At 40.0% G+C, this 138554-nt stretch overlaps 7 protein-coding genes and 1 non-coding gene across 17 annotated transcripts in view; 4 read left to right on the forward strand and 4 right to left on the reverse strand.

The window, feature by feature from the left end:
* The window catches only part of LOC103703826 (uncharacterized), a 1064-nt gene extending 140 nt beyond the window's left edge, over positions 1-924 (reverse strand). The window contains exon 1 of the mRNA XM_008786835.6: positions 1-924. This exon is cut by the window's left edge and continues 140 nt beyond it. Within this exon, the coding sequence (XP_008785057.1) occupies positions 452-850 (399 nt within the window). The 5' untranslated portion in view covers positions 851-924 and the 3' untranslated portion in view covers positions 1-451.
* A 10242-nt stretch (positions 925-11166) lies between these two features.
* Positions 11167-12390, forward strand: CDSP32 (chloroplastic drought-induced stress protein of 32 kD). Its single transcript, XM_008786836.6, has one exon. The coding sequence runs from the start codon at positions 11262-11264 to the stop codon at positions 12153-12155; it is 894 nt and encodes a 297-aa protein (XP_008785058.1). The 5' UTR covers positions 11167-11261; the 3' UTR covers positions 12156-12390.
* A 4525-nt stretch (positions 12391-16915) lies between these two features.
* On the forward strand, positions 16916-18505 carry LOC103703828 (24-methylenesterol C-methyltransferase 2). 2 transcript variants are annotated; one of them, XM_008786838.6, is made up of 2 exons: positions 16916-17038; positions 17181-18505. In XM_008786838.6, the coding sequence occupies exon 2, from the start codon at positions 17221-17223 to the stop codon at positions 18340-18342; it is 1122 nt and encodes a 373-aa protein (XP_008785060.4). In that variant the 5' UTR covers positions 16916-17038; positions 17181-17220; the 3' UTR covers positions 18343-18505. The 2 variants fall into 2 exon arrangements, with proteins under 2 accessions (XP_008785060.4, XP_038982769.2); XM_039126841.3 differs by lacking the exon at positions 16916-17038 and adding an exon at positions 17055-17070.
* Positions 18506-21746: 3241 nt separating this feature from the next.
* LOC120110894 (uncharacterized) lies at positions 21747-41013 on the forward strand. Of its 4 annotated transcripts, XM_039126840.3 has the most exons (14): positions 21750-22013; positions 24288-24399; positions 28123-28235; positions 29600-29722; positions 29813-30021; positions 31471-31546; positions 33735-33821; positions 33969-34049; positions 34161-34193; positions 36655-36708; positions 36817-36858; positions 40176-40254; positions 40336-40406; positions 40483-41013. In XM_039126840.3, the coding sequence occupies exons 1-14, from the start codon at positions 21849-21851 to the stop codon at positions 40570-40572; spliced, it is 1335 nt and encodes a 444-aa protein (XP_038982768.3). In that variant the 5' UTR covers positions 21750-21848; the 3' UTR covers positions 40573-41013. The 4 variants fall into 4 exon arrangements, with proteins under 4 accessions (XP_088579287.2, XP_088579288.2, XP_088579289.2 ...); XM_088723161.2 differs by having other exon boundaries at positions 21747-22013; positions 36655-36858; XM_088723163.2 differs by lacking the exons at positions 40176-40254; positions 40483-41013 and having other exon boundaries at positions 21749-22013; positions 40276-40379.
* Positions 41014-42046: 1033 nt separating this feature from the next.
* On the forward strand, positions 42047-115057 carry LOC103703829 (phospholipase D delta-like). 6 transcript variants are annotated; one of them, XM_039126838.3, is made up of 11 exons: positions 42047-43006; positions 61107-61223; positions 73324-73518; positions 78474-78755; positions 78839-78907; positions 79109-79256; positions 97999-98147; positions 99253-99423; positions 108169-108366; positions 114452-114477; positions 114561-115057. In XM_039126838.3, exons 1-11 carry the CDS (start codon positions 42047-42049, stop codon positions 114739-114741), a joined length of 2496 nt encoding a protein of 831 aa, XP_038982766.3. In that variant the 3' UTR covers positions 114742-115057. The 6 variants fall into 6 exon arrangements, with proteins under 6 accessions (XP_038982766.3, XP_088579286.2, XP_026659115.4 ...); XM_088723160.2 differs by having other exon boundaries at positions 114455-114477; XM_026803314.4 differs by having other exon boundaries at positions 114452-115057.
* Positions 57698-57778, reverse strand: TRNAL-CAA (transfer RNA leucine (anticodon CAA)). Its single transcript has one exon. It is a non-coding gene; the product is annotated as a tRNA-Leu (tRNA).
* Positions 81846-82802, reverse strand: LOC148703065 (uncharacterized). The gene is made up of 3 exons (XM_089923757.1): positions 82645-82802; positions 82227-82246; positions 81846-82162 (listed from the first exon to the last, which is right to left on the reverse strand). The coding sequence occupies exons 1-3, from the start codon at positions 82740-82742 to the stop codon at positions 81846-81848; spliced, it is 435 nt and encodes a 144-aa protein (XP_089779883.1). The 5' UTR covers positions 82743-82802.
* A 126-nt stretch (positions 115058-115183) lies between the features above and the next one.
* LOC149753241 (uncharacterized) lies at positions 115184-118359 on the reverse strand. The gene is made up of 3 exons (XM_089923761.1): positions 116946-118359; positions 116174-116914; positions 115184-115254 (listed from the first exon to the last, which is right to left on the reverse strand). The coding sequence occupies exons 1-3, from the start codon at positions 117193-117195 to the stop codon at positions 115184-115186; spliced, it is 1062 nt and encodes a 353-aa protein (XP_089779887.1). The 5' UTR covers positions 117196-118359.
* Between the last annotated feature and the right edge of the window lie 20195 nt (positions 118360-138554).

Below are 138554 nucleotides of genomic sequence, written 5' to 3' on the forward strand. Positions count from 1 at the left end.
TAATTATACAAAACCAAAAAAATCCAAATAAGCTTTTTTGAGTAACATCCTGAATTGTTACACTTTCTATAGCATCAAGGGCTTACTTTACGTTAAGCATCCTTAAAAAAAATGCCAGTTTTTACGAGTTTTCCTGCAGTGAAACCAGTTTCTTTCATTCTAATCCTTGGACATCTGTTCATTCTAAATAGCCAAAAGGCTCTGCCATGATGAGTGCTGCATTACATCTCCAATTTTTTCTTCATCAAGAGATTAAATAAAAGAAGTGTAAAAAGAAACAAACTAGAACATCTAATGTCAGAAAGGCCTTCAAACAGATCCCTCATCCCATTAGACCCCAACGAACGAGATTGTAACAAAGATTACAAAGCTATACAGATGTTCTTGATTCAACCCAAGTTGTAGCCAACCTCAAGAATAGGAGATCTAAAACTGTCAACATATTTATGTCTTAATTCTCCTCAGGGATGCTCTGAAGTTTAGGCCTCCACCCACTCCTACAACCCCTCTCGGCCTCAGCTCTCTTCATGTGCCGTCTCCTAAGTACATGCATCAACTGCTCCACGTCCGGCGCCGGTGCTGCCAAGGGACGATGGCCGGCATTGCTCCGTCCTCGGCCCCTCGACGCAACCATCTGCCTCAGCTGTTGCTTGGTCACCACAATCTTCACTCTCACCACGCCATTCTCGTCGTCGCGAGCGACGACCTTCCCTCCATGCACCTGCTCGATGGCTTCGGCGGCCCTGAGGCTCCTCAGAATCTTAAGGTTGGGACACCTTGTCAAGATTCGGCCATCTCTCTTCATAGGCGAGTTCTCTTTGGCCAACTTCTGCTCCATCTCCTTCTCCATCTCTTCTTTCAATTTTTAATCAAGCCTGCAACGAACCAACACCTTCTCCCATGGGACTTCGGCTTATATATAACTATATAAGAAACGAGCCAGCTCATAGCTAACTGTTGAAGAAAAGCTGAGACTTGAAAACTTTGTATGAAATGTATCTGTCAATAAAGAAAAAGTGTTCAGAGTTAGGTTGCTATGAATTGGTTTAAGACTGCGTTAGGTGATGCAGATGGTCCCAACCTCACATGCTTCTCTTGAGATTGCTTTGAAGTCTTACGTGTTCCGTGTCGAGTTGCTATTACTTAGGGTGTCCTAATTAAAACCATACTGAAAATGACAAGATCAAAAGCCTCATCATTAAACCCATCCGATGGGTGCATCTTAGTTGGGTTTAAGTTGTGAGTAGAGGCATGGTTTAGTGCTAATGGCGGGAGACAGGCAAAATAGCAACAGCAGATCCTTGGCAATCCATGTTGTAGGAGCTTAATTAATTCCTGTAACTTGGAGACCATCATGGTAGATTTTGAGAAATGAGAGGCCAATTGAATCTGGATCTTCTCTTTCATATGTCATAATTTCACCTGGTCGATTGAGTAGCAAATTTTGTAGAACCCATGGATACATGTCGAAGATTTGATAGGTTAAAAAACAAAAAAATATCAATGAAGCATGTTTCAAGTTGGTGAATTAGATGAGGTTGCATATTCTATGGGAATCCACCCGATAATCTTTGGCCAACTAGTGCAGTTGATAAAGTTATTGGAGGTTGGTACCAATAACCTAGGTTCGAGTCATTGATTTTAGAAAAAAAAAATTATCACACCATAGGTCTAATTATAGGAATTCAAAGCTGCATAGCTAATGAAAATCTAGCATGTACAAGTAATGCTGTAGATATATACTTCATTAGTATTGTTTCGATGAGCGGGTGCATTAGTTATTCACTTTACTAGTGATTTTTCAATGAACAATAAAAATATGTATAAGATGCATTTCTTTATTGGTCACCAATGGCCAAGCACCATGGAGGCTTAGAAGCTTGTTCATATAAATTTTCAATCCTCCAAGTAGACTTGTGGCTCAAGTGAATTCATGCACAAAAGTAATTAAATAATATATAAAAATAAAAAGCCGGAGTGTAGTCGACGCTCCCCACCAATGAATTTTTGTCAGTAATTCGTGAGAATAAGGTATTCTATAATTATAGTACACCTGAGATGTTGGCCCCCCTCCTCCCCTCTTAAAATCAATAAATATTAAGTAACTCACAAAGAAATTGTCAAAAAAGATAACATTTTATATATTATATATTCATAATTATATAAACAAGAATATCAATAATACAAAAATAAAATACTTTTTTCATAAGGATAATTCTAGAAACTTAATATAGTTGGATCGCTTAAGTTTTAAGTTTGATCATTCACTCAGAATTAAGTGATTCTATGAGAGATCAAACAAGAATTACTTCCAAGAGGGATTATCCTTTAGTTGGACACGAATGTTTTGGTTGTTGTCCGTAGAGATGGGCACTGGGCCGGGCCGCCCACGGCCCGGCACGGCACGGCACGAAGCGGGCCGTGCCACCAGCCTTTGATAGGGCCGTGCTGGGCTAGAGGTTCCTGGCCAGCGGGCCGTGCCAGGCACGGCCCGCTTCGGGCCTGGGCCGGCACGGCCCGGTCTAGGCCCGCGGGCCAAGCACGGCACGGCCCGCGGGCCAGCACGGCACGGCCCATAAGGGCCTGGGCCGGGCTAGCACGCGAGCCTGGCACGGTCCGGGCCTGGGCCCGGCTCGGCCCGATAAAATTTTTTTAATAAATTAATAAATATTGAACACTAAGAAATCTTGATTTATGAATATAAAGCCACCTTAATGGTGGGGGGTTTGGCATAGACCCCTACCAGTTTATTAATTTAAATCAAAATGGTACATGAAGGGAGGTTTGGACCTTGGTCTGACCTCTAGATTCTAGAATACAATAAGAAACTAAGAAAGGGCCGAGGTTTGGACCTTGGTCTGACCTCCAGAATACAATAAAAATGTACAATTATAAAAAATTAAGAAATCTTACTAATCATCAGTGATTCAGTGAATCAGTATTCACTCTTCAGTCTTCAGTCTTCAGTCTTCAGTCTTCAGTAGTGTTTGTATCATCATCATCAGAGGATGTTGTATTATGTCCACCTTTATCTTGAAGTCTTGCCTCAGCATCCAGCCAATCCTTGAAGCAGAGAAGCATCTCCACCGTTTCGCCCGTCATCCTACTTCTCTTTTCGTCAAGAACACGCCGACCTGCACTAAAAGCGGATTCCGATGCTACCGTGGACATCGGCACAGCTAAAATATCGCGTGCAATTGCAGACATAACAGGATATTGATTTCTAACACTCTTCCACCAAGATAATACATCTAGATTCTCTATTTGATTTTCATCATATGCAGACTGAAGATCATTTCGTAAATAAAATTCTAGTTCACTACTTAAAGATGAAGAAGATGAAGAGGAACTTGAAGCATGTGTGTGTCTTCTCTGTGCAATGAATGAAAAAATAGATGACGAACGAGAACTACTAGAAGGAGGAATAGAGGTTTGTATTTGTGTTCTAGATCCACGAATTTTTTCATCATATATAGCATAAATATCATAAAGAAGTTGTCTTACCTCATCTTTAGCAGATTCAGCATCTTGATTCATATTTTCAGCGTATGCATCAAGTAAAATTAGCACGCCATTTAATTTAACTCTAGGATCAAATACAGCAGCTAAGTTATGCATAGGACATATCCTGTCCCAATACTCATTCCATTTAGATTCCATTAGGTGAATAATAGGCATTAAAACATCATCATATCTATGTTCTGCAAATTTTTGACTAATTATATATGCTTGTTGTAAAAATGAACATGAAGTAGGGTAATAAATACCAGAAAGAACATTGGTAGCATTATAAAAACTAAGCAAAAAATCTTCCAAAATTTTTCCTTTATTCCAATCAGTTTCAGTCAATGTAAATCCTAATCCACGATCATTAATATATGCACTTAATAAATTTTTATATGGGTATGCATCATGTATCATGCTATATGTGGAGTTCCAACGAGTAATTACATCAAGTTTAAATTTTTTAAAACGTTTACCATGATTTATGCATAATTCCTTAAATTCTTGAAGTCTTGATCTAGAAGCATGAATAAAAGAAACTGCATTTCTAATTTTTGAAATCACATCTTGAATCATGCCCATGCCAGCTTGAATAGAAAGATTTAAGATATGACATGCACATCTAATATGCAGTAAATTTCCATCTAATATGGGATGCAATGAGTCTTTTAATAATACAACAGCAGAATTATTATTAGATGCATTATCAAAAGTAATAGACATAATTTTATCATTAATATTATATGAACATGCAGTTTGATAAATTATATTTGAAATTTGTTGCCCAGAATGTGGAAAATCAAAAGCACGAAAAGCAAGAATACGTTTATTTAATTGCCAATCATTATCAATATAATGAGCAGTAATGGCAATAAAACAATTACTACCTACAGATGCTGACCAAATATCAGAAGTTAATGAAATTTTTACATTTAAAGTAGAAAGTGTTTCAATTAAATTTTGTTTCATTGCTAAAAAATTGGTCATAGCTACTCTTCTAAATGTACGCCTACTAGTTCTTTTGTAAGCAGGTTGTAGGTTTAATTGAACATATTCTTCAAAATTAAAAGATTCACATAAACTAAAAGGTAATTCATCCTTAACTATCCATTTTACAAGTGCTTTTCTTTGATTTTCATGATTATATGCAAAATTACCTACAAGTAATCCCCCTTGTATATTAAGGCTACTTTGAGTTTGAGCATGAGAATCATGCATCCTATGACCCTCTTGATGTCTTTTTAAATGCCCTGTTCCCCCACTACTACTACAACTATAAAGTTTGGCACATTTTTTACATTTAGCTTTCCAGACTCCCTCAACCATAACTCTATCAAATTCATTCCATACAGTACTAGTCCTCTTACGAGAAGAGGTTTGACCTTCACTCGGTTCACCAGTTCTAGAGGAACTAGGAACAGGGGGTTGGGGATTAGTTTCTTCTCCCTCAGAAACAGGAATGCCAAACTGACTTTCCTCAAAAGATGACATATCTATGATTAATTCAAAAAATAAAAACTAACCGCAAGGAGGAATTGAGTAGAGGGTCGGAGGGCAGAGGCAGAGCCGAGATTCCGAGCTTCCTCTTGTGCTCTCAACAGAAGCGACCTTCTCTTCTCAACAGGAACCTCCTCTTGTGTAGCACTTGAACAAACTAAAAATTAAATTGCTAGAAGAGCACTTTGAAGAGAGAAATAATAGCAGTAGAGAAGGAGAGAATGAGAGGTTTGGTGTGGTGAGAATGAGGGAGGAATGGGCTATTTATAGAAGCCCAAAAATTTTTTTTCCCAAAATACCCCTCAATTCAGCCGTTATTGGACTGTTGGGAGGGGTAAAAGGGTCATTTTCACGAAAATAGCCGTTGGAAACGGCTATTTTCACTCCCCCTCTCCAGACGGGCCGTGCCAGGCACGGCCCGTCTGGAGCCGTTACGGGCCGTGCCAGGCACGGCCCGTCTGGAGACGTTGCGGGCCGTGCCTGGCACGGCCCGTTTGCGCCCGTTACGGGCCGTGCCTGGCACGGCCCGTGCCGTGCCGTGCCCGGCCCGGCCCACCAATAGAGGGGCCGGGGGCCGGGCCGGGCTGGCCTTCCGTGCCTCACGGGCCGTGCCAGGCACGGCCCGCTTAGAATTTGGGCCCGGGGGGCCTGGGCCGGGCCGGCCCGGCACGGCCCGTTGCCCAACTCTAGTTGTCCGTGTGCAAAACCAAATCCTTCTGGCCTGACCTAGCCATGGAACGTAGGAGCTCCCCCCTTTGTATCCAAATTAAGTCATGCAATGCTGATACTCTGGAGCATGCAATGCTTTGTACACAAATCAGAGATCACAAATTGTTAAGCAATTTGTGAAATTTGGAGGGGGCAAGACCAAGTGGTGATGTAATGGTTATGTTTGTGATATCTCCTAAAACTCAGTTTGGTTCGCGGAAAGAATTTTTTATTGTAATATTTTATTCCGAGAAGCTGATATTTGAGAGTATCTAATGTCTATAAAAGTAGTTTTGCATGTTTGGTTGACCATAAAAAAGTGGTACATTTCAAAGTAACTTATATTTCGTCAAGCATTTATCTTCTTAGAAAAGTTATATAAAATACCTACTGCGTCCTTAATAAAAGAAAAAACTTTATCTCATTCTATCTAAAAGTTAAAAATATTTTCTTAAAAAAATTATTCAAATTTTCAGCCAGCAAGAACTGAGCTTTTTTTAATCCCATATGATTTTTTTTTTCAATGACACATAGAAATCTTATCCCTACGAGAAAGATACTTTTCCATCTCTATCATTTAAAAATTCTATCCAAATATAAGATACTTCTTTAATTTTTTGTTGACCATATTTTTCTCATTGTCTTCTTGCAAACCAAACAAGTTCTCGATAGTTCTATTGATCATGAAGGGAAGCAATATTCAAAACTAGTTTAGTTAAGACAAACTAAGCATAATTAAAATGGGAGGAGGGTGGTGTGGTGGCCAATGATTCATTCATTTAGGGGAAACCATAAACTATCTTTTATACTCACCGACTCCTCACATGGGAGAGACGACTCTCACGCCGACGCACCAACTTGTAAGATAACGCGTCCGCTGCTCGGCTCGAGTTGGTGCCGTCTTCTTAACACTTGCATTATAAAATCTAAAACAATTAGGGTGGGTCAATTCCTGTCATGACAGGATGAAAGTTTGTATTTAAAAATAATGGCTGTTATGACGTAATGGTTTTGAAGGCCTTCTGTTCTTGGGTTAATATTGAAGGACCATATGCATCCAAGGAAGAATGAAATAGTTCAAACATAACTTAATTTGCAGGATTCTCTTCAACAAGATTCTCAATTTGCATAAGTCTCCTACAACTCGTTTGGTTCATCAAAAAAAAAAATTTATCACTGAAATAAATTTTTTTAGAAAGCTGATATACCCTTATGTATAATACTTGAAGAGGTGATTTTTGTATTTTAGTTAACCATCGAAAAATAGCACGTTCTAGAATAACTTATTTTAGTTAAGCATCTATTTTTCAAAAAAAATTGTGTAAAACACTAGTTATGCTCTCAATGAAGGAAAAGATCTTATTTTATTCCCACCGAACTTTTCTATATCCCATATAGATTTTTCTTTTCCATATAATATGAGAATCTTATTTCCATGAAAATGCCATTTTTTCATCTTTCTCATTTAAAAACTCCAACCAAATATGTAATATTTCTCCATCTTTCTGTTTACCATACTTTTTGTCCTTTTTTATTTCCATAAATCAAATGAGTCATCAGACACATACATCCAAGGAAGAATAAAAAAGTTCAAACATATATAACTTCCTATCCTACTACTTGCATCATACCATTACCTCGCATTATTGTTTGTCACAAAATAATAATATTCATTTATTCTAGATAGTCTCAGATATATGCAATCCTTCACCTACAAAAATATTGTTTCCATATTTCGAATACATGATCTAGCTAGGTTATAATAAAGCAACTTTACTCACCCACATATAAAAGCAAATTACATTTTAGAAGAATAATGACATAAATATTAACAAAAGAAGGGTTTATTCTTTAAGGAAACCTTAATATACAATGGAATATAATGTCACTTAATCTTGTTAGGTAGGATGTAACATTCAAGGGATAGAAGAAGGCAAGGGTGCAAGGTGCCTGCTCCCTTGTCCATTTTGATTATAATCGGGGCAAGCACGTTGCCACTGACCTCCTTTCCAAATGCCAGGAACGGTGGGCCCCGGGCAATTTGGTATTGAGAACGGCATGGGTCCCACTTGTTGTACAACTTGGACCCACTCCCTGACCACCAGAACAAGCTACGCTGTGAGTGAGTCCTGTGGACCGGATCCAAGGTTCTGTTGAAGCTACATGTTATGTACTATTCCGATGTACGTAGCGTGCTTAGTATATTGAATAAAGAAAAAAATGGCAAATCCTAGAGTTGAAAGAAATCATCCGAAGAAACACCATATCTCGTGACATGGCCTTCCATTTTTTCCAATGACAAACAACTTGTGTGTTCCATGCGAGTTCAAGATGCATGTCCAAAAGATAGCTCCTAAATACCTTGATTATTTAATGGCTATAGGAATGCTGGTTGTATTGCATGGATATAAAATCTATTGCACAAGGGTATGGCTGTTTTTGATGATTGCCAAACATCATGCATCTACAATGATAGAGGTGGCAAGGTTGGTAGATTCTAAATTGAGGATGCAATTTCAAAATAAAGGTTTTCGTTATACCAATTGTTTTCCATAAGAGTTTTGCTATGGTACTCTTTTATATTACTTTATAAAAAGATACGAGATATCTTGACCATCCATTTCATGAGAGTATTTAGGAAATTTTGCCACCTCCGCCGTCACTGATGCCCACTTCGCCTGCCCACTACCTTGGCATCTCTTGCCTCTTCTTCTTCTTCTCCTCCTTGGCCTCTTTATAGTTCGATATAATTATCAGGCCTGCCACCTTTTTTAGTATGAAAATGACCGTGAAGTTTGAGGTATTTACCGTACCAACCATGTACATAACAAGCTACAACTAGTCTCCAGTAGATAAATCCAAGCCGTCCGCATTGAACTGGATGGCTAGAAATAGAGCCACGGTAAAAGGATAAAAATGCTCTTTAGAGTACCGTAGCAAAAGCCTTTACACAAGTATAAAAGTGAACATGGCACTTTCATGCAATAGCAACTAGAGTGCCTACTGTTTTGCTTTTACAATAGCAGCAATCACACAGAGGCACTTTGGAGTACCGTAGCAAAAGCCTTAGCACAGGTATAAAAGTGATGGCACTTTCATGCAATAGCAACTGGAGTGCCTACTGTTTTGCTTTTACAATAGCAGCAATCACACAGAGGCATTATTAATTCTATTATATGATGACTATAAATTTCTAGCCATTGTGTATTCATGATATATACTGGTATCTTCTTGCAATCTAAGCTGCCATCTACATTTTCATGGCAAAGTTTGTTTTAAATTTAATATTCCACAAAGTTTTAAATTTTCATGGCAAGGCATTTTCATAGTATCAGCATTTGTGCATTTACGGAAGTAAATAATTATCAAGAAGAGGCGGTTCTTTCTTTTAATTTAACGTCATCCTTCTTCTTTCTTCTTTCTTCTTTCTCTTTGTTTAAAACGATTTCTTTCTAAAGTGGCTTCTTTGCTGGAAGAGCAAATCCGTACAGCTTCCTTCATTTTCAGGTCTTAAATAAGCCGCCGGCGCCCGGCTGCGTCTTTACCTCTATCAATTTTTGGGCCAATTCCCCCTTCGTACTACCAAAAAATGAGATTCCGCCGAATCCGAGTTTGCTTGCCATTATATGCAATGACTATTAGATTGCAATTTGCCATGCATTTGTGATGGTGGTGAGAAGTCATTGAAATCTAAGCCATACTCACATCAGTTGCTCTATGATGGTAATTTTCTTCAAAACGATAATAATTATCACAAAGTTGCATGGCTCTTTCATGTGATTGTCCTCAAATGCAAACTATTTTGCCTCAAAAAGTATGGCTTTCGCATGCTATAGCTACAGGATTCTCAACTAAAGTGCATCAATTATAGTGCTGGAAACAAGGTGGAGGTAGCAAGTTGCTACAAGTATATATGTGTTTCCCACTTATGATTCGATCATGTAATTTCTATTTAGATGGATTGTTTCCATATACAAACGTAGACATGACTCTTGCATATAATAATTATTGAAATGTGAATAATAATGCATCCAAAATAATAACTTAACAACTTTTAGATAGTGGCAATGTAATAGTTATGAGATTACTAGTTTGTGCTCTATAATAACAGTGATATAGGCTAACATAGACAAAACTATATGTCTATAATTCTATCATGTAAATTTTCTTTTACGATTGCCAAAGGTACATACAGATTTATATCCTTTCTCTCCTACAATATAGAAAATTCATTTATAATTATAGTGTATTATATTAAGAAATTTATTTGACTTAAACATATTCTCAATTCAAGATTTGCAAAACTAGCTGATTCAAAATGTACCAAATTGGATTGATCGGTGACCAACATAGTTCAGCTATTTATTTCGGTTCAACTCTCTAGCTTGAATAAATTTAACGAGCGCCCTTGCTAGCTCGGAAAATCGAGCAAGCACCTCCTAGCTCGGAACTCTTTCAAAAGTGCCCCCGTGCCCCTCAATCTTAAATACTATGCTCTTTGCCCCTAACGTGTAAGTCTTTCTCTCTCCTTCTCCCTTCCCCTCCCTCCATCTCTCTCTCTCGAGATTGGATTAGGGTTACGATTTCTTCCCCTCTCCCCCTCCCTCCTTCCTTTTCTCCCTTTCCCCCCTCTCTCATTCCTCTCAAACTTTTCCTGTCGGTTCATTCTAGAACAGTACGGTATGGACCGATATCGTACTAAACCGATTGCTAGTCGGTATCCCCTTTGGTACTGGTTCGGTGAACCTTGTCTCAATCATTCATATTTTCTTCGCTAAATGTACATCATTAAAAAAAAAGAGGATCGCTTTATTTTGAAAAGAGGAGACTTATATTGTCGATTAATTATTTATTAAAAGTAGCCTTAGGTGGACCGTTCTATCCTGATATTCGATCATAATGTGCTCTATTTGCAGTATTATATGAATTTCTAAGATTAATTTTATAATGTGCCTTTTTTATTAGGATCTACGAGCTTATATATTCTTTTCAATTTTATTAAATGAACCTTTAAGGACTTTCCAAGAGTATAAAATGTAGAAATGGGGTGTGTGTGTGTGTGTGTGTGTGTGTGTGTGTGTATTGATCCTATTACAAAAGGCCATCCAGTGAGCTAGATAGATATGCACAATGCAGCATGGCAATTGGGGTCACGATAGTGGAGACTAATGAGACAACGTGGATGGTAGATAACCTTACATCAGTGTGAGAAAATCTCGAAAATTGTATCCAAACCTCCGAATAGCGACAAAGTGAAAATATTCCAAGCAAGGGGAAACGGTAAGTTCCACATTACACAACCTAAAGCCTTGAATCGCCTTCTACGATTTAGTATGAGCTTTGACTTGAGAAAAGCTGAATAGCTCCAAAAAGAAGACAAAAGAGGGGGCAAAATATCCATGCAAACTCGAACACCAACCACAAATACAAGGAGCGGAAAACTCATGACCTTGAACTCCAAACCCAATTATTATCTTCAACCCACCCTCCCCTCCTCCTCTTCCTGTGGCCTCATCCTCCAAAAACCACACCAAACCTCACCCTTCTCTCCCATGGCTTCCATAGCCACCTTCTTATCCAAAATCCCATCCTCCCTCCCCTCCTTCTCCAAATCAGACCCATACCTCTCTTCCTCCACCTTCCTCTTCCTCTCCACCAAGAAAAGATCTCCACCATCCCCCCGGCAGCTCCCTCTCTTCCCTCGCGCCACCGCCGCGACAAGCGGCACCCAGAAACCCCCCGTCGGGAGAGACGAGCGAGTTCATCAAGTCCACACCATCGACGAGTTCGACGCCGCCCTCCGGTCGGCCAAGAACAAGCTGGTGGTCGTCGAGTACGCCGCCAGCCACAGCCCCAACAGCCGCCGCATCTACCCTTGCATCGTGGAGCTCAGCCGCACGTGCAGCGACGTCAACTTCCTCCTCGTCATGGGCGACGAGTCCGACGAGACCCGCGAGCTCTGCCGGCGCGAGGGCGTCGACAAGGTCCCCCATTTCACCTTCTACAAGGGCATGGAGAAGGTCCACGAGGAGGAGGGCATCGGCCCCGACCAGCTGGTCGGGGACGTGCTCTACTACGGCGACAACCACTCCGGGGTGGTGCAGCTCCACTGCCGGGAAGACGTCGAGGCGCTGATCGACGAAAACCGGGGGAAGGAGGGGAAGCTGGTGGTGCTCGACGTCGGGCTGAAGCACTGCGGGCCGTGCGTGAAGGTCTACCCGACGGTGATCAAGTTGTCGAGGTCGATGGCAGACGCCGTCGTGTTCGCGAGGATGAACGGCGACGAGAACGACAGTTGCATGGAGTTTTTGAAAGACATGGACGTGGTGGAGGTCCCAACCTTCTTGTTTATAAGTGATGGAAAGATATGTGGGAGGTACGTTGGGTCAGGGAAGGGGGAGCTCATAGGGGAGATCCTTAGATACCAAGGGGTAAGGATTACTTGAGGAATTTTTTGGGGAATTCATGCTTGAAAGACATGGTATTCTTCTTCCCTGATTTATTGATAAAAAAAAAAAGAAGCAGCATGCGCCACTATTGAATTTGTATTTTACAAAGATCATGGCAAAAAATTATCATGGGACATGGAAAAATATGGGAACAGAGAGAATATATGAAAGATATATGTGTATTCTCTGTATCTTGTGCTGTTTGTTATAACAATATGTACATTAATATTAATCATCTTTGGAATAGTACAGTAAATATACTTAGGATTCTGTGATGTATTAATCTACAGGAGGGATCAGGAGATTCCAAAAAAAAAAAAAAATCTTTTCTCATATACTCTGCTTCAAGAAGAATTGTTTAGTAGAAATTGATCTCAAGCTTTGAGTTGGGGAAAGCATCCTAAGGGATAATGGCTTATCTAATTGTGCAACTTTTTTAGCCTTCCAGGGGAGAGTAAGCAATTGATTCCAAACAATTCATTAATCTCATTGCCAACTAGGAAGTATTTTGCACAAAAAGTAGGAAATTTTGGCTTGGTTTATTAGGAAGACCAACTAGTTTTCTCCAGAGCTGGGGCTGCTAACAAATGCCAGGTTATGAAAGATGGATCAACTCCATCCATGTGACTCTGTCTCTCCTCTCCCTGCTTTCTCCATTCCAAATTCATGGAACAGAGAATTTTACTACTCAAAAAAAAAAAAAAGCTCCCTGTTCCATGAAATGAAGTCATTCTCCCCTGCTCTGGATCCAATGTCAATTGAGAAGATTCATGTGAGGAACAACAACCTTACCTGCGCATGTGAACACAGATTGCTGATTCTTTTTCCAGTAAATTTGTTAATTGACTGCAACATTTCATTAAAGAACAACTAGAGCAATTGAAATTCTCTAATTCCCAACGAATTTTGATGAAGGGTTCATCGGATGCCTTGATCAATCGGTAATGATCGAGACGGGAGTCATGATCCTCTCAGGTTCGTATCTGAATTGGAGAGGGCCGATTCTCCAATCATGGCCGATGATGATTGTGATTGGACGGGCTCGACCTACACGATGCTCATTTATCTCAGCGGAGCCCTTCGAATCATGATTATCATGCCAATTGCCCAGATCAATTTAGGTACAATATTAAGAGGTTCCAAGCTTTTGGGACAACACAAGAGATCTTCTTACTCAATTTTTGAATATTTTATTTTTAGATTTCGATGGATGTATTTATACTCGAATAGTTTAATTTATTTAATTTATTAAAAAAAATCTACTTTTATGGAAGAAGATGTAAAATTAGGAAGGTACAGATTGGGATAGCAGATAGTAGGATGGACTAACCGGTTGTGTCGATTTTCATTAAACAAGATGGATACTTGGATGGACATATTCTTTCTTCAAAAACTTATTTAATGATTTATCAAAAAAATTTATTAGCCAGCAATCCCATCGCATGAGTGGAAAGCTAGAACAAATTACTCATCTTGAATAGGTTTCAGCTTTGAGCTAGGCTCTTGTTTCTTCCCTTCTTTCCTTGCTCTGGAACCTTATTTTATTCTTATATATTTTAGCTTTCACTCCTCTTTTCTAATTTGTACCTACCAACAAAATCAAATACCGAAAAGATAAACTAAAACTACACCTAGATCAATTCAAATATTGAATCTAATGTGATAGAAGCCGATTGAATAAATGAACATTTTCAGGTCTGAAATATACTCTTACCATTAACTTAAAATATGCCCAAAACATGGCAGTCCTAATCGGCCTCCACTAGGGATCCATCAAGCACTCTTTTTTATTCAAGAATAAATAATAGTCTTCAACAATTTAGAACATGTTGTTATGCATGACAGTATATGCTTGTCCTTATGATTCCAGACCTTTTTTTTAAGAGCACGAATCCTCCACAGTGCACGCACAACACCACAAAGTATCATGCAGTTGTGGATGGCTGCCTTTAATAGATAGACAGTCATCAAACAAAATAGTCCATAAGCACATGCCATATGATATACAGTGCACATTATTTGATGATCGTCTATTTTCTAATAGCGGACCTCTGGAGATGTGCAGCATCCAGTGCTTAACATGCTTGTCACCCGTCATGTGTTCTCAATGTGCCCCCCTCTATCCCAAGAGACTAATTGTCCAAGCTCCATGGACATTCCCATCTCACCTCACCCCGCAAATACCAATAAAATCCCTCCAACTTTTAAACACATAAATTGGCATTAGACTAGCTCATTATAAAAGGAAGGACCCACCCTAATCTTATCTCCCAAGTTCATGATAAATTAGATGAATTTCAATTAAATTAATCCATCCAGCATGCTGGCACGGTTCAACAGCAAAACCGATGCAAATGGAGACAAAATCTTTATCAGAAAAACAGTGCATTAGACAAGCAGTGAAGCCACTTGAAAGCCACAATGCTGCCTCATATTCTTATAGTAGTTTTTATATCTGCAATTGATACCAAAATGAAATCACTATGAGCAATTATAACCTAATAATTCATTCCGATTTTGTTAGTGTGTTATGTCTATTATTTTCTAATAATTATAGGAGCAGATAATTGGTACCTTTTAAGATAATAATGGCACATAAATCATTGAAACTTTGCTTCTTTTTTTTAAGAAAAAAATTATCTGACAAAATGATATTTGTTTGTCATATTGTATAGCATTTAACATTATTCAAGCTATTTATATATCTCGTAAAACACCAGAATTGTCCTAAAACCTTTTAGTGGTCACTTCCTGATTTTTCCAAGTTGATAGCACATGATTTGCATCATGTCCACAATGAGACACATATATCACATCATGCTAATAGATCATAGATCAGATTCGAAAAGTGATGACACACCAAGGGTTTCCACTCCCTGATTGTTTCGCTTTTCGTAGACATCACAACAAAAATTTGTGCTCTAATCGAAAGGCAGCATGGCAAGAAAAATGAGATTTATAGAGCAAAGATAAAGTCAAATGGCATGATGTACAGTCAGATGGTGCACTTGGTGTAGGGTCAGTATGTATGGCCAGATGGTTTAATTTTTTTTTGGCTAAATTTCGAGTACGAATACATCAAATAAAATTAAAAAACAATAAATCATGCAATGCTCTAAGCACTCCTCCTAATTTATCGTTCGGCTGGCTTCTCTATATATATGCTTAACTTGAAAGGCTATTTCAGCCCTGTTTGGGAGAGCTTTTGGAGGGCCAAAAAGCACTTTCTGGCCCTCCAAAAGTACTTTTAGATAAAAAATGGTGTTTGGTAAAATTTTCGAAAAGCTGTTTTTAGCTTCCGCAAAAGCATAAAACAGCTTTTAGGAAGAAGCTCCAATTTGGAGCTTTCCAAACATGCTGTTTTCAACTTGTTGGGAAGCTGTTTTTTGAACCAAAATACCCTTATTTAAAATCACACTTTTCCCCCCAAAACCCTTATCCCGCCTCTTTCTTTTTCTCTTTCCCTCTCAATCTTCTTCTTCCTTTCTCTCTATTTGTTAGAGAGATAAATGGTTATTAGAAGGATAAAAAATTAATTTACACTAATAATTATAATATTTTATATATTTATTATTGTATTATACTATAAATATAATATTATATTACATTATATCATAATACATTGATATGTTATTTAATAATTTAATATTATATTAAATTATTATTCTATAATACATAATGTTATATTACCTTATTATAATAATATTATATTACATTACATTAATATTATACTATATTATATATTTATATATTAATACATATTATATTTTATTATAATCTGTTATATAATACTGGTAATGTCCTTTATGGTCATTTTGTCGCACAAAAGTACTTTCTCAGTTTGTTTACCAAACACATGTTAAAGTACCACAGCACTTTAGAAATGTAGTTACCAAACAGCAAACAGCTTTTTATAAACATTATACTTCAAACAGCTCTATTTCTAACCGCTCTATTTCAAAAAGTCCTACTACTAATAGCCCCCCAAATAAGGCCTTCTCCTCTTCCCATCGTGCAAATATCTGAAGCCATTACTCAGGCCGGCCAGATTGTGCATTCAGGATGAGCATGCGAGATATCTGCCATGGATGGCGGCAAGATACCGTGATGTTCGCTGGCAATTACCGCCATGGATGGATGTGGGCTTTGCCTTCTTTCTCCGTCCTTTAGTGCCTGTCCTTTTGCCAGCCAAGGACACGGGAGAAGATACCCTTGCATCATGATGGGATCTTGGGCGCCGTTCAATGGATGCAATCTAGATGCGATCATCACCGTCGGAAGGGCTTCTAGAAGCCATCTCCAATCTCGACGGTTGTTCCACGGCGTGTGCATGTAGAGGAGCCACATCTTAACATAAACAAAAAAAAGGCGGAGGGGGTAAAAAGCGGGGGCACCGACCTGACGCGTGATGGTGTCAGGTGACACGAGATTTAAAGAAGAAAAATAAGGAAAAAGTAAAAACTTTTACCGAAAGCACGGCGGCACACCAACGCCCTTTCCCAACCCACCGAGTTCAAAAAATTAAATAATAATAACAATGCTATTAATGACAATAATAATAACCCACCGAAGCCATAGAGACACTGGGAATCACTCGTCTGAGGTGGCGTCATGTTATTGGTTCTTTTACTTGGATCCGCCCTTGGATGGCCGCCACGTCATATTCGTGGTATACAAGTAAATGCATTCTAGGTTGAGAATCTCGGGGTAAAAGGAAAGAGAATATAACGGATAATAATATGTACATAGCAGGAAAGAATAAGCCCAATCTCCGTGCCGTGCTCCGCCGGGCCAACTTCGCTCGCTCGCTCGGAGCCACAAGCGCCTGGCTTGAACCAGGGGCAGGAGCCAGGAGGGGAGGAGCTGCTTGTTTCGGCCAGGTGATTCTACAGTCTCGCCGGACCATCTTACCGTGGGAATGTTCTTCTTAAATCTCAACGAATCCCGTTCGTTCATTTCCCTTCCCTTCCCTTCCCTTCCCTTCGGTTGCGCTAACGTTTCCGTGGTTTCTTCTCTCTCAAGATCCGTGGGGAGGGTAAGGAGAAAGGAAGAGGCGGCGGCGATGGAGACGGTGGCGGTGGTGTGGACGGCCGCGGTGGCGGCGGCGGGGCTGATCTACTGGTTCGTGTGGGTGATGGGGTCGGCGGAGGTGAAGGGGAAGCGGGCGGTGGATCTGAAGATGGGATCGATTACGCGGGACAAGGTCCAGGACAAGTACAAGCAGTACTGGTCCTTCTTCAGGCGCCCCAAGGAGACCGCCGTGGCGTCGTCGGAGAATGTCCCGGCCTTCGTCGACACCTTCTACAACCTGGTGACCGACATCTACGAGTGGGGCTGGGGCCAGAGCTTCCACTTCTCCCCCTCCATCCCCGGCCGCTCCCACCGCGACGCCACCCGCATCCACGAGGAGCGCGTCGCCGACCTCATCGGCGCCCGCCCTGGCCAGCGCGTCCTCGACGTCGGCTGCGGCGTCGGCGGGCCCATGCGCGCCATCGCCGCCCGCTCCGGCGCCGACGTCGTCGGCATCACCATCAACGAGTACCAGGTCGGCCGCGCCCGCGCCCACAACAAGAAGTCCGGCCTCGACGCCCTCTGCGAGGTCGTCTGCGGCAACTTCCTCCAGATGCCCTTCCCGGACGCCTCCTTCGACGGCGCCTACTCCATCGAGGCCACCTGCCACGCCCCGCGCCTCGAGGACGTATACGCCGAGATCCACCGCGTCCTCAAGCCGGGATCCCTCTACGTCTCCTACGAGTGGGTCACCACCGCGCTCTACCGCGCCGACGACCCCGACCACGTCGACGCCATCCACGGGATCGAGCGGGGGGACGCCCTCCCGGGTCTCCGCGCCCACGACGAGATCGCCGCCATCGCGCGGAAGGTCGGCTTCGAGGTGCTCGACCAAAGGGACCTCGCCCGGCCCCCGGCGGGGCCGTGGTGGACGCGCCTCAAAATGGGGCGGATCGCCTACTGGCGGAACCACCTCCTCGTCTCGGCCCTCGCCTTCCTCCGGATCGCGCCCAAGGGCGTCGTCGAGGTCCACGAGATGCTCTACGAAACCGCCCGCCACCTCACCCGCGGCGGCGAGACCGGTATCTTCACCCCTATGCACATGATCCTCTGCCGCAAGCCTCCCCTCACCCCCAACGCGGAGGACGGGAACCCTCAAGAATCTACTTCCTAATCCCACTGCTTTCATCCTTTCTGTGTTATTTCTTTTCTTTCTTTCCTTTTTTTCTTTATTTATTTCGTTTTTGCTTTGCTTTCTGAGATTTATCTATCTACCTATCTTGTGATCTTAGGAGAACTAGAACCATTAATGGTGAAGGAATTGGAGTTTTTTCTTCTCTTTTTTTTTTATTTGATGTTTTAAATTTATTTTGGTGCTGAGATCGGACTGTTCTGTTTGTTATGATCCTAATCGGACGGTCGAGATTGCGTTGGATTTGAATCGGTGGTGCACGGCGACGAAAGCCAACAAGAGGCAGACCGCATCTTGTGGCTTTGGGGTTGTCGTCTTTTATCGGGACGGGGACAACGCCCTCGTGGGGTCACTGTCAGGTTTTATAAAACAAAAGCAAGCGGAAAGATATTATTACTCATCGTGGTTCCTGTTTTGCCTAAGGCTCAAATTGGTCGGGTTGATTCTTAATCCAAACCGCCATGCCACAGTTAGATCCGATCTGGATTCGAATTGGAGGACCATGGAGCCGGATCGGATCCTAAAATTGGATCCATTCTATTTTTGAATTGGATCCGAATTTACTGAATTCAGATCCGATTCAAGTGACTCATATATAAAATATTAAAGTATTATTATAAATAATAAATAAATTGGCCAAAAATTTGTTAGGGACTGTGTGCTGCTTTTCCACATGTAATGTTACATTAAATGCTCATTTGACTTATGAGGTAGATTAAGTAGCCACGAAACATTACATTAAATGCGCATTTCACTTCATGAAGTAGATCGAGCATTTATGGTTGCGGGTAGAGAGAGACATAAAGCTAGGCCTCTCAAAGATAGCTAGCGGCTAGCTAGCTGACTTAGCCCACTATGTATGGGTTCGTGTTGTAGGAGCTAGCGGCGTATTTCTTTTCCACTGGCGTCCGGAGCTCACGTTCTCAGCGGCATCGCAGTCTTCAATCGGTTTTCGCATCTCCTCTCCGATCTCTTTGGCCCCATATCCACCGTCTCCCGATCCTATCCGACCACAGGAGCGGAGAAGGAGAAAAAGCATCACTGTTTTCATAATCCAAGCACCTACAACTCTTTTGAAGATTGAGATTTGTAACCGTGAAAATTTGAAACCTTCATAAAAAAATTACAAAATATATATTTTTTTGTTTGGTTAATTGGATAATATAAATTAATTGAGAATAATTACAACCCTCAAAATCACAAAACATAATACTAACGATATGAATAGAAAGAATACTTGAGGAAACCCATAATGTAGATCTTTTATAATTCACCATGCAAGAAACTATATGTTGTGGTTAAAATCTAGTTTGAGGGTGACCACGCCGGAGGAGTCGGAGGAGCCGCCGTCCGGACTGGAGAATGGACACCACCTTCCGTACACTGGCGTACCTACACAAAGTCTCACCAGTGGATTCCAGTGAAGGCCCTCCGACGCTTAAATTAGAGTGAATCTTTGTTGGTCCAAAAAATCCCCAAGCGTTACCTGATGTGGGTGGGCTATTTATAGTCTTAGCAAAGATGCCCAGGTGGCGGAGGTATGGCCCATCCTCATCATAGGAGGAGATGGTCATGGCCAGGTTGCGTGCAGCCAGGCTTGCTTGAGGCACACGGTGTGGGCCGTTCTTGTGAACGATATGGCGCTGACAGAGGTGGCAAGATATGGCCCTTGGCAGTAAGGCATGGCTTCTGGTCGACAGGCCGTAGAGTGGCCAGCAAGCAAAGCATGGTGCGATGAGATTGTAATGTATGACCACGTGTGCGGGTGTACGCGCGCGCGTGGATGCGGCCGTGGGCGAGGTCAGACTCGCTTGGAGGCCGCAGCATATACTTGGCGAAGTTAGCTTGGTGAGCACTAAGGTTAGGCCTTCTTGGGGGCCGCAACATGTTTGGTGACGTCGGCTTGGCGGACTCTGAGATCAGCCTAGTCTCCTCGGCTATGAGGTATGCTCGGTAGGGTGCCCCGAGCTCGGGCCGGAGTGTCATTGCCTGCGGTCGACGGGGCCTTTTCGGCTCTTGGTCGGTCCTGTAGGGCGCCCCGAGTTCGGGCCCGAAACGTCATTATGTTATCTGCGGTCGACGAAGCCTCTTCGGCTCTTGGTCGGTCCTGTAGGGTGCCCCGAGCTCAGGCCCGAGACGTCGTTATGTTACCTGTGGTCGACGGAGCCTCTTCGGCTCTTGGTCGGTCTTGCAGGGCACCCCGAGCCTGGGCCCGGGACGTCATTACGTTACCTACGATCGACGGGGTCTCTTCAGCTCTTGGTCGACGCTGCAGGGCGCCCCGAGCTTAGGCCCGGGACGTCATTATGTTATCTGTGGTCGACGGGGCCTCTCGGCTCTTGGTCGATCCTGCAGGATGCTCCAAGCTCGGGCCCGAGACGTCATTATGTTATCTATGGTCGATGGGGCCTCTTCGGCTCTTGGTCGATCCTGCAGGACGCTCCGAGCTCGGGCCCGGGACGTCATTATGTTACCTGCAAGGATCGCTGCAGGTCCTGGCAGCGAAGAGATCTGGCCGAGGTCGGCCTGACATTCAGCGAGATCCGAGGTCGGACTGGCTCTCAGCATGACCGAGGTCTGGCCTGATCGGCGCTGAGGTCTGTTTGGCTGGAATGGGATGGTTTGGAGTAGGACGATCCATTTTGCCCCTCATCACTATCCAATCAGCAGCACTGGTAGCTTCTTTATAAATATGTGAAACTTCAAAAGATTACAAAACGTTCTTTACTCAATGGAAAAACACAAAAACTCCACAAGATATCAGTTGGCTAAAACATCACATTCACATGATGCTTCTTAACTTATACTTTTCTCCCATATATCTTAGCAACTTCTATCTGTTGCCCCAATTCCCAACTGTTTCGTGGCACATCGAACATTTCACGTGACTTAAGAGCAGCCTATGAAATTTCTCTTCTCTAGAAGTAACAAAATATAAGACTAACCTGGATTCGAGCTATCAAGATTCTCCTAATTTAAAATTGAACTAGAATTATCTTATCTTCCAATCATGTATGTCCATATCTTGCACAACATAAGTATACAGGACTCAGTCGCCATCTCTCCACTTCAACCGGAAAGCAAAATGGATCCAAAATCCAGGCAGCAAGCGTGTAAGTTTAGCATCAATCATATAACTAAACACTGTGGATTCTATACAGATATCAATCATATAACCTTCTAAGCTGAAGTAGCTTCGCATGCGGAGATCTTCTCATAGTATCCAATTGAATTAATTTGTGATTTAGCTAAGAAGTTGGAGTGCACTCCCAAGCTAATGCTGTTGTCACAACGTGCAAGCTACAGCCATCTCTCTTGACATTCTCAAAGCAGCCACTCCTCTTTGTCTTGAAAGTAATGTCTTCTAGTGTCCTGACTTGCCATTCCTACTACTTATTTATTAGGACCGCCTTCTAGTGCGTCCTCCTCAAGTGTCTCACTTTCCTAAACTCAAACTGTAAAAGTGAGTGAGTGAGAGATAGAGAGAGATGAAGGATATTAGAGAGTTGGGTCACTTGTTTGCATGCGCCTTCCTCTTCCACTTCTCTTCTTTCATGGTGATTCCATCCATCACCGATATCACCGTCGAGGCGCTGTGCCCTGGTAGGGATCGGTGCTCCCTCGCAATCTATCTCAGTGGCTTCCAACAAGTGGTAAACTTCGCCTTCTTGGCTCCCTTCTTCCTTCAAGATGGTTCCTTTTCTTTATTATTCTTCTTTTCCTTTGGTGAAACTCAAGAAGCGAACAAAAGACTTGCTCCAAAACCATTACAGAATGGTAAGCTCAAGAAAATAATAAAATTTGGTTGTTTGGATTGAAAGACAGCTATAGTACTCTAGCAGCTTATATATTGAGTACAGCGACAGCATGTAGAATGGCAAAGGACAGAGGATAACTGTAATATGGATACTTCACTTCATTCAGTAGTACTGTTTGGTTCAAAATGATATTTACTGTTATGGTATTACCTATAAATTTATTTAATTGCCTCGAAAAGGATTTTAATATTTCAATTATTTTGGAGAAAATTGATATTTAAATCTTTAAGGCAAATATTAATTGTATGAATGTAGCCACGCAGTGATATCATTTGTGGTCTTGGACATGCTCAGATACACCATCATATCACCTTCAAGTTTTTATTTTTTGAAAAAAGGAAAGAAATACTATATTTGAGAATAAAAAAGATGGTCTTCTATGACCTACAATTGGAAGATGTATATATATGTGCATTAAGTTGATTTTCCACAAGCAATTGCCAACCTCTTAAGAATATTCACTGAATTTGACAAATGTGTTAAGTGATACTCTGATCTAACTAAAAGCAATTCTTCAAATTAATTCCTCTGAACTTGAAAGGAATCTACATGAAGGGTAACGAATATAAGATTATTAAACACAATGATTTTTGGATGGATTTTCTCTTTCTTTCATTAGAAGATAAAAATGAGGAAATGACTTTACCTTCCATGTCCACATTCTAAACCAAGAGTCATTAATCACCAATCTGCCATCATCTAAAACCAATCAGTGTTTTGAGTCCTGACATTTGGATTGAGTGTCTTCTTTAGAAGTGGCCTAGATATCCATTGCATGTGACAATGGAGATTTGGGAAAGTAAGTTCCTACTTGGAAATAGGCCTACTGGAGCAATGGTAGGAGAGTCCCGGAAAAGCCAAACTAACCTTGCTTGGGGATATTTAATCTGTTTACAAGTTTGAACTGATTCACCATACTCTAAGTCTATGCTTTAGCATTTTTAGCATCAAAGGTGATAACCTCGTGGGATGACCATGCGGGTATGTATTTAGTTCTACATCGGCTATGTATTACTAGATCTTGGATACGTATATAGATCTGAAAAAACCAAATAACATCTTCCAACTAGTTTTTTTAAATGAAATCCTAAACTGTTATAAATGATATCAGAGTAGATTAGGTTTATGACCCATGTGGACTAAGGGATACTGAAGCGCATGCCCATTTTAGATTGTCAACTTGTTGATTGCGATGTATTTACGCCATATCTAGATTGTTTATGATCTAAAGGCCGATACACTGAGGAAGGTGTAGGCCGAACCACCAAGGGTGCAGGCCGAATGGATAAGGTGTAGACCTAAAGAAATGAGAGATCACTCTAGGACGAAGCTTTAGTGGAGAAGAGTCCAATTATGATGGTTGGCTAGCAGTTACCACTATCCACGTGCGAGAGGATTAGGATAAAGTAATATAAATCAATAAAAAAACCTATATCGCCGGAAATTAGTGAAACTATAAATTTTTTTGATGGAGTAATTATACTATAGTTAGCATGACTTGTACAACTTGTGTAACAACACCTTGATGTTGAAATTAATGTATACTATTTTAGTAATTCAGCAACTCAAACCTAAAATATATAAAATTTGAGAAGGCCATTTTATACTTGTAATTTTAAAAAATTCTTCTGATTGTATATTATTAAATTGGCATTTTCTTTAATAAATCAAGAGATCGGTCATCATATAAAGATATGTCTATTTTGCAATATCATAGTTACTGGAGATGCAAAACTTTTGTTAGTAATGTCCACTTCTCCAATTTTGGACACCACCTAGGCAGTGGCTCTGCATTTCTAGTATGTATTGCTTATAATTTAATATTGTTCCATGACAATGGTTCTTTACCTTATTAGTTACATGTAATATTCTGTTACAAGATTATGAGGTTGAAGAAAGCATCTAAAGAAATATTTAGGCTTGTTAAAAAAAAGAAATAAAAAATATTTTGGCAAATAAGCCCCAATATAATGGTTGCATTGTTTAAATGAATGTCATTAAGTGTAATTTACATTTTTGGCCTAATTCTTCTTCTGATGATCGAATCAACCTCTGATCAAAAAGATAGACCTTGGTTATAATTAACACCTAACAACCCATTTCTTGCAGATCACAGGGTTGGGAACTCTCATGGTAACTCCTTTGATTGGCAATCTATCAGATAGATATGGCCGAAAGGCTTTGCTGACCCTTCCTATGACAACTGCTATTATTCCCTCAGGTATGTATTGCTCCAATTTAACCTGGGTAAGCATATATATATATAGCTATTAAAAATGTTACTCTTGCTGACAAAGTAGATCCAATAATCCAAACCTTCCATTAGTATGAAGTTTGTTGTAGAAAATTATTGAAGTACAAAGGTTGATTGCATCAATAACATGTGGTTGTTTCTAGGTTTTCTCTTGTGATGAAAAAAAAAGAAAACATGAAGCTTTATTAAGCGACATCTTTGATATATCCTTTTTCTATTGAAATTTTATATGACACTTGATGGCTGCATTAGGATTTGCATATGTTAGACCATGTTGTCTGCTAAGAGCCCTAGATTTGTAATCTACCTTCACCAAAGTTTGGGGATTGAGGGGCATTTGGATGATGGCTTATCCCTTTGTACTATAGCCCATTTCCTATGAGACTCTTTTACCAAAAATTAAAAAGAAATATTCGATAGGCAATAATAAGTTAGGAGTTTGAACATGAGTAGCCAGGCATAACATGATTGTGAGTCTTACAAAAACTTACAATCGATGTAGAAGACATCACAGTTGAACTAGTCTCTTATTAGATGGCACTTGAACATGATCTATGAATTTTTTTTGTTTTTGCAGGCACATAAATAATAGGTTACATAGCACGGGATAGCCTTACCTAAATATCCCTAGGTCCTTAAACCCTGGTGAAAGTATTATTTTTTAATCTTTTTGGGGATAGAGAGAGAAATATGAATGTGGGCTTTGAACTCAAGTCTCTTGACAACCATTTGCTAGCTTGATTAGCATGCACCTTCATTCTGAGCATACTTGATGCATGGAAGGTAAAAAAAGATAACCGTATGGTAGCATAGTTTAGCAGTTTATTGCCTAAGCTTAATATAGTTGTGCTTTCGCTTTGCATGGATAAACAACAAAGTGACATTGATTATATATGTAGTTATTTATCATTTTTGCTTACTACCTACCTCAAGAAGAATTATTATTCGATACTCGTTGATCTCTTAATTTCCAAAGAGCTATGAGATCAAGCACACTGAATGCAAAGTATCTTTGTCTAAGATACCTCAAATCATGAACATTTTTTTCGATAATAATTTATTTGGCAGGTTTGCACATACACTATTTGAATTTAGTTAATTAAACATGTCGCTATATTTCTACAAAGTTCTCCAAAGTTAAGACAAATAGAAAAAGTCCATTGTGGTAATGGATATTATCCATCATTATCACTTTCCATCACCATGAGGAGGCATATGATAATTTTGAGAAAGAAGAATATGAGGCTTGACATATTAATGAAATATTGTAAATAGAACCTACCGATCACATGGGAGTTTAGGTTCAAAGTGCTTGTATGCCCACAAGGTATATCTAACGCAAATGTTGACATATTAGAAATGTTTTGCCATGGTGATCGAGTGGATTCGGGAAGAGGGGTGCTCAGTTGAGGACCTGCTGCTGCTCTACGATATCTGCAGGGCTTTGGGAGAGGCGGATTCCTACCAGGCCACGCATATATATCGGGAGGCGAATGGTGCTGCAGATTGGGTTGCTTCCTTCACGGCTCATCACTCGGAAGACTTTTTCTAGATAGATCATGGGGTTGTGCCTATGCCTTTGCGCAGCATTTTGTTGGCCATCTTTACACTCGTTAGGTGTGAGCCGCCGATGTACCAAAAAAAAAAAGAAGTGTTTTGCCGCCATTCTTTTGAATGTAAAGGTGTAGAGACATAATATCATCATACATAAATGTCACTCTTTAGCTACCTTGAAATCATTTCTAATATAGGTGGATGGCCATTAACTTTTCGATGAGAAATTCTAAAGTAACAACAATTCAGACATAGTTTTTAAAATATGAAAATTAATGACAACTTAGACAAATTTTGAAAAATAATGATTCGGAGCATGTGAATTTTCAAAGCTCACCATGTAGACGTTAATTATGAAGTGGCAAATCTCGATTTTTATGGTACTTTTGAGAATTATTTGTCATGTGATTCGTATTTTGTTACATTAATCTTAACTAATCTTAATCTTCGTGCCAATATGAAAGCCTAAGAAAATAGGAAGGTGGTAGTGCCCCAAGTGGACTCTTCATTTCCCTACATTTTGCTCATAGCTCTCCATGCACCAGATGCCTCAAAGTGACAGTGGATGCATCACCTATCTGCTATTGTCTTTTCATGTCCAATGGGCAAAGCAACATGAGCACTAGACAAACAAGACATGTGCAAAGAGATTCCACATGTCTCCTTCCCTTCTTGTTTTCTTTGGCCTAGTGACATTTCCATCAACTTGAGGCAAAAAGTCTCGACAAGAATGGATTTCTATACAAAAAAAAAATAATAAAATCAAAAGAATAAAGTTGACTCTTTTTATGGTTCATTATTCTTCTACGCTAAGATAGGAAGATCTTAGGGAGAATATATGCACAATCCGTTTGTGACATCCTTTTCCTTTTTTTTTTTTTTTTAATGTTTACCTTTATTCCTTTTGCTTTTCCCTCCCTATGAGAAAGCAATAAACTCAGCAGTGTATTGTTGAACCATAAATTCAAGGACTAAAAAGTGATGGTAACATGAGTATAATGGATCCAAGAAGACTACTGAACTTGAGGTTTTCGATCCTAAAGGGTGCCGACCCTTAATTTGGTGGGTATATAATTAGAGAGGTTGACCACGGAAGATCATGGTGCATGTGATTAGATTTAAATAGATTTAAGCTCTTAGCCCGACGAGGACGTTAGGGCTTAAACGGAAGAGGATATGAGGATCTGTGCGGGCATGTGTTTAGTCCCACATCGGTTATTCATCGAAGAGATTTTGAATACTTATACAGGACTAAGAAACCCAAGTAATACCTTCCGGCTAGCTAATTTAGGTGAGGTCCTGGGTTATTACAAATGGTATCAGAATAGACCCAACCCATAATTTATGTGGATTAGGGGACACTGCAGCACAGATCTATTGAGGTTAACCATGAGCCAATCGTGGTGTTTATAATTAGATTTAAATGGATTTGAACCCTTAGCCTGACGTGTACATCAGGACTTAAACGAGAGGAGTATGCGAGGATCCGTGCGGGCGTGTGTTTAGTCCCACATTGATTATTCACTGGGAAGATCTTGGGTACTTATACAGGATCAAGAACCCAAATAATACCCTCCGGCTAGCCATTTTAAGTGAGGTTCTGGGTTGTTATAACTCATGCCAATCACCAAATCAATTTAGGTAATTATATTTTCAAAGTATATTGTGACATGACATCAAGTCACAATATGTAAAAGCCTAGTAGTTGTAAATTTCACAAATTTGTAATTGTTAAAATTATTTTACTATTATTTTCACAAAGTTGCATTTATCTTTGGCAATATATAAGATGGGGCCTTCATCTTCTTAAAATGTGAATTCTTGATGTGAGAAATCATATAGTTGATGATTGTTCACTTTCATCCATCTCTATAGCTTTTGCATATATTATCACAAAGTTTTTCAAAAGGTACACATAAATTTAATTTTTTTTTGAGGCAAATTAAAGGAATGAAGATTCACCTGCACTATAATTATAGAGTTTAGCTTTTTTTTAATATATACCATCCAAGAATCGAATCCATAACCTATGATTGCTAAGTAGAGGGATGCGACCATTGAGCAAAACTCTAGTTCACTAAAAACTGAAATTTATATCGTTAAACATATTTATTCACTAAATTTCATTATTTGCAGCTATATTGGCTTATGATCGGTCCAGAGCTTACTTTTATATTTACTTCATCGTCAAGACGTTCACTGGCATATTCTGCGAAGGCAACATGCAATGCCTTTCACTTGCATATGTGGTACTACTCATAGCACCTTACCTCTTCTAGACTGGTAAATTTTGAAAGAACTTCTATATACTTAGATGCAGCATCTTGTATTCACCAAAATTAGATGTCTAATATGAGAATCTTATTTCATACTCGCTATGTTCTTAAATTCCATCCCCCACACCCTCATTCTTATATATTATCCTAGGCATTTTAATAGAATTTGTCATTTAATAATTTACTACATTGGTAACCATGATGCTAACTAGCAAGTGCTAGTCCTTCGATTTGTAGTTCACGAACGGCTAAATGTAAAATAAACAAAAATATGTTCCAACATATAAATCTACATTTAAATAAGAATAAATAAAATATGGATTTTTTGGTTTTGGCCACTTGGGACGTTATGTTCGGCAATATATTTAGACACTAAAATGCTAATTTCAATAAAAGAGTTTGGTATCGTTTTCTTTAATGTTGGATTTGTGCTTGGGTAATAATTAAAAAAAAATATACATCATACAAAAAAACGATATCTAATAAAAGAGTTTGGTATTGTTTTCTTTAATGTTGGATTTCTGCTTGAGTAGTAATAATAATAAAAATTATACATCGTTCAAAAAAACAACTATACATGATATGTAATATATTCAATATTATATGTTATTTATTTACAAAACAAGATAGTATTATATATTATCACATAAATACGAGCGATACAGGATAGTACATTCAATGCCATTAATTACCATAATATATATTTCAGAATATCTAATATAATTATATCTAATGAAATATCAAATAATTATTACAGTAATATATATTATAATATAAATAATGATAACTATATAACGTATAATTCAACATATAAAACATATAATTAAAATATAGGATTATTATGTTATATTATTATATATCTATTTTGATATGTATTATATTATAATATATTTCAAGGTATACTAGCAATATGATACATTAGTGAAATATCTTGATAATACTAATATAGTATTTAATATAAAATTACAACCTGTAACAAAATTGATATTATAATATAATAATATATTAATAATATATTAAGATAGTTATGATGTATTATAATAATTCAATAATATTAGTTATTATTAATATTAATGATTAGATGATCATGTATCATAATTTCATAATAATTAATAATAAGTTTATATAAACTATAATATGTTTGTATCCCAGTCCGTGAGATCTCGGTTACCTTTTAAATGTGGCGCGGAGCGGGCATGGGCTCGCCGGATAGCCAGCGCGAAGCTCAAAGTCCTCCGTGGACCTAACTTGATTTGGCGCACGAATTTGGAAGTGGACTCCCGCCCCGTGTCTATAGCTGATATCCTTTTCCTGTCCTCCCCCCCCCCCCGGCGCAGGCGGACAAGGTCGGCGAGCGGCGGCGAGCGTCGGCTTTCGGCGTGCTCTCCGGCGTCTCCGCTGCCGGATTCGTCTCCGGCACCGTCTTCGCCCGCTTCCTCTCCACGTCCTCCACCTTCCAGGTCTTTCTACTCTCTTCCTCCTCTCCCTCTCCTTCTCTCCCCTTCTCTTCCTCACCCCCTCTCTCTCTCATCCTCATCCCCCGTCTCCAGGTCTCCGCCACCGTTGCCGTGATCTCGGCGGCTTACATGAGGCTCTTCCTGGCCGAGACGGACCGCGGCGGCGGCTGCGGCGGCGAGGACGAGGAGGCCTCCCGCCCCCTCTGTTCCCCTCCTTCCTCCGACGGCGAGTCGTCTCCGAGACTGCCGGCCCTGAGAAAGCTGCCGTCGCTGGAGAACATGATCAGCATTCTGCGGACGAGGTATTTGATTTGATTTCTCTTGGAACGGCTTCAAGAAAATAGAAAATGGTAAATGAATGGTTTCTTTTGTTTGCTGTTAGTTAAGATCAATCCCATGTCCCCATTTTTTGATTATTGATTTGATTTGGTTTGATTTATTTTCTCTTGGATGGCTTGGAAATTGGAACAAAGTTGAGAAAATGACAAACTGTTTGCTAATCTCAATCTTGACCCAAATGGTTAAAGTCTGATGTTTTTAATTCAGAGACAGACTTAGTTTAATTTAGTCTCATTGAAAGCTGTGGTGAAGTAGATTAAACATGAGTTGCAAGTTCGGGGTGATCTGTATCAAGAGAAGGGATAGCAGAGAAAATTTTCATTATGTCTGAAAGATGTTTGTATTTTTTCTTTTAACATGCTATGAGAAAATCCTGATTATTTTTTCTTTAATAGAATTCTGTCTAGTGACATCTAAGTGCAGCTAGAAAACTTTGACTTTCTATTGATAATTTTTGTCTCTATATACTTGTTGTAGCTCATGAAAAAAATTTAAACTTCTGGTGTATATGCTAACTGTTGAGGTTATTTGCCTTCATTTGATCTTGTTTACAAACCGGTCTTTACCTATCTCTTCTAGGTGTCATGCGCATGTTTTTTGTCTACCTAGCTTTCAAAATATTTTCTTCATTTTCGATAAAACGAATTTAGTTCAACCTATAGAATTGATTTTATGCCTCAACGTGTGATCAGTTGAAGTTTATGAACTGGAACTGACTCAATCTCGATGCAACATTAATTCCTTCATTAAATTTCTTACCAAGGCAATCGAGGAGGATACATGAAACATATAAGACAAGTTGCTGGCAAGGATACATACCTTATTTTCTACGCTATCTAAATGAAGAGAGATGAAGACAAGGTTCGACATGGTGAATGTATCAGTTTTTGAGGCACAAAGCACACAATAAAGAGAAATTATAACATGATCCCAATTATGGTAAGGAAAAGAATGGACTGGAAAAATGATGTGTTTTTTGTTCTGTTTTTCAAATGTCTAATATTTTTTCTTTCAAGAAAAAAATGCTTCCTTTTTAATGTTTTGCTCGTGGTTGGCTTTGACTCTAACAATACTGATACCTCAACTTGTGATGTATAACTATACAATAGGTGTCCGTAGATGCTAGTACATTTTTTATCTTTACTCTTCTATGCTTGAGAATAAGTGGTATTTCTTACAGGTCTTTATTCTGATAGAAAAGGGAACCTAATAAGGCAACTCCTTGTAAGTTTATTGATAGAAGGACATGGAGCAGCATTGTCTATTAATACAGAAGTGTTTCATTTGAAGTAAATGTATTGTTCATTATTTCACCACCCGTAACATGTGTGCATTTTTGTACCAAATCGACTCAACTTTTGACTGATGCTTTCACTGAATAAGTCTCAAACTTTTGCTGCCCTATCATGCAGCAACACGTTATCAAGAGCAGCAGCAGTTGTATTTTTCAACAGTCTTGCTGAAAGTGGCCTTCAGGGTGCAATACTGGTACCTTTTGTCTCCTACTAATTTGAGATTGGTTTCTTATTTTCTTTACCCAAAGTAAATTATGCTAGAAATATGGTATTGTCAAACTTATCTTATTCTTTTGTTAACTAAAACTACATAATGGAAAGGAGTAAAATGATCAAAGAAGGTTACAGAAATCCGAGAAAGTTTGGAAGCAAGTATCTAGACTAGAGAGCATATGTTGACATAATACTTTTCTGTTACCTATGTTGATCTCTGAATCTACCTCTCATGCAGCTAAAATGTATATTTCATAGTTATCGAATTGCCTATGCAAGTCCAAGTGATAGACCTGGCCTATTGCTTGGGGAGGCTGTCCGGGTCACCTAGAGGATCACCAACATGTGTTTCCTAGGTGACCTTATACAGCTACACAGCATGTGTGTGATGTCTGAGGATAACGAATTGGGGTGGATGGGTTTCTTCCTCTTAGTAGCAGGAAGCTTCTGTATAGGGTGCTGCTCAGCCTTTGGTATCTCCCAGGACACTAGCTCCCACCAACTTCTTTTGACTGTTGAGAATTTGTTTTTGAGAGATCTGCTTCCCCAGCGCTACATCTGAATCCACTTTTGGCAGAAGTCTACAGATTTACCTTGTTAGTATTTGATTTTGAACCACTGTTCCGGTCACCTTTTCGCCACTCTAAGAATTTTCCGAATTGCACAGCACAAGAACCAAGAAGTCAGCAGTTTATCATCATCAACGACAACTCTCAGCCTTTATTATAACATTTGAACATTTTACAATTTACTTCCATCTAGGCAGTCCACTGAAGTGCTAATGGAAAGCCTCAACTGCCTTCACCGATCCTCTGGTAGGCATGATAGCTTCAAAATAAAAATGAAGTCCATAGTGTAGAAATATGAAAAGTTAGAATCTTTCTTCATTAAGCTTACTACAACCAAAATCAGGCAAAGTACAGGCCCTCAGTTCATTGAAGCAATGGAAGTTCCTCTGACTTTGAATGACTGATAATGAGATATTCATGATTTGAAGCTTTAAATTAGATGATGCAACTACATTCCACAATTTTCAAAAAAGACATTTTTGTGATGGGTCATTTTAAGGCTAAACGATGATCTTCGAACATGTGTATCATTTTACAGTTTCCAACAATTTTATCATAATTTCTCTCTTACCTTCTATCTTTCCCTCTATGTTCCCCTCTCTTTCCATCCCTCTTCTCTCTCTCACAAAAAATGTCTTCATCAACACCCTCTCCTCTCTTCCAAATAGACAACATCTATTTTCTAAGATTCTGGTGGTTAACAAGAGCTGGCTAAGAAAATGTACATATTAGAACTTGTAAATTTATGATAAATTAAAGGTCCCAAGTCCCAACTTACCTCCTTATTACCATTAATTTGGCAAGGTAGCTGTTGATAAGCATAAATTAAGCTCTGGTAAGAGTTTAGGACAGCAACTTCAGGATTTAATCCAAAAATGCACCTCAAGATAGCCAAATTGTATTTATGGGCAATTTATCGTAAGTAGGTTTACCATCCTTGAATGTCATTTTTTTTTCCTATGATATAATTGCAAGAATACATACCCTATTCTTGGTAAGCATGGGCAATTTATCATAAGTAGGTTTACCATCCTTGAATGCCATTTTTTCCCCAATGATATAATTGCATGAATAGACCGAGCTTTGCTCTTCTTTTGGCTCTTTGACTTTTATGTATATTGGTGGGTGCAAAGCCAAGCTTTTCATCTGCATTTCACTATTTACTGTTTCAACTGAATACCAACTCATCAATTTGAGCAACTGAAGTGAAAGCCTAATGCACATGCTTGTGGGCTTTGTCCTAATTAATCTTATGAGCTGTAGATGTTAAGGATGAAAGGCCAACTTCTGATACTCTAAGAAAAATATTGAACAATAATTGAAACCTTGTTTGTATGACTGATTTATGAACGAATAGATACCTTGGTAATCTCAGTTTGTTTTTCAATGAGAAACAACTCAACTTTCTAAAAATTGAAGTCAACGTACATTGCATCTGCAGGTTTTTCTTTTTCCATATGTTTTTCAACCTTCAATTTGAGAATATTTTTATAAATCAGGAGTTATGATATGCAGATTCCTTCATGTATAAGTTTAATTTCTACATGCCTGTCTTTAAAGTTCTGATTACTTACCAATTTTTGTTTGATATCAACACAGTACTACCTGAAAGCACAGTTTCAGTTCAGCAAAGATCAATTTGCTGATCTGCTGCTGATCCTTGGGATTGCAGGAGCCTTCTCACAGGTATGATTTTTCTTGATGGTGTTTGACACTGTTTGCTTGTATAATTTCTGTAAAGATTTCATATTTACTCATGTGCATGCATGGCTACATGCATTGACAAGAAGCTAACTAGAAATAGTTTTCATCTAAGAACGGTTGGTTTTGCAGCTATTCCTGATGCACTTATTAATTCCCACGTTGGGTGAGGAGAAACTCCTTAACATAGGTCTCTTGGCAAGTTGTGCACATGTAATTTTCTTTCATTTTTGATCATCCTCTTTCCTATTTGATTTTTTTTTTTAATTATTAGCCTCTTATTACCGAATTTTGACTTGCTGAAATTTTCTCAAAATTCTGCAGATTTTTCTTTACAGCATTTCATGGTCATATTGGGTAATTTCTCCTCTAAGCCCGTTAATTTGCATAGTCATCCTGCTCTTAAACTGTTTGTCTAATCATGATTGTTATTTATATTAACTGTCAGTTTCTTCTAAAATCTATTAATGTATGTCAGAAACAATTTACGCATCTGTTCATCTACAAAAATGGATAAATACAAAAACATGGTCATAGATGCTCCCAACTTGTGGCTTTTTCTTCTAATTCTGAATGTCCATCTGTCAATATATTTGTTGTAACTAATATATGTTTCTATCATGTCTTTTTTTGTATGATAAACCCACACAAGAAAGTCAAACAATAACAAATTGTGCATAGAGATAGTTCATCTCATCTTTACCCTGCTTCAGCAGAAATGACTTTGAAACAGCTTCATTTACATAACAGATTATTTAACATAATACTGTTTTTTTTGTAGTATAATATGAGTCGAATCTACCTCCAGTAAACTGACAGAGATTAATATCGATATATGAACTTTTCCACCATTCAGAACTCAAGTTTCAACCTAGTATTTTTAAGACCGGGCCTTGACTGGCTAGGGTTATTTTTATCCAAAGTTATTCAAATATCCAGTACACACACTACATGAATTCCAGTGAATTAGATAAACACACACTGAGATTGGTGCTTGGAAGTCGACTATAGATGTTGTAATGCTATGCATTATTGTCTTGTCTTAAGATTCATTACTTGTCTGGTACTGTCATCTTTTCATCCAAGGAATCTAAAGGTTTCTGGAAGTTTTTAAAATAACTTAATAATTAAATTCTAGAAATAGATGCATAGATTCTCTCTATCCCCCCTCTTTCCTCCTCACAATCTTCTCTCTCTCTCTCTCTCTCTCTGTGTGTGTATGCATGTGTGCATGCCTCCCTCCCCCAGATCTTCCTAGTGAAACTGCTTAATATATCCTGTTATGAGTATGAGATGGCTTATTTTCATAGGTTATCTTTAACCCACAGTTTTGCATACATACATCATGTTATGTTCCATATATTCTGGAACATGCTTACAATGGTCAGCGAATCATATTGTTGTGATGTTTCATCGCTAGTGTTAACTAACCGCTAGCCTCCAAAAACTCAAGCTGTTAGGGAATGGGTAAATAGTGTATATCAGGCCTTAACAACGCCCCTGCGCAAGCCCGGACTATGCACGTGTAGGCATAAAAAGTTGAGAACAACTCAAGATAACAACTGGGAATGAGTCAAGAAGAGATCAAGATGACAAATAAGTGATATAAACTAAAATTGGTCTAAGTAAGATTTGAACATGTTTTCTTTAGATCTGCTCGCCATGTTAACTAACTTCTAGATCCTACAAGCTTGTGCTAATAGGGAAGGGGTCAACAATGTCTATCAGGCCTTGACAATTAGACATGGAAACATACTGATGGATTTGTTAACAGGAGGGTTTAACCTGCTGGTAAAAGGGAAAAGCAGGATCCCAGCAATAAAAAGAAGAGCTTGGATTTTGTGCTGACAAGCATATGCTGTGTGCAAGAGCCAATAGCAGCAGAATTTTAGAAGGGGTTGGCCGGAAAAAGAGGAGTTGGGAGGGGTGGGGGTGGGGAACTGGGTTGCAACCTTATTTCTCGCTACGACACTACTCATCTGAAAGTTTAATAGAACAAGAATTTTGCAATATGAAGGCTTTAAAGATAAAACTAAATATCAGTTTTGACTCTTCCCCATTTTAATTTATTTTACTGATAATTTGTACTATGGTTTTTGTTTCATTTAGCACCCAACAATGAACTTAATATTCTGATATTCTGTTAGAAAATCAGCAAGAACTTTGACCTAATTTTGCTATTATTTTTTTTTAAGCTAAAGGAAAGAGAGGCATGCCAAGCACTATGTGTTAATATGCATTGATATAATGTGGCATTGGATGGTTCATGTTGACACTGTGCGACATGGATGATTTGAGCCTGGTTCACTAAAATTAGTTTGAATCATGGTCCCCTGTGCCAGTCCTTGGCAGGTATAGTACATATCAGCTAGTAAGAGGCCAACAGGCAGTTTTTGAATCCTTCATCTTATGTGGCATTATTGGTTGTTTAGATTAATACAAAGATGATGTTCAACAATAATGAACTGGATGCTAGTTGGCATGGAGTCTTATATTGAGCTGTCACAGCATGCTTCTGCAATTCTTCTTGTCAAGCACCAATGCCAATAATTCATTACTCAAAAAAAATGCTAAAAAAGGAACCATTACAGGCAACACTGAATTAACAGGTTAGCATCTACATAATTGCTGTTAGGGTTGGAAGCCATGTGCCTGGGTTGCAGCCCCTTTATTGGTTAGACATGTTTTTCAGTCTGGTTTGCCATTTGAGCATTGCTCTTCTTCTCTATATAATCTACTAATTATGTGTTCTTTTAAAGACAATAGTTGCCTTTTCTTCAAAATTTATATTTCACAATTATATTGCATTTATTTGCAGGTTCCTTATTTAGCTGCAGTATTTGTAGTTTTGACTGTTTTCATGCAACCATGTGTGAGTGCTTTTTTATTGATTGCTCTAGATTTCTTTCCTTCTTTCTTTCTTTCTTTGCTCTCCTTTTCTCTTGTTGAGCATAAATTCTTACTTCCACTGTTTGAGCAGATAAGGAGCATTGTTTCCAAAAAGGTTGGACCAAGTGAGCAGGTACTAATTCATAATGTTGCAAGGTTTTTCAGGTTTAGACACCAATGACTTCTATTCTCGTAAGCTTAAGAAAGCCACATTCAGATCACTGGAATATCTGTTTGAGACATTTCAGTGTTCTAGTTATTAGTCTTTTTTACATATTCCCTGTTCTCTATTTACATTTTTGGCCTTTTAGCAATTAATATAGTTATCCTGTCATCTTCCCTCTTTTTGTCTATGCAATGTCCAAGTTAAGGAGAACTTAGGTGTCTGTTCCTTGGTATATGTGCTTAAATTGTAGCCCACAAGGTGATCTTCCTATACCAGCTATGTTTCTAGATCTCATGGCAAGCCCCTTTCAAGCCTAAAATTCTTTGCCAATAATTTGACAAATCAAAAAACTTTGCACAATTCTATAGCCACCTTGACTTAGATTGTGCTTTATAGTCGAAACCATTTTGATGGAAAAAACGATTTTGATGATTATCATGGCAAATTTTGAATATTTATTATCTTAGATTTATATATCTTATCATTAGAGTATTCTAGACAAGATAGGTTTATAACTTTTATAAAGTATATATATGAATAGTTTCCATTAGTTGCATTTGTTAGGGTACAATTAATTCTAGGTGAATTTACTGGTTATCGGCCGGACTACTAATTATTGTTTCAATCACACTCATACCAATATTCGACTAGATTTTTTTTCTGCATCAAATGCTTATCCTTGCTAAAATAAGGCTTTCTTAGTTTCTACCATGATTTCAAAAACTGCCTGCATCAGCCCCATGCTAGTCTGCACATATTGCATCAGCTAGGAGCCAGTATGGGAGGGGCCATTATGCCTTGGATTTAGTCAAAGCTGGCCTGAACTAGATCTGCATGGGAATGAACTAAACTACTGCATGGTTCCACTTGGTATGTGTGTTTCAAGGCCTTTCAGCTCATTCTCCACCATCTCAGGTGGGAATGAGTTGACCGAGAAGCCAGGAGCCGCTGAAGCCCATTTTCTGGGGATGGTCATCCAATTTTTTGGACTAGATCAACATTCTACTGTAAATCATCTGTTCCCCTTCCTTATTTTCTTGAAAATTTTGAGGATATATTAGTGCTTAAACTGAAAAAAAATATTGGAGTGACGTTAGTGCAGACTTAGTGGTTTTCGGCAAGTGCATTCATGTAAATTTGAAAATAATCTGAGCAAATGGTATTTATTCAAACCTTTTACCTTATTGTGCAATAAATTAGCAATACAAAATTTTCAGCATATGCCAAAAGGCATGATTTGGGCACTTAAATCAATACTCTTATGAATTGTGAAAATATAGCATTAAGACAATGATTGATAAGAAAAATGCAAAAAGAGGCTAACCGGGCTGTAGAAGGCAATATTACTTGGACATGTGACACGGGTGTCAAGTGTCCAAAAGAATCCGATGTGAGAATCTTCTAAAAATTAGTCATGAGGACACATTTTTATCATATACACACATACATACATACATATACATATACATACATACATATATATATATATATATATATATATCTCAATATATGCATATAGTAAATACTAATCTAGATCTATTCTCCTTAAGTTCATAAAATTTGCTAAAATGGTTGCTGCTAATTATGTTAGAATCAAAAACTTTAATAAAGAATTGCCAAATGTAGAAATATAACAAGATAATATCATAATTGGATGGTACGAAGTGTCAAGAAGTATCACTAAGTGTCCTAAATGTCCTAAGTGTGACATGTATATATACATACTTACCATCCAAATTCAAGATCCAAACCATTGAACATGATATACTCTACCAAAAATGCTGAAAAACAAAATTCATGTAATTTGGTGGTCTTTAATGTAATCATCAAGAGAGTGTCAAGATGGATGGTTTTAACAACATGATACCATTTTTTATTGTGATCTAATGATCAAAACTAGTCAATTTTAATCTATCCATATTTTAAAATATGTAGATCATAATCAATAAAATAAAATTTCAATGTATGTGCTTTATTATTATATTTTACCGCACTAGTGCAATTGGTACCATTTATTTTTGCAACAACCTGATGCATATGCTGGAGATCACCAATATACATGAATTTTGATTTCTATGTATTTTTTGTAGTGTAGATCATGTTCAATGCTTTGGACCTTGAATTTGGATGGCCTATCATTGATTTTAAAATCAATGTTTCTTTTTCAAGGAGTTAACATAAATTGTGGACTATTGAGTCTTGCACCTTGTTATTTATGAAGAAAAGATTTAGTTGATAGAGAGGAGAGAAGAAAGCAAAAGTAAACGTAACAAGAAAAGGGGAAGGAACTATTGAAATCATGGTTTTAGAAAAGGCCAGAATGGGATGGTACGACAGGCACCTTACACTTTTTAGGACAAAACTAACATTGGTACAAGTGTCAAGATGCCGAAGTAACTATACCAGTACATACTAGACCTACTAGTTTGTACTGATTTGTACCAGTGTATACTAGCAAAACTATATTCTCCGTACTAGTTAGTTCTAATGAAGTTTCATTTTTTTTTGAATCTATCAGTTTCATTACGTACCATCAGTATCGATACCCTACTAGTATCGTAATAAAAATGACATGGGATTTGGTACCGGTATTCAAAATTTTGACAAATTATGTTCATGACTCAAATGTGAAGTTGTTATCTAAAATAAGCATAGCACGGTAAAGGCACATTTCCCTATTCCTCAAGGAGTTCAGCTCAATTTAGCATGAGCTGATAACTTCTGAAATTCCGTTTAAGCTAAAAGTTAACCTCTTGATCAACCTAGATTTCACTACGAAGAAGGATTCTTGGGAATCCTACTATACACATGACACTAAATGGCTTTGTCTGCAACTTTTATTTTTCCTCGTTGGTCGTGCACCTGACCTCACTGTTTACCCCACACATATTCACAAGTTACACATTTGCACATTTGATAATGATGGACTTTTGCATTATTTAGTTCTAAATCTAACTTAAGATAAACAGCCTCACATAATACCTGATGAACTATTATAATCAGGCAGTGGCTACTTTAAATTGGCATCTATGATCTATCCCAGAAGACTGATTTAATTTTAACACTTTTTTTTAAAAAAAAATCTTACATTACATGTGTTAACATTATCAGCATTCTGCCTTTTGGCGTCCAAGCTAGATCTTCATTATGATTAAATATTAACCGGGTATCCAATTTTCCCGAGATACTAGTTTGTTAATGCTAGAACTGCTATTATAAGTCCAAGAGATCTTTGCTGTGTCTCAATGTTTTCTTGGTTGTCTAATAAATGATGCTTGTTTCAGGGAATGGCCCAAGGATGTATAACCGGCGTTAGTTCATTTGCTACAATTGTATCACCATTAGTCTTCACTCCTCTAACAGGTATTTAATTGGTTATTCCAGAAAACACTGTGGTTAAATAAAAAGGTCATAAGCTGAAGGACAGCCTTTTTTTCCCTTTAGCTTGGTTCCTATCAGAGGATGCACCATTTAAATTCAAAGGCTTCAGTATCATGTGTGTTGGATTTGCATCAGTAAGTATTCAAGCACAATCACTTTTCCACTAAATCTTGTCGACCTTTTGGTATCATTAATCAATTTTTTATACAGTTGATAGCCTTCATGCTTAGTATTATGATGAGGGCTGCTCCTCCAAGTACGAGCCAGAAACTTGTGAATGCCATACATGTGCTGGCCTGATTCTCAAGAATGTGAATTCAGCCCAGCATGACCTCCTCTATATCTGTGATCGCTTGCATGTAAGAAAATCACATCTGAAGAGTTTTGCAAACTGCTTATCTTGGATCGCAGTATCATTCCATCTGTATGGATTTCTGTGGTGCTATTGAGGAATATGGAGTACTCTGACAACTTAGAAGGCAGCCTCTCCTTGGTTGGTGGTCCAGAGAGGGAAGGCAAGATGCACAATCATTTCTTGTAATTATGTTCATCTAGATGAATTTGCCCTCCCCCCCTCTCTCTCTCTAGGTTTTTAGTCTGTTCCTTGTATCTGACTGCTGCTGCTTCCATGGCATATCGGTTTCCTTAACCAAGATTCAATAGGTATGAACAACATTCTCTTGGTATTCTGTATAGATTATAAACCAAATGCTAATCATCAAAAAATTTAGTTTGTCTTCAGCGAAGTTTCCTTTCTATTGACCTTGCAAAAGGCAACATCATAATAACTAGCAATACCAACAAGCAGAGTTTGTTAGCAGATCATAATTATCTGCCAAAAACTCTTAGCTAATAAATTCTCCTTCCCCTTGAGTTATCATGCCATGCACATGCAATATTCTCAATAGATGATTTGATTAGAAATGATGATGACAAGTTGGTGGTGGCCTCTCCTAGGAGAAGAAAAAGTAAGATATTTGCATGATTGAACTATGCAGACAAAGTAAAGAACATGTTCCAGTGATCTTTTTCTTTTTTCTTTTTTTCCTCCTAGCAAGCGAATTACTTGCAGTGTAATTGTATAATGTTTCTTTAGCAGATACCCTACTAATCCGAGCGAACATTTAAATATCTATGCCATATTTATTTGTTAGGATGCTCCTAATGGGTTGAAGACCATATTCGCAGCAAGAAGCAAAGAATGTCTCAACAAAGAGAATTTACCTATTCACATAAGATCCTATGATCTATATAGAGGATATATACCATGTTCTTATTTACATAATTAAAGATAAAGATAACTCATTAAACTGGGGGTGGGACCTGAAGATAACAGAGAAGCAATCAGGCAACTGCTTGTAGTTTTTCTGATTTATGCATGACTTCTTCAAGAGAAGGAAACAATACCAGCCAAAAGCAATAACGATGAATGAGAAATCTCACCCTCAAAATTCCAACGGTCTTCTCCATTTATTCCCCAAAGGCATCCGATCCATCATCATTTTTTTCTTCTAGAAAAATTCAAGAAGCCTCCATCACCCAGCCGATCCAAGCCATTTCTTTATTCCTCCAACGAACCAAAACCCCCATCTAATCTCATCTCGCAAAACCCTCTCCTTTAGCCTTGGCGATTCCAAACCCTCTGGCATCAACCAAGAACCTATCCTTCCCTTCTCTCCTACACCTCCTCCCATTCCTCCCTCCCTACTACATACATTCCTCCTCCCATGGCGGCGGCTCCTGAGACCCCTTTCCAACTCCCCCGAGGAATACAATGGACGCCACCCCGGAGAGGCTCCTCCTCCTCCACGGCGATCTGGACCTCCACATCCGCGAGGCCCGCGACCTCCCCAACATGGACATGTTCACCGAGCGCATCCGCCGCTGCCTCGGCGCCTGCGGCCTCTCCCTCCCCACCCGCCGCCGCACCGATCGCGAAGAAGAGTTCAGGACGGGCAAGAAGACGAGTCCCCACTTCCCCCTCCAACCCAAACCCAAGGCCATCACCAGCGACCCCTACGTCAAAGTCATCCTCGCCAGAGACACCCTCGCCCGCACCCGCGTGATCCCCAACTCCCTGGAACCCCACTGGAACGAGCACTTCAAGCTATTCCTCGCGCACCGCGCCGGCCACATCGAGTTCGAGGTCAAGGACAGCGACGTCTTCGGCGCCCAGCTCATCGGCACCGCCACCGTCCCCGCCGACCGCATCGCCTCCGGCCAACTGATCGACGATTGGTTCCCGGTGATCGCCCCCTCCGGGCGGCCGCCGAGGCCGGCTTCGGCACTCCGCGTCTCGATGAGTTTCACGCCCGTGGAGGAGAATCCGGCGTACCGGAACGGCATCCCGGGGGATCCCGAGAAGAGAGGGGTCCGGGACACGTACTTCCCCTTGAGGAAGGGAGGGATGCTGACGCTTTACCAGGATGCCCATGTCCGGCGAGGGGAGCTCCCGGACGACATCGAATTGGAGGGCGGGACGGTGTTTCGGCATAACAAGTGCTGGGAGGATATATGCGAAGCGATACTGGAGGCGCACCATTTGATTTACATAGCGGGGTGGTCCATCTACCACAAGGTGAAGCTGGTGAGGGAACGGTCGCTGAGGATCCCGGCCATGTCCGAGGCGCTCACATTGGGGGAGCTGCTCAAGTACAAGTCGGAGGAGGGGGTTCGGGTGTGCTTGTTGGTGTGGGATGATAGGACTTCCCACGACAAGCTCTTCTTCAAGACGGTAAGTCGTTTCAGCTCTTGGATGCTCTCATTATCGCATGGCGGATTTTTTTTTTTTTTTTTTCTTTTAACATAAGTTTGCGCTGTTTGAAATTATGCCTGTGTTTTCGGTTGCATACAATGCCTGCGATAGAATAATGCCTTGGAGAAAAAAAGAACTTTTGGTGGGTGGGGGCGGGGTTGGGGAACAAATGCATTAAAAAGCACGACAGCCACAGAGTACAGGAATCACATTACGCAGGAGGGACAGAAGAGCAAAGAGTTACTTAGCTGGAATTAACAAGAGCAACAACTACCAATGGGATCAACAATACTGCATTTGATATGAACTTAATGTAAGAAAAATGATAGATGGAGAGAAGGAAGAACTTATCAGTTGAGGCGTGATTTCACTGTCCTTAAGAATAGATCGCGCCCCTCGGAGAATGAATCTCGGTGTAGCAGGTAATGGCGGCCTATCCTCCAGGATACAACAACTGGATCACTCCAAGCGCACACTCGCAGATGCAGTGATTTTGTCGAACAGCCCAGAAGCGCTCAGAACAGAGGAGAGTATCCTCTCGGAAACAGAATAGAGGAGAGTATCCTCTCGGGAACAGAACAGAGGAACAGTGAGAGAGAGAGGCTTTTTGATTGATTAACTCTATCGGATCTGATAGGGTTTAAAAAGAAATGAAGAGGCGTATTTAAAAGACATGTCGTTTTACGAAAGATTTGCCAATTTTGGTTTGGACCTCCATTGGGCTCATGCGCGCGTGGGCTACTTTCTTTCTTTGCTTCACCAAGTTAAAAGGTTGAATACTATATAAAGATCTTTTGAGTTTTGTTCCTTTCCAATGTGGGACTAAAAGAAAGTACACTAGACAAAAAGACAAAAGACAAAGAAGGGCAGACTCGGAATTTTGAAATATTCCAACAATCCCCCACATATTTTAAAATTCAATAATAAGTTAACGAGCGCGAGAGTTCAATGCATCAAATTGGTGTCTTTGAGACTATGAACCATTTTTTTAGGACTAGTAAGTATGACTTACAGAACTTTTGGTGAAACATGAAATTTCTATGAACCAAAAGTCCTTTATGTAAATCAGTGACTCATAGCCCACATTGACCTCTCAAGTTCTGGGCTTGTTCTAAACGGGTTGGTGCAAATAGGCCATGCACCTTACCTGGATATTCATGAGTGCTTTAGAGAACTGCCTAATTCTCATAGGAAGCGGCCCCACTTCCACACCCATATAGGTGGATCCATCAAGTGTGTACTGCAGGTATACACACCATCCTAAAGGACTATGGTATCCATTAAGAGCTTTACCTCATCCTTATCTACTACAGTTTGCACTATCTACACCATAGGGATGGATTTTCAAAATTAAATACGATAGTGTACTCACAGTCAACTAGCGACTTGTTATTACCCATATGAACATGCTTCATGGGATCTCCAATCACACATGTTGGGTTTCTGTTGTTATTGACTTTGATATAGGCATTAGTCCCATCCCCCTCGATGTTTCACTCACTAGTTTTCTACCTAGTGGTTTTGTCAAAGGATCGGCCAAATTCAACTCTGACTTTACAAACTCAAGAGATATAATCCCATCATCAAGCAGCTGCCTTACAATATTATGTCTCAACCTTATGTGTCTATTCTTTCCATTATAAACTTTATTCTTAGCTCGATATATAGCAACTTGGTTATCACAAAGAATAGACACAAAAGGTGTTGGTTTATTCCATAATGGAATATCTCCCACAAGATTTCTAAGCCATTCAGCTTCAGAACCTGCCTTTTCTAAGGCAATAAACTCGGACTCCATTGTAGACCGAGCGATGCATGTTTGCTTGGATGATTTCCAAGATACTGCACCCCCACCAAGAGTAAAGATATATCCACTCGTGGATTTCATCTCATCTGAATCAGAGATCCAATTTGCATCACTATACCCTTCTAGTACAGCTGGAAATCCACGATATAACAAACCATAATTAATGGTTCCTTTCAAGTACCTTAGTACTCTATGAACAACACTCCAATGGTCCTTACTAGGATTATGAGTATACCTACTTAATCTTCCTACTGCATAAGCAATATCAGGACGAGTGCAGTTAACTAAAAACATTAAACTACCAATGATGCGAGCATATTCTATTTGTAAAATACCATTATCTTTATTTTTCCTTAAATGTATACTAGCATCATATGGAGTAGATATGGGTTTACTATCATAATGCTCAAATTTTCTTAAAATTTTTTCAATATAGTGTTCTTGTGATAGCATAAGTCCATTAGAACTTCTTGTTATTTTAATCCCAAGAATTACATCAGCTTCACCCATATCTTTCATATCAAAATTTGAAGCTAAAAATTTCTTAGTATCTATAACTATATTCAAATCAGTTCCCATTATAAGCATATCATCAACATACAAACATATGATCACAACAACATTATTAACAACCTTACTATAAACACACTTATCAGCCTCATTAATTAGAAAGCCATTAGATACCAATACTTTATCAAATTTTTCATGCCATTGTTTAGGTGCTTGTTTTAATCCATATAAGGATTTTACTAATTTACAAACTTTGTGCTCATTACCAGGAACAATACAACCTTCAGGTTGTTCCATGTAAATTTCTTCATCTAATTCTCCATTCAAGAATGCAGTTTTTACATCCATTTGGTGAATTACTAAATTATGAATGGATGCTAATGCAATGAGTACTCTAATAGATGAAATTCTAGAAACTGGTGCAAAGGTGTCAAAATAATCAATATCTTTTCTTTGTGAGTATCCTTTTGCTACTAATCTTGCTTTAAACTTATCAATTGAATTATCTGGTTTTAACTTTCTTTTAAAAATCCACTTACAACCAATTGATTTAGCACCTGGAGGCAAATCAACTAAGGTCCATGTATGATTAGACATAATAGACTCTATTTCATTATTAATAGCCTCCTTCCAAAAAGGTGCATCAGCTGAAGTTATTGCTTCTTTATAAGTTTGAGGTTCATTATCAACAAGAAAGGTGTAAAAATCATTTCCAAAATTTTTCTCTTTTCTAGTTCTTTTACTTCTTCTTAAATCAATTTCATAATTTTCATGTGCCTCCTTTTCTTGTTTATTATGAGACTGAGAGTCAATTTTTTCTTTACCTAGTTTCATAGGAAAGATATGTTCAAAGAAATCAGCATTTTTAGATTCTACTATAGTGTTGGGTTCCATAATATTAGATTCACATTTTAATACCAAGAATCTATAAGCAGCACTATTTAATGCATAATCAATAAATAAGCAATCAAAGGTTTTAGGTCCCAACTTTCTTTTCTTTGGTTCAGGTAATAGAACTTTGGCCAAACACCCCCACACTTTAAGATATGTAAGGTTAGGTACATGACCTTCCCATAACTCATAGGGTGTCTTACCAATTTTCTTATAAGGTATTCTATTTTGAATGTGACAAGCGGAGAGAATAGCTTCCCCCCACAAATAAAGAGGTACTCCTGAGCTTATTAACATAGCATTCATCATTTCTTTTAGAGTTCTATTTTTACGTTCAGCAACTCCATTAGATTCAGGAGAATATGGTGGGGTAATCTCATGGATTATACCTTTATCTTCACAAAATTTATTGAAGAGATTATACTCATATTCTCCTCCTCTATCAGTCCTTATTCTTTTAATTTTCTTATTAAATTTATTTTCTACTTCAGTAACATATTGCTGAAATTTTTCAAAAGTTTCATCTTTAGTCCTAAGTAGATATACCTTAGTGTATTTAGAATAATCATCAATAAAAGTTATGTAAAATCTTTTTCCTCCTCTAGTTGGAGTGTTTTTCAAATCTCCTAAATCAGAATGTATTAATCCAAGTAATTCAGTTTCTCTTTCTATTGACTTATGACTCTTTTTAGTAGATTTAGATTCTACACACACTTCACATTTATCATTCACATTTCCAAAGGTAATATTATTTAACAAGCCTAGGTCTTTCATTTTCTTGATATAAGAAAAATTAACATGTCCTAATCTACCATGCCATACATCAACAGAATCAATCAAATAAGCAAAAGATGATGCATTTTCATTCATAGTTTCGGTTACATTCAAGACAAATAAACCCTGGTTACAATAACCCTTCCCAATGAAAACATTGTTCTTAGTCATTACAATTTTATCAGACTCAAAATACACTTTAATTCCAGCCTTTCCTAATAAAGATACAGATACTAAGTTCCAACGGATATTAGGAACATGCAGCACATCATTCAGGGAAAGGACTTTTCCTGATGTTAGCTTGAGGAGTACTTTTCCTTTGCCAACCACTGGCGAGGGTCTCGAATCACCCATGAACACTTGTTCTTCGCCTTCATTTAATGGAGTGTAGGAAGTATATGCACTCCTATTGCCACAAATATGTCTGGTAGCCCCAGAATCTACCACCCAGTCCTTTGCTGCCATAACCATGTTGGTTTCAGACACAACTGCTGCAATAATATCTGTCTCTACCAAGTTAGCATTTGGTTTAACAGATATATCATTCCTTTTTCTAAACCTGCATTGATTAGCATAATGTCCAGGTTTTCCACAAACAAAACAAGTTCCCTTTCTTTTAAAACCAAGACCTTGGAACTTAGGTTTCTTATCATTTTTGAGATAAGGCTTCTTGAACTTTGAACGAGACCCACCTGGTTTGCTGACTATTACATTGGCTTTGGAAGTCATTTCCTTGGCCAATTGTTCTCGGTCTCTGACTCGATTTTGTTCTTCAATTCTAATATGAACAATAACATCTTCAAGACTCATATGTTTCCTTTTGTGCTTCATGCTGTTTTTATAATTTTTCCAAGACTCAGGTAATTTTTCAATCAAACAGCCGGCTAGGAAAACTTCTTGAAGCATTATATCTTCATTTTTAAGATCAGTGACTAACCTATAAAAATCATGTATTTGGGATGACACATCCCTATCCTCGGACATTTGAAAGTGCAGAAAATTTCCTATAGCATATTTCTGTACTCCAGCATCTTCTAACACATATTTTTTATTCAAATTTTTCCAAATTTCTGCAGCTTCTTTGTATGAACAGTAGACATCAAAAAGTTCATTGGACAGTGTACTCAGAATTGTGTGTCTACAGATTTTATTTCCATGTTCCCACTCTTTGAATTTAGTGTCAAAATCTTCAGACCCTTCTATCGATTTTGACTGATTTAAATACTGAGCAAAATTAAGCATATCCAATGCAGAATAAACACGTTCTTGCCATCTCTTAAAATACATACCATTGAAACTCTCAATTTTAGAAGTATCAGGAATTGATCTAGCAGTAATCATAGCAGAATCCATGCCGATCTATTCTTAAGATTGTAAGAAAAATGATAGATGGAGAGAAGGAAGAACTTATCAGTTGAGGCGTGATTTCACTGTCCTTAAGAATAGATCGCGCCCCTCGGAGAATGAATCTCGGTGTAGCAGGTAATGGCGGCCTATCCTCCAGGATACAACAACTGGATCACTCCAAGCGCACACTCGCAGATGCAGTGATCTTGTCGAACAGCCCAGAAGCGCTCAGAACAGAGGAGAGTATCCTCTCAGAAACAGAACAGAGGAGAGTATCCTCTCGGGAACAGAACAGAGGAACAGTGAGAGAGAGAGGCTTTTTGATTGATTAACTCTATCGGATCTGATAGGGTTTAAAAAGAAATGAAGAGGCGTATTTAAAAGACATGTCGTTTTACGAAAGAGGTGCGACGTTTTAAAGACGCGACGTTTTATCAAAACAATTCAAAAAATAAAACGGCAAAAAGAAACCTGACTCAAGCCCACACCCGCGGGGGGGGGGGGGGTCCCCCTGCGTGTGATAATCGCAACGCGCCCGGTTAAACGTTTCCGGATCGGATTCGCCAATTTTGGTTTGGACCTCCATTGGGCTCATGCGCGCGTGGGCTACTTTCTTTCTTTGCTTCACCAAGTTAAAAGGTTGAATACTATATAAAGATCTTTTGAGTTTTGTTCCTTTCCAATGTGGGACTAAAAGAAAGTACACTAGACAAAAAGACAAAAGACAAAGAAGGGCAGACTCGGAATTTTGAAATATTCCAACACTTAATGCTCAGAGAAGTAGAAAAAAAGTGATGGAAGCAGATTTCTTTCTTTGTTTATTAACTAAAAGAAGAACAGAGAAATATGAGATGGGCCTTCTTTGAAAGGCTATCCATTTTGTCTCCTTTGAGGACGCACAACCTTCTTATGGATCTCCACCTAATCATGTTTGAATCTAAATAAAGTTGATGTGTGGATTTGAGCAAAACTCAAATTCAAGTTAAATATAGTCCATTCTAGTCTAAGTAAATCTACTTGAATAAATTCTTATCTTATGCAATGTTGTTCTAGGTTCCTAATCTTAGTGTTGGGTTGTGTACGGTAGGAGAGGTACCATATTGAACCATATTGGTACACCCAAAAAAAAAAATAATTTTTGTTTTTAGTATTTTAAGTTTTATTTACTTTTAAATAGAAAATAGGAATTTGTGAGTTTGTTTTTGATGTTTCAATGTTATATACTTTAATATTTCATGTTACATGCCTAAAGAATGGTATGGCTATGTAATACATGTCATATTAACTACTATAAGATTTAAATATAAATATTTATATAAAAAATGGAAATGCAATATTGTTTACACTTATCTCGATAGCTTAAATGGTAGCTAAAAGGAAGTGCCATGTGGATCGATTGGATGAAGTCCAAATAGGTGAAAATCACGTGATCCTTACCAGGCTTGATAGAGTTGGATCGTGATAAATTCCAAGTATGGAGGGACAAGTTCAAAGATGAAGATTTAGCTATGAATAGGCCGAATGTCATGATCAACAACAATACAGGGATGAGTAAATTGGCCTTGATGGTGTTCCAAGACGCAGAAGATCTTGTTGCAGGACGATTAAGGAACACTGACCAATGGTATATAGGTCAAAACAATGAACGATAGATCAAGATCGATAAATATGAGTATCGATTTGACAGATAATGGATTCTAATGATCGTTCAATAGTGAGAAGGCAACCAGTGTCAGTTACTAGAACCGCTAGAAGTGGAGGATGTGAATAACAACCGTCAAGAGTGGACAATTATTGTAGTTTAGTATAAATAATGGAATTGTATTTTGTATATGGATCCTTTGATGATCAATCTATTGAATATGTATCTTTTATCTTAGTTTTACTTTTTTTTATCCTAGGAGTAGGCATGACTTAGCTTTCTACTATAATCCAGTACTATATCTTTCTATTGTATCCTTGCGCTACACCCTTGATCCACCTTCGAATGATAGTGTGACAGTGATGAAAGTCCTTGAAGCTCAAGGCACCTGGATCCATGCTACTATCTTCCCTTGAATCCTCATCACCATGCCAATGGCACGTTCACACATGCCAACCTCATTGCTGTTGAAGACTCAACACTTTTTTTGCTAGCCAATCAAGTTTTCTAGAACCCCGAGTTTCCTGACACTCACTTGAATTGGATGGAAAAGATGCCAACAAATATACATGTATTTTATTAATTGCAAGTGACTGTCGGTGCCCCTTATACATGTCTAGGTAACATTTGTGCCATTCAGAAAGCCTATCTGTATTGGTAGCCATGCTGATACTACTGCTTTATTGGTAGCCTATCTGATCCATATTATGATTGAGATTGGAGAGGAGGATATCCACTTGAAAATGGAGACTCAGAGGGTGTGTATCCATATGGATCATAACCAGACATGCGAGGATATGATCCGGTACAAGATGATGATCATGAGTACCAAGGGTCCAAGATCCTACCTGATGCACCACCTCATCAGCTAGATCTGTACTGCATCCACCATCTCTAGGTCTCCCCCACATGTATGCTATAATTTCCTCCCTAGCCCTATGCTGGCAGTCCTTATCCTGCATTGCATCCCCAAATTGGGTCTGACTAAGGAATGGAGTAAGCAAAGCGAATTATGTGCCATCCCCTCCCTTGCCATTGCCTCCACCCTGACCATCGAACCCATCATCAATCGAAGAGTTTTTGTCATCATTGCCTGTATCATGAGATGACCTGCTCGTTGAACGGTTTGGTACTCTTAGAGTCACTATGAACTAGCTTTTCATCAACTCTTTTAAGTGTATTTGATTTCTTCTTTCTTTTACTTTGCCCGAATGTTTGTCTGGGGCATCGACTTCTTACCTTCGTTCAATAAACCTTCCTGATTCTCTTGGTTGGCTCGAATAGGTAGATTAGTTTGACTTCACTGACTAGCTTCGCCTCCCTAAATGGCTCTCTAGATGGCTACTCCTAGCGCTGTGGTGACCTCTTAATGTAACAAAAAGTGTAGCCATCAAGTACTACAACCAGCTGGACCATGCCAAGCATCGGAGGAGCTAACGGATTTGTGGGCGAAGATTGCAATATGCAAATATTGATTTATTCCCATTCTGTGAGCAAGTGTGCGAATGAACGGGATTCAAAGGTTTTCGACATATTTTCTTATAAATTTTTCATTAGGGACAATATCGAATTTCAGCCAGTTTTTCATATTTGTAATAGAATAACTCTAGCATGTTTCCTTATTGTTGAGTCATCTCTCAAGAATGATTCTATCTTGGGCTTAATGCCTGAATCATGATTAGTTGATCATGTCCTATAAATATGCATATAATCCTTTGTAAGGAGTAGCCTTTTGAGATATTAATGCAAATCTTTTCGCGAGAATTTTCTTCACCAAGCGCAGGGTTCTCCAATCCAGTTTACTTTTATTTGTATGTTGATCTTTCAAGCATGACCTTGTTGATCAAATCGCCCCTTCGTCCTTTTCTGCTATGTCACCTTTCCTCAACATCTCTCTATCAAATCTCTAGCTTAAGATCTTTGGACGTGAACCAAATTGTGACCTTGACTGGCTTCTCCTGAACTTTGCAATGGGTATTGCTGTTGGGTATCGGCTGATTGTGGATGTGATGGGTCGATCGGCTCAGTTCTTTTCATTTACTGTAAACTTCTTGGGCTATGAGACTGATTGGTCAAAGGGGTGATCCTGGCTCATTTAAGTTTTGGTTGGGCTTACTGGCCTTTAAGCTAACCTATAACAAGATCCTCCTTGTCATATACAAAGTCATTGTTGAGTGGGTACTGATACTTTAGATAAACTTCCTACTAAAGACATTTCAACCTCAGCCACAGGTTGTGATGCGCATAGACTGCATTTAGTCTCTACTAGGTTAACAATTGTCTCAACTTGCTGTGAATCAAATGCAAAGGTTGACTATTTGCGGTCACACCCACTAGCTGAGACTGTTGCAAGAGGATCTTGATTGCATATTCTATCAAGCATGGGGCTATCCCACCATAGTGAAACCATCACTTAGCTACAAACATAAATATTGATAATGCATCAGTCATAATTTGCATTAACACATTAGATGAGCAAGATCTAGTATAGAATAGTATGTGGACAAATTTCTTCTTTACTAATAACTTCACCCCTTTCTGAGAATGTGCCATTGGCTTCACTGTATTCTTTGATCTATTGTGCACGTAAATTATGGTATTATTGTTTAAGATTCACAAATCAAAGACATTATAATAGTTTACTAACATATAAGTAATGCTTATCTTTTTTATGCTCGAACAATGATTGATGCATCATCCTCCATCTTGTAGATAACATTCCTCAACGCAGTCAGGAGCCCCTCAACAATGTCCATCCTAGGGACCAAGGAATGCAGAATTGTCCTAAATTGTCTAGTTCGGGGCGTACTGACCCATGTCGGTGGCGGACCAGGATGGTTTTAGCATTCAAAATGAGAAACCGGCATGAGCGGGAGAGGAAGAAGGAAAGAGAATAAAAGAGAGAGGGGGAGGAAGGGAGAGGGAGAGAGAGGGAGGGCTACAAAGGGCTAGAGCAGGGCTCCCCCTCTGGACCCTGTTTCTTTTGAAACAGAGGTCCGTCGAGACCCTGTTTCTTTCAAAACAGAGATTCGTCGGGACTCTTTTTTTAGTTTGAAAATTTTAAGTGAACTCGGCAAACTCCTTGCCGAGTTCACTTAAAATTTTCAAAATAAAAAAAGGCGCCCACATTTTAAGGAGAGAGAAAAGAGGGAGAGGGGGGAGGGAGAGGGAGGGGGAGAGAGGCCGAGGGAGGGAGAGGGCTCGAAAGCCCTCAACTCGTCTGCCGTCATCGGGCGGTCACCCTTGTTTTAAAACAAAATGGAGGCAGAGCCCTAATTTTTTTTTAAAACTTCATAATTGAAGTTGGACTTTCGGCTCTCTACGGATGATGGATGAGATGAGGGCTTTTGAGCCCTCTCTCTCCCTCTCGACTCGCCTCTCTCTCCCACTCCTTGCCCTCTCTTTCCCTTCCTCTACCTTTCCCTCCTCCCCCCCTTCCTCTATCTCTTTTCCTCTCTTCCCTCTCCCCCTCCCTCTTTGGCCTCCCTTTTTCAGTATGCCTTGGAACGGCATGGTGCGGACTCATACCATGCTGAACCAGTTGCCGGCCAGTATGCCCTTTGATACTAGTTTAGCGAGCCTTATTTTTAACCATTTGAATCACCTCAATCTACTAAAGCACTGTCAGTGCAATACAAATGAGAAATTTGAGAGTAGAGCCCATGTTGTCCGACTACAGTTGGATGGTAGTACCCGTGGTGCCCAACTATTTTGGATAGCAGAAATGATGTAGTCAAACCTAGTTTGAGTTTAAGACGACCGCTAAGTCATCCCAAATAGAGTCCAAGTCAAGCATGAAGTAATCTAACGACATATATTGTGCCGTCAAATTATATAAAATTGTCGTCAAACTAGTTTATGGGTCCAAAATGCTCCTAAGGTGCGAGGATGTTCTAGATGACTTGGTTTTGAAGAAATCTGAGTTTTAGTTAAGCTCCAAGGGCACCTACTCATCCTTATCAATATAAAGGGTCTTAAAGCCTATTAGTACCACCACATGCACTCAAAAATCAATAAATGAAAGCTTTGTTTTCTCCGGTGCACGTTTATGCTTGTGCCATTTAAAATTGTTTGGCATGATGGATTCCACGCATGCTATGGTGGATTTTGAAGCAAACCTGATGGATCTAAAGAATGACAATAGCTAGTTGGTGAAGTCCTTGGTTGTGGCTCACTTAAAAGATTCTTAGTGTATTCTAGGTGTTGACAAAGACCTCCAATAGCAACGTAAGCTATTAGTTATCCTTCTAGATTTGGGATTTAGTTTTAATCTGCCTTTGGTCTAATTTACTCTACTTCTTCTTTAATCAGTAATTTTTCTTTTGTTGTGTTGCCCTAAAGATCATGTTGGCTCCCAGCCTATGTTAACATGATTAGTGTACAGATTAAAACAATCCAAATCGAGGTCCACAATCTCGGTATCGGACCCCATATCAATATTATGCTGATACAGTATCGGTACGCTCGGTTTCGGGTCGGTTCGATGTATCAAGACCATGGTCTGTTGAACCGAACTGGCCGATTCAGCACGTACTGTACCGGTACCTGTACCAGCGCCAACCGGTACAGTTGAGTTGTGGAAAATGGTTCCAGCCCATAGGGGCTGGAACTGACCAATTTTTGCTGTGTACTAGTGCGAACCGGACCGGTTCACATCGGCCCGCGCCCTGGGAAGAGCGCCCCGCGTGAGAGGCAGCATGCCCCCCGCACGGGGAAGAACGCCCGTGCAGTTCCCCGCGCAAGGAACCACTTCTGCAAGATGGGAAATGTGCCCACGCGGGCATGCGGGGCAGCTCGCCATGTGGGCACGCAGGGCAGCTTGCCTGCATGGGATAGTTAATGCCACAGAGTGGTATTTAACGTGGGGTGCGCGCAGATGCGCGCGCGTCTGCGGGTGCCCCTGCGCGCGTGCGGAAAAGGCGTCGGTTCGGTACCGGTTTAAACCGGTATGAGTCGGAACCGTACCGGTTTGGTAGCCAACCAGTACCGATACGGCATACCCTGATCAAAACTTAGTACGTCTTCCATACCTCTTGATTTAGTAGTGGCGCAGCATAGCATGCCTAGTATGGGATGTATGCACCGGTATGGTGAACCTTGATCCAAATAATTAGTAGCTCTAGCCTATTCATGAATTACACACATGGGCACATGAAGTTCCAAAGATTTATTTGGACTTGAAAAATTATTCCAAAAGAGGTTGATTCATTATCATCCAAAGTAGTTTTCATTTTTTTTGATGATTTAACTAAGGCAAAACAAGGATTAAAGTCTAGATATCCGTTTTTGTCTTGGTTTTGATTTTTGAGTTAGTATGGTATTAGGATGGACTGGAACGACCAATAGCAACAAGAGTGAAGAGATAAAGAAAGAAAAATTATCCTAGAATGCTTGGCCATTCCAAGTGTCGAGATGCAACTATCTCAGTCCATTCTAGCTGGTACCTATTAGGATAGTCAAGACATCCTAATACCATACTTGGAATGGTATGCGACTAATCCTGTCAATTGGTTTTTTCTTCCCGTCACTCTTGTATCTGGGAAAATTGAAACTTAGGTAAGTGTTTTATCAACATATGTAACAAAAGAACATATCTAATTTAGCTCTTTCATGCCTACTATAACTAGTTATTTCGGTTTTCTACTGGCTGCTTTAACTATAACCCCAGCTCTATTGATTGGTTTGAATAAGATACGACTTATTTGAAATGAATTGAATGAACAATTCATAAAAATGAATATTTCTCTGAGATTCCAGGTCTTCCATGGTTCCTTTCCACATCAATTGCCAATTCTTGGTTATTGAGATTCACGGATAATTCAGATTAATATTTAGGGATAGATTTTACCCATCTTTTTATCCCCTCAAAAAACCGAAATGATTGAAGTTTTTCTATTTGGAATCGTCTTAGGTCTAATTCCTATTACTTTGGCAGGATTATTCATAACTGCATATTTACAATACAGACGTGGTGATCAGTTGGACCTTTGATTGAGAGTATCGAATGAATGGATACTCTGAGATAGAACGAGAAAAAGAAAATTTGATTAATGCCACTTGTGACACTTTGGAACGATTAGAAAATTACAAAAATGAAACCCTTCATTTTGAACAACAAAGAGCGATTAATCAGGTATGTTTTTATTTTCTTTTATTTTCATTATCTCATTATATATATATGTAATGAAACATAGGATTACGAATTTGCCAATTATGAGTTGGGCGCTTTAACCATTCAGCCATGGATGCTTAAAAGGGATCATCGTACATCGTGAATAACCAAATTCCAATTGAATTGAAATCTTTAGGAGGAATCAATGAAACGACATCAGTAGTGCCAAATATGCCTCTAGAAAGATCAGAAGTCATTAGAGCTGTAATTGTACGTACATGTAAAGAACTCAAACGTGACAACGGTATGATAGTACGATATGATGACAATGCAGCGGTCGTCATTGATCAAGAAGAAAATCCAAAAGGAACTCGAGTTATAAAAAGAAGATATCAATGAACTTCTATGAAATGGTTTCACGGGATTCAGCCAATTGTCTCGATCCTGGGATATCATTGAGAAATAGGAATCCGTGTTATCAAAGGATTTCCTGCGATTATTTCTAGTATGGAATGAGTCAATCATCCACTTTGGTATCTTTTTGAACAAAAATGGTAATATTGTTCCTCCATTGATCAAGAATTTCGGTCTTTGGGAAGTATCATGATCATCCAATAAAAATAAAAAGGGTTTCAATTTATTCAGCGCATGCAAGAAGGAAGTTTGAGTTTGTTGCAAATGGCTAAAATATCTTCCGCTTCATATAATTATCAATCAAATAAAAATTTATTCTATGTATCAATCCTTACATCTCCTACAACCGGTCCTTCTAAAATAGAATATTTTAGTATGGTATCTCATAGGGATAAATGATACGGATACAGTATAGAATAGAACTAAATAAAGCTAATAAAAGATACTTTCGAATGACTATAAGATATCATCAGAATGGATCTTATTAATTCTAATGAGTTATCTTGTGATTTGAAATTAAAGTAATAAGATATTATGTTCCATGGAAGTAGATCCGTATGGACACTTATACATTCAGATATAAATACACTAGGGTTGAAAAGAGGATTCCTCACTTCTTTCTCTCATTCAAAACCGTGCATGAGACTTTCATCTCGCACGGCTCCTAAGTGATAAAAGAAAGAAGAACTGAACATCCAACTTTCAGGCATCAAGATACGTTTAAGGCGTGGATGATTATCATAGGAGATTCCCAACATATCATAAGATTCGCGTTCTTGAAAATCAGCACTTTTCCAAATCCAGAAAACGGATATTCAAAAACATCGAAACTGATATAAGACCAGAATATTAGAAGGACTCTTTCGACCAGACAAAAATCTATAATTGTCAGCAAAGTTCTTTCTTTATTTGTATTTGTTCTTTATTTAATTTAAATTTTAAATTTATTTCTATATTTTTTTTATTTACTTTTTTTCTTCAAATCCAAAAATTGAAGATCGCCAAGATTTCGTGATCCGCTGCCGAACCTATTCCAATTCCAACAGCTCGGACTCGGATCGTGGGGATCGCCGGAATACTTCGTATCAACAGATAAGATACTCGGTATATCAATATTGATTAGATCCGGAATCTGTTATTGAATTGCTCATTGAATGAGCATTCTCAATATTATGCCTTGAAGAGGACTCGAACCTCCACGCTCTTTAGCACGAGATTTTGAGTCTCGCGTGTCTACCATTTCACCATCAAGGCATCTTGAAAGTGAATCGTATTCCATGAACATGATATCTATCTAATGTGATATATGGAATATATGACAAAGGTGGAATGTTGGAGTATTTCTATCGATCGGTCATGTCATATAGGCCCGAGTCAGACATCAAATTGCTTCGATTTGAATTATCGATCGGTCATGTCATATAGGCCCGAGTCAGACATCAAATTGCTTCGTTAGTTTCTATGTATTTAGAGATACCCTCGTTATTCCCAATAAAGGATTTGCAGTCCCCCGCCTTACCACTTGGCCATGCCGCCAAATCCGATCCCGATCCATGAGATAATTAATGTCGTGGGTGTCTCCTAGGTTCTATTCTCATCGAAATGTTTTAGTACTGTAGAATATGCGAAGATGCACCAACCTTAAATGAAATTTTTAATCTCAATTCTAGAAAGTTTATAATTATGCTTAGAATAATTTCCCAATTCCCATCATTCCTTTACTGCTCATCATTAGTGATTGATTTCTACATCTGATTTCATAAGTAGAACATCACTTGTCTCTTATAGAATTATAAGTTAAAGACTACCTGTTGATTTATCCTTATGCAGTGGGGCACAATTAACAAGATAAACTTTACAATGTTAGGTTTGTGGTCATCAAGAAATAATCCTCTTCTAATTTGTTTAAGAACCCAAATTGGAATGGCAATGATAAAGAAAAGATACACAATGAGCTGAATGTCACTACTGTAAATACAACACTATTCAAATCATGGATAACATCATGTGTTCTCAAATGTCCAAGTTCTACTAGAATTGTCCAGCAATGGGACTGGACTCTATCATACTGTATTTATCATATAGAAGAGGTGAGCAGAAATATATTAGAGTGCAAATTTCAGTCCTGCAACCAAACTCCTAATTCCTTGCTACATCTCATTATCAATCTAACTCCTTGTCCCTTGATTTCAGTCACCATTATCTGTAGAGATCTGAACACCAATAATCAATGAGCAGTCAATCTTCAGCCTATATAAACAGGAAATGAGCTTGAAATTTAAAATCTGGTCAGACCCTTCATAACACAGGACATAGTGGTCATCAGAAAGCTGAAAGCCTAAAACTAGCTAAAGAACAATAGTATATCTAGGGGAACCATGAATAAGGCCAGCTTCATCAGCCCTATTCATGACGAGTCTGAAGCCTCAACAAGTAGAAAATAGTTAGTAGACATGAACATGCATTCCTACAAGGCTTGAAGAAGCAATGCTCCTTTTTTCTTTCTTTTTTAAATAGCAAAGGTGCTGGTGCTGCAATCCATAACCAGATAAAAGACCAATTGGTGATGGTTTATTTTCATAACAATTAACGACCATGTCCTTAACCTTTTAAAATACATGGATTTTGTTTGGCTAGTCTAATTTATTTGTGATATAAATCCTTCACTGCAAGCAAGTTGGGTCGGATTTGGTTTTTGGCATGATTGAAACCTGATCTATATAAATTGTCAAAATTCTTAATCCAACGTTATGTACTTCTATTTCAGTTAGGTTGATTTGAGTTTAGGAATTAGTTATATCATTGTTTATAATTTTATATTGTTATGTCACCCATAATCAACAATATCTGGAGACCTAATTGTGTCCTAAATATCTTATGCAAAAAAGAAACCTTAATAATGACCTGTTCCACATAAGGTAGACGAGTAACTGTATGTAAGTTATCGTTAATGAAACAAATTGTTAGTTTTACAATAATAAAATATTCTTAAAGTTGACAAGGGTCAGGGTGGGTAGTGAATAGCAGAGTTAGTAAAGTTGTTGGAAGTTATTACTAGCAGCCTGGGTTTGGATCCCCCCTTTGCTGTAATAAAAGAAGGTGGGGCTCTATGTCTGCCCTTCCTCAAGTTCAAGGTAGGGGAAAACAAAAACGAATAAAGAAAATGTTTTTTACATATTGTATTAGTTTCAAGTAGGTCAGGGTTTGATTGGGTCTCATGTGATCCATATCTGATCCATATTTTAAATGGGTCTTGTCAATTTACCTGAGTCAAATCCGAATGGCTCTGGTTTGGATTCGGCTGGATTACTTTTGGGTCAGTCCCAGATCAGAAGCCAAGTTGGTCCGATCCACTTGGAGCCCTCATAGAATTTGTTATCTAAGAGCTATTCCTGATGTTCTGAAGGTATATGAGTATATACTCAAAGAGTTAAAGATAATTTCCTTTTTCTCCTGTTTTCTTGATAGATCAAGGGAGACAAATGGGATTCTGAATATGGCCAATTTATATTATAGTTCAGAATGATATGTAGCCACATTATATGAAGTTCAATACTTTTTGCTTTGTAGGGAGAGCTGTTGAACTGTGTCATAATGGATTGTGTGCATTCTCCTAAGGAAGTTCATTCTCATAAATAACACCTTTATCTCCCAGCTACCTCACAGAATGCTACTCCCTAATCTTTACCCTATGGAATCAGTGAGATATCATCATTTGAGGTTAGGTTGCACTACTTACTTTTATGGTAAAAGAAATGGTGATATTGAACTGACAAGCATTCGGAGAAGGGACTGCATATATAAGAAATTTGAGGGGAGGAGGGCCTTGCCATGAGAGACAAATAAAGCAGCTCTTCATGGATAATGCTGAATTGGTTGCTGGGACTGAAGAAGAAAGAAGAAAGACGAAAGGGCAACTAGAAGAAGAGAAGATATATGTGGATTCCTGCAGAACAATGAAAAATAAAGCTGCTCATAAGTCCTTCAAATTTTATCACTTAACTGGAAGCTATTTGAAGACATCAAACAAACCATATAATGACACTTTTCTAGTTGTTGGACTCAACATATAGACCACAACATTCCAAGTTTCTACCATAATTTGATGTAGAAGAAAGAACTTCTGATCTGAATAGTTCCTTCATGGAAGTAATGCTTGGAACCTACAAAATAGAAAAGAATTCAACTCTTTAAATAAGAGTCCTTACACCTTTTAATAGATAATCAAAAACAAAGATTGTATTTGCTAAATTAACTGATTTCACTTGTGTTGCAAGAAAAGCTTCTTTAAATTAAAGCTAAGGTGTATTTTTGAGTCCTTTGAATTATGTTATCTTAGTTGTTTGAAGACTCATTACTGTACTTTTCCTTTGGCGTAACATGATATGTCTCTCTAGCCATTACACTTGGCCAACGAACTGTAATGACTCTCGAACTTGTATGGTCTATTTGATGATACAAGCATTTAAAATTATTTATGTTTGAGAATTCAATGAATGCTTTGTATTATATTTTCGCTTGCTAGCAGTATAATTGAAATTGATCATTACACTGAAGTTTGATAGTCAGGCTTTGGGTGCAGGGAGGGGTTATGCAAACTCATGATGAAGAAACCCGAAAGTTTTTCAAGCATTCGTCTGTCATTTGTGTCCTGTCACCTCGTTATGCTAGCCATAAGCTTAGCATGGTTAAGCAACAGGTAAGCTGTACAACATAAATTCATTTGATTCTACACACAATCAGTGGAGTACAATATTTCATACATTAATATTGAATCATCTTGGTAATTTTTTTGGGTAATGTGACAATTATACAATTGAATTCGATGTCCATATGATAAAGAATCATCTTTATGCATGTTGAATTGAAGCTAAGATTAACTTCTTCAGTCAGCAAGTTCGAATTTGACATACAACATTTAATATCTGCTCCAGAAATATGCTTTGCTCAACCTTTTTACCAAACAATTTTTGGTAGTTTTGCTTCATATCCTTTCATTTCATCCAAAAGAGGCTAGTTAGAAATAAATTGCTTCGATGAAAACATAAGAAAGTTAGAAGGTTTATTAAATATACTAGCAAAATTATATATGTGGAATAAAGAGAATTTGTAGTGACTATTCAGTAGGCATTTGATCTATGTTTACTGCACATCCAGATCAATACCTGTGGTTTGGATACCGATCAATGACAGGTCTCAAAAGGTTATTCAGTATAGACTGGGAAATAGCAAGTCTTCAAAAGTGACATCTTGGGCAGGCCGAGTCGGAGGTTTTGGAAGGATGTCAACCTTCAAGTCCCAAGGTATAGACTTAGAATCTTAGGATGAAGTACTCGGCTGGTAGGCCGAAGTCATGCTTAGCCATTAGGCCAAATGGCATGCCAGCCTCCTACCAAGTATCAGAGCAGGCCGAAACGTTGAGGTTTCTTGTTGAAATACCAAGATTTTTGGCCAAAACACCAAGGGTGATCGCCGAAATACTAAGAATGTAGGCTGGGTGATGTAAATCGAGAGGGCGAGAGCTATCGACTTAGAACGAGGCCTTAGCGGAGCGGAGTCCAAAGATGGTGGTTGGCTATGCCAATTTTGCTGAATGTCTCTCAATGTGAGAGTGCCTTTCATTAAATAGAAAATTATACAGAGATATATCCTTAATTTTATGCTTCTACCAGCTATCATATCGCTCTAAATATGGGAAGATACATTGCTAATTTTGTGCTATGATATCTCTCTAAATATGAGAAGATGCATCCCTGATTTTGTGCTCCTAACAGCTATCATATCTCTCTAAATATGAGAAGCTATTTACCATAATTGTTATACAGATGTGCATAGCTCTTACTTTACAAATATATGGCTGTGTTGTGCGGCTAATATGTGCATGTAAACTGCTAACATGCATGTGTCTAAAACCCTAATGGGCTGGGCCAGCACACACCCTAATGGGCTGGGCTAGCACATACTTCTATCATACTGATATCTCCCTTCACATTGATGCTGGTTGATCAAGAAGCATCACTTTGCCAACCAGAAACTGATGACGCTGCTGGGTCATAGCCTTGGTAGACACATCAGCAATCTGAAGGTCAGTGGAAACATGCGGAAGAGAAGTGACATGAGGATCTACAACTTTTCGAATAGAATGGCAATCCACTTCGAGGTGCTTGGTATGCTCATGTCACGCCCCAAACCCATCACTCGGGTCGACCACGTGACACGGCCACATAATCCCTAAAGTAAAACCCTAGAGATCATGTAAGGCCTAAAAGGTACAATATTTCCAAAAATTTCCAAAATCAAAGATTAATGTAATTCAATCAAATCCAATTAAAATGTACTGATTTATTACATAATTTCAAATGTCCATAAATAAAAGATAAGCTACTTCTAACTATCTAGCAGTCTGACTCCAGATCGATCTCACTTCTTGTCCCACCCGACAGATTCTACGAATCCAGTGCCTCTGAAAAAGAAAGTAAGTGTAGTATGAGCTTTTCCAGCCCAGTAAGAATCCCAACAGCCACACACAGTAATAATGATAAAATCATCAAAGTAACAAATAAATGTCATTTCATCATTTCAAAAGCTCAACAAACAACAAGTATATATAACCATTTCATATACATAAATCCTTTTTCACATTATGTGATCCATTCACGTATTACTCTGATTCCCAAGTTTTAGAATTTATCACTTCTGGCTTTGAACTAACCAAGATCATAACCCAGTCCAAGACTATACAAATCCCACGCATAAGCTCGTGGCAGCTATCCCACGCGTAAGCCCGTGGAGGCTATCCTACGCATAAGCTCGTAGAGGCTATCCCACGCATCAGCTCGTGGCAGCTATCCTACGCATAAGCTCGTAGAGGCTATCTCATGACAAGGTTAGTCCAACCCATTTTACATTTCTAGTTTTACATGTTTAATCACATTTCAATCACATCACATATTTTCATAAATTCTCAAAAATATAATAATTCTTCCCAATTTAATTATTCCAATACTTTCACACTAAACCAAATGCACACCTCATATGTGTCATACAAGCTCATAAAATTAATAACAACATACTGATATAAAAATATCCAACGATAAATCCAATACATGCATAAATAGAGGTGCTCAAATGTAAGGATTCTTACAAGAAATTGTAGACCGACTCAAACAAGGATCCGAATTACAACCTATGCACTGGGGTGCTGAGTCCCCTGATCAAAATCTCCTGGCACCGCTGACTCTTCCCCTACAACATCAATTATAAATCACAAACTAAATTATTTAATATTCTAAACCATAATTCACATCTACTATGGGGTCCATCACCAGGTCTCCAAACATCTCAATCCCTCCAGATCTAGGGCAGTCGGGGTGGTCCGACTTCCACCCTTGTACCACCGGCCTACGTCGTCGCCCGCCGTGGCCGCAGCCACGCCGGCGACGATGGCCGGTCCTGGTGAAGAGACCAAGAGAAAGGAAGATCCCTCTCTCTTCATGGTTGGGAGTACATCTCCCTCCCTTAAATCTCTTTGGTCCAAGGGTAATAGCCATGGTGGCTGCCCTCTCCTTCCCCACCCCAACACGCCTCGGCCACCACTGGCCGAACCATCGCCGGCCGCCACTGTTGCAGTGGCCGGCGATGGGGGCCGGCCAATAGAGGGAGGGAAGAAAAAGTCGACAGAGGTCAGAAGAGAGGCGCTTACAGGCCCTCTGTCGTCTTCTTCTTCCCTAAGACCCGGATCCCCTCCCCTTACCATCATCATCGAGGACCACCCTGATGGTGGCTCGGTCCCAATCAACGCCCAAATGCCATGGATGCCGGCCAATCCCGGCGGCCGGCGGTGGCAAGATCTGGAAGAGAGAGGCCGAAATAGGGGTACTCTATTTCGGATCCCTCTCTGACGATTTCACTGGCCAAAACCCAATTCAACACCGCCCTAACCCTAGCAAAGGAAGCACAAGGGAAGGAGCCACGCTTACCTCGGTCCGACGGGGTGTTCCGGCGACCTTTCCGGCGAGGAATCGGTGGAGAAATCCGTGAGCAACTCGGATTGAAACCAACGGATCCAAGGCCTCTTCGTGCGATTGGTGGGGATCTTCGTTGAAGGAAGGAGGATTTATGGTATCCTCCTTGATCGGCCGGCTCGCGAAATCCGCCGCCTTCCCCCACGATCGCCGTCTTCTCCGGTGGTAACTCCCCCCCCTCTCGCGATTCTTCTTCCACGATCGTGCCTAGGGCACGATCGTAAATGGTAGATGGGCCCGGCTTCTTCGGGCCGGCCCATCAATCTCTCTCTCTGTTTTTTTTCCTGATCTGGGTTCTCACAGCTCATGTAACACAAGATTAGTAGCAATCTGAATGGCACTCGTGTTATCAGCATGGAGAGGAGTAGGATCAGATTGAGGAAATCCAAGCTCAGCTAGGAGCCCATGAAGCCATTTAATTTTGGACCAAGCAATAGACATGGCACGATACTCTGACTCAGTCGAAGATTTGGAAACACGATCCTGCTTCTTACTCTTCCAAGATATTAAGGAATCTCCAAGAAACATACACCAACCCGTGACAGAGCGACGAGTATTTGGACATCCTGCCTAATAAGAATCACTAAAAGCAACAAGATGAATAGGAGAACCAGTTGGAAAGAACAATCCACGATTAGGAGAGCCTCGAAGATACTGAATGATATGGCGAACAACCGCCAAATGTAGATGCCGTGGGGATTGCATAAACTGGCTAACTTGCTGGACAACAAAAGAGATATCTGGCCATGTAATAGTCAGATAATTCAAGCTGCCAACTAACTGCCGAAATCGAGTAGGATCAGGAAGAAGATCGCCCTCCTCGCGACGATACTTAACATTTATTTTCAGAGGAGTGTCCACAGAGGAGGAGGGGTCAAGTCATCAAAACTAGGAAGAATAGAAACTGCAGGAGATGACTCAACATGAGTGGAAAAGAAGTACTGAGTCTTAAAGAAGACAACATTGCGAGAAACACGAATTCTGTTGGAGCATGGATCATAGCAAACAAAGCCTTTTTGAGAAACACTGTATCCCATAAAGGTGCATTTAACAGATTGAGCAGAAAGTTTGTGGCATTCATGAGAAGGCAAATGCACAAAGCAAACACAACCAAAAGTATGCAAATCATGATACCTAGGATGCTGACGGTAAAGACGATAATATGGAGAGTGGAGGTTTAACACTTGAGATGGCAATTTATTAATTAAATAAACTGCAGTAGACAAAGCCTCAACCTAGAATTTAGATGGAACATAAGACTCAAATAATAAAGTTCGAACGACATCCAAAAGATCACGGTTCTTTCGTTCAGCCATGCCATTTTGCTGTGGCGTATATGGGCATGAGGGTTGTGAGACAAGACCTTTTTGATGCAGAAAATTATGAACCCCGTGAGACATATCTTCTCCACTAGAATCATATCTCAACACTTTAATACCAGTAGAAAATTGAGTCTCAATATATGCTAGAAAGGTCTGAAAAATAGAGAAGACCTCATATTTGGAACGTAGAAAATACACCTAGGTAAACCGACTATAATCATCATGAGAAATAATAGGTGTAATGCCCCAAACATCACTATGAATAATATCAAAATACCTTTCTGCATGATTACCAAGAGAAGGAAAGGAAGAGTCTTACTCTTTCCTAATTTACATGTAGAACAATCAAAGAAAAGGCCATGAGAAGAAAATTGATTTGTATTGCCCAACAAACCAGAGTTCAACAAATGAGACAAAATAGTGGAATTTGGATGGCTTAAACGTTTATGCCATACTTCACTCTTATTTTTAACAGCAGTATAAGCCACAGATATGAAACTAGGAATGGAAAAGTGCAGCAAAAACAATCTCCCAACTTTAGTCCCCTTCGCGATCATCATCCCTGACACCTGATCCTGCACAAGACAACCATCACGAGAAAAATGGACATCACAGTTGTTATCCACCAATTGACCAACGAAATAAGACTAGAAGAAAGTCCAGGCGATGCAAAAATATTCTTGAAAGATGAAGTAATATCCCTAACAATAGTAATAGATAAATTACTTTCATTAGCAATCTGAATATGTGATGAACCATGAAACAGACGAACATTTCTAAGCATATCAGATGAACCTGTTATATGATTTGATGCACCAGAATCAACAAACCAAGGCTGAGATGGTGTAGTACCCTTACCTTGCAGCCCTAAGGCTGAAAAGGCCGAAACAATCATCTGCCGCACCATTCAGGAGTAAGAACAACTAGTCCAGCAACCATAGAACTGTGTTGGGAGGGGGGGTCTCAGGCCCAAGCCCCCACGCCAAGCCGTCCGCCAAGGGTTAGGAGATTGCTTCAATGATTCACTGCCTTGGACCGATTAGAGGTAACACTCACACAATTGCAAGGATATTCAATGAAACAACTAACTTTATTCAACTCGGAATTGAAGAACAAACAAAAGAAAAACAGAAAATAAATTTAGTAGAGCATTAAAGGATCTCTGCTAGCCCAAATCTAATAAAAGGATCGGAAGGACCCTTTACTAGCCCAATCTAGTGGAGATTGATGTATCAACCACTAGCTCATGTCCTAGACAACTTATCTAAGGATCGAAATTGGCACAAGTGCCGCCCAAGCCTTTCGGCCGACTCTCTCAAAGAGAAACAAAACTCAACTCGACAATGGATGCCTCACAAAAGGCTCTACAACCCTTTAAATAACTACAGACTCCTAAGAAAAGAAAAAGATTCAGTGACAATTGATAGACTTCCAAGTTTATCTAATTAGTTAAGTTGGCCGCACGAGGGACCCAAACTTGGAAAGATTCCTTGTGGCGTGATGAAGCAAATCCTTCAAACATGGTAAGGGGGAATCTGGGACGCACATCCTGGTTGGCCGGGACGCGGGATCCGGTTGGCGTTGAAGACCCCCTGCTGAAGTTGGACTCCTCTCGGGACGCGTCCTGGTTGACCGGGATGCAAGGTCCGATCGATCTGTGCCATCTGTCCCACTGCTGAAGCTTCCTTTGCTCGGTTGGCTATGGAAGAGTCCTTGCTTGGCATGGACTCCTCCATGGATTCGTTGGCTTTCCCATGAAGACCGAACATGCTGTTTATGGCGTCGTCCCATGTGGCTCCCTTGGATTGCTTCTGTGTGGCTCGGTTGGATGCATGAGCGTCCCCTTGGCTTGGACTTCGGCTGGATATAGCATGCATGGAAGAGTCCTGCTGGGACTTGGTCACTGCATGGCTGGCCAAGGGCTAGGTGGCGTGCGCGCTAGGTGCGCGCTGGCAGAGTCCCAGTCCACCTGCGACTGGGCTGGCGGGCTGACCGCCAGCTGGCTGTGCATGAGGTCGGGCGCGTGGGCGCGCTTGCTGCTGCATGTCCCTGCTGGCCGGGGTCCTCTGGTCGTGCGCGGGCGGGCACGCGCTGGTGTGCGGCCGCTGGCTGTTGGGCAGGCGCAGGCGTGGGCTCGTGCTCGACTAGGCTGGGCGAAGGCACTGTCTAGCCTAGCTGGTACTTGCGCGCGCAGGTTGGACGCCGGGTGCGCGCGGGTTGGCTACCGTTTGCATTGGGTTGGCGCTCGGGTGCTCGTGGGACGACGCTCCGGTGCTGGCGAGGTTCGGCGTGTGCGGCCAAGAGGCTGGGCGTGCGCTTATTGTTTAGCGAGTGGGCGTGTGCATGCACCTGTGGTCGGGTGCCCGGTTGCGCGCGGCGTGCGCTGTGCGCGACCTGTTCCTGCGTGCGGTCAGGGCTCTCGCGTGCAAGTGCTGTGCGGTCGGCTGCCTGGCGCGCGGGTGCTGGGCATGGCATCTCGCGCAAGTCTGCAGGCTGTTGGGCGCTGCGCGCAGGCTGGTGTGTTGAGGACCCACGACGGCGCCACCACCATGGCGCAGGCCCGAGCACCGCACTGAGCCAATTGACGAGCCTTGAGGGCGGCCAACCCTTGGTCGGCCACTTAGGGCCACAGCAGACAGGCGCACTCGACCTCGCCACGACACTGCAAGCATCAGCCACGTGGGCCGCACCACACGCATGGAGCAATGCGTACGGAGGGGCCGCAGCCGGCATGGCACACGGCCAAGCGCCCCAGCACGCGCGTGGCACTGCGGCCAACCCGCAGTTTAGCCAGTCCCGCGCAACAACGCACGCAGCCATTCTTGGCCGCGCTCGCCAGGGGCCGTGTGCAGCAGTGCGCACGGCCAGCAGGGGCCTGCCCCGCAGGCCCGTGCGCCCGCAGGGCCGTGGTGTTGCGGACCCAAGACGGTCGAACCGCAAAAGAGGTCAGTCAAGCCAAAGTCCGGAAGCATTGGCCGAGGCCAACCTCGGCCAAGACCAACCAGCAGGCCAAATCCACTGCTTGGAGGCTTGCCAAAGCAGTGGCCAACCTCGCCAACAGCGCACACTCGTCAGGCGTGCGCAACCCACCGCACGTGTACACCGCAGGCACGCGGCCCTCCACGCGTACAACAGTAGGCGCGCAGACCCCTGCGTGCACACCAGCCCGCGCGCGGCCCTCCGCGTGCGGCTCTCCGCACGCCAGATAGCCAGCGCGCAGCCTTCCGCGTGCCCGACGCCCAGCAGCGTGTGGCCCTTCGCGGGCACGCACAGCAGCGCGCGGACCCCTGCGCGCACCAAACTCAGCATGCGGCTCTCCGCGCGCATGATCAGCAGCCGGGGCGGCCAACGCCCAGGCGCTAGGCCGACCCGACGCCACGCACACTAGCGCGCGCCCGACGCTCTGCGCCCACGCCCGCCTGGCGCGCCCGAACCTCGCCATGGCTAGACAGGGTCGGTGCGCAGCCAGACCACCAGTCCACGCCGTGCCAGCACCCGGCACACGCTTAACAACCTGTTGTGCGCACGCCAAGAGTGGGCATGGACATGGGTGATGACAAGGGGCACCAGCCCATGCGCGCGCACCTGAGCGCACGCACACAAGAGATGGATCAAATGCACGGCATGGCATAGCAAGTACAAGGCTCGGCCAACACTGCATTCAGCCGAGCGCAATCAGGCCAATCGGGTCAAAGGCAAGCGCATGGGTTGAGCCAAGCCAAAAACAACATAATCAGTCTGAGCCCATGCGCATTGAATCATGACTAGCCAGCGCATGCGTGCTCGAAGGCCAAAAACGGAAAGCCACAATCGGCCGAGCCAAAGGCCTGGCCAAGGGACAAGTGGCAACCATTCGCGCGTAGCAGCAAACAAGGTAAGGCCCTGCAAGACAGCGCTCGGCCAAAGACAGCAGGCCGAGCCACATGGCAGAAATCCCAACACAAGCGCAGGGCCAAACAAGGAAGAAGCACGCGCAGAATCAAAGGAGTCGTCCGCGGACTCTTCCATAAATATGGAAAGATACATCCCTAATTTTGTGGTATCATATATCTCTATATATAGAAAGATACGTCCTTGATTTTGTGCTCCTACCAGCTATCATATCTCTCTAAATATGAGAAGCTATTTATGATAATTGTTAACAGATGTGCACAACTCTTACTTTACAAATATATGGTTGTTTTGTGCGGCTAACATGTGCATGTAAACTGCTAAGATGCTTGTGTCTAAAACCCTAATGGGCTGGGTTGGCACGCACGTCTATCATACTGACAGGCTAGTGGTTACCACTATCCATGAATGCGAGGAGTGGTTGAACCACCTATCATGCATGGCAATAGTGGTCCATGTGGCACTAGGATAAGTATCTATAGTGAGTAGTGGTACCCATTTTTCTACTACTCATGACGTGAGCAGAAGGGTAGCGCTATTTACCATGCATGGAATAGTGGGCCATGCGGAACACTAGCAAGGATAACTGGTAGAAGTAATTAATGGCACCCATCTTACCACTATCTAGGTCGTGAGTGAAGTGGTAGCACTACTAGCACTCTTGGCAATAGTAGCCCATGTGGCATGCAATGGCAAGGATAAGTGTCAAGGTAGTTAATGAGGGTCACTTATAAATATCATATTGTCATGATGAAAAGGGATCCTTCGACATCTATATCAATGAATTCTATTTTATCTTAGCTTTACTTTATCTTGTACTTACCAACTGGATTTTACCTTAGATATCACCTACTATAGCCTAGGCTACAACCTATCCTTATCTATCTTCCTCGAACGGCGATGTGATGGTGGCGACAATTGTTGAAGGTCAAGGTATCTCGCTACTCTCGTATCTGCCCTTCAATCACCCTCTTTCCGGTTGCATTAATACTGGTGGCATGCTCATGCACTTATATACTTGTCTTGCCATTGACTTGTCAAACAAACTTTCTGACATGCACATCCCTACGCGACTCTTGCAAACAATCTGGAAAAGCAGTTCTTTCATGAAGCAATTAATAGATATGCCTAAATATAGAGAAAGTTTTTAATAAAACCTAGATATGTTTAACAAATACATTTGATAAAATGAGATTCACGAATGTGGTTTTAGCCTCAAAATATCAAGGTCTACTCTTCCGGTCATAAGACTTCAATTTTTCTTTGACACACCGGATCAGAATTATGCCTTTTTGCTCTCTCCAACCTCGATAGACAATATTTAGTTTGAATTTCATATCTCTTGAGAGCTATAACCTTTCTCAATATTTTAATGCTCACTGGAGAATCCTAAATAGTCAAAGGAAATGGGCACCCAGTTTTTTTGATCCATTTTCACTAAAGAGGGGTGCCATGAAAATAAAAAGGTGTAATGTAGATGTAGGTGGCATCCTTTGTCACATTGGGACACCCAATTAGATGTTTTGATATTGATTACTCGACTCGCTTATAAAGCACAAAGACTCACATGGCTTGTTACTCACACCATGTACTCCAATATGTACCCAAATCTCATTCTTTCTTTCTCCTTATCTTTATTGTTCTTGTACTTAAATATATACTAGTAATGCTTTATAAAATCTTCTATTCTTTGTTTCCCTTAAAGTTTTTTTACATGGTCTTGTTTCTGCCTGACTGTAAGCATCTTTTTCACCAACTTCTTTCAATTATTTGATTCGTATGTTTTAATGTTCCTTCGTATTTGAAGGCTGGGGCGTAAATTATTTGATATCATAGCACCAGATATAAGGAATTCTAAATTATAATTGATCACAACGGAGCAAGCACAAGTCTGGGTACAAGTTCATTTCATTGTTTTGAGTTCTTTGATGATAATCCATAATAAATATTCTTCAGAAAAGAATACAAAATTGCAACGAAATATGTGTCCTTTTAAAGAAAAAAAACAAACTTTTGTTTTGGATAGCATTAACAGCAGTCAAAAATAATGTTCCAGTCAATAAGTCTAGAAGCTGCATGTAACTTTTTAGTTGTACTGAACTTGAAGGATCATGTTTGATATTGTGGTATGAGACACTAGTATCTTGAGGTCCATTTTATGTACATACAATGGAATTTCTACTTTGCAAATAATTTAATGTGAGTATGCTTCATGGAAGAATTGAAAGATAAGTACAATTCTAAATAATTCAAAGTAGAAATTCAAAGATAAGAATTTCTGCTTTGCAGAAGGTACATGTAGTTTATCTATTGAAATGCTTTGCTTCTACACTTCGTTGGATTAATTTTGCTGGAAATATTGAGCAAGATTTATCTTTATATCTCAAGATTAACATCAGGATGATCAAAATGAAATCCCTTTGTTTTATCCTCGCAGATCTCAGATATAACTATAAGTCTCCTGATGTTTTTTTTTTCTTCCTTTTATCAATGTTAGCCACAGGAGGAAAAAAAATTAGGAGTGCACAATTTGGCAATCACTAAAGTGTCTCCAAGAAATTTTTGTTGACATTTGGGCCATGCAGAGAGGGAATTTTTCCTTCATAAGCTCCTTGGTGCTGTCATTGCTTCAATCTTTCTTATTGATCAGAAACAAGCAGCTGCCCTTTATTTCTTTGAAGTGATTGAATTTACCCTTGCAACACTGGATAGCATGCTTGGTCTGGCCTAGTATTTGATAACTCTTTTTAAATCAATTAAATGAAATTGTTGAGACTCTAGAAGAAAGTAAAGAAAGGTATAGAAGAGACAGCTGACAGCCTTCTCCATGTTTCCTTATTAAGGTAATAAGTTATCAAGGAGACAGTGGGAGTGAGAAATATGATGTTTAAAAAAAGAGGTAAAACAAGAAAAAAACATGAAATAGTCCACCAAGAATGAAAAACTATCTTGGATTATTGTGGAGCTTAGTAACCCAAAGTCAAAACCAGTGTTCTCGATAGTTAAGCTCTCTGCTCTGTCCACCTCCAGCTTAGATCACTAAAAATTAAACCTAACTCTCTCATATATATATATAACTTGGACCCCTGATACAGAGTGCTATGATTCCTTTTCGTCTGTCTAATTCATAGCGATATATCTAAGTTGGATGAATCAATTAAGCTCTGAAGTTTCAATTATTATGTTATCTTTTTCACCAATTGCCTTATGATGTCATAGAGCTCTATAAAAAGTAGAAGATATAAGTGACAACTACTCTTCCTCATTGTTTGAAATTTCCTGCTAAACTTGGGTTCCTCTATGATGACAGATCCTCTCTCACTCCATAAATCAATATCCCACAATACTAAGCATCATAAGAAAGTGTGTACAGCTTCATCTTTAGACTTTGTATGTGGATATATTTATGCATTAATGAAAATTGTTTTAGAATAGCCGTATGAAGAATATGTAGATAATATATCTTTTTCATTATGTAGCATGCTGTTGCATACACCAAGGTTCTCATGATACATCTATTGAACTGTGATCTAACCTTGTTTCTCATAATATCTTGATCCAGGTCGTGGGAACCCTCTTTACTCACCATCAAAAATGTTTACTAGTTGATACAGAGGCTTCTCGAACTACAAGAAAAATTACTGCATTCGTTGGAGGTCTTGATCTTTGTGATGGTCGCTATGATACACCAGAACATAGACTTTTTCGTGATCTCGACACTGTATTTCTCAATGATTTTCATAATCCCACCATTCCTGTGAGTATAATTTTTCTCCATTGTTGTTTCCTCTTAATTCTCATGTTTATATCTACTTTAATTGCCAATTTTATTTAGATAGACTCGGTAATAAAGTAGCAAGTTTAACTTCAAACTTATAGAGCATACGCTATGCATTTTACCTTAACTTGTGCTTCCATCTTCCATCTGTTGGGATCCCGTGCACGCCACAGAGGAATCAGAACGCAGCGGAAGAGGCATGCGCGGATTCGTGTTCATTGCATGAACGTATTTTTAAAACTGACGTTCGTAGATAGATTAGGACTAAAACTTTTGGAATTAAGGAAGATCAGATCTTCACCTTGTGCAGGTAGATGATCACCACAATCTGATGATCGTGGTATTGTAGGAAGGTTCGCTTAAAGCCGCACACGTGTCCGGCCTCTACGGCTATCCACACGAGGCAGAGGACCAATCCAAATGCCCGAATCTCCTCAGGGTGCTAGCTCTCTTGCAGAGATAGTTTTAGATGGCTGAAATCTCTCTCTCCTTTGTAGCAACCAACACTTTGATTGCTCTCTCTTGAGGAAGAGGAAGAGGAGAGGGAAGAAGAAAAGGAAGCACCCTTGCTGCCTTTTCTTTTTGCGGTGGAAGAAGGGAGAGAGGAAGAACCACACGCCTCCCCTTTTTTTTTCTTTTGCTTGCGGCTGAAAAACCCCAGAGAGAGAGGAGGGGCTGCCGTATCTCATAAGGAATAAGAGGAGGGGGCTGCACGCCCCCTTTTTTTAACCCTAGGCGTGAGCTCCTACAAATTAGGAGCTCACGTCTGTCCTTTTTTTTCAAAAGGAGGGGCGTACTTTTCTCCTCACGTAAAAACCAAGGGTTACGCCCCTCCCTCTTTTCCTCTCATGCCCCACGCTCCACTTAATCAAATTAAGTGGGGCGTGGGGCCTCTTTTATGGGTGTCTAATCCTTTTCTAAAGAGGATTAGGTGGCCTCCAAAACTTATCCATAAGAGTCCTAATCCAATTAGGACCCAATTGAATCATGACTCAATTGAACTCTTCAATTCTAATCCAATCTGGAGTCATCTTTATTTATTAGATAAAAATTAATTAGGACTTAAGAAATCCTAATTAATTGGTTATTAACAATACCATCATTTATCATTGAATTTTTAAAAATAATTGATATACAATGATATTATTTTTATTCAATCAATATGTGGTTATATTCATATTTATAATAAAAAAATAATATTATTTAAACATTGAGTAATGATTAATAATAAAAAATTATCATACCTAGTAAATAATAAATAATAAATGTTTTTGTCACACCCTGACTCGAACTCACGAGCGGAATGTATGGCAGATGGCAGCATATCTCTAGGGTTAAATCTCCATAGGACATGCTAGGTTTGCCTTTTTCATATAAATATCAACTCAAAATCTAGACAGTGGTATTATTCCAACAACAATACTTCTAGCATACTAAATTTGATATTATTGTTTAGATAATCTTATAAAGTAAAAATATATAATTTATCTTATCAATTCTTTAATTTAAAAAAATTATATATAAAGTCAACTAAACCCAAGTTTTCTTTTTGCTCAGCCCATAGTTCCCATCCAATCTACTCTTTGGCATTTGAAAAATGTAGAAAGAGATAAGTGAGCTAAAGCTCAGTAAGTAACCTAACCTCTAGTTGGATCAAACATATTATGCATAAAATATCAATTTTCATAATATAAGATTGTTAATTATAAACAAAAGCATGTTGATGTAAACTATATAAATTTCAAAAATATTTAATCCATCTTAACAAAAGATAAATTTCCAAGCCAATGTATTTAAACCATTCACTCTCTCCTTGTTTTTACGATTGTGGCCATGATTGGCTTGTGGTAAGCCTCGGAAGAGACTAGCTTCTAACTACAACTAGCATGTGCCAGTGATTGTCACACTAGAGGCCCAGAAGGAAATTACTTTGAGAGTACATAGAAAACATGCTTGCGGCAGCATGTAATAGTGATCACCCTACTAGCATGGCCCAGAAGAAAATTAGCTCCTGACTACAATATACTATCAATCAGCATATGCTAATGATCGTCTCTTTGGAGGTCCGCAAGGAGATTAGATCCTGAACCCATGTGATCATAGTCAGACTAGAGAGCAAACATCATATCTGATTAAATCAACACATTTATCGATGCAACAAACATTTGTTTTATGCTCGGCACGTCTCATGTTTGATCTAATATTTTAAAATACTTTTGTATGTCGAGCATATATGATATTTAATTTAAACATAACATATACATAAATAATATTTGTAACTTAAATTTCAAATAGTTAGACTACTATTCAAATGCATGTATAAAATTTAGCAATAAATCGGTTCATATAACATGCATGATAAAAATACTAGTAGCAGATCAAACGAAATGCTGAGAATATCTTCAACCAGATTACACACGACCTAGACCGAATATATAAGTGATTAGATTTTTTTCTAAAATGAATACAGATGCTATTTTGAAATCTTGGAAATCTTTAGGTCCGTAGACCCACTTGGGACTCCACATCTTAAATTCTTCTAGATCAGAAGTTATGACTCTAGATCTACCTACTGGTAGCCAAGATTTGGGTGCACATCTGCAAGCCTAAAACTAACCCCCCAGGAGTACCAAATATCCCCGGATCCAAGAAGACTTGGCAATCACCTTGAATGCAGGGTTGAGACCCGTCATTCGTGACCTATGGTGTGGCTACAGGGAGGTGGAGGACCCACCCGTTGGCCTCACCATCACTCGATGAGGAGAGAGAGAAGAAAGAGATAGAGAGAGAAATAGAAAGAGAGAGAGAGAATGAGAGAGCAAATGTGAGAGAGATGAAGGCAGGGACAACACTTCCACGAGAAGAAATACAGAGGAGGAAGAGAGAGGGGAGAAGAGAGGAAGGAGGGCAGAGGCTCGCTATTAAGGTAGCCTTAGCTCCCGGTGACACGATGGAGGGCACCTATGGAATAGGGACGACCCTTTATCTTCCATCATAGGGTCGTGTGGGAGTGAAAAGGGAAGAAAAAGAAGCGGAAGAGAACTTATTGTCGAGGTGGTCACGGTCCTGGCATGCAAAGCAGTGGTATGGCAGCTGCTGTCGCAAAGCAAAAAGCAGGGGATTCACGGATGAAGTAGGGAAGAGGAGGAAAGGATGAGATGCGAGTGGAGTCGGGGGCTCGATTGGGTCTAAATAGGGAGAGAGGGCGGTGAGGGAAGGTGGTGGCCTCCCTGGTAGGCGATTTAGAGGAAGGTGACAACCTCCCTACTGGCTAGCAGAGGGAAAGCCGATTGGGGGAAGGGGTTGGGGTGCTTTGGCCAATCAGCAGTTGGCTAATGAGTCTCGAAGAGAGGGATTGTTGATGGGCGCCCAAAGTTTGGTGGGCGCTACCTCAAATCGATAGTAGGGTGGTTCCTTGCGGCCTGAAACATCGGTGCCCCTGTTTCGAAATGAAACAATGGACCATGGTCTGCCGTACCGGCCGGTACAGGCCGGTACGTACCGGTCTGGCCTGAGACCGGTATCGGATTAGCTTGGAATCCGATACTGGTAGTTTATTGTTGAAGAACTGGTACGGACCAGTACGGGACTGGTATGTACCAGTCCGGACCGGTACCGGTACGCCGACCGGTATCGGTACGCCGACCGATACCGGTACGTCGGACCTTGCAATGGACATTTAATTTTTTTTCTAATTTTTGAATTGAAGTTGTCAAACCATTCACCAACTTTTATTTTGTTGATGTTGGCAAGCCGTCTGCTGACTTTACTATGGGCGAAGTTGGCAAAGCATCTGCCGATTTTATTCTAGGTGAAGTCAGCAAATTGTTTGCTGACTTCGGTTCAGGGCCTAGATGAACTTGGTCTAGATGGACCGGCTCTTATAGTTTGGTACTAGTATTTGTTACTAATATTAAATAACAAAGAGAATTGTTATTAAGTATTAAAAATAAAGTTGTTTTTGTATATTTTGTTCAAATATAATAAATAATATTAATAATTTAATATTAATAATATTATTTAGTTAACAATAATTAATAGAGTAACTATTAGTTATTAATGTATTATTTTTATTTTAAATATTTTAAATAATTAATATGTAGATAATTTTATTTAATTCAAAGACTTTGAACTGCAGTTTTTTTTGATATTCACTTCCTAGACAAACCAAATGGTGAAATTTCACTTTTAGTAAGTCATTTTTTAGAAACTGATCACTTTCCAATTCGGTTACTTTCCTATAAACCATGTGCCCCCTATGTAGGCGATGAGAATCTGCAGAAGAACTGTTTTAAATCATATAAAAATAAGATTGTTATTTATCCATGTTGATCGTGTGTTATGATATTAGTATATGCAACTTTGAACCTCCAGTTTTTTTTTTTTAATGAGAAAATAATGTGAATTGTTGGACATATCATAGTCTCTTTTAGTTCTTTCGGTACTCTGGAGCAATGTGCCTATGGATATTTAATCAGACTACAACTGTTCCAGCTCCTTATTCATATCTATGGCCTTTTAACTTAATGCTGTAATAATAGCCAAAAGATGATTCATTTTTTATTTACTTTAGGTTCTGGTTGTGCATACAGATAGAAGATTTCTGACACTATCAGACTATGGTAACAAGTGTTACTCTTGGATAACTATTCGACCTAGAAGCTAAGAAAAACAGTAATCGAAAATCAATAAGTGAGTGTGCACTGAAAATGTTTAAATTGTTTTAAGCAATAATTAAAAATCTTTTTCTTGTTATAGATCTGTTGGACATGTCTAGTGCACTTATCACCCTTGAGTTTATCAGGTTTCATTCTGTAACTTGCACAGCGTCCCCTTTTTACATAGAGTTGGGAACTTGGGATCTTTATCTTTAGGTACTCTGTAATTCTCTTGCAATCTTGCATTTTCTTTTTGTCCTTCTTGGTGATGTACAGGGACAAACTAAAGGCCCAAGACAACCATGGCATGATCTACACTGCAAAATCGATGGGCCTGCTGCCTATGATGTCCTTGAGAATTTTGAGCAGCGCTGGAAGAAAGCATCAAGATTTTGGGTGCTTGGACAGAAATTTAAGGGAGTAACTCACTGGCATGACGACGCCTTAATAAAGATAGATCGTATCTCATGGATACTTAGTCCTTCATGTAGTGATCCTTATGGCGATCCCAATTTGTGGGTTTCTGAGGAAAAAGATTCTGAAAACTGGCACATTCAGGTCTGTGACATGTGACTTACCAAAAAGTAATTGTTCTATTTTAATTATTTTTAGATCCTTATTAATGATGTTCAGCTTATCAGATTTTCCGATCTATTGACTCTGGATCGGTGAAAGGGTTCCCCAGATCTGTGCATGAAGCTGAGGCTCAGGTCTGTCCAAAGACACAAGTCCTTTTTATTCAAATGTTCTTGATTTCAATGTTATTCAAGAATCAAGATACTTTATTGTCATTCTATATGCGAAGTATACTTATGCTATTATTTACTAGAGCTAGCAATGTATTGGTTTGGAATTGTGAAGAATAGTGTTTTTCTAAAGGACCTTCTTTATTTGTCAATGATCTATAACAGAATCTTGTTTGTGGAAAGAATCTGGTAATTGACAAGAGCATCCACACAGCATATGTAAAGGCCATCAGATCTGCGCAACACTTCATATATATTGAGAATCAGTATTTTATAGGTTCTTCTTATGGTTGGCCATCTTATCAAAATGCAGGTTTGAAACATTCCCTTCAGTACATTTACTATTCGAATTCTACTTTATTACATTTCGTCTGTACTCCTGGAATATCTGATAGTATTTCTCTGGAGCCAAAGTTGGAAAACTAGGATACTGCATTTTGTGTGTTCTTAGGATGTGCCTATATATCTTTGCTGTGGCCGCATGGGATTTTGCTTGCCCGATTTCTTGATCAAGAAATACCTTACATAATGAACTTGCTAGACTTTACTGTGTTAAAGTCCCATTATTGTCTAAACAGCAGTTTACAACTCATTGGAAAACTCTTTAGTTTTAGATCTTATCAACAATTTGAGAATCCATCTTGGCACATCCACGTGGTACTGCTTAGTTTTAGTTGGCCTTTAACTTATACAAAGAGAGTTAGCTTTTATCTTAGAGCATATAGGGTTGAAATGCATGGTTGTTGCAAAGATAGTGGTCATAACATCCAGGTAATGTTTCTTAGCTATCCGAACACAGTAGATTCCAAAGGAACATTCCTAATCCTTGTTGAATTCAAAGTTTATACTTTAGTGATTAGAAATTTTGTAAGTTTCGTTGTGATGAGATGATTTGTTGTTCTGCTCTTGGAGTGGAGTCTGCGTGCTATCAATTAACTCCATCAAACGCCCCTTAATTGGTTACATTTTTATCTACATCAATTTTGTGTCAGCATATTATAAACTTGAGGCTGGCCCCGGCAAATATACTAACCTTGTTTAACTGGACCTGTTTGTTTGTTATTATTATCTTTTAGCACTTCTAAAGAATGCCTCTGCATTGTCAACCTCATGAATGACTTTCAAAAGATGCCAATATTTAAGGTTGATATCAGGGTAGGCCGAATCGGACTGAACCGCCTGGTTTGGCCCGTACCGAACCGACCTGGTGGGAAACCGGGTCGGTTCACCTATTGAAATCAGTTCTAGCCCCAAACCAGCCAGAACGGGTTCCAAACTGACCGCAACCAGCTGGAAAGGCCCGAATCAGTCGGAACCTGCTGGTTTCATTCGAACTCGGTGCGACTCGTCCGGTTCCACTGAGTCGACCCGGCTTGGAACCAGGCCCCTTTCCCCTCTGCTTCTTGTGTTAAAAACAAGTGTTGGGTTCGGCCAAGGTTCGCTGTACCGGTCGGTACCAGTCGGTACCGAGCGTACCGTACCCGTACCGATGGGTACCGGTATCGGTACACCAATGTCGGTACGGTCGGTATCGAGCGTACGGTACCGTACCGACACTCGGTACGCCTATACTAGTGCGGCACCGGTACGGGGTTCGGTACCGGTACGGCGAACCTTGGGTTCGGCCTTCCGAATAGTTTGTTTTGGACGTTTGTTTAGCCGTAAGATGGCTAAACAACTCTCCCTCCCTCCAATTTGCAAAATCATACTGATTCAGCACGATTAAAGGAAGATCCAAGCCTAAATAAGGTGTGCTTTTCAAGATCCGCTGTACCGGTACCGGTGGCCGGCCGGACCGGTACACAGTACCGGTTCGGTACGTACCAGCCGGTACAGCGAGCCAAAAATTTGGATTCCTTTTTTTTTAAAATGTTGTCTCTGTTGGATCTTAAATTAAGTAAAGATTGATATTTTTTTATTGCTTTTTTCATGATTTTTGATGTTTCTATGTTTAAATTTAGGGTTGAAATTTGAAACATAGATGATGCATGTTATTAGCTCCTCCTGTTCCAAATGATAAAATGATACTCATAAAATATCTTCAAATTAAGATACAATCATTTACATACATTACATTTAAAGCACTCTCGGATATCTAAAATCGGAACGAGTGTCGATGGCTCTCGTAGATATCCGGATCATAAGTATAGTCAGGAGGAGGTAAATTAACCCAATCAGAAGGAACACGCGCTAGGTTATAAGAACTGTCGGATCTCTCGCTCACGCTCTGACTCTGAGAGGTGTCTTCTGATTGTGTAGGGGGCCATCCAAATATGGCGGAAGCAAAATTCGATGCACCATATCCATATTCATCAGGCTGAGGCTGTGGATAATAAAATCTGTATCCATATGCGAGCTCATCTGTAGCCGTATCTTGTCTTCCTGAACGACCTCGAGGAGCCCGTCTTCTATATCCAATGATATCCTCATGGAATCTATCAGGTGGTCGACCGTGGTCCGTATCCTGTGTAGCACCCATAAATTGGGACTCACCGGTGAAATAAAGACCACCCTCCGGCTGTGTCTCATAAGTAGCATACTGTCCTCCGCTCCCTCCATGGCTAGAAGAACCGTCACCACCAGAACCTTCATCGCTGCTGGTCCAAGTCTCCTCGACACTCTCCATTGGGACCCTTTGTTTTCCTTTTCTGGCCCTCTCTGTCTGGCTATGTCGTCCTTCTCTGCCGAGCATCTCTCGATCAGCTCTCTTGGAGGGTGTCTCGTACCAATCATATGATGACTGGCTCCCCTGTGCCTGCAGCTGATCAGCTCTGGGAGTGCGTGAAATATTGCGCTCAGCCCATTGCTCTGGATCGACCCTAGCCTCAAAGGCTATGAAGCTAGCTGGTCATGGAGGCGATCCTGGCTCGTCAAGCTTGGGGTCCTACTGCTGACCTACAAGCTAGCCGAGTAGTGGATCATCGTCATCATCGGTGAAGGTTCCGTAAATCGGATCTGCATACTTGAGCTCTGCTTTCTCCTGAATGCACTTTAGCCTCAACCGTAGATTGTAGTGCACATAAACAAGATCGTTGAGGCGCTTTTGTGTCAAACGGTTTCTTTGTTTGCTGTGGATAAGGGCGAAGGTGGACCAATTGCGTTCACAGCCACTAGAGAAGACTGTTTGGGAGAGGATCCGGATAGCTATCCGCTTTAGATTTCTCGCGGATCCGCCAAAATGCACCCACCATTCAGCTGCAAAAATATTTATGAAAATTACTTATATGATAGTTCCATATTAGTAACTAACACCAGGTGAATGTCTTTCTGATGTGTCACGTACCTGGATTCATATTGTGTTTGCTGAGGCAGCCGCTCGTTGGCCAAAACTGTAGCTGCCCTCTCTAAATAATTTGCTCTGTAAAAAAAAAGCATGTTCTACCATATTAATAATTGAAGATGCCGGTATACTTACATATGCTGGTAATTACTAAATCATAATTACCTCTTCAAGACATAGGGCCGCTTTTTCTGGATCATGCTCCATCTTGTAAATCACATTACGCAAAGCATCAAGAAGTGTTTCATCCATACCAATTCCATCTATGCTGTACTGAAACCGGGGGTTTAGGTAGTATGCTGCACATATACGAGACTATCTTAGCATAATTATATAAGTACATCCATCACTATAATTGTCACTATAATTATATCTTAGCTTACCTGCTAGATGCAATTTCTTACCCATTTGCGCTTTCCACCGTCGCTCAATGATGTTGATGTATGACTGGCCATGCGCTGGATCTGCCTTGATAATCTGATCCTTTGCCTTGACCATCATGTGATACAAAAACCCCATCTGAGGGCAGATTTCACTATCTATGGCCCACAGCACTTCATATAATGGTTTGATAGCCTTGACTATTGTGGTAGCCCGCTGCCAGAATGACTGTCTCGTCACCAAGTCTTCTATCTTGCTCCCTTCAGTGCTGGCATAAGAATATCTATCATGCCACTCGGGACTGGTAAACATCTGACGTAGGGCTCCTCTCTTCTCGAGAATGCTATCAAGTGCGATGAAGTTGGTAGCAAACCATGTGACTTCTAATCTCATAATCTCTCCCCCTGCATACTTTCTCATCAGTGAAAGGATCCAATTATGGTTATAAATATACCTGGTGATGCATTGGGCTGTCTCCACCATTTGCTGCACCCTACGGATCTTTCCAATGTCCATCAGCATGAGATCGATACAATGTGCTGCACATGGGGTCCAAAAAATATGTGGTCGCCGCTCCATCAAGATCTGCCCTGCAGCCTTATATTGCGGCCCGTTATCAGTGACGACTTGCACGACATTCTCCTCTCCTACCAGATCAATCACATCCTCCATAAGTTTCAGCATGCACGCGTTGTTGTGCACATAAGCCGAAGCATCAACCGACTTGTAGAAAAAAGTCTTCGCATCACAGTATGTCAGAAAGTTGATGCTCCGCCTAGTCGGACCGGTCCAACCATCGCACATAATGGTTAGTCCATATATGAGCCACTTGGTCTTGTAGGAGTCAATCCAATTCTCCAGCTCCTCCTTATTGTTGTCAAGAAGCTCACCGTAGATGTCCTTCGGGTTTGGAGGAACTACACCGGGACCGGCAGCTTATATGGCGGCAATGACAGACCTATAGTACGTATTGTCTGCTACATTCGTTGGGATGTGGCTGAAGTGAAACCAGGATCCAATAGCTCGCCATATAGTTTTCTTCTTATCCTTCATCCACATTGTGTCTACCCTCTGCTGCCTTGAATCTCTACTGGGGAGAGCATGCGGATCTACATCATGAATTGTCGCTCCTTGTGGAATTTCTCTAGATAACTTCTTTCGGCTACCAAAACTACCTAGCATAGATGCAATCCGGCCACGTTCTTTGCCGACGCCCTCCCTGACTGAAGTTGTCCTCAAGAACTTTGGATCTTGTCTAGTGCTCCCAGAACCGCCGCCCGACTCGTATACAGAGGGCCCAAATCGAGCCCTATGCCTGGCCACCTCCTCCTGCTGCCACTGATCATCCCGACTTGCCTGCATGGCCGCCTGAATATTTGCCTCCTCATCTAGATCCTCAACCTCCTCCAGCTCCCTAGAGTGATAGGAAGGTGGCTCTGCCGCTCGGCGATCGACCTTCGCCCTCTTCTTGAAAGCCCTCTCCTTTCCTTCTTTGGCCTCGGCGAGATTCTGCCTCATCAGCATACGAATCTCGCCAGGACAATTCGGGCACGTAGCAACCTCACCGGAATTTCCGGCTAAGTGTTGCTTCAACTTGGTTACCCCTCCTCCCTTGAAAACCTTGTCGCAAAAGTTGCATTGAAACTGGTGCCGTTGCCCCTCTCTTCCAAGTCTTCGCCCATAAGACCAGCCAATATCACGCTTTGTAGGGTTCATTTTTCTTGATGGCTCCATTTCTATTATAAATGTACAACATATCAAAAAATTAAGCTAATGGAATAAATTTTCGCATGATCTTATTTTTTAAGCGATTCATAAACTATTTTTTTTAAGCTACTTATTAACAAAATTAATGAAATAACATAGGACAAAAAAACACACCTTAAATAGTCTTCGTTGGATTTTTTGGGAAGGACCTCTTCCTGAATTTGTGGGCTATCTCTCAAATTTTTCCTTCTCTGGTTACTCCTCAGAGCCCCACTGAATTTAAGAAATCTAGACTTTGGAGTTTGAATGTTCTCGTTCGGTTTTTTATAATCGAACGAGGAAGGCCAAGACGCAAGAACCTTGCTCTCAGCCATCAAGTTTAAAAAAAGTGGCTGAGCCACTTCTTTCATTTCAAAAGCGAAAGAAGTGGCCACTCGGCCACTTCAGACAGAAGTGGCTGAGAGGCCATTTTCTTTTTTTTTTGAGAAGAAAGAAGTGGCCTCTCGGCCACTTCTTTTTCTTTTTGAGAAGAAAGAAGTGGCCGAGAGGCCACTTCTTTGTTTTTTTGAAATGAAAGAAGTGGCCTCTTGGCCACTTCTTTTTTTTTTTGAATGAAAGAAGTGGTCGAGAGGCCCCTTCTTTGTTTTTTTGAAATGAAAGAAGTGGCCTCTCGGCCACCTAAAAAAGCTGTGGCCTAGGAGCAGCAACATATATATAATAGCATAATAGATAGTTTTCAGGGTGTGAATTTCTTATGACTAATCCTGAGGAGCGATGAGTTTCTAGTATGTATGATGGGAAAATCTCAGACACCAACATGTACATGCCAGACACTAAGGCCTTCGAGTGAGAGTCCAAGGCATCTCAATTGGAAAAAAAAGTGCTAGACTCAAAGCTTTCTATAATATTCCCCTACAATCAGCTCACCCCACCCCCACGCCCTAATCCAACCCCCCCCCCCCCCAACCAAAAAAAAATCCCCCTTACTCTATGTGCACCTTGGTGTTAAACCTTTTGAGGATGAGCCCCATATCTCTTGCTTAGCATCTTAATAATTGTGAGTTCTTGGGTTTTGAGTTCTTAATATCTAACAATCAAGGTCTGGGAAATTGGGCCATACCGCTCGATTTAGGCAGCACCGAATCGACCCGGTGCCATATCGAGTCGGTTCGCTCTACAAAAACAGTTCCGGCCCCCTATGGGCTGGAACCTCAACGACACCAGTCGGAACTAGTCATATTTGGGCCGAAACGGGACGGTTCCGTTCGGTTCGAGGTGGACTCGGACCGAGTCAAGTATTGTGGCATTATTGCTACAACGCGGGCTTTATGGCAATAATGCCACAGCGCGGGCGCTAGCTTTAAAAGCCGAATGCCATTGGAGGGGAAGGCTTTTATCTACATAGAGCTAAGACTTTTCCTTTCCAAAAAATCTATAAACAACACCGATTCAGTCTATCAGAAGGAAGAGCCAAGGCTAAATAAGGTGTGCTTCTTCTCCTCTAACTTCTTTCTTTTTCAGGAGAGGAAGGAGCTTGAAAAATAGCTAAAAATTGCAAAAAAGAGATCATACCAAATTTTTCTATTTGGGCTTATTTTTTTATATATTGTAGATCTATGGAGATGTACATGCTTACATAAAAATTTTAATTTTTGGGTTATATATAAATTTTAAAAATTTTAAATATATATTTTGGACTAGAAAATGATATATTGTTTAAAAATAAATAAAATATGAAAAAAATAGAATTGTGTATTAGATAATCTGGCGTACTTGGTAAATCTACAAGAATGGAGCCATCAAAAAAAAGAAAGATCGCGTGATATTGGCTAGGAGCATAGGCAAATGCTCTCGGGCTGTCACCATTGGCAGTGCAACTGGTGCAACATGGAGTTAAGGGAAGAAGGGGTAACTAGATTGAAGCAACACTTAGCTGGTGGTTATTCTGACGTATCTGTGCTGCAAATGCCTACAGAAGGTTCGACAGCTGATGAAGAAACACCTCGCTAATTTTAGAGCAGTGATGGAGAGGGCTGCCAAGAAGGTAGAGGTGGACCGTCGAGTGGCAAAGCCATCTTCCTATCATTCTAGGGAGTTAGAGGATGCGTGCTCTCCAGATGATGAGGAAGCACATTTAGGTTGCCATACAGGCGAGCTTGGATGATCAGTGGCAGCAGAAGATGGCCAAGCATAGGGCTCGATTTGGGCCATCGTACTGAGTCTGGTTCTGGTTCTGTGAGCAGCTAGTTGGATCTAGAGTTCAGAAAGATCTCCTCAGTCAGGGTAGTCGTTAGCAGAGGCGGTGGCCGGATAATATCTATGCTGGAGGTTTTTGGTAGTTAAAAGCAATGATCTAGAGAGATTCCACCAGGAACAACAATCCATGATTTAGATTCACTTGCCTTTTTCAATAGAGATTCGAAGTAGCAGAGGTTGACTCAATGCTGAAGAAGAATAAGAAGAACGATATATGGCGGGCTATTGGATCTTGATTCCACTTTAGCCACATTCCAGTGAATGTGACAAATAATACGTACTCCATGTTTGCCATTTTCGCCATATAGGTTGCCGGTACCGGTGTAAATTCTTCAGATCTGAAGGACATTTATAGTGAGCTTCTTGACAGTAATAAAGAGCTAGAGAAATAGATTGCCTCCTACAAAAGCAAATGACCCATATATGGACTGACTAGGATGTGTGATGCCCACATATGGACTGACTATGATGTGTGATGGTTGGACCGGTCCTACTAGACGGAGCATCAACTTTCTGACATATTGTGATACGAAAATTTTCTTCCACAAGTTGGTTGATGTTTCTAATTAGGTGCACGACGCTGCGTACATTCTTAAACTTATGAGCCATAATATAAGATCATCAGAAAGGTCTTGATGGAGCAGCGGCTGTATATTTTTTGGACCCTATGTACTACACATTGTATTGATCTCATGTTGATGGACATTGCAGAGATTCATAGGGTGCAATAGACAGTGAAGACAGTCCAAACCATCATCAGGTATATTTATAACCATACCTAAATTCTTTCATTGATGAGGAGGTATCAGGAAGAGAGATTTTGAGACTATGAGTCACACGATTTGTTATCAACTATATTGCACTTGATAACCTTCTTGAAAAGAAAGCAGTCCTACGTCAGATGTTTGTCAGTCTTGAGTGGCAAAAAAGTAGATATGCCCAGTATGGGACTGAAGGATGTAGTGTCGAAAACTTGTTGACAAGGCAAACATTCTAACAGCGGGCATTGCGATAGTGAAGCTATCAAACCATTGTTTGAAGTACTTTGGATCGTGAATAGTGAGAGGTACCCCCAGATGAGCTTTCTGTATTGCATAATGGAGAGAGCAAAGGCTCAGATCATGGAGGCAGATCCAGCCCATGCCTAGGAGTACATCGGCATCATTGAGTGGCAGTAGGACTACCAAATGGGTAGGGATTTGCATTTAGTAGGTAAAGAAAAATATTGAAAGTTAGACTACTTCTGTACTTATATAATTTTACTAAGATAGTCTCCTTTATATATAGCATACTATCTGAACTCTTGGTTCCAGTACAATGTAATTGGCATTGGTATGGATGACAAAATTTTGGCCGCTTTGTGTAATGTCATTTACAAGATGGAGCTTGATTCAGAAGTTACGGCCCTATGTCTAGAAGAGTTAACTTTAGTGACATAAGTAAGTTAACTCGTATCTTGTATTATTAATATAGTACAATACGGTTTTTTTCACAGACCAAATTATTTAGAGAGTGCAGCGACAGTTTGGGAGTGCAGAAAGCTATCGTGAGTAAGACAAGTGTTAATCCAGGTATATTAGACATCAGGAGGACATTTACCTAGCGCTAGCTAGTTACTAATATGGTACTATCTTATATCTATTTTTTCAATATTTTTGCAGCTGAATGGTGGATTTATTTTGCATTGTCCATAAGAAATATTTAGCGGGTAGCTATTCGGATCCTGTTCCAGACAGTCTTCTCGAGTGACTGTGAGCGCAACTGGTCCACCTTTGCCTTTATCCACAGTAAGTAGAGGAATCGTTTGACACAGAAGCGCCTCAACGACCTTGTATATGTTCACTACAATTTGAGGTTGAGGCTCAAGTGCATTCAAGAGGAAACAAAGCTCAAGTATATAGATTCGATCTATAGTGCTCTCGTTGATGATGAGGATGATCCTATGATCGGATGGATTCTGGGCCAGCAGTAGAAACCGGAGCTTGACAAGCTAGGATCGCCTCCATGATCAGCCAACTTCATAGTCGACGAGGCTAGGGTCGATGCAAGGCAATGGGATGAGCGCAATATTTCACGCATTCCTACAATTGATCAGCCAAAGCCACAAGGGAGCTAGTCATCATATGACTTTTTGTTCGAGACATCCTCTTCGAAATATGCTTGAGAGATGCTCAGACGAGGACACTACGTTATCCGGTCGACTCGGTGGAGGGCGATATAGCCAGGCAGAGAAAGACACGAAGGGTAAGAACTGCCCAGCAGACCAAAAAAGAAAAACAAAAGGCTCTAATGGATAGTGTCAAGGAGTCTTGGAGCAACAACGATGATAGTTCTGATGATCATGGATCTGCTGGCAATGGAGAAAGTGGAGAACAGGAAATCATTGTTTATGAAACACAGCCACAAAGTAGTCTTCGATACACCGGTGAGTTTCAGTTTATGCATGCTATACATGATAAGGACCACGGTGCACAATCTGGTAGAGCTCGCGAAAATACGATTGCATATAGAAGACAGACTCCTTGAGGTCATTCAAAAGGACACGATACAGCTGCAGATAAGAGCTCGCACGTGGAGTAGGATTCATAGACGTATTAGATTTCGAGCCATATACTGGATCCTATTATTCACAGCCACAAACAACCTATATGACCCATACGGATATGAATATGGATATGATACATTTGAGGCATCTTTCGGTGGCTACTACTACAGGTAGGATTTTGTTGCTGGTAAATTCGGATGGGCCCCTCCACAGCCGTATAATCAGCCAGAGGACACCTCTCGGAGTCAAGCTTCAGCAAGAGATCCGAGAATGCTTATAACCCGACGCACGTTTCTTATGGGATGAACGTACAAGACTATAATACCGTTTGGTTAGAGGGATGGGTTGATGTGCCTCCTTCTGACTATACTTATGATCTGGATATCTACGAGAGCCATCGCCACTCGATCTGATTTTAAATATCAGCATGTATGTTGTACTTTAAATGTATATAACTAATTGTATCTTGATTTGAGGATATTTTATGTTGTTCATTTTATAATTTGTATCATTTTAAAGTAATAAGATGCATCATCTTGGTTAAACCGGGATCATTGGAACATCAAAAAAATCAAAAAATAAAAAAACATCAAAAAATATAAAAAAAATCAAATTAGACTTTAATTCATTGAAAAAGTTCAAAAAGAGTGAGAACTTCAAAAAAAAATCAGGGTGTGCGGTTTGTGAACCGAGACGCCCTACCGATTCGGTCGGTTCGGTTCAACCCAAACCGGTACCGAATCGTACTGGGCGTCGACTGGTACGGATTTCGGTACCGGTTTGGTGGACCTTGCTAACAATGGTTCTATCATGATGAAACAAATAACTAAATAACATCTATAAAATTAGTATTTGCAATGAGCAGTCCTTCAATGAAAAGAATTACTGACTTTTGCCACAAGACTCCTGAAATCCTCTTGTTTTTTTTTTTGATTAACCAAAATAGTCATGCCCATCTAGTATTAATAAGTCCATCAAAAGCAATATACAAAACATCACAAAACTGAAAGGGAACAGTTGCATAGTCCACCACAAAGTGCCACCAGAATGTTCTATTGCATAGGAGGCCACCCAGCCCGTAGCTTTATTCACCTCACCGTGCGAGTGGCACGGAACTAGGCATTTCTCCTAGCTATCCTCCAAACATCCAACAGTAATGGTTGCCCATCCACCAGTTGCATCTGTCTCGATATCTACCCAATCATAGTCACCGAATCACCCTCAAGGAGGATGTGGTCGGCCCTCAGATTAAGTTTCGCATACCTAATTCCCTGCCACGCCCCTCTCAATTTCACTCCAAAGATAGAGATATCATGTAACTGACTGCCGCTAGCAACAATGAACCGGGAATCAAGGCCCTCTAATCACAAATCCTGCACCAAAATGCTCTTGTTTGGTAGCAACAGAATACCATTTCAGTTCGGAGGTGGCAATTGGAGAAAATAATATAAGAGTAGCTAAGCCAGAATATGGCATTATGGTTGACCGTTGACACCACAATAGAGACCACTTAGCTTCAACTCTTTCTTGGTGGCATAAGGGCTTCCGTAAAATCACCCAAAGTTCACTATCATATAAACAAAATGTTAATTAGATCACCAATAATTTGATGTTTCCCATAGACTAAGCTTATTGATTTCAATTGCCTCCTTATCTACATGCCATATTTATTTCCCATGTTTCAGATTATTGATATTTTCACATAGTTAAATACACTAAAACTGCTTCTTACTTGTCAAACTCTCAACGTAAACCTACTGTAAGTTAAACAAGGGTTGTTAGATGTACGCTTTCATATATTATATTCTTGGATAGTCTCCATGTCCTATTTATTTCAAACTTTATTCTTTTGGTATTCTCATCATATAGCTGATCATGTGCTTTGCACTTGTGCATGTTTTGGGTTGTCGCATTCAAGGTTCTTAGTAGACCCAGCTGCATGGCCCAATATAGGGTATACCATAAATGATACCATATTAGTATGATATGGAGGCTCGATATAGCACTATATTAACATGTGGTAATGTTTGTTGTACCACTCTGAACCTCTTGGTTTAGGGTGTACTGACCGAAACTGGCACAAAAACACCATTCGGGTCAGTACAGGCTCCAAATTGATCCGTACCAATCCGTACCGACCCAACTAAGCTAAACCATATTGTACCACTCGGTATCGTTCAAATATGGAATGCATATCGTACCATTCTGATCAGTTTTGGGTGGTACCATGATACAAGGCGAGAAAAAGAGGTCTTAGGAGTTATCTCAATATGGTACCCCGTACCAACCAAGGTTCATTGAATGGGTACCGTGACATGTACCCATCGGCTACTTGTACTGTGAGACCCTGGAACTGGGCTCGGTCCATCTGACCGGCCCAGTCCTAGAGGCCGCACGTGAGGCAGCGGGATGGAGAGATCCATCCCGAAGAAGGAGGAGCCCCATTTTAGGGCTTCTCCTCTTTCTCCTTTGAAGCCATCCGAAGAGGAGCCGCCAAACCCCGCCTCCAGTTTGCGATCTTCCTCCTCGTGCAGCCACTCGAGAGAGAGAGAGAGAGGGAGGGAACCGTTGAAGCCGGTCTTCTTTGATTCGGGTGGTTCCATTGCCGCCAGAGAGGAAGAGAGCCGCCGGAGAGAAAGAAGCCACGGATCCTCACCGGAACTGAGGTAAGAGTTCATACTCCTCTTCTCTTCATCTCTTGGCACTTGGATGTGATTCTTCATATGTTTGAGCCGGCCAATCGCCGGAGTTTGGATTTTCGTGTTCACCGCCGTCGGCTCGTGTTTACTGCCGTCGGGTCGCGTTCATCGTCGTTGGCAGCCGTGGTTGGCCGAGCCTACCTCGCCACCTCTTGCTGCCGACAGGGCTGGCCACTGCGGCCGCCCTTGGACTCGACCGAGGGAAGAAGAAGAAAGAAGGGGGGGAAGAGAAGAAGTCGGGAGAAGAGAAGAAGGAAGAAGAAAGAAAAGGGGGGAAAGAGAAGAAGTTGGGAGAAGGTTCTGGAGGAGAGAAGAAAAAGAAAAGAGAAGAAAAGAAAAGAAAAAGAGAAGAAAAGAAAAAGAAAAGAAAAGAAAGAAAAGAAAAGAAAAGAAATAATAATAATAGTAATAATAATAAAATAAAGGGAGGAGGGTGGTCTATGGGTATGAACCCGAATCCGAATCCGAAACCGGGGTGCTAGACACCTTGGCAGGGTCAGCCCTGGGAGAATGTTAAAATTTAAGTTTTATAGATATTGTGATGAATTTTAAAAGAAAAATATGATTTTTGGATATCAGGTTCTGCGACGAACGTGTGAAATTAATTAGATTTGTTGTGGATCGCGTTCAATGTAAGAAATGAACTGCCTTTTCTAGACTCTTCATTTATATAATATTATTTTTGCATCGAATAAATTGTTAATGAATTTATATGTGATTTATGAATTTTACGAGATGATGGTTTGATATGAAAAATAGATATGTGAAATGGAATAATATTTTTCGAACTATTTCTATATTTACCGTTCTTGCATCGTATATGCATATTTAGATCGAATTATGATATATATCTATTATGTTACAAAAAGAATTTTGATGTGCATCAGATTTAGAACTCTTAGCCTGACTATGTTCTGGATCCTGCCAATTGGGGGTTATGCATTGGCAATTCTGGCCCCACCGCAGGGTATAAATGCGGTATTCTGGCCCACTTTGCAGGGTATAAGTGCGGTACTCTGGCCTACTCCGCAGAGTATAAGTGCGGTTCTGTTTCTGGCCTAGCCACAGGGTATAAGTGTGGTTGTAGTTAAAGGCTGTTGAGTTAAATGTGATTTGTTTTGAATCAGATTTATGATTATGCATATGGATATTTGAAAGATACAGATTTCAATGAATTTGTGTTTGAAAAGAAATTGATTATGTTATTATGTTGATTCATCGTAAATTGTATTTATATTTTATGTTATTATATGAATTGCCTAGTTAAGGTATTTATTACTTACTGGGCTATCTAGCTCATTATACGATTTCTTACTGTTTTTACAGATCCAAAGAATTAGCTTGATCCAGGGTTTTACAATATGGGAGAGCGAATAAAAGAATTATGACACAAGTTATCTTAGATTAGGTTTTATTTAAATTAATGTTCTATCTTTATTGTTCCGCTGCGTATTGAGAACTATGAGACTTTATAATTTGTGTCAGTCAATGGAATAAGATTGCATTTATTTCAGCTGAATTATTTTAGTTATATAATTGAGATGTTTGGTTTAGATGCTTTGCATGCTCGTGGGGAGAGTTTCCTACAGGTGTGCGGCGGTTGGCTCGGACCCTCGGCTCGCAATCTCGGGCCGGGGGCATGACAAGTACAGTATGGTATGGATCCATACCATGTTGTGCTAGAGTGTACCGAAAATTGGAGAGGGAGGGGGAGAGGGAGGAGTGGGAGGAAGAGAGAGATATGGAGGGATGGGAGAGGGAGAGAGGAAGGTAGGGGGGAGAGAGAGGCCCAGGCCTTTGCTCACCTGGGAGAGAGAGAGATCGATGCTGTCAGGAACTGGGTTTAAGGTGAAGGTGGAATGTCATCGACGAGGATGGGGTTGAGGAGCAATCACGAGTCGATATCGAGATGAGACTTGAGATGAGGGATCGATTGCTGATAATGTGTAGGATGCGGCAAAGGGATTGCGAGGCAAAGAGAGTAGAGAGAGCTTGAGAGAAAGCCCTTGAAGGCTCTTGAAGAGGCGATGGATCTCAGTGAAAAGAGAGTGATGGAGTGATTTATAACCCACACCGCACCCGCATGGTCGAATAGTCCTGCGTTGGCATTTGTTTGGTTCGGTAGGGCCCGAATTGCCTAGTTCAAGTCTTAGACATTATTTGGTACCGACCAAATTTTGTTGTACTAGACGGTGCCGTACTATACCGAGGCGTACCGTACCGATACCGAATCAAAGTACTATCTTGTACCTTACTGACACTTGGTAACCTCGATGTTTTGTACCGTACCACATACCGACACTGTAATAGGATGGTACCGGCATGGGATCAGGTACCGAAACGACGAACCTTGGTGTTGAGCTAATTGTACCATGTTGAATCGATAATGTACCGTATAGTACCTAATACCGAGATTACAAACCTTAAGTTGTACAACTACCATCCAACACTAGCAGCATACCATGTTTCAGTATAGTAGTATACCATGCTGACCTAACCCATAAGGTACCAGTACAACCCCCAATATCGAGATTGAAAACCTTGGTTATCCTAAAGTGATGCTTTTTAAGTTATCACAAATGAAGCAACAGAATTAATTATTTAAAGCAGTCATTTGTATATTCATTGTATAGGCTATGATCTCTCATGTGGCACATGATTTCAATATATATGTAGTAATTATGAAGCATCTTCAATATATTAATAGCCTTAATTTATGATTATTTTTTACAAAATATATAATACATGCACAGAAATATGGTGACAACATAGACAACGGCAAGTTCGTAGATATTCGATGATCTTAGAATAAATCAAAGCAGAAGGCATGCCTTCAAGGGAATAAGAATCAGCCATCAGATTTCACTTATTTTGAAATGTAGATAGCAACAAAACAAGTAGCAGAAAAGTCCAAGATCCTTTACCTGAGAATAGCACTAATGTTATCATTTGATATGCTGACTATAAGAAGCATTATCCCCCTAGTGACAAAAAGTAGTTTACATAGATAAGAAGAATACAATAGCCTTCTGAAGAGGTATGATGAAAATAAAACAGATAATATCTGGTCCATTCCATTTTCATTTTTGATATTTGAGTTTACCAGGATATGGATGTAAATTTTAGCATCTGACTGATATCAGTTTCAATATTTGCATCCACCAGCAAGAAATGGATTTTGATATGGATATCTGACAACTATTTCATTAATATTCAGGTATGTTTTAAGCTCTATTTAGTCTCATATAACTCTCATTATCTCTGCATTTCTAAGTCAAAAGTAATGGTGCCGGCCTAAGACAGGAGTCTCATAACATGTTGACACGAAGACCTCCGAACTGAGGGTTCGGTCAGTAGAGGGGACAACTTTGCCTCCCTGGAAGAAGAATAGTCCCGCTCTCTAGTCAACTGATCCTGTTGAGAATAAAACTGGGAGGGAACGTGTCACATTAGAGGTGAACAATCAGAGGTGTCCCTCTAATCACCAGGATGAGGCCGGTTCCTCTTTTGGTAGACTCAGCTATGAATGAAGAAATGAATGTCGGCTTCTCCTTATTCATTCTACAGGGCATTGCTAACCCCAAGAAAGTTCTTAATGCTGGTAGGAATTAGTGACATTATCAATATATTTTTCAAAGTAGTGATACCTTTCACTTAGCTGGTGGCATCCTTGAACCACAAATAATCAGCCTTCCATTCTAAAACTCTGTATCCACTAGGAGTCATGTCGTTAAGTATATGTAGGTATTTCTTCATTGTTTTTGAACAATTATTTCTTTGTTTCAGAAAAACAATTGAAGAAAGGTTTGAACTTTGAAGAAACCAATAGTGAACACTTATTTTGTATTAAACAAAATATAAAGTAGAATAATATCTATGATTCTATGCGACAATGTTATATTATCCTTTTTATATCCTCATGTTACTGCCCAATATGTATTCATACCATTTAGAAGAAATATGGGTGCTGACTTTTGCATCCAGTTGAAGTGGATGGATATGGATTTACTAATCTCTGATCCATATGTAATCTGTTTTCAGCTTTAGGAAGAAATGTGAATGAATGATGACTGTACTTGATATAAAGAAGTTAGCTACCATAACCACTTAATTTTTTGCACCATCTTAAGGAGATTGTTCAAGGCCAGAAAGAGTTCAATGATGGTACATGCTACGAGTGATGAAGCATGTGCATGGGCAGCTGTATGATTGTATCAAACATCTTATTATACAAAAGATGCATTTTTTTTGTTGATAAAGAAGCAATTCACGAATTTTGGCCATTCGGGACAACAGGATAGATTTGCTTATAGTCTATACTTTTTAGCCATTTTTTGAGACTTGGTTAACCTTCCTAAGTCGATCCGATAGCGGGTAGGTCGAGATGGTTGAAACCCACATGAACTAGTAACCAGGTGGTTCAACTATTCTAATTGCCCAACAAACCCGTGGGTGAGAGCGGAAAAATTATAGAAAAAATCTCAAAACCTTGAGAGGAGCCTTGTCCTGGAAGAAACAAGGGGAAGGCGATTGGTGGCTCAACATTAAAGGTGGAGGAGGGTGGTAGCAATGCCAAGGGTGACTGACAGCGGAGTTAGTAGGGGTGGGTAGGGACACTGATGGGGGCTTGGGGTGATGAGGATTTGATTTGGTGATGGCTACTCAACATTGGAGAAGAGGAGAGTGGGTGTGGGGGTTCAATGGTAATAGTGAGAAAAGGGTTTTTTGAGAGGCTAGATGGATTTGAGCAAAAAAGCTGGACACAAGAAGAGAGAAGGGCATGCTGGTGAAATGACTTGGATACCGAGAGTTTTGAATGACTTACCTATTGTCCTTGGTCGACTTGTGGCCAACCCAAGATTAAACCATGGACCTGTAACCCGGTCACCTATCTGATTTGCTCTGTGTCAACAAACCAGCAAGCCCCAATCGTCCTCTTATTGTACTCCTTGGAACCACTGAGTTTGATCTTATAGACCTAGAAAAATACGGAGACATTACAATGGGGGCGCCTAATCAATATATTCCAAGACCCCTTAACAGAAAATTGCTTGCAGACTAACAAAAGCCACAAAAAAAAACAAAAAACAAACATGCAGGAGAAAACAAAAATATAGTTCGATGACATGCATATCTGGAAGACTGGAATCATCATTGCTCTGTGAATTCATTATATGGTCAATATGGTGTACCACAAGGTAGAATGATTTTTAATTGAATTTGAATATTTGACCTTCATTGGACAAGTGCTCTTCTTAAGAGTGATATAATAACTGTTCTATTAAAAGAGGTATGTTGGGCATGTAATGTTCAAGAAATGTGGTCAAAGAAACATGTTTACAGGAAGAGGCAAAGAGCATGTAAAGGGTAGGCCTAAGGATGGAAGGGTTGGTGAGATCTAAAATTCTTCAGCATTACTTTTGTTTATAAAACACCTCGATAAAATTGTTACTTGAACTGACAGTTTCTTTGGTCCTTATGTCAAGCGATTGATTTGACAGGGAATTCTGGTACTTGAGAAATTGGTGGTTTCTATATGTTAAGTTGCCAGCGGGTCCAGGATAAGACACAGCACTAACCATAAGTAATTTGTATGCTGTGGTTGCTGTGGAGGAGAAACTGAATTGATGGTCCATTATTGTAATACTTTCCTGAAATGTTTTGTGAATTCTCAATCAGTGTTTAGCTGTTTGATGGCAGACCACTTTTCTTTTAGTTAAACTGGACATGCTGAAATTTCGAGTTAGCTCCAATTTAATGAAGGCCTCCAATTTGATTGTTAATCAATTACTTCTTAGGCTCAATAGTTGATCAATACCAATAATAGGTTTTGAATTTGGACCAAATGAATGCACATGTTAGTAACATATTGTATGCCTTTTCAACAAGGTTTTGGCGCATCAGTCAATATCATACCGTATCGTACCAATACCGAATCGGTGTGCAGTTTTGTATTGTACCGATACTTGGTAGTCTCACTATCTTGTATCGTACCATGTATCGACACTGTAATAGGATGGTACTGATATGGGGTCTGGTACCGAGATAGCGAACCTTGCTTTTCAGATTCTCTACATCATATCTTTGATACTATTGTTTCTTTAATATGTATATGATTGTAATTAGTTATTTGCTCTAGCTACCTACTATAGTTCTTTTGAAGTTAGAGCTTTGATGGAAATAACAGAGGCTGATAATCTGATTCCGATGGAGTTGGCACTGAAAATTGTTAACAAAATTAGTGTTGGAGAGCGGTTTGCTGTGTACATTGTCATACCATTATGGCCCGAAGGAGATCCAAAATCTCAAGCTGTGCAAGAGATTCTCTTTTGGCAGGTATACTGTTTCTTAAATTGTGAGAACTGCCAGCTAAAGTTATTTTTGTTTCCCTAATATGTAACAGCTGATCTGGGACAACCTTTTTCATCATTGTAACATCAGCAGGGACCATAGCAGATAACGTTTTAAATGCATGGAGGGAATGATGATATTATTTAATATTTGGTATAGTCATTTGCTTCTGCTAAATGACTCACTTAAGCAGTGGCAGAGAGCCAGGATCTTATTTGGCAGGGAGGGGTGGGGGCGGCGGGGGGCAACAAAGTTAACATGCAGAAAACTTGGAAAAGAAAGTTCATGCCTTCTTTTTTGTTTAGTAACTTTTATTGCAGATCTAGTTTGCAACAACTTACAGTAAAAGGAAAGCTAGAAATGATTAAAAAAAATTAATTTCTCAACAAGGTGAAAGTCTAAAACATATCTAAACAGCCTATATGAAACACAAACAAGGAAGAATATTAAATAAAGATTAAAGAGCTAGGCAGCAAGTATTATGTTCTAAGGCCCTAAAAGAATTAGTTTTCTAGAATTTAGATTACAGTGTCTTTCCCATTGGTCAAAATATCAGAAATACTTGATAGGCATGGGAATTTATGTAAATCCTCCTTTTCTTCTCTTTCCATCTATCTATCCTTTATAATGCCAAGTATCTTCACCATTGTATATGCAGTAAATTTATAATAATATATTGGCATGTTACAGTTATAGGAAATGCTCTTAATATTAAAAAACTATTGTGGATGCCTTTGCGAGGAATCTTTTATTAAGCAGTACAATCTGATAATGTCATCTTGAATTTGAATTAACAGTTGTCCAACCTAGTTGGGAACAACTAAGGTTGTCTCTGATACTGGAATGAAAGGGTTAGAATGGTTTGGGTTAACTTCTTCAGTTTGTCACGTTCAATTAGTTAGGTCAGGTTCCTGTGGGCAGTCTTATGCTTACGAAGAGAAGTGTAACTATGGTTTTTGTGATAGATGCTCTATAATCGATATTTTCTTAGTAATCTCAGTTGAACTCTAGTTTGCATTTATTTAATTTATGAGTCTTGAAATATTTTCTTCCAGCAATCAGTTTGACTTATCATTTTCTCACATTCCAGAGTCAGACAATAAAAATGATGTATGGAATTATCGGAGGAAAGCTCAAATCCATGGGAATTCAGAATGTACATCCGCAAGATTACCTAAATTTCTACTGTCTTGGAAACCGAGAACTGTTGCCAGAGGGTGCCATTCAATCAACAAATCAACCTTTGGAAAAAACTGCAGCGGTACTCTACAACAACTTTATCATTCATTCTTTATTTAGTCCAGCAGTTTCATTGTTTTAAATACATACGTACTGGTACCCTACAACAACTTTATCATTCATAGCTTTATTTAGTCCAGCAGATTCATTGTGCCAAGTACAAACATACATAAATACATACTTGCACACATGCATACATGATACATGTGCATACATGCATACATGTGCATTCATTTGCAATAGCTTATAGTTAACTTCTGGAGTATGAACACAACTTGGTCCCTTTTAACCTTTGAGAGCATGTCATGATGTTTCTGGGCCATGCCTATTAGGTTTTGGTATATAATATATATATATATATATATATATATATATATATATATATATATATATATTCCATTTTTTATTTTGTAAAATTTTTATTTGATTTTTAGTTTTCCCTCGGTGATTAAAGGTCTAAGGGGTTTTATTTCTTATTTTTTTAAAAAAATTTGGTTTATGGGTTTCAGGAGATAGGTTTAGGGTTTAAAGTTTAAACTTTGAAAAAAACATGGAATACTACACAATGTTAATAAATTTAAATAGATAAACTAATATACTATGACTTTAAAAAAGGCTTGTATTAAATAAATGTAAACTACAACAAACGTACTCACATTTAGTCACGTGTTGAATGTCCATGCTGCTTACAGACATCCAGGTTTCGTTCATAATTAGGGCATGGGACTTGACTCCAACTTAGATTAATGATAATTTTTTAATTTAAATATTATATTAAATTTAAAAAGTGCTAAAATTATATTTGAGTTTGGATAATGTAGCTATCTATGGGGGTTATTGTATATATATTTCTAGCCCATGAGAAGTCATTTTACCTACTTATTTTTCACATTCATTTAATTTTTGGCTTAGGATCAAGTGACCTCAACACACCCAAAGCTAAACTAAAAGCTTCCAAAAAAAGACAACAAGTGAAAACATCTCCCTCAAGCATGCTACAATTTCTTGTTGCAGACCATCCCAATTATTTTTTAATTATTCTTCTCAAAATTCTTTTTTTAAGGAAAAAAAAGCAAAAAACCATCTTATGTGTAGATAATAATACAATATACAACATATCATAAATCATGTTGTACAAAATTTTGGCATTATTTCCCTTGTGTTTTTATTTTATCGCCATTTGCCACATGAAAAACGAAAAAAGGGGAAGAGGAGAGGAGATCTAACCTATTTGTGGCTTGAATTAGGCTGCAATGGCCCCAGATCTCCTCCCTAGCTCACTCTTTCCCTCTATTCTCCACTCTCCCACCAAGCTCAAGCAAGAAACTGAGCAAAGACTTTTTTCTTGTCTAGCCCATGGAATGCAAGCAAACTGACAATTTTCAGGAATTGGGAGGAGCTAGCCAGTACCAGCAGTTCGGGCTAATTAGGACCTAGGACCAAATCAAAGGCTAGTTTCTTTCTGGTTCCTAGCTAGCCTAGTACAACATAGGATGTACTGCTTGATTCGGTCGACTTCACGAACCTTGCTAGTTTCTACAATTCCACAAACCTAAGTTAATGATTCCTATCTTGAAATGCAGAATTTATTATTTTTATTTTCAGTAATTAAAGTATTTGAGATATAAAAAGATATAGGGCATTGTCATGGGTCAACTGGGATTTTGAGTTTTTGGGCATTGTTTATGTTGACTGATGACTACTAGTATCTTATTCATTGTTTTAAAAAGTTTACCTATGTTTCCCTCATCCTTGAAGCAAGGCTCTCCAGAGATGCCATTAGGCCCATGGTCAAGCCTTTTCATTGTTGGACATTCCACATCAAGAGAGTCAAGTGAGGTGTGCATGTTGTACCTTTAAGTAATGCATTCTTTGTGATGGGGGGGGGGGGGGGGGGTCACGGGGGGCATAGTTTTTGGCTTTTTATTATTTATGCAACCAATAGAATGAAAAAGATTTTAATTTCTTGTTTCTTTAATAATTTTGTATGTTCGTGTGAACCCAAAGCTTAGTATGGGAGAAATGTTATTGCTAACTATTAAGATCTGTACATATGTTGCATGCCAAATGCGTCCCTTGCCAGACAAGTCCATCATCCACATACTTCACCCTGTTTTCAGACGATGTCTCTTAAATTTCTAATCTTGGAATATCCATAATACCCGAACCTCGCTTGATTAACCAATATGAACACTTTCCTTGTCGCTATGCATTTGTAAATGATTTTATTCATTATAATAATTAATAACTAAATGAAAGTTTTCCCACTTTTTCAACATACATATTGATTTTCTCTAAAAAATTTGGTAATTCTCACACTAATTCAGATAACTTACGTGCAATAGTTGAAAGTTCATCTTGCTTATCTTCCTTGGTTATTCATTAGGATATAAGCTGTCTATATGCCCTCTCTCCACACTTGAATCATTTTAGCCTCTTTGCACATTACCTAGTCTCTATCAGTTTGATTGCTGTTATGTTGTTGGTCTATCTGCCTGTATTGTTGCCCTAGGAGTTAGATGCTTCAAGGAGCACCATTCAGGTGCTAGCTTTCTCAGTCCATATTGTCACCTTGTAGGTATAGTCAATAGTGTAAAGTTGGAAACCTGCCTGGTCATTTTAAATATCAAGACAAAGACCTTTCCAATACCTCGCCACCGGCACCTCCTCTAACTTTCCAACATAAGGGCTTTCATTTCTTCCCATGTGTTAATGTCTGATATACATTATCAGTCTATTCCCAGCTTAATCTTTTGGAGTTAAAGTGGTTAGTTAACATGATACTAGAGGGGTGTTTTTTTTTTCTTTCTTTTCTCCAGCTTTGAAGGCAAAGATAGCAAAAGATCCATCCGCATTTACTCATTGATGGTATCAAAGCTTAGGTTGCTGGTGGTCATGAATTCGTATCCCTTCTAAGTTAGTTATTGCAAAAGATCCATCAGCATTTACTCATTGATGGTATCAAAGCTTAGGTTGCGGGTGGTCATGAATTCATATCCCTTCTAAGTTAGTTATTCATTTAGTTCACCCAGTTTTCATTTTGACCATTTCATTTGTTTTTTTTTCTAACTTGTTTATTACTCCCCTTGCATGTTACAGTCTGATTGTGAATGAGCGTATTGAAGCCTGATATACAGTGCTGACCCATTCCCTAATAGCTTAAAACTTTTGAGGTTAGGTGGTTAGTCGACACCATGTAGCTCCTTTGCCTTCCCTTTTTCTGCTTGTTGGACTCCAGGAGGCAGTTTGATATATTGGCTTCAAACTGTAGTTTTGCAATTGCAATATGTACCCTTCTTTCTGAAAGTTGGAGCCATCCAAAAAAGGACTTAATGCTTGCAATCATTTCAGAAGAAGAAGAAGTCATCTTCAGATTCACCTTCAAATTAAATTTCAGAAAATATCTATCTCTAGATTCACCTTCAAATTAAATTTCAGAAAATCTCTACTATATACGAATTAACATTATCTTGTTCCACACAGGTTCCATGGTGGGAACTTAGGGCCACGGCTATAATGAGCAATAGGGATTTCTCCTAAGTCCTAAGGCCTGATCTTGCAGCTTGCAACTTCAAAATATCCAGCTTTCTGTCCTCATCTTTCAAATCTCCTATTATGCTATCCCATGGGTTTGAAAAGTTCTAGTTAGCGTTTGCTGTACCGCCCCAAAATGCCCGGTTCGGAGCATACCTGTACCATGTCGGAAACGATACAAAAACATTATTTGGGTTGGCACAGGTGTCGTGTACCAACCGGTTTCAAGTAATACTATGATAAAGGGTGAGAAAAATGGCTTGAGAGTTGTCTTAGTACAAGATGCATAATGTACCTTACCGATCTGTATGGTACCAAACCGATAATATGCTGGTATGGTATCTGGTACTGAGATTGTGGACCTTGGTTTTAGTTTGTTGTTGTAGAGACATGTGAAACTGATCATGGGGACGACACATTGCAGTTTGCTGCCTTAGGATGTTGTGTTTGGCATTTGACTGATTCTGGTAAGAGAAATCAATATATACTATCACGAAATTCGGATATCAGAATCATGTTCTTCTTGGATATTTAAGAGCTATTTTTCAATTTTTCTAACTTGAAGAGGCTGATATGAATTACCTCTGCCCATTCAATTTCCATAACTTCATCATTCTCTTATCTATGTTATTCACTAGCTTATGTAGGTTTTACCTGCAACATAGAAAATTCTAGTTGTTGTTGCACATGCCTTATAGGGTCAAAGAAACCATCTCGAACCGGACGGTTCCGGTCGTACCTGTTAGAAGTATGCCCTAGAAGCCAATATGGCAGACGCATTGTATGAATTCTAGGACATAACAATTGTACTTGATCATTTTATTTATCAATAAAATTGGGTCTTCTTTTCATTCATGTTATTATGTGTCCATGAATCGTCCTAGAAATTAATAAGATAATAACACATTCTTAAAAGTTGAGAATTTAAGACATGTGCCATTAGGTAATTCCTGAACTGCTCCTGATCGAAGGATCATCACGAAGGACGGTGATCGATCCAATAAGATTAGTGTACAAATCACTTTTCTTGATGAACGAGTCTTATGTCCACAGTGTGGCGACACTGGGGTGATTGTGCAAGTGCTTGTTAGAGAACAAGGATGCTGAACGTGACCAAAGCAAGAAGTCACTTGGATGTCTATCCACTCGTCAGTGACTTGACTTGATGCTGCAGTTTTATAACTAGTACTTAGATCTGCGATGCCTCAGCTAATCAAGGTGAGGTTGCTGTAGTTTGACGAGCACATAAACATTGGTCCTAAGGGTCCTTGTGGTGCAGATTGGCTGCGGTAGGTTCACTGTCGGATTAGGGCTGCATCTAGATGGGATCTATCAACCTTGATAAATTAGAAGAGATCCTATGTGATTTATGAGACTAAGTTCGAAAGACCTTGGCTAGGGCAGTTCTGGAAAAGGAGTTTTCCAATCTCGAACTTGAATCAAATAAATCCGACATAAGACAGACGATGGGGTTTGACGAGTTATCCATAACCTCCATCATGTCGGGATCCATGATAGAGGTACTGTATCATATGCTAACTGCACCTAGAGGTTCATCCCTTCCGTTTTGCTGGGTTGTCACTATATGCTGCTAGGTGTCACTAGTGGATTGTGAGACTCGAAGGCATTCACTTGGCGATCAGTGAACCCTAAGAGTAGAGTGGAAATCGTTTCAACCCATTAAAAGGAGTTTCGGATGATATTATTATAGAGATCATAATATATCTCGCTACCAGTCAGAATAGAACCTACGGGGTCACACACATTCGAGGTTTTGATTGTTCCGAAGGTTGGATTACAATTTGGAATCGAAATTAAAATTGATTGTCAATTTGATTGACAATTGGTTTAACCAGTTAAGAGTTAGTGAGTTAAAGAAGAAGAAATTGCAATTGGATTGCAATTTAATTGATTTAATTGGACCTAATTAAATTAGGCTTAACCTTACTGGATAAGGATGGAAAGGCCTAATTAATTAGAACTTCTTATTAGATAAGGAACTTGATTCATGATGTCCGATTCAAGTCCTAATTGGATTAGGATTCATATAAATCAATTTGGAGGACACATTGGGTTATAATTGGATTAGAATTCAATTGGTTAGGTGGGACCATGTAAATTCTAATTGGATTAGGAGACCCACGCATGGAAGGAAGGGAGGGAACCCTCCCTCCATGCGTGTGGAGCAAAGAAGGAAAGGAGGGGCGTCCGCCCCTCCTTCTCACACGCATAAAGAAAGGAGGGGTGTCCGCCCCTCCTTTCCTCTAATGGCCCCACGCCATGTGGAGGGGCAGATGCCCCTCCTCCTCCTGGTTCACGCGGATTGCCACATGGCACATGCACATCCCTTGGATTCTCTTCAAACTCTTTTAAGTAAGGGTTGTGATAGAATTAAGTAAGGGGTGTTGCAGATTTTGGAGGGATGAATCAAGGAGTGATTCATCTCTGAAATTATTCCTTGTTTTTATGGGCATGAGATGCCTATTTAAAGGGCCCTAGCATGAAGCATAAGAAAAATTGAAGCCCTCTGCTGCCGCCTCCCTCTCCCTCCTTCTTCCCTTTGGCTTGAGCAAGAGAGAGAAGAAGAGCCGCCGTCTTCTTCTTCCTCCCCTTCGACGTTCGTCGTCTTTCTTCTTCTTCCTCTCAAAGTAATCAAGGAGTTGATTAAAAGAGAGGAAATCAGCCATCAAAGGTGATCTCTGCAAGGGAGCTAGCACCCCGGTGAGATCTTGGAGCGATCTGTACCTCGTGTGGATACCTGTAGAGGTCGGACGCTTGTGCGACTTCAAGAGAACCAGAAATCCTACGATCATCAGATAGCGGTGAAGTTCTACCCGCTCAAAGGTAAATATTAAATCTTTATAAATTCTATACAATTAGGAATTGTAGTAGATCTGAAATTAATCTAGTCTTTTAATTTTAATCTTTTCTTTAGATTTCATAAATCTGAGTTAGAGAACTCTAGAAAATTTTTGAAATCTACATTCCCTAGAACGTTCATGAGATGAACAACCCCGCGCGTGTCTTTCCGCTGCGATCGTCGCAACGCGTGCAGGGGTAATCCGACAGTACCATGCCGTCCTGGTAGCAAACTGGAATAGTTCCGATAATGAAAACGAAATCCGTTGCCGGAGGGGGAGGAGAAGGAAAGAGAGAAAACGAGAGTGAGCGGGGGAGGGAGGGAGAAAGAAGGGGGATGGCGGAGGCCGGCGGAGGGCCGGCCGGCCTCCGCCACCCTCCCTCTCACCCTTCTCTCTATTTTTCTCTCTCCCATGTGCCCTCTCTCCTAGCTCCTCTACTGTGTCGGTCGGCCCAGCATGGCAAGGCGCGGGCCCGTACCGACCTGTGCCGCTGGACAACCGGTCTGGTGCCCGGTATCGGCATAGCAGACCATGTGCCTTATTATTGTCTTTAATCATTCAAGTGCATCCTAATGTTGATGCAACCACTTGTGACTATCCACATTAGTCATCATCTCACAATTGTTAAAGAAGCTCTCTCGTAGTGTATCTCCTACTCGAGGACCACTTTAGATCTCCTGTTCAGAATTAACAAGCGCAACTATGTTCTAGGAGACTATAGACCAACCCTGGCTTGACAAAATTCAACTAGAATTTAAGATAGATGATGATAGGGGAAGAAATAAAAGAAATTTTATCATTTTCTGCAAACGGAACACAATTACAGCAAGCTCTCCTCTTTTATGACTATAACCAGTCATGACTATTCCCAAAATATGAATCCTAGGAAACAAGGATTTTGCCTTGTACTTTCCTAGCAAAAAGTGCGATCAAAGACTTTTAGCAAAACTCATATATCTGTAATTTCCCATATTGAAAGCCATCAAAATTTCTTAAAGCACATTCTTAATGGTTTTAAGATTTTTCTAATCTAATAGGCTTAAAGCAGACCATATAGTTAATCTTCCTACTCAAATAGTTTTCAAAGTCCATTAAATAGTGCCCCAAAATTGCATATGAATTCTACATGAAAATAGAAATATGTAATCTTCTCCCAAAGATTTAAATAAAACTATCCTGCAAATTCAAAACTCAGCAAATAAATACTTGATTTGAGACTTTCTCAACCCTAAATCCCATGGTTTTCTATGAAAACATGAACTTCTTGCAGCGATGTTTATCGATGTCTGTATGCATGTACCTAAGAAATGTTGTAACAAATTTCATTCTGTTATCTTTTATACATGCAAATTCTGCCCATTCTCATAGTTGATCATTGATGCACAATTAATTGGAGATGGCCTGTGCTGTATCGGAAGAGCTAGTCTGTATGCATGTACCTAAGAAATGTTGTAACAAATTTCATTCTGTTATCTTTTATACATGCAAATTCTGCCCATTCTCATAGTTGATCATTGATGCACAATTAATTGGAGATGGCCTGTGCTGTATCGGAAGAGCTAGAGAAAAGACTAAATGAGGGATAGGTCTAATTTGATTATTTGATGCCCTAAATCTGTTTTTGGGAGAGCATTGAAAAATTTTAAGATTAAGGGCAAATAAAAGTCAAATAAACCAGTTCTAGGGTTCTGGTGTTCGGGAAAGTCAAAGGGTTCCGGGTAAATGAGAGAACCGATAGTTGACATATAAATGAAATTCAAGAAACCTGTGCAGAATAAAGATGATATAAGCAGAAATAAAGATAATAGAAAAGATATGGACAAAGTAGAGGATAGAGAAGGGCTAAATCTGGCCTCAAAAGTTCAATTGCCTTAATTAATTGGTATACCATCCACTACCGGCCGGCCATCAGGCCATTTAATAAATTTACATGACTTTCTTTCAAGTAAACTAGGACTCTTAATAACCAATAACTAATCCCCAAATCTTTCCTCAAATGAAAAACTTGGAATAGCACGTAACCCTACATATAGAGACACCTGAAGCATTCAGAAATCAAATCCTAATGATTTCATGGCTGCCCAACCCAACGGTATATCTAAGATTGGACCCTTTTACAACAATTTCACTTAATATAGGAGACTAAAACCTATTTTTAGAATTACCCAAACAAAAGTTGTGAAATATAAAAAATCTGAACTAAATGTTTTTATCCCCCATCCGTCATATAATCGGTATCTTATTGGAAAGCATGTCAAAGGTATTTTCAGATTCATATCTGCAGGTACTAATATTTGTTATCATTTTCAGACATTCTATGATTAATACAAAAATTTTGGAAGGTTCTCATTTTTCAAAACTAATTCTTTCAGGTCTTGTCCCAAAAGTACCAGAGATTTATGATATATGTTCATGCAAAGGGGATGATAGTCGATGATGAGTATGTTATTTTGGGGTCAGCTAATATTAATCAAAGATCTCTTGATGGTTCAAGAGACACTGAGATAGCAATGGGTGCATACCAACCCCATTATGCATGGTCTGAGACAACAGGTTATCCGCATGGCCAGGTTGGTGAATTTTTCTCCTCTTCATATTTCTCTTTAGTTTGAGTGGGTATTGCGCTGCCCTTCAACCAAGTATAATACATTATACACTGAAGATTCACACATCAACATTAATTGTTATCCAATTTATCTAGGTTGTTGTATATTTCATATACAGTAAAATTCATTGGTTATGGTTATTTTATTGTATAAATTAGCATCAATCTAAATTATGAAGATGACTAACTTGTATATCTCTTGTAGATTAGACTTTAGAGAATGATGTCTTCTGTACAAGCAAATTTCGAATGGCTTTCTAATTGAATGCTTAACCTGCAAGCCGTCCCACCTATACAGGGACCACTATATGATTCAAAACATGGCTAATCAATGTTTGTTAATATTTTTTTGCTGGTCCTCGATGTACTCTGAAGCCTCTCTGAATTGTCAAATTCTAAGTCTAGTTTTCTAAGTTAGGAAGGCATGCTGTGAAACATACTAGATCAGCTGGGGATAGAATCCTGATTAAAATCAAAGGCAGATAAGCTCATGAAACCAAGAGGCAAGATGAACTAGACATGGAGATATCTGGATACAGGAGAGGCACGGTTTGACATGGGAAGTGGAACATATGTAGGTCATAGATAATAGGAAAGACGACTAGTTGAAGCACAATCCATGATGATCATGGTGAAGATTTGGGATAACTTGATTTTCCAGCATCGTCACATTAAATTGGTTGACGAAGTCTCGAGAGACTCCATCCCTCTACTTGATGTCTAATAGTCCATCCAAATTTCAGCGTTCTCTTCTGCTGTTGACGAAGTGCGTCGAAAACAACCGACCAAGCTATTCAAAAGAATAAATTGAGCTCGGTTGAAACCCAAGATACCAAAACTGAGTTGCCTTACGGAGTGTGGCAGGGAAGGCACAGCAGTGTACTGCATCAGAAGCACCTTGAAGCATTATGAGCAGGGTCGGCGTAACCATCCCGAACCGGACGGTTCTGGCCGTTTCGAACCATACCGGCAGCTCACCTATATGGTTCGGCAACGAAAACAAATCATTTGTCGGAGCTAAAGAAGAAGGAAAGAGAGAACGAGCGGGGGAGGGAGGAAGAGGGCGGGAAGCCAGTGAAAGTCGGTGGAGGCAGCAGGATTCGAAACAGGGGAACCCGTTGCGGCCTCGCTCCCGCGGCCTCCGCCAGCCTCCCTCCCTCTCCCTCTCTCCCCCTTCTCTCTCTCCTTCTCTCTCCCATGGTTTGTGTGTGTCGTCTCTTCAGTCAATACAAACCGGCATGGCCCGTACCAACTTATACGGCCGAAAAATCAGTGCGGTGCTCAGTACCAATTCCGCCGACCTTGATTATTGGAGCTTTGAAGCTCTCCAAATGGTCTACAGAATCCGTAGTTTCCTCATAAGACTTCGGCTGGAGCATCTTGAACCGAGGTGGGATTGGCTCTTCTATTATTTTTTGCTAACAAGAGGGCTCCAAAGTGAAATCAAGATCGTCCAAATGGCCTAAAGCCCGCCTACTTAGGGCTTCGTTGCAGTGATCCATCTCCTCGATCTTTCGATCAAGGTTGGCCTCCCGCTTACAGAGCTGCTCTAATTGTTGGGGAGATGAATGGCCTAGAGTAGAATCTTTATCTGAACAGGGGCTTGGTGAGCGTCACCTATTAGCCTGCTCAGGACTCCGTGGTCGGGTATGCCGACTTTGTTGCGCCTGTCCAGGCTTTGTGGACAAGAATGATGGCTAGGCGGAGCAGGAGCCAGGGTTGGATTTGGCTCATTGGGACGCTGTTGGGTTACAGTTGCTTGTTGTAGACCCTGGACTATGGCTGGCAGGGTTTGCACCTGCTGCACGAGCAGATTGGGCATAATAGCTGCTACTTGCTGCGTTGGTTGAGCCTGGTGGCATGAAGCACTAGACGCCCCTTGACTTCTTCTCGACTTCATGGATGAGTTTTCACATCTCTCTTGTACTTAGGGATAGACTCTTCCTCTAGCATCAATTGCTGCTGAAATCCAAGGCCAATTGATATTGGTGTGGTCATGAGGTGAAGTTGAGGTCGACTTATAATCCGAAGTGAAGGATGTCAGATTAAATGAGACAACACTATGATTGGAACCGCTTTCGGGATGTTGATCCGACATGAAACAATGTTCACTTGCCATAGGTTTTCCGACAAGGGACTCTTCGATGCTCAAGTTAGTCGAAATTTAGGGAAACAATGAGTGAGAGAAAGAGAGAGAATGATTTGGAAGGCTGGAATGGCTTACCTAAGGGTGCCCTGATTCCCCTATATAAAGGATGGGGTTGGTGTCCGTTACTGAGATTAATGAGGCATGCAATAACAGCATGGTAATGGCATGTCATGCAATAACTGCACAGTAACGATTCCCATATTGTGCATAAGGCGATAATTGTGCTAATCATGCGGTTATGGCTGAGCTGGCATAACTGTCGTTGAGATTGTGGCTACGTGATTGATAAACATTAATCATCTTCCAACAGTCTTTAAGGGTATACATGGTGCTTCTTTTCTAGTTGATCGGAGTGGGACTCCACTTCAGCCACTACCAAGGTACCGCACTTTGGGAAATACTGAGGTACCATACTTCAGGCAATACTTAGGTCAATATCTTGCGAGGTCGGGTCTCCAAATATCCTCCATATCAGACGCATTTTAGTCGTTCTTCCACATTGCCTAAATGAAGTCTTTTTTAGCCAACATTTATGCACACTACAGTATTGATCTTTCTTGTAATTGTCTGGCAAAGAAACTTCACCGGAGGTGAGCAATATTACTTCATACGTGAACGTAGGGAGTTTGATGCCCCAGTGCCAATGAACTCCAAAGCAGATAAAATTGTGAGAAAATTGACATTGTTGCCATACCCTGTGGTTTTTTCTGGGCTTTGGTATTAGGTGAATATCATTGATATTCTTTATGTACAGGTGACAGGTGCAAGAACACAATTTGCTTTCCCGATACAAATATTCTTCATAATTTGTATCAGCAATTGCAAACCCTGCCTAAGGAACAATTTGGTTCAATTCTGGTTGTCATCCAATTATCATACACCAAATTATTGTGCAAAGAAGTTTGTAATATAAGTTGGATTGTCATTTAGATCTGTGAAACAGGCAATAAAACAAGTCCCCCAATACTAACCCCTTCATCCATCATCACCATTTATCCTTGTATCAACATGACCTTAAGCAGAAACTCAGATATTTTGCCTTGCATTTCTGTATCTTTCCTTTCTTTTCCTTCACTTTATCTGTAGCCAAGGAAAGAGCATTGGATGCTTGCTTTCTACTATTCTCGCTTCATAGGTCCACTTCCTAAGCAATGTTGGCTGGGGTGCCCATGTGCTAGATTCCTGCTAGAGAAATCACTGCTATAAATATCTTATGGCAAAGGGAAAAAGAGTATCATTTCAAGATTCTTGGTAACTTTGTTAGTGTTTCAAGAGGAGGCAGTGCTATATCTGTGGTTCAAAAGCATTCAAAAAGATCAAATATTCCTTAACAGTTTCATAAAATGCGAACTTCTTATATGAAGACTGTTGTTTTTACGTAATTTTTAAATTGTTCATGTTCTTATTGTATAGATCCCTTTTGCTGTAGATATACGGATACAGGATGTCACTGTGGGCAGAGCATCTTGGTATGGTGGATCCATGCTTTAAGTTGCCCCACAGTTTGGATTGTGTAAAATTTGTGAATGGAATAGCTGTTCAGAACTGGGCAAAATACACAGCGGAGGACCTAATTCCACTGCAAGGACACCTAATCAGGTACCCAATTATGGTCGATGCTGATGGTACGGTCACAACGCTGCCTGAGAAAGACAGCTTTCCTGATGTTGGTGGTAAGATATTAGGCGAGCCTACTCCACTTCCTGACCAGTTAACCATGTAATATCTCTAATTCCATTTATTTGTTTAAGGGACAGCTATAATTAGCAGTTTGCACGATTGGAAGTTTGGAACTAATTATCATTGTATTTCTCCTGTTACATAAGTGTATATGTATGTCTCTGTGTGTCTCAAGTGTTTTCTCTTTGTATATTGTGTAAATTAGAGATGAAATTATGAAGTGGGACCTGTAAAATGGACTGCAAGTTAGCTCCCATGGGAAACTTGCACTCAATAATATTTGTATATTTCATCAAGAAGCGCAGCATTGAGATTGATTTCCGATGATGATATTATTTTTCAGGTTGTATGACTAATGATTCTTTTGGACTATATAGTGCTCAATGCTGGTTGTTAGGAAAAGCAGACCGGCAAAACCTGGCCATGGAAGGGAATATGCTGTTGCTAGCAGCGTTTCAGGATCTGAGACGCAAAATTGTTTTCCTGGTCAGACCCAAGTGCTTGAAATACAGGTTGTCCAGCTCTTGGGGATGATGGAGACTTGGCATTATGGTACGTTGTACCAAGCCGAACCGCACAGTACGGAACGTACCATGCCGTACCGTTTCGGTACCAGTATTCAGTATGGGTGTGGCATACCGATACTCGATACACAAAAAAAAGTTCGTACCATATCAATACTGTGCTAGAGTGGCACTGGTTCATCTGGTACCGAGATAGGGAACTTTTTTTAGAATCCATTGGCCTATGACAAATATCCATCCCCAAAGTATCGGCAAAGTTCATCCAAAGAGATGAAAACCGTGCGATACTTCTTGGGCAGTAGCAGATGCATCGGAGTTTTGGTTTGATCCACTTTTTGATCCCTTGGTGGTGCACGTCCTTTTGATGTCTCATTTGATCCCTCGAGGACCTAACATGCTGCACAAAATAGTGGCAAAGGTAGTGGCGAATCGTCTCCATCTTATGTGACATGAGATGTTCACATGGTATATATGTTGAGTAACATTATAGAAGGATCACACCAATGATTAATGAATCATAGATGCGAAGTGGTGGTCTTTTGGTTTCTTAGTAACTCATGTTGTTCTAGGCCGAGTTACATATTTTAAGCCTACACTCATTGTGTCACTATATATATAGGATGATAGGCTCTGTCATTAAGGTAGAGACTTTAAGCAGACGAGCGGGTGCACTGTAAGAGTAAATGCACTAAATGGGATTCAAATATGAATACCTTTTGGAGGTGATCACTGATGTTGAGAAGAGTATTCGGCATAATTAGTTTATATGTCCTTTAACCTCAGAGGTCTATGTAAATATATTTGGTATGTTCTTGTGCTTTGACTGAGTCAATTGTTGATAGTCTTCTTAAGATCAAATATACAGACAAAGTTGGATCTTGAGTGCACTAGCTAAATTTGTATAAATGCTCAATAAGGAATCCCCTAGCCTCAATTTGAGGGAGTATATCAGTATGTCTATATGAGGTTGGACCAAAAGAAAAACTGGCCAGTAAGATTTATAAAAATTATTTTTATTATATTTTATTATTATTATAAATAAAATATTTATTTGTGAAATTATTTTAAAAATAATTTTGGGGTCCAACTGAATTACATAATAAGAATTAAGAATTATATAAATCAAATATTCAATCAGTGATATTTTTTCGATCCTATTGGCTTATGTGGAATATAGTGTGGTGGAAGGATAGATAAACAAAAATTGTAAGCAAAAAAAAATTCACTAATTTAACCTTCTTTTCTCGGGGGTTAATTGCAAAGTATTGATGGACATTTTTGCAATTTGTAGAAGCCCATAAATTCGGAATTAAAAGAATATAAGAAGAACTCTGAAAAATAGTTTTTCAGTGATGATTCTACGGCCGAGAATAGAAATCCCTAAAGATCCCATGCATATCATTGTCGAGAGTTTTATGTGGTGGCTATAAATAGCCTGGGTTGGCCATTAGAACTATAAGTTACGCAGAAAAAAGCGAGAGCCATGAAAACCAAAGGAGAGACAATAAGTGTAGATCTTTTGGAAGGCAATACGCTTGGATTGCTAGTGGTGAGATCTGTGTTTCTATCATCTTGTTCGTTGTTTTGCAGAATTTTTTTCTTGATTTTCTTCCGCTGAGGGGAAAAGATTCTGGTTTTCAGAAAAATCATCCTTCGGCATTCAAAAAGGCATTGATTGCTGTTTACTTTGGTCTCAGCAGGAGGATGACTGCATGAATCGAAGGTTAATTCAGATGTATCCTTGGGACTGGGTTATCACATCAAAGTCTTTACCCAACGCTGGTCCTCACATGTTTCTATTGATAGGTGGCCTGCACCTGTTAATGTTTCTGAAGTGGATTGTAACTCGAAAATTTCTGAGCGTCTGGACAATTGCAGGGATTGGGACTCTCATAACATTCATTCTATCCTTCCTGATAAGATAAGAATGTCAAATTATGGCTGTCTGTTCGTATCTATCCATACTAGTTCTGCTAACAAGGTTTGACTGATGGAGGTGTACAATTCTCCCAGGAGATCTCCAGAAACAACTCAAGGTGAATTCTCATGGATTTCGAAGACCAAGGCAGCCCCGAGAGTCCGCTACTTTACCGGCAGCGAGCATGCTGGAAGCGTATCCCTTGTAAGTTGCTGCTAGCCGTCATCTTCAACATCACACAGACTGTGATCTATGTGTTGATAGATAGGAGGGCAATAGCCATGCTTTCTGTGAATCTTCCTTTGCCCGGGCAGTTTCGGGCCAAATATTCACCTCCATCCACTTGCAAATCATGTTTGAAACACTAGACGATCTAATCTATTCACTTCCACTCCAAGGATGCCCAAACTATGGTTTTAGATCTTGGATGATTTGGTATAACAGATACAAACGTGTTGCTGCCAAGGAAAGAACACTGACCCCCATGTTTCCAATAAAGCAATTCTGATGGCTATGAATGCAAGCAGGCTGCCCGCGATGTTTGATTAAGCTCAATTACTGGTGCCCCCTCCACGGCTCCACCTGGATCATTGAAAATTAACTTCCATGGCACCGTAAACTCTCAAAGAGCAGGGGTTGTTGTTTCTGATCAGAGGCCATGAACACCAAGTGCTATGTGCTGCTTCAAAATAGCCACCTCTTTGTACCAGCCAGCCGATGTCAACGAAAACCTCCCTCAGCCTTCAGTTGTATCTTTTAACTGAAGCAGCAGCAGGGGCGGCCCAATGTATTTGGGGGCCTAAAACGAGGTTACTAAGAGAGGCCTTTTTAAAAATAATAATAATAATAATAAATTTTTAATAAGTGTAAAATACTTTAAAAATTTATTTAAAAATAATCCGTCTAGCTTTTTGAGATACAAAATTACTAATCAAATTTTTGTACTCAAGATTCATTAAAATACTATTTTCAATCGATAATATAGCTCCATTTAATCTTTCTTGGGACATAGTTGACCGCATATAAGATTTTATCAACTTTAATTTTGAAAAACTTCTTTCAGCAGAAGCAACTATTACAGGTATTGTTAACAATATCCTGTAAGCAATGCATGCATTTGAAAAAGAATCTGTTTTTTTAATAAAACTTAAAGTATCAATAGGGATACTAGTTTCTATTTGTAAAACTTCTTTTAAAACATTTAACTCCGAAAACAGATCAAGACCATCAATATCAGAATATTCACCGTGCTTTAAAAAGTTTTCAAGATCAAGACAACACTTTTTCAAATTCTCTTCATTCAAAGATTTTAACTTTCTAAAATTAAACAAAAAACCAAAAACATCTTCATATATGGTGAATTGTTCAAACCTATTTTGAATTGAAGAAATAGCTTGATCTACTATATATAAAAAGTAATCAATTCTAAAAGATTCTTCAGCTGATCTTGTTGTCTCATCATCAGTATTTTTATCAAATTGTTTTTTTCTACGGATCACACGTTTTTCACAAAATGTAGGTTCTATTTTCATTTCATTTGCAATTTCTTTAGATGAATTCAAAGCATTCATAAATCCATTTTCTCTATAACTTTTCAAATAAAAAAGATCTTTTAATTGATCTATAGCAACATCAATATGCATGTCTTCAGATTGTAAGTTCTTACTAACTGAGTTAACAGCAAACAATATATCGTACCAAATATTCATGCCTAATAAGAATTCAAAATTTTCAATCTCATATGTAGCTAAGCATATGGCTTCACTCTTTATTTTAGGATCTTCACTAGTTTCCGCTAATTGAACTAAGGCATCTCTTATTTTAGGAGCTTGATATTTAATTGCTTTGACACTTTCAATACGACTTTCCCAACGTGTCTGTGACAAAGGTTTAAGAGTTAATGTAGATACATTATCTTGTAAAATTTTCCATCGTTTTGTAGAAGAAGAAAATAAGGTATAAATTCGTTGTATTACTCCAAAAAAAGATATAGCCTTAGGACATGAGTTAGCAGTATCACATAATACTAAATTTAAGTTATGGCATCCACATGGTGTGTAAAACGCTATAGGATTTATATCTAATAATCTTTTTTGTACACCTTGATGTTTTCCTTTCATATTAGACCCGTTGTCATACCCTTGTCCTCTTATATTATTAACCTTAAGTTTATATTTTTCTATAATATTTATAAGTGCACCAAAAAGGCCTTTTCCAGATGTATCATCTACTTCTAAAAATTCTAAAAAAATATTCTTCTATTTTTACTGGACTTGTTGAAGTATCTACACATCTTAAAACTAGAGTCATTTGTTCTTGATGGCTTGCATCAGGAGTGCAATCAAGTATTATAGAAAAGTATTTTACTTCTTTAATCTTTTTAATTATTATAGTTTTAACTTCAGATGCTAACATTTGAATCAATTCATTTTGAATCTTATGACCTAAATAATGATTGTGAATTTCACCATGTTGAATGCGTCGAACATGTTCTTGCATTACTGGATCAAATTCCGCAATCATTTCAATAAGACTTAAAAAATTTTCATTATTGTTTTGATAGATCTTTTCATTCTTTCCTCGAAATGCTAAATTATTTTTTGCGAGATTTTTTACGACAGCAAGAATTCTCAATAATACTTTTTTTCAATGATCTTTCTCTTGATTTATTTGTTCTTGGAAACTTTTGTCGATTGTCTTATTTTTCAACAATCTCACTTCTAAATTAATTCACTTATTCATGCTAGTAATATGTTCATTAGTTATTTCATGACTTTTGAGTATAACACCTACATTTTTCCAATTCCTAGTTCCTTCATTGACTAAGTGACTCATGTTAGGTGTTGAATCAAATAATTTCCAACAAAAGCAATATATCCTATCCAAATTCTTTGAATACACTAACCATCTTCTATCATGTTTTTCACCATTAGGTAATTTACGAATGTAATGTAGCGTAGAGAAGTGTCTATTATTTTCATTCCTAGGAAAATGAAGATCATAATCTCTAATTGGACTTCTTTCCACTAATAGATCTCTCAACTTTGTATCAATTTGTTTTCATTGACCAGGATCGTATATGTTTGTAGAAATAGAGCTAATTTCATTAAGCTCTACACTATCCTTATTTATTCTATCTCCTTCTAATTTCTCATTGTGTTCTTCACCATGAATATGGTTGTCAATCTCATTTTGTTTCATTCTTTTCATGTCATCTTCTAGCTCTATTTCGGGTGCTTGTTCTGTTGCTAATTCCTGAGTTAAACTTGATGTGGTGTTTTGTTTGTTTGTGACAATAAATCTATCTAAAGTTCCTTTTTGAGATTGAATGAGTTTTTCGATTTTTCTTTTCTTTTTAAGTTTTTCATATCCACATTCATATTTTCTATTAGATATTTGAATCGAAAAATTATATTATCAAGCAAAGCAATTAAGACAATCACTATAAACAAATCAAAATATAAAAGAGTCGAAAATGATAAAATTTGATAATGTCAAGAAAAATGAACTCAAGCCCCGACAAGCGGTGTCGGAGACTGACGGATGGAGTTGAAGAAGAGACCGAAGATGCAATCGTCGAGATTCGAGAATGCCCAAGATGCAAACTATTCAAAAACGGTAAGATGAAACCAACAATCAAAATTAGAAGAGAAAAATTGTAACAAAATTATAGGAATTCTAACAAAATTAGAGGAATTAGAAGCAGGAGATTATAAATTAAAAAAATATGTTTCTTTAGAAACAAAAAATAGTGAAGGAAGTTTTATTGGAAAGATATGGGAACTCATTCATTCTTCATTAACCCTCATGATCTCGTATATTTCGCTTCTCCGACATCTTACTTAGTTTCTCCCTCATCTTTTACTTACTATAAGGGGTGGGGCGGAATCGGTTCAAACCAAATATCCAACAGCCGCACTGTTGCTTTAGCTTTACCCACGTCAGCGGCATATTTTTATGCGGGTCTTACCAAAAAAGGATTGGGTTATTTCGGGAAATACATTCAACCAATCCCAATACACGAAATACGTGCAGGATCATCATTAGAACCATCATACTTGCTGACCATCGATGAACTGATCGAATTAACCAACCAAAATTGGCCTCAGTCATTATGTATTGAACAGAGGAAAAAGCTTCTGTAACGGTTGGACGATAGTCAAAAGTCATAGCAAAACCTGTAGCTACATCATTCCATTTTTCATCAACAAGCCTAGTTGGGGTCTTCGCTTCCTCAAGGAAAGATGGAAATTTTCATAGGTCGGTCTTTTCTTTATGGATCAAACTATCCTAGTATAACAGCACCTGGAGCCCATTCAATCAGAAATTCATGTGGAAATTGGTGTGGCAGTGTGGCTTCAACTTCCATGTAGAACCATTAACCATATTACCTCATGGATAAACCATGATCCCACATGCGACAATACCGTGTGAATTGTGATTCACCTGACTACTGGTTTCCAGACCCTCTGGTGAACTGATCTATATGGTATACTTATATTACCATTTACCACATTATGATGCAAGGTAAACTGTTAATTATGTGGAGCCCAACCTCATGATCTTGGTTGTGCTTGGGTTGACATCTATCATCCTGGACCTCAAAATGTTGTGCAAACAAAATGCAGCTTTGAAGTTCTTCAAGCAAACCAAAAAATTAAACCATCATGCTTAGACATCAACCAGCTTTGATTTTAACTTTGTTTTTCTTTCGATTTCTATCATTCTTCATCTCATATTCTTATATAAATCATGAATGCAATGAATCTAATGAACTTTCCCATCCTTTGCCTAAAAAACAGAAAGAAATAACATATGGTTTACTGGTTTAGGCATTTCATCAAACATCTTTAAGCCAGAGAGAGACTTACAAGTTACAACTCAAATGCAGCAGCCGGCGGGTTGACGACCTGATCACCTGACGTGAAGAAATCAAAAAGATGGGGTCGCACCGTCGCAATCTCACAAACATGAGTCAGGGGACGGCCGGACGGGAGCCGGGAGGGAGGCGAGGAGGTCGCGGGATGCCGGGGAGGCGGGGACGCCGAGGAGGCAGAGGAGACGACCTCGCCGGCTTGCTGGCGGCTGGCGCGGCAAAGACTTGCAGGCAGCCGGGAGGGAGGTGAGGAGGTCGCGGCCTCGCGGGATGCCGGGGAGGTGGGGTGGGGAGGCGGAGGAGACGACCTCGCTAGCGAAGAGGATTTTAAACTTTAAAGGCTTGGGTCGATGTTGCAGACTTGCAGCATGTAGAGCACTAAGAGCAGTAGAAGAGGAGCTCAGCTGCAAAAGAGGATTAAGGAGGAGTGGAGCTGTGGAGGAGGATGATGACTAAATTTAAAGAAAAGGATGATGGGCGATGGCCGATGGGTTGGGGCGGGAGTCACCGGTCATGGGACGGCGTCGCGGTGAGACACCCTCAGTAGCTCAGGCGTCTTGTCGAGGTAGCCGTTGGCTCCTGCGGCCCTACCTCAAGCGTCTTGTAGAAGCTCTACGTACACTATAGGCTGTAACTAGGAGTGGGACTGTGGGTGTGGGAGCTGGGAGCCGGAGGCTAGGACTAGGAGTCTAGGAGTCGTGGTCAGCGGCGTCTGCGGTCTGGCGGGGGCCTTCCTTCGAGCCGGGGCCCCTGAGCAGCAGCAGCACCAACAACAACAACAACAACAACAACAACAATAATAATAGAGAAATATTTTTTTAAAAAAAAATGTCGGGAAGAAAACAGTATAATTTCTTCATATGTACAATTCTCTTGAAGTTTCTGTTCATGGTAAATGCATGTTTCAGTTGACTATGCAATCCCCTGGGTTCCCAGAGGAACCTCCATTCTCATCAGAAGAACCATCTCCACCTGTAAAATGCATTATACCATCCACCAAAGTCCGGATCTTCTCTTATGCCGCTTTAACCAGTAGGTGCTGTCATGTCTTCTGGATAAGATTCGGCAAAGTCAGCACCTTCTGTTAAGCCGCTTTAACCCGTACAGGAGCCATATCATCGAATTCAACATCACAATCATTGCCGGCATTTCGATCATCATCATCATGGTCATCATGATCGCCATCATCACCATGATTAGGACCAACATCATCATCATGGTCATCATGATTGCCATCATCACCATGATCAGGACCAACATCATCATCATAATCACCATCATCATAGAAGTTGTCATCATAATCATTATCAGTCATCAAGTATGAAGCAATCAATTTGAACAGCCATCAGTAACTTCTTTGAGTAAGGAGAAGCTGAGAAATTACACCTTCCTATGCTGCCCAATCTATGTAAAGCCTTGAAAACTCAAGCCCGGTGCCAATACCGGGGAAGAAGAAGTGCAAGAAGAGGAAATAAGAGGAGGAAGAAGAGGAAGAAGAAGAGGAAGAGAAGAGAAAGAGGAGAAGAAGAGAAAAAGAAGAAGAAGCCTACCTGTCGCACTAGGCCTCGAGCCGACCTCCTCCCTCGGGCTGACGAGGATCACCGCCCCTTCTTTACTCGTGGGAGAAGGGGGAAAGAGAGGAGAAGAGCAGGGAAAAAACGAGAGGAAGAGAGTTCGGGAAGGAGGAAGAAGAAGAGAAGGGAAAAAAAGAAAAGAAAAAAAAGCGTGCCCGTGCAAGTGCAAGCGGGGAATCTTTTGCGCCCGCACGCGGGGCAGCCCGCCTGCATGGGCGCAGCAAGGAATCACTCGTGCCCGCACGCGATTTCATGTGCAAGAAATCGTGCCGCGCGCGGTTCCCTGTGCGGGGTAGCGAGCCCACGGGGCCACGCATGGGCATTTAATGCTCGAGAGTGGCATTTAATGCCACTCTGTGGCTAAAATGCAGGCGCTCACGCGTCCGCATGCGCGCTGCAATTATTTTTTCCACAGCTGGCCGGTTCAGTACAGGTTGGAACCGGTAACGGTCTCTACCGGTACGTCGGTTCGGTTGGTTCCGCGTACTTTAACATGGAGCGTGCATATGACAGAATGAGATGGAATTTCGTGTGGCGATGCCTAGAGGGCTTTGGATTTCACCCACAGTGGATCAGATAGGTGCTTGGATGTATATTGTCCCTATCCTTTGCCTTCCTGGTAAACGGATCCCTATCGAGCTTCTTCGAGTCGTTGGTGGGGTTGAGACAGGGTTGCTCCTTGTCACCACTTATGTTCATCCTATGTGCAAATTCTCTGTCCCCAGCGCTCCGACATGCAGCTGCGATGCAGGAGGTGGAGGCCTATGGTTCAGTGGTAGGGTCGGCCAAGATATGACCCCTGCTCTTCGCTGATGATTGTATACTTTTAGCATGCGCGACGAGGAGATCAGCACAGGCCACCTGTAGGATTTTGGAGGTGTACTGCGGAGCGTCGGGTCAGCAGGTCAATCTGATCAAGTCTGCCATTTGCTTCAGCCCGAAGACTGACCGAGGGGTGAAGAATTCTATTATGAGCATTCTAGAGATCGGCGAGGAGGAGGGGACTCTTAGATATCTCGGAGTCCCAATCATGGAACGGCACCTGCGCAAGAGGCAGTGCACATCCATGGAGCTGAGCATCCGACATAGATTGAAGAGCTGGCAGACGGGTGCATTGTCGATGATGGGCAAAGTCACTCTAGTATGTCAGTATTGAGCTCCATCCCCATTTATTTGCTATCTAATACCCTGGTTCCCCTTGCAGCGATCCAGGGATTGGAGAGGATGTTCCGCAGCTCCATTTAGGGACAGCGGGGAGACAGAGGGGGCGTTCATCTTGTAGCTTGGGAGACTATTTGCCAGTCGACCAGCAGAGGGGGGGCTTGGAGTCCATTATCTGATCGAGCGCAGGGAGATATTTGCGACCACGCTGGCAGCCAGGTTTCTCCTGAAGCTTGAGAGTCTCTGGAGCTTGCTGTTGAGGGCAAAGTACGGAGATCCAGCCACCCCCTTTGCCCTTTGCATTAGGCGAGAAGCTTCTTTTATCTGAAGAGAGATCTGCGCTCGCGCCCCGGGACTGATACCGGTGATCAGGTGGGAGATTAGGGATGGTCGGACGATTAGCATTCTAGAGGATAGGTGGCTATCTGAGATAGCACTACAGGGCTAGCCCACCATGATTAACCATGGCTAGCTAGAGGGATGCAGAGTGTGTGACCTATTTGCCTAGAGAGAGCAGAGGTAGGACAAGGACCTCATCAGGCAAGTATTTGGGGAGCAGCTTGCTAAGCGTGTTCTAGCTCTGCCGATCTCAGAGGGAGAGGTGGCAGACAGGAGGGTGTGAAGCAGGACTGGGAGGACGACGATGAGTTCCCAAGACCTCTTGAGGATGGCTAAAGGGTTGTCGGTGCTACAGATGGCAGCTGGATATAAAGGATGCACATTCACCCCCGGGTGGCCTTGTTTCCGTGGAAGGTGGCTTGGGGGTGCTTATCTACCAAAGAAGTGTTGGTGAGGTGGGGAGTGAGGATCCTTACCAGCTGCGGGACCTGCCAGGCAATGGAGGAGTCCATTTACCATGCTCTCTTTGGGTGCCCGAGAGTCAGTCAGATATGGAGATATGCCTCGGCTCAGCCCGACTAGAGGCAAATGTGGGCGTCCACCGAGTAGTGCCTGCGGCATCTGGAGCCTCAGCTCGGGAGTCCGGATGGAAGGAGAGGGGGACTCGTGATGTCTACCTGACCTACCATTGCTGGCTAGATAGGACTGCATGAGTTTTCGATGGCGACGGCCCTCCTCCAAGGGTGGTGGCGGATTGAGCACTACTGCATGCGACGGAGATCACCGGTATCATCAAGGCTTCACCTACTAGGTTGGTCAAGGACATCTGGAGCCCCATTCTTCTCTTGCAGTGTCTGTTGAGAATTGTATCCTAAATGTCAATCATCAGTATGTTGATGATTGAATTTTGTAAATGAATCGACAAATCAATAAAGTCTTTCTTTTTTAGCATTATTCATCATTTTACATCTTCAAATGAACTCTTATATGATGAAGTTCTTAGGACTTATTAATGATAAAGTAGGATTTATCTTCGAGTCCTTAAACTAGTTCGCGACCAAATGATATGTTGTTACAAGGACGACAGCATTATCGAGATTAGATCGTTGTGTGACATATACGTTGGTTGTCCTCTTAACCAAGGAGTGTGGAGACATTGGTATGCCACACAGGTGAAGTGTAGGAGTACATTTCACTGAACGTGATCAATTTCGGAATGCTCTACTGTCAAGAGATGTTCCGAGTGGATATGGGTATAAGTTTGGCCCTCTGACCTGAGACCGCAACCTGTGACTAGCAAGCAACTCATTGTACTTTGGTACCGGACTACCTGGATTTCTAATTCAGTGACGGAAGGTCACTGGGTGCAGTCAAGTACTTGCGTAGTCAGTTGTGAGTCGAGATGGAATTGGTCTCTCCTCGAAACATGAGATAACGTCTTGTGATTAATTTAGCAAAACTTTGGTCAGAGTAATCCCAGTGAGGAGTCACGGGATATCTAAAGTTAATCACATAATGGATGTACTAATTATAGGGTTGACAGTGAGCTCTAAGTCATCCTGGCATTAGGAGTCAAAGGGATTGAATTATACAGTAACCATAGTTCAGAGTTTCAGAATATTTGCTTCGCATATATTCGGCCTATCCGGACATCGGGTACCATTGCTAGATAGTCACATCGATTAGTGTAGGAAGTTGTTCCTATACTACCGGCTTAGGTTCGAACCAATGAGGTCACACGCATAGAAGATTCCTGATTGATCAAGAAGACTGATGAATGATTAAGAATCATTCAGGGGTAATTTGGTCAATTCGATTGGCAAATTATCTTATAAAATAATTAAAGTAATTATCAGAGGTTAATTAGTAATTAGATTGCTAATAACCTCAATTGGATTGAGTAATTAGACTAAGGATGAGCCAAATTGTATGAGATTCAATTATGGGCTCAATCAGGATTTGACCTGATTGGATTAGGTCTGAATCAAAAGAACTTAGGTTAACCAAATTAAATTAGATTAAATTTGTGCTTAATTAGGGATTGACCTAATTGGATTAGGTTCAATCTATGGTAATTGGATCATTCTAATTGTTACGATTTAATTAAATTAAATGGGTTTGATCTGAAACTGTTCGGATCTTGAAATCCACTTGTCACATATCCATGCATGGCGCCATAAATTAATTTTTAATATGATTAAAAATTAATTTAATTTATTTAATGGTGCCATGGGACACTTGGCAACATCAGAGACCTCTTTCATCATTAGATGGGTCGAAATGGAGAGATAAATTCATGAAAAGAATTAGATAAGATCAAATTCTCTCTCTTCATGACATATGTCATCCTTATCTTTATCTATCTTCTAATTAAGGTTGAATTTCGAATTTAATCACCACAAAATCACCACGTGACCCTCTAATCTAATTGGGGGCATGGGAATTTCGAAATTGAAAGAGGAAAGTGGCAACATGATGAATGGTTTAGATTAGATCAAGCTTTATCATGTAATGGCGCATGAACTTGAATTTTGAATTCAAAATTCAAAACCCCACAAAATCCTTCCCAAATATGGGATGGTTGGCATGAAGTTAGGGGGGATAGCAACATTAAAAGGACCTCCACCAGATGGTGGTCGAATTCAAGGAAAAAAGAGAGAAAAAGAAGAAAAAAAAGGGGAAAAGAAAAGAGAGGAACCCTAGTTCATGCATGAAAAAATTCTGCATTTAATCTAGCTGACTTCTTCCTCCTCTATGTCCATCGTGCCATTAGTGTTAGGGGTCCCTGATAAGAGTCGTTAGATCAGATCTAAGTCCTCTTCAATCCCTCTAAACCTTTCCTCCAAGTTCTTCCAAGAAGGCGGATCAAAAGTTGATAGCGTTGGGAAGATCAAATTTCAGCCTCAAAGAAATTCTGCGCAAGCTAGCACTTCCGCATGATTGGATCTCTTCAAAAACTTCGCATGGACTTCTCGTAGAGGCCATTCGTGTGCGTGGCTGCGAAGTCGAGGATCAGATCCACAAGTTTCATCCATCATAAAAGGTATTAATCCTACATTAATCTTTTATTTGGTGTCAGAGTCTAGGTCCGATTCTCCAAGGTTTTACCCTCCTTTGGGGCTCCTCACGGAGATATCTCCAGAATCCATTTGATGGATATTCGGAGATTAATCGGAATAGAATATTTAACTTTCAGATCTGATAGTTAATCATGCATGAAAATTTTAGCATAATTGTTTAAACGATTCCGGCATAATCCTATGTGTTCTTAAGGTGCTGATTTCTAGATTTGATCTTGTAAGCATGCATGAATTAAATTGTTTGATTCGGTTTTTCCGCTGCATTTTTTGAAACTTAAAAAGAACTACGTATGGCTTGATCCCCCTTATGAAGGGTAACGTAGGCAACCCGATCAGGTTCAGCCATGGTTTTCAAAAAAAAAAAAAGAAATTCAGCATGCTAAATACCGAAGAACCTAGGATCCACTTTCAGTGGTATCAGAGCCAGGTTCATATTTAAACTTTTATATTTTAATTTTTGTAATTAAATCTGAAATCATGAGCATGCTTAGATTAGATCTAAAGTATTTTTATGATTGATTTAATTGCTGATTATGCATGATTAACTAAATCTAAAATTTTGGATGCATATGATGCATGTTTGTGTTAAGATTTGTAACATAAATAAATCTGAAATCATAATATTATTTAGATTAGATCTAAATAAAATTTATGATTCATATGATCTCTGATTTTAATGAACAAATCAGATCTGAAAATAAAAGTGAAAAAACAAATACATAAGATGTATGTTGTTTGTATTAATTCATGGTGTTATGTATATGTGATGCATGAACATTAAATATAATGGCTTAAACATGAATTAAATCTGATTACATGTGATTAATTACAAAAACTCAGATCTGAAAATATGTTTTAAGAACTGAAAGATTGTAATTAATATGTAATTAAAAAGAAATATGCAATGATCAAAATTTTCATAAGTCTAAACTTAATTGAGAATTAAGTGTTATGAAATAGAATTGTAACTCAATTAATTGACATTGCATAATTCTTTGGGCATATGGGTTAGCTTGAATCAAGTTCCTAGGATTGGGTTAGACCTAAGGTTAGAATTATACATGGACAAATAGAATTAATTGATCAAATCTAATTAAGTAGTAACTAGATTAGGTCAAGAAAATTTTAGGTCAATTTACAATAGTTGTAGATGGATCAAGTCCATGTCTTTGATTAGACCAAGATGGAACTTGATTTAGGCTCAGAGGTGTAGCCTGAGTCATTTGAGTAATCAAATCAAAATTGATTAACCAGTCGGTGTCTAAGGTAATAAGTTTGGCATACTCGATCGGTGATTTTTAATTGGGAGCTACTCGCACTGATTCGTCTTTGTCGAGTTAATGGCATATCCCTTCCACCGATGTCACTTACCTGGCCGACATAGTCAATCACATTTTGATTGGATCACTTAATGATTCGAGTTAGCCCATGCCTATAAGAAAAATCAGTTTGACTGATTTAGGTGCCTCCTTAACCGGTTTAAGTCTAATCTGATTTGGTGAAGTCAGTAGGAGAAATTAGACTAACCGGATCTTCTCATCTATCCTAATTATGAAATCCTCTAAAATTATTAGGTCCTTCAAATGAAATGGTTATGGGGATAACTAGGTCATAGCCTCCTATTAAGTTGGGTGATAATGGGTACAATATTTTGATAATTATTGAAGGCGCGACACGCCTGGTACTTATCAAGCATTGGAATTGTCATTCAATATATGATGAGTTAAGTGTATCTTCAATAGACGGTTAGGTGAGCCGAGCCACACTCGGGCTTGGTCGTCTATTAGTTGATTAGACTGAATCCTATCATTTAATGGTTGGATCTAACTAGGATATTCGGTGGAGGCGCCACACGCCTGCCGAAGAACCTAAGGCAAAATCATCACTAGAAGTTGCTTGGTGAAGCAATTGGTTTAGAACCTACCAATAGGTGCATATGAGTTAGCCGAGCCACACTCGGGCCTATATGCGATCTATTGGGTTCTAGTGCCCACTAAAGAATTAGGAGTAATTTTTCGAATTGGAGGTAGAGGCTACAAATTTGTATAAAATAGTGGAAGTATCTTTAGACTAAAGTCCAAGTCTACTATGTTTAGTCAATTCATATACTAATAGCTAAATTTTCTTTTATGTAGAAATGGCCACAAGTTTGTCACTTCGCTTATTATTGGATAATGACAAGTTGACTGGTCCCAACTTCAATAATTGGTATAGAAAGCTGAAAACTCAGCATAGTCAGACCAAAAAGATTAAGGATGACCAAAGTCAGGCAGAATGCTTCTATTGTACGAAGCAGGGGCATTGGAAGAGGAATTGTCCTCAGTACCTTACCTCATTTGACCCGACAAGCTAAGCAAGAGAAAAGGGCAATCAGTTGCTGATCAAGGCATTTATATGATAACACCTTGTAATTTCTCTATATGTGATAATTCGACCTGGATATTAGATACTGGAAGTCCGTTTAATATATGCAATTCGTTGCAAGGACTTCAGGTCAATGAGAGATTTGAAAACGGCGAGAGATTCCTGAATGTTGGAGATGGAAGATCAGTTCTAGCTTTAGAAAATCTCAAACTTGTTTTCAATTCTCATGTAGTTGTCTTGAGTGATTGTCACTATTATCCTACGTTCTTATTGAATGTAATTTCCGTAGGCCTTTTGGCCATGAATGGTTATAAAATTTCAATAAAGAAATATTCTTGTGATATCATTATGAATTGTGTTACTGTAATGAATGGACGATTGAGCAATGGCATCTACTTGTTATCACAACCTGTTAATGTAATATACACGTCAAGTAAGCATCCTAGAATAGATAATGTCACGGATATCTACCTTTGGCATCATAGGCTAGGTCATATTAACAAAAACAGGATGAACAGGTTAAGTAAAGAGGGAATCCTCAATGTGAATGATTGTGAATCATTGACAACCTGTGAATCATGTCTTCTTGGTAAAATGACCAAATCACCTTTTACCGAAAAAGGTGAACGAGCCAGTGATTTATTGACCCTTGTACATTCTGATGTATGTGGGCCAATGAGCATAGATGCTAGAGGTGAGTATTCATATTTCATTACGTTTACAGACGACCTTTCTAGGTATGGTTATGTCTATTTAATGAGACATAAATCTGATTCATTTGAAATGTTCAAATTATATCGTAATGAAGTAGAAAAATAAACTAGAAAGGGTATTAAAACTCTTCGATCAAATCGAGGAGGTGAATACCTCTCCAGTGAGTTTTTGACATATCTAGGAGAGAATGGAATTCTCTTCCAATGGACTCCTCCTGGTACACCACAGTATAACGGTGTATCAGAAAGGAGAAATCGAACTCTGTTAGACATGGTTCGATCCATGATGGGGTTTGCGAGTCTGCCCATATCCTTTTGGGGATATGCACTTGAGTCAGCCTACTATATTCTAAATAAGGTTTCAAGTAAGCCTGTAAATAAAACACCACATGAGATGTGGACTGGACCTAAGCCGATGCTCTCTCACCTTAGGGTTTGGGGGTGTCCGACGTACGTCAAACGTTTGAAGACAGACAAACTTGAACCCAAGTCTGACAAATGTTTCTTTGTTGGTTACCGTAAAGAAACTAAAGGATATTACTTCTACTTTGCTAAAGAACAAAAGTTGTTCGTAAGCAATAGAGCAATTTTCTTAGAGAAGGAATTCCTTGGTGAAGGAACAAAAAGCTCTAATGTTGAGCTTAGAGAAGTTCAACATGTAGAAGACAAGACACCATCTACTGAACCAGTTGAGTCGGATTTGATTAGATCAGATCCAGAACCCATATTAAATGCACCATTAAGGTGATCGGGTAGAGTACCACGTCAGCCGGACAGATACTACATTTTCTTGGTCTGAAACGGGGATCCTATCGAACTTGATGAAAACGATGAGGATCCGATCACATATATGGATGCAATGCAGAGGTATGACTCTGATAAATGGCTTGGAGCCATGCAATCCGAAATGGAATCCATGAAGGTCAATGATGTATGGACATTAGTTGACTCACCCGAAAGGATTAAACCCATAGGGTGTAAGTATATATTCAAAAAGAAACGGGGCGCAGACGGAAAGGTAGAGACCTATAAAGTCCGTCTGGTTGCCAAGGGATATCGTCAACGTTATAGTATTGACTATGATGAGACGTTTTCTCTTGTGGCAATGCTTAAGTCCATTCGGATTGTGCTTGCAATAGCAGCACATTTAGACTATGAAATCTGGCAAATGGATGTAAAGACCGCATTTCTAAATGGAGATTTAGAAGAGAAAGTATATATGATACAACCTGAAGGTTTTACATCTGCAGATGAGTCTAAAGTGTGCAAGCTTCAAAAATTCATTTATGGATTAAAGCAAGCTTCACGGAGTTAGAATATACGTTTTGATAAGGTAATCAAAACATATGGCTTCATTAAGAATGAAGAGGAACCTTGCATTTATAAATGGGCAAATGGTTCAGTTATCATATTTCTTATTTTGTATGTGGATGACATTCTTTTAATCGGGAATGACATTCCTGCATTACAAGGAATAAAGGTTTGGCTATCATCTCAATTTGCCATGAAAGATTTGGAAGAAGCATCTTACATCCTAGGGATAAAGATCTATAGAGATAGATCTAGAAGATTGCTTGGATTATCTCAATCCACATACATTGATACTATACTGAAGAGGTTCAATATGATTAATTCCAAGAAAGGCTATCTTCCGATGGGCCATGGAATTAACCTCTCTAAGAGGGATTGTCCGACAACCCCTCAAGAAAGAGAGAGTATGGATAGAATTCCATATGCTTCGGCAGTGGGATCTATAATGTATGCCATGACATGTACTAGACCAGACGTGGCATACTCACTAGGAGTAGTGAGCAAATACCAGTCTGATCTAGGTAGCAACCACTGGAAGGTTGTAAAAGCCATCCTTAAGTATTTGAGAAATACTAAAGATCAGTGGCTGGTCTACGGTGATTTTGACTTAAAACTTGAGGAATATACCGACTCAAGTTTTCAGTCAGATCAAGATGATAGCAAGAGCGTGTCGGGATATATCTTTACTCTTAAGGGTGGGGTCATCTGCTGGAAGAGTTCCAAGCAGCATACAGTGGCAGATTCTACATGTGAAGCAGAATACATCGCAGCATCTGATGCAGCCAAGGAAGCCATATGGTTGCACAAGTTCATCACCGAGCCGGGAGTGGCACCTTCCATTGATGGTCCAGTTCTTATATTTTGTGATAACACTGGAGCCATAGCTCAGGCAAAGAAACCTAAAGCACATCAGCGGACCAAGCATATTTTGCGACGCTATCACCTGGTTCGAGAGATTATAGAACGAGGTAATATTGATCTTCAGAAGATTGATACAAAAGAAAATCTGGCTGACCCATTTACCAAAGTCCTCGGCATCAAATAGTTCAACGTACACAAGTCGAAGATGGGTATTAGATACTGTGCCGATTGGCTTTAGGCTAAGTGGGAGTTATTGGAAATTGTATCCTAAATGTCAATCGTCAGCATGTTGATGATTGAATTTTGTAAATGAATCGACAAATCAATAAAATCTTTTTTTGGCATTATTCATCATTTTACATCTTCAAATGAACTCTTATATGATGAAGTCCTTAGGACTTATTAATGATAAAGGAGGATTTATCTTCGAGTCCTTAAACTAGTTCGCGACCAAATGATATGTTGTTACAAGGACGACAGCTTTATCGAGATTAGGTCGTTGTGTGACATATACGTTGGTTATCCTCTTAACCAAGGAGTGTGGAGACATTGGTATGCCACACAGGTGAAGTGTAGGAGTACATTTCACTGAACCTGATTAATTTCGGAACGCTTTACTGTCAAGAGATGTTTCGAGTGGATATGGGTATAAGTTTGGCCCTCTGACCTGAGACCGCAACCTGTGACTAGCAAGCAACTCATTGTACTTTGGTACCGAACTATCTGGATTTCTAATTCAGTGACGGAAGGTCACTGAGTGCAGTCAAGTACTTGCGTAGTCAGTTGTGAGTCGAGATGGAATTGGCCCCTCCTGGAAACATGAGATAATGTCTTGTGATTAATTTAGCAAAACCTTGGTCAGGGTAATTCCAGTGAGGAGTCACGAGATATCTAAAGTTAATCACATAATGGATGTACTAATTATAGGGTTGATAGTGAGCTCTAAGTCATCCTGACATTAGGAGTCAAAGGGATTGAATTATACAGTAACCATAATTCAGAGTTTCAGAATATTTGCTTCGCATATATTTGGCCTATCCGGACGTCGGGTACCATTGCTAGATGGTCACATCGATTAGTGTAGGAGTCGTTCCTATACTACCAGCTTAGGTTCGAACCTATGAGGTCACACGCATAGAAGATTCCTGATTGATCAAGAAGGCTGATGAATGATTAAAAATCATTCAGGGGTAATTTGGTCAATTCGATTGGCAAATTATCTTATAAAATAATTAAAGTAATTATCGAAGGATTAATTAGTAATTAGATTGCTAATGAACTCAATTAGATTGAGTAATTAGACTAAGGATGAGCTAAATTGAATTAAATTCAATTATGGGCTCAATCAGAGTTTTTGACCTGATTGGATTAAGTCTGAATCAAAAGGACTTAGGTTGACCAAATTAAATTAGATTAAATTTGTGCTTAATTAAGGATTGACCTAATTGGATTAGGTTCAACCCATGGTAATTGGATCATTCTAATTGTTAGGATTTAATTAAATTAAATGGGTTTGATCTGAAACTATTCGGATCTTGAAATCCACTTGTCACATATCCATGCATGGCGCCATAAATTAATTTTTAATATGATTAAAATTTAATTTAATTTATTTAATGGTGCCATGGGACACTTGGCAACATCAGAGACCTCTTTCATCATTAGATGGGTCGAAATGGAGAGATAAATTCATGAAAAGAATTAGATAAGATCAAATTCTCTCTCTTCATGACATATGTCATCCTTATCTCCTTATCTTTATCTCACTTCTAATTAAGGTTGAATTTCGAATTTAATCACCACAAAATCACCATGTGACCCTCTAATCTAATTGGAGGCATGGGAATTTCGAAATTGAAGAAGGAAAGTGGCAACATGATGAATGGTTTAGATTAGATCAAGCTTTATCATGTAATGGCGCATGAACTTGAATTTTGAATTCAAAATTCAAAATCCCACAAAATCCTTTCCAAATATGGGATGGTTGGCATGAAGTTAGGAGGGATAGCAACATTAAAAGGACCTGCATCAGCTGGTGGTTGAATTCAAGGAAAAAAGAGAGAAAAAAAAGAAAAAAACGGGGAAAAGAAAAGAGAGGAATCCTAGTTCATGCATGAAAAAATTCTGCATTCAATCTAGCTGACTTATTCCTCCTCTAAGTCCATCGCGCCATTAGTGTTATGGGTCCCTGATAAGAGTCTTTAGATCAGATCTAAGTCCTCTTCAATCCTTCTAAACCTTTCCTCCAAGTTCTTCCAAGAAGGCGGATCAAAAGTTGATTGCGTTGGGAAGATCAAATTTCAGCCTCAAGAAATTCTGCGCAAGCTAGCACTTCCGCAGGATTGGATCTCTTCAGAAACTTCGCGTGGACTTCTCGTAGAGGCCATTCGTGTGCGTAGCTGCGAAGTCGAGGATCAGATCCACAAGTTTCATCCATCATAAAAGGTATTAATCCTACATTAATCTTTTATTTGGTGTCAGGGTCTAGGTCCGATTCCCCGAGGTTTTACCCTCCTTTGGGGCTCCTCACGGAGATATCTCCAGAATCCATTTGATGGATATTCGGAGATTAATCGGAATAGAATATTTAACTTTCAGATCTGATAGTTAATCATGCATGAAAGTTTTAGCATAACTATTTAAACGATTCCGGCATAATTCTATGTGTTCTTAAGATGCTGATTTCTAGATTTGATCTTATAAGCATGCATGAATTAAATTGTTTGATTCAGTTTTTCCGCTGCATTTTTTGAAACTTAAAAAGAACTACGTATGGCTTGATCCCCCTTATGAAGGGGTACGTAGGCAACCCGATCAGGTTCAGCCATTGTTTTCAAAAAAAAAAATCAGCATGCTAAACACCGAAGAACCTAGGATTCACTTTCAGTGTCTAGAACGATATTGGTCTCCTGGATGCCCCCATCCCCTAGCTTCCTCAAGATGACTTCGATGGGAACGTAGCAGAGGACGGGAGCTGCGGAGGTGTGAGATTCGTCATCAGGGACCATGACGCCAGACTAATGGCGGCTGGAGGGCGGCGGATCTTCGACTCGTCAGTCATGTGCGCTGAGCTTAGAGTGGCCTGGGAGGGTGTCTCCTACCCAAGGCGGATACTAGGCATTGGTCGCTGGTCGCATTCTCCTTATGGAGGTTTGACTATGGTGATTAAGTGGATCCGAAAACGGGGTGCTTAGTCAAGGATCGACCGTTGCTCCACGACATTCGCAGAGCACTGGGGGATGTTGACTCCTACCAGGCCACACATGTATATCAGGAGGCGAACGGTGCCGCAGATTTGGTTGCTTCCTTCGCGGCTCATCACTCTGGAGGTTTCTCTGGATAGACCACAGAGTTATGCCAATGCCTTTGCGCAGTATTTTGTTTTATGATTTTGTTGGTTGTATCCACACTCGTCAGGTGTGAACCACCGATGTACCAAAAAAAAAAGGGGGCATAGGATAGAGGGGTGGACGTTTCTAAAGAGGAGAGAAGCTTTGGTTGCTGAGAAGAGTAAGGTCTATCATTAAAAAAGGAGGTTTCATTGTTAAAGGTGGGTATAGCATTGAAAAAGTCTCTCCAAAATCCAGTAGGAGCACTAGGGAAAGAGATTATGCATTAGGTTAGGAGATTAATGGATGGGTATTGATGGAAGGGTATTTGTCAAGGATTCCATCTACAAGAACTTTGGAAGACGAGGTTTAGTGGAAAAGACATCACCAAGTAGACCATCGTGCTATCTTTCAGCTCCTCTTACATATTCTCCTGTGGTTTGGATTCTGAACTTGCCTCAACCTTGGTCTTTAGACATCATTGCCTAATCACCGAAAGGGACGTCATTAGGTCCGGTGAATTTTAGGAAACTTGGTCTCTCCCTTGTGTCATACCAAAACCTCCATACTAGTTCCTCCATGTGCCGTGTAGAGCCATAATTCCTTTGTATTCCAATCTTTGATCGATAAGTCTAGGCGATGTGTCTCAATTCCTCCATTACTCAAGAAAAAAAGAGCAGCAAAAGAATTGTTAAGACAATAACCCTTTAGAACCATGGAATTGAAAGAATCCAAAAAAATTGTTTTTACATGGAGGGAGATTTGATATCCTTTCTTATTCATAATCCATGCCTTCAATTATAAGTTGCATATGGCTTTCCATCTGCTAAACATAGTAATTCATTTAGAGGGCTAAATAAGGAAGTAAAGCCGCTCAGTAGCTTCATATGATTGTGAAATGTATTAGATGCATATATATATATATATATATATATATATATATATATATATATATATATATATATAGGATATGATCCCCTAAACTTAATTTGGGTACTAAATCTAATATAGAATAATAATCAAATTAGGACTTCGTGACTCCTTTGCCTCATAATCATGACTCAGGCCCTTTCTCTAGCGCCAATGTTGTGGTTCAAATTTGGCCTGAGGGTGACCATGCCGGAGGAGTCAAAGGAGCCGCCGAAATGTCGAGGAAGAAGGCGAGCCACCTTCCGTGCGTTAAGGTACTTGCACAAAGCCTCACCGATGGTTCTAGTGAGGGCCATCCGACGATCAAGTTAGAGTGGATTTAGGATGGATTTTTCAGAAGTCCTCCCCCCTTTACGTTACCTTACGGGGCTATTTATAGTTCCTATAGAAGTGTCCAGGTGACGGAGGTATGGCCCGTTCTCATCATGAGAGGGAATAGCTTTACGCTAGATGGCGCATAATTAGAGCTTACTTGTGGCGCGCAGTGCAGTCCGTTCTTGTGAACAGTGAGGCATTGACAGTCGTAGCTGGGGACGGCCGGAGTAGCATGGCGTTATTCTTAATTGTTGTTGGCCAGCAGATAAAGCATGGCGTGGAGATGTTGCGATGTATAGCCACATAGGTGGGCGTGGGGGGGCGCTCGTAGATGCAACCGTCGGCGAGGCCGAGCTCGTTGAGAGGTCGCACCATATACTCAGCGAGGTCGGCTTGATGAGTGCTGGGGCTAGCCCAGCGTTCCTGATTTCGAGATGTGCTCGGTAGAGCGTCCCGAGCTCGAGGGTCGGAGCGCATTGTGGGATAAAACACCCCGAGCTCGGTCGGGGTGTGTCAGTGAACATAGGGGCACCCTGAGCTCGGCCAGGGCGCGTTGTTCATGGAGAGTGTTAGAGCAGCTCAGCGAAGAGCAAGGTATTATCCGCTTTGGGGGAGCACGCATGTGCTTAACATCGTGCGCGGCAATTTTTTCCTCACGGCTATGTCCCTTAAGGGGGGCCTTGCTACGAGCGTCAGAAAAGATTGGCGCAAGTTGTAGCAGCGGTGGAACCTGTCTAAGGTCAGCTGAGCCCTCGACAAAGTTCGAGCTCGGATTGATTCTTAGCGGGACCGAGGTCCGGCTCAACCGGTCTGGGTCCATTTGGCTGAAATTGGGTGGCCCTACTGTAGTGAGCAGGATGATCCATTTTGCCCTCTCTTCTCTTTCTTCTTTTTTTTTTCTTTTTCTTCTTCATCTTTTCTAGGTTCTCTCTGGCAAAATGAGTGAGCTCGTGCTCACCCGTCGCTAGATCGAGGGAGGCAGACTCAAGGGACGATGGCAGCTAAGGTTGGAGGACCAATGACGGAAGGCCACAAGGACAGAGGCTAGCAACTGAGTGGTTGGTGATAGAGAAATCAACGGAAAAGAAATCAGCAGAACAGGGGTGGGTTAACTCCTCATCTCTAGCCACTCATCGGTGATTGGGCTCCGACAGTTGATACAACCCGATGCGGAGGACTAGCCACAAGCTTTAGCAACGAGCGCCAATGGCGAGGATAGCCGGGAAAGGAAGAAAGACGACCAGAATCAATGAAAACAACGGAATCAGAACAGAGTCCCCTTGTTGACGAAAATTTAGTGGAAACCATGATTTAATGGTCATGGAAGATGTGTATGAAGATTATTTAAAGGATCAAGGGAACCTTACCTTGGTTCCGGCAGTGTTTAGGCCACAACAGTAGCGGAAGGCATCGCGCGAAAACTCGGCAATCACCGACGAACCACAACCCAAGACTGAGACCTCCGATGGGGGGTGTCGAAGGAAAAGGGTCGGCCATTTAAATAGAGCAAGAGGGAGAGCATCGAAGTCCCCTTCGAACTTGGATTGCCACAGAAGGAATCGGGAAATTAGCACATGCGGCGCAGGCGCTCAATTTTCAATGTTTTTTTTGTTTGGGCGGTTTATGCTTACTGAGCCAATCAAATGGACGGGCTTAGCTCTTTAATTGGGCTGGATGTTAGAAAAATTTGATGTTGCCTCTGATGAAAAATTTATAAAAAAAATCAAACAAAAATTTCCGAATCCAATTCGCTCGCATGCTTGTTCATAGGTTGGAGATGAATCAAGTTGAAGCTCTCGTCCAGAATTCTGCCATCTCTTGCAAAGCTGGCATAATCTAGCTAGTCATAGTATCTATTACTTGCACCTTGTACTGCATCACTTGGCCGTAGTCAAAATGAAGCGAGTTTGTGAATCCATTCTCTGAAGTCTAAAACAATGGAGGTTCCTATTAGCCTCCTTTTAGCTCTACTTGAGTTAGTTTGATTCTAAAATAAATTGAAGTGGCATAAAACGAAGGACTCTTTATGTGATGCATTATAGAGGGCCCTTTACAGATTGTTTTTCCCATAAAAAGTGAGGATGAGTTTCTCCTAATCTCTAAGAAAAAGAAAAATATTAATAGTAGCTCTCCATAAGAATAATTGGCAAATGAAGAATTTATTAAGCTGACTTGAAATGGTCATGGTATAAATTATTAATTTAACTATAATGAAGACAAATGATTGCTTAGGGTGCTGATAAGAAGTTCAATCATATTTAAGGTTTCGTTTTTCCATATAGCATCCAATAAAGTTTCGCCGTTTGGGCTTGGATTGGCTCCAAATAAGTTCAGCATGTGCATTTTATTTAGGTAAGAGATGGGTGAAAAATTAAGCAAAAAAATCACCTCAACATTTCAAGTTCTATCCCTTATCCTTTTTAGGTTTGATCTAATGCTCAATTCACCTACTAAATTCATTATTTAAGCATCAAAAATGCTTCCAATGTTACTCACCTTAAACATCAAAATCATGGAATACCTCAATAAGACTTGAGCCTGTATATAACCTTTGAATGGAGGGGGATATCAACCACCTGGACACGCTAAGGATTTCTTAGCAAATAATATATTTTTTCATGGTATTAAAAATATTATTACAATACTTTTTAAAGATATATATTGCATAATTATGTTGAGTAGATTTTATGAAAGCACCAGTGCGGTTAGCTAGCCACAATATATCTCATTATGCAGCTATGCCAAACTGTATAAAAAACAGTGCAATTTGCTGCTTTATTGACTTCATCGTACGCATATCACTTTGAAAGAATCCATCTATGCTCTAGTATCAAATGTCCAGCAAATGAGTCTGACATATAGGTTTGCATGTGTGATTACCAACTTGATGGATATCTAGTGCTGAATCTTTCTCCAACCATATCCACCTTGTTTATGCAGGTTGTAGACTGTGAAAGTAAGAAGATTATGCCTCCATTTGGGAGGGAGCTTTTAGAAGACCAAAAAGTATTTTCTGGTTCTTGTAAAGT

The sequence above is a fragment of the Phoenix dactylifera genome, chromosome 6 (genome assembly GCF_051530095.1).
Source record: "Phoenix dactylifera cultivar Ajwa chromosome 6, Ajwa_hap1_PhDact_Kaust_v1.1, whole genome shotgun sequence".
NCBI classification, from domain to species: domain Eukaryota; kingdom Viridiplantae; phylum Streptophyta; class Magnoliopsida; order Arecales; family Arecaceae; genus Phoenix; species Phoenix dactylifera.

Bases quoted from the DNA above. Each gene is read 5' to 3' on its own strand.
- CDSP32 (XM_008786836.6), top strand. From the start codon at position 11,262: ATGGCTTCCATAGCCACCTTCTTATCCAAAATCCCATCCTCCCTCCCC.
- LOC103703829 (XM_008786839.6), top strand. From the start codon at position 42,047: ATGGACGCCACCCCGGAGAGGCTCCTCCTCCTCCACGGCGATCTGGAC. The intron at 43,007-61,106 runs GTAAGTCGTTTC...CTTTGGGTGCAG, and splicing joins ACAAGCTCTTCTTCAAGACG to GGAGGGGTTATGCAAACTCA. The intron at 78,908-79,108 runs GTCTGTCCAAAG...GATCTATAACAG, and splicing joins TGCATGAAGCTGAGGCTCAG to AATCTTGTTTGTGGAAAGAA.
- LOC103703828 (XM_008786838.6), top strand. From the start codon at position 17,221: ATGGAGACGGTGGCGGTGGTGTGGACGGCCGCGGTGGCGGCGGCGGGG.
- LOC148703065 (XM_089923757.1), bottom strand. From the start codon at position 82,742: ATGGGGTTTTTGTATCACATGATGGTCAAGGCAAAGGATCAGATTATC. The intron at 82,247-82,644 runs GTGGAAAGCGCA...CGGCTGCCTCAG, and splicing joins ATCAACATCATTGAGCGACG to CAAACACAATATGAATCCAG. The intron at 82,163-82,226 runs GTACGTGACACA...CTATCATATAAG, and splicing joins CAAACACAATATGAATCCAG to TAATTTTCATAAATATTTTT.
- LOC120110894 (XM_088723161.2), top strand. From the start codon at position 21,849: ATGAAGGATATTAGAGAGTTGGGTCACTTGTTTGCATGCGCCTTCCTC. The intron at 36,859-40,175 runs GTACTAATTCAT...TGCTTGTTTCAG, and splicing joins AGGTTGGACCAAGTGAGCAG to GGAATGGCCCAAGGATGTAT. The intron at 40,255-40,335 runs GTATTTAATTGG...TTTTCCCTTTAG, and splicing joins AGTCTTCACTCCTCTAACAG to CTTGGTTCCTATCAGAGGAT.
- LOC149753241 (XM_089923761.1), bottom strand. From the start codon at position 117,195: ATGATTGCGGAATTTGATCCAGTAATGCAAGAACATGTTCGACGCATT. The intron at 116,915-116,945 runs GTCCAGTAAAAA...ATATTTTTTTAG, and splicing joins ATGTGTAGATACTTCAACAA to AATTTTTAGAAGTAGATGAT. The intron at 115,255-116,173 runs GTGTGATCCGTA...TCAATGATCCAG, and splicing joins ACCTACATTTTGTGAAAAAC to GTGGAGCCGTGGAGGGGGCA.